Genomic DNA, 131111 nt, shown 5'->3' with positions numbered 1-131111 from the left:
TCATTCAATCGTATTTATTGAGCACTTACCGTGTGAAGAGCACTGTACTAAGCGCTTGAAGCGCTTACTATGTGCAAAGCACATTTCTAAGCACTGGGGTGGTTACAAGGTGATCAGGTTGTCCCACGGGGGGCTCACAGTCTTCATCCCCATTTTACAGATGAGGGAACTGAGGCACAGAGAAGTGAAGTGACTTGCCCAAAGTCACACAGCTGAGAGTTGGCGGAGCCGGGATTTGAACCCATGACTTCTGACTCCAAAGCCCGTGCTCTTTTCCACTGAGCCACGCTGCTTCTCTTGTCATGCTGCTTCTCTTGCAGATCTTCTACATAAGATCTGCTCATATGTGCTCAAGGTGTGTGTAAGAATTCAGTTAACCTGTGGTTCCTATTTTATGTTTATGTCACATTTCTCTGAGGCGATGTGAAAGTAGTTTCCCAGGTTGGTCCAGGACAGTGGCTCTGCCTATTTCCATAGCCCTGCTCCTAACAGAATCTTGAGACTCTGGGTCAGCAGCGTGCTTAGAGCTGGCCAGCCCTGGCCAAATGGAGGGATTGAAGGGCATCTGGTGGACAATGGAGTTTATGGCATTCAATCAGGGACTCACCAGGATGCACTGGGGAGAGGTGACCAAAATAATAACTGGAGTACTTGTTAAGCACTTACTCTGTGCCAAGCCCTGTACTAAGTGCTGGAGTAAATACAAGATCATCAGGTGAGACACTGTCCCCTGCCCCACCCAGGGCTCACAGTCTAAGGGGGAGGGATAAAAGTAAATAATAATAAAAATAATGCTAATGATAATTGTGGTATTTGTTAAGCGCTTACTTTGTTCCAGGCATTGTAGTAAGCACTGGGGTGAATACGATCAAATTAGGTTGACACGGTCCCTATAATAATAATAGCATTTGTTAAGTGGGGGAAGCAGCGTGGCTCAGTGGAAAGAGCATGGGCTTTGGAGTCAGAGGTCATGGGTTCAAATCCCAGCTCCACCAATTGCCAGCTGTGTGACTTTGCGAAAGTCACTTAACTTCTCTGGGCATCAGTTCCCTCATCTGTAAAATAGGAATTAAGACTGTGAGCCCCCCGTGGGACATGCTGATCACCCTGCAACCTCCCCAGTGCTTAGAACAGTGCTTTGCACATAGTAAGTGCTTAATAAATGCCATCATTATATTATTATTATTATAATTAATAAGTGCTTACTATGTGCAAAGCACTGTTCTAAGCACTGGGGTAAATACAAGGTAATCAGGGTGTCCCATGTAGGGCTCACAGGCTTCATCCCCAGTTTCCAGATAAGGTAACTGAGTCACCAAGTCACACAGCTGACAAATGGCGGATCTGGGATTAGAACCCACTACCTCTGACTCCCAAGCCCGGGCTCTTTCCACTAAGCCATGCTGCTTCTCCTATCCCACATAGGGCTCACAGTCTCAGTCCCCTTTGTACAGATGAGGTAACTGAGGCACAGAGAAATGCAGTGACTTGCCCAAGGTCAAACAACAGACAAGTGGCAGAGCTGGAATTAGAAGCCAGGTCCTTCTGACTGCCAGGCCTGTGCCCTATCCACTAGGCCAAACTTCTCAATCAATCAACCCAGACTGAGCCCCCTCCCCCAGACTGAGCCCCCTCCTTCCTCTCCCTCTCATCCCCTCTCCATTCCCCCCTCACCTCCTTCCCCTCCCCACAACACCTGTATATGTGTATATATGTTTGTATGTATTTATTACTCTATTTATTTATTTTATTTGTATATGTTTATTCTATTTATTTTATTTTGTTAATGTGTTTTGTTTTGTCCTCTGTCTCCCCCTTCTAGACTGTGAGCCCACTGTTGGGTAGGGACCGTCTCTATATGTTGCCAACTTGTAATAATAATAATAATAATGTTGGTATTTGTTAAGCGCTTACTATGTGCCAAGCACTGTTCTAAGCGCTGGGGTAGATACAAGATTTTACAGAGGAGGTAACTGAGGCACAGAGAAGTTAAGTGACACTTTCCCACTCATAGTAAGCACTTAAAAAATACCACAGTTAGCGGCAAGGGCCCGGGCTTGGGAGTCAGAGGTCATGGGTTCTAATCCTGACTCCGCTGCTTGTCAGCTGTATGACCTTGGTCAAGTCACTTAACTTCTCTGTGCCTCAGTTACCTCCTTTGTAAAATGGGGATGAAGACTGTGAGCCCCACATGGGACAACCTGATAATCTTGTATCTTGATACAGTCCATGTTCCACATGGGGGTCTCAGTCTTCATCCTCAACTTACAGATGAGGTAACTGATGCACAGAGAGGTTAGATGCATCGCCCAAGGTCACAAACAGTGAACAGACAAACAGTGGAGCCAGGACTAGAAATCAGGTCCTTCTGACTCCCGGGTCTGTTCTCTATTCATTCATTCATTCATTCAATCATATTTATTGAGCGCTTACTGTGTGCAGAGCACTGTACTAAGCACTTGGGAAGTACAAGTTGGCAACATATAGAGATGGTCCCTTCCCAACAGTGGGTTCACAGTCTAGAAGGGGGAGACAGAGAACAAAACAAAACATATTAACAGAATAAAATAAATAGAATAAATATGTACAAGTAAAATAAATAGAGTAATAAATACGTACAAACATATATGCATATATGCAGGTGCTGTGGGGAAGGGAAAGAGGTAAGGCGGGGGGGGTGGAGAGGGGAGAAGGGGGAGAGGAAGGAGGGGGCTCAGTCTGGGGAGGCCTCCTGGAGGAGGTGAGCTCTCAGTAGGGCCTTGAAGGGAGGAAGAGAGCTAGCTTGGCAGATGTGGGGAGGGAGGGCATTCCAGGCCAGGGGTCTACCCACTAGACCATTCTGCTTCTCACAATATGCTGCACTAAGTGCTTGACAAGTTTAGGGGCTGGTCTGAAACAGGAATCCTGTGTCAGTGGTTCCGAAGAGAGCCAATGCTGGCAGACTGAGGAGTTCAGTCAGTTAATCAATTGTATTTATTGAGCACTTACTGTGTGTAGAGCACTGTACTAAGCGCTCGAGTTCAGTTTGGATCAAAATGGAATTTGAAGTATTAACAGGATATCTAAATGGAGATGTCCTGGAGTCAGGAGCAAATAGGAGAATTTAGAGAGAGTGGGCAAGACTAGCAAGGTAGATTTGGGAGTCATTTGCATACAGGTGGTAATTAAAGCAATGGGGGTGAAGAGATTGATGAGTTCTCCAAGGGAGTGAGGAAAAACTGAGAACACTAGGACACCCAAAATAAAGACTTGAGGGACCCCCACAGCGAGGGGTGGGAGGGAGAGGAGGAAGAGCACCTGAGAACAGGACCTCATGGGACTGTCCTACCCGCCCCGACATCTGAGACAAAAGTTCTGCTCCCACCAAGAGCCCTTCCCCAACTTCAGAATACAATAATAATAATAATAATAATAATAATAATAATGGCATTTATTAAGCACTTACTATGTGCAAAGCACTGTTCTAAGCGCTGGGGAGGTTACAAGGTGATCAGGTTGTCCCATGTGGGGCTCACAGTCTCTAGCCCCATTTTACAGATGAGGTAACTGAGGCCCAGAGAAGTTAAGTGACTTTCCCAAAGTCACACAGCTGACAATTGGCGGAGCCGGGGTTTGAACCCATGACCTCTGACTCCAAAGCCTGTGCTCTTCTCCACTGAGCCACACTCAAGCCCTTCTGGAAAAGTGGAGGCCAGTCCCTAGGACTCCTGGGTTCCTGGCCATTATTATTATTATGGTATTTATATTATACCATTAATATAATATAATACCATTATATTACAAATATTATTACAATGATTATCATTATTATAATTATGGTATTTGTGAAGTGCTTACTATGTGCCAGGCACTGTTTTAAGCACTGGGGTAGATACAAGATAATTGGGTTGGACACGGCCCCTGTCCAACACAGGGCTCACAGTCTAAATCCCCATTTTACAGATGAGGGAACTGAGGCACAGAGAACTGAAGTGACTCGTCCAAGGTCACACAGTAGACAAGTGTCAGAGCCACGTGGCAGAGCCGATATTAGAACCCAGGTCCTTCTGACTCCCAAACCCATGCTGTATCCATTAAGCCCCATTGCTTCCCACATGGGGCTCACAGTCAATCTCCATTTGACAGACGAGGGAACTGAGGCACAAAGAAGTCAAGTGACTCGCCCAGGGGCACACAGCAGACAAGCGGGGGAGCGGGTAGTGGAGGTAATGGCCAGAGAGGCAACTGGAGTTTAGGGACATGCATTTATTTAATTTACCTCCATAGTGCAAACCCATCACCACTAAGGAAGGGCCTTGATTCTGTCTGACTTCCATATTCCCCTTCATCACCCCATCAGACACCCCCAGGCCTAGGGGCCAGAAAGACCAGGATCAGTGGCTAGACTCCTCTGATTCACAGAGGGGGGAGGAGGAAAAGCAGGAAGGTGAAGAAGACTCCGTGGCTGAAGAGGAAGACACTTTGGCTTCCCCATCATCGCTGGGGCAGTCTGAGGTAGGGGCCGGGGGAGGCCAAAGAGTGGGGCTGCGGGGGGGGGCTGCCATCCGTGGTGTCGGCTGCCGGCTCTTCGGGGGCTCTGTTCAGCAGGTCCTGCAGATACTTGATGTATCTGACCGCAGCACGCAATGTTTCCACCTTGCTGAGTCGCTTCTCAGACACTATCCCGGGCAGGTGACCCCGGAGGCGGGCATAGCCCTCATTAACACATTTCACCCTCTGCCTTTCCCTCTCATTCCTCTTCTGGATGAAGGCCGGCTTGAAGGGGTAGTCATAGACCCCAAAAGGGCCACGGAAAGGGACATAGGGAAACCAGTTCCCATAGGCGTCGTAGTAGGTGTGCTCCACATTGGTGGGGTAGAGCAGGAAAGGGACATTGGTCAAGGCTTCTGCCGGTGGGAGGTGGGGGTGACTGGGAGGTGGGGCTAGCCCCAGCTGCATACAGCTGGACGTGGCCACAGATCGCCTCTCCACCAAGGCCCGGCACAAGTTGTTGTTCATGGTCAATCAAGTGGGCCTAGTGTGGCTGGCCCTCCCTCCCTCCAGCTCCTCCCACCCCCTGGGTATGGCAGACCACATGGGTTGGGTCTGTTCCAGCCAGTGGCCCTCTCTCCAGCCCCCAAGGTTTGATGGACCACACAGTGCAGGGGATTGTCAGGGGCAGCCCAGATCTGCCCTCAAGAATCACAGCCCCTCCTGGCTCATCTCCAAAACCCTCACTGGCTTCCGTGGCCAATCACCAGCCATGGCTGACGTGCTGATGGGCTGCCTGGAGTTTTCTGGACCTCTCTCACTGCTGAGGAGGCTCCTTGGGAAGACCACTGTTTCCACACCGGGGAACTACATGCAGACCAAATGACTTGGTGCCTTGCCCTCCTCCTTCTCTGCCCTGGGGTGACCAGCTGGGGTCCAGCCTTGGAGCCTCACAGCTGGTGAACCCCCAGACAGGGGACCAGCCGGGGTCCAGACTTGGGGCCCCACAGCTGGTGAACCCCCAGACAGGGAGGAGAGGGTCCAGGATCCCTGCTGCTGGGGGCACGGCAGATGAGTGGAGATGGACCCAGCTGCGTGCAGGGAGATGCCCCAACGAGTTTGGGGGGATTCCCGATGCCGTTCCGTGGCCTCTTCTCAGACAAACGAGAGACGTTCTACTAGTCCAGGGGATCTGGGCCTGCAAAGACAATATGGTCAGTGGAGAGGTCATTTCTACCCAAAAAACCATCACGTTTTGGATCAAGGCCATCATCCACATCACTCTGAGTGACGATCTTGGGGCGTTGTGAGTCAAGGACAAGTCCAAAGCCCTGGCAAAGCCAAGAAGCAGGCCTCGTGCCTGCCCTAACCAGCTGTGCATCAGAGGCCCAAGAACAGACCCCAAAGCCTGGGCCTCGCTGCCTCTCAGGCCTCACCTTTCTGGGGCAAAGACGAGTACCCATCAGTTTTACCCTTCAAGCTCCGGAGAAATGGATGTGATCAGAGACCGTGCGAACCTACAGGTCAAAGCTAAGGCTGTCTGGTGTTGCAGTTTGTGGCTACCGCAGCGAACGCACCGGGTGAAAGCCAAAGAATGACCCTCCTGTCCGTCTGGCGGGAGATGAGGGGTGGTGGTGGCTGTCTTTGTTCATCTGTGTGGTTCTCCGGCTCCCCCTGCTGTCCACTTCTCACAGTTTTTACTTTTTAAAAGTAAAAAACCTTTATTTTTTTATGATTTTACTTTTTCATGATACTTGCTAATGTATGAACATTTATAATTTATGCTATATAATTTATGATACTTGCCAGTTCTTATGATACTTGCTAAGGGTTTATTATGTGTCTAGCACTGGTTTAAGCCCTGGGGTAGATACAAGTTAATCAGGTTGGACACAGTACCTGTCCCACATAGAGCTAGAAGTCTAAGTAGGAGGGAGAACACATATTGAATCCCTCTAGACTGTAAGCTTGCTGTGGGCAGGGAATGTGACTACCAACTCGGTTGTATTGTAATAATACTAATAATAATAATAATAATAATAATGGTATTTGTTAAGCTCTTACTGTGTGTCAGGCACTGTTCTAAGCACTGGGGTAGTTACAGGGTAATCAGGTTGTCCCACGTGGGGCTCACACTTTTAATCCCAATTTTATAGATGAGGTAACTGAGGCCCAGAGAAGTTAAATGACTTTCCCAAGGTCACACAGTAGACACGTGGCAGAGCTGGGATTAGAACCCACGTCCTCGGACTCCCAAGCCCGTGCTCTTTCTACTAAGCCATGCTGCTTCTCTTATTGTAGTCTCCCAAGCATTTGGTGCAGTGCTCTGCACCCAGTAAGCACTCATTAAATACCATAGATGATGCATCCTGTGTACCTACAGTTCCATGGTTTTCCCACTGAGCCACAGTGCCCCTAATTGAACAACAGAAAAAAACAAATTAAACCTTCAATTAGTCTGACACCTGGCCTGGGCCCCAGCCCAAAGCCTGAGATGCTCAAAATGAACTTAGTATAGTCCTCTGCCCACAGGAAGTGCTAAATAAATCTGATTGAAAATGATGTCAACAGCCACGCACTATTTCCTTCTGGTTCATTTTCCGGTGGGGTTGGGCAGGGAGTGGGATGGGGAGGGGAATGTTCTGAGATCCATTTCCTCAAACAGTCCCAGGGAAAACGTGGGATTGCAGGCCTTTTTTCTTCCCCTTCAGTGGATTCCCCTCGAACCCAGAAAGCCCTGGGAGCTCTGGATTTGGCCAGAGGCTGCTATCCGTCCTGTTTACAGAGGCAGATTCCTAAGCCATACGGTGAAAGGAAGAGGGGGAATTAAAGAAAACAGGTAACAGCTGCCTACTTCCAGCACCTGGGCTCCCGGCCACAGCCACCCCTGGGTCTTCCCACCACCCCGAGCCTAATTCTGCAGGACTTGCCACCTTCCAGCTGGGGTTGTGTGTCTAGAGCTGCCCTAGAGCTGGCCTGGCAGTTGTGGTGACCCCGACCCAGGAGCTTCCAAAGGGATCATGATTCAGGGACTGACTTCAATACTCCAGCAGGTCTCTATTTTTATCCATATTTACCTACACAGCCACTTCTCTGAGCCTTTATCTGTACCACTATACCCCAGACTGCTGCACGTGGTGCGGTCCAAAACCCCAAGACATTTCTGTAGGAAAATACAGTTTTTTCCCTTGAATGAAACCTGCAGGGATCGCAATAGCTGCTGCCCATCCCCCCAATCCTTCCCATCTCTCTCCCAGACAGCCAGTGGATCTTGGTCCCCACCGGAACTCGTCACCTTCCTGGCATTTAGTACAGTCTCTGGCACACAGTAAATGCTATCGATGGATTCACTAACTGATTGGTCACCTCCCCCGACATCTGTAAAGAGTGTTTAGGGAGAGGATGGTGATTGATTAGGCTCCATTTCCCCTTCTCCACTGAAGCAGAATTTGCAGAATGAGGGATCTAGATAAGACAGGCACAGGAACTTGAGGATAGTTAAACACTGGGTGCCGAAGGTGGTGGTGAACTTGCTGCTTCTGAATAGAATAGATGTTCTTAATACTGATGGCAATTATTAAATGCTTACCATGTGCCAAGCACTGTACTAAGTGCTGGGGTAGATATCAGAAAACCTAATCAGACACAGTCCCTATTCCACATGAGGCTCATTGTCTAAAAAGGAGAACAGGTCTTTAAGACCCAGTTTACAGATCTTCATCTGTAATTGTAGAAGCAGCATGGCTCAGTGGAAAGAGCATGGGCTTGGAAGTCAGAGGTCGTGGGTTCTAGTCCCTGCTCCCCCGCATGTCTGCTGTGTGACCTTGGGCAAGTCACTTAACTTCTCTGAGCTTCAGTTCTCTCATCTGTAAAATGGGGATGAAGACTGTGAGCCTCACGTGGGACAACGTGATCACCTTGTATCCCCCCCAGTGCTTAGAACAGTGCTTTGCACATAGTAGGCACTTAACAAATGCTATCATTATTATTATTATTAATAATAATTTGTAATTGAAGCCCAGAAAGTTTAATCGACTTGCCTAAGGTCACACAGCAGGCTAGTGGATGAAATGGAACTAGAATCCAGGTCTTCTGACTCTAAGTCTTGTGATCTTTCCCCTAGGCCATGGCATTCCTGCTGCCTGCTCCAGACTGCTCTCCACAGAGGCAGGGATTTAAAAACCCAAGACACTTCTCTATTGCATTGTAGTTTCCCAAGTGCTTAATTCAGTATTCTTAATACAGTCAGTGCTCAATTAATAGCATTGACTGATAAATACAGCATTTCCTTATGAATGAAACTGATGGGAATTTCAATAACTTCTTCATATTCCCTTGTCTTCCCTGAAAATCCCACTCCTCCATATTTCCCCAGGACCTCTCTTCTACTGGGTTATAACAGAGCCTACAAAAACAGCAAATCCAACATTCATCTGACAAGATTTCCTCTGCTGACTCCAGTGGGCTGCATCTGCACCAGGAGAGACAGGCCTGGAGCAAGCGAGGAGAGAAGGGGGTTGGGATGCTTGTCTACCTGGCTCAGCCACCCCTCCACTGCCCCACCTCACCCAAAACTTCCACTGACACCTTCCTATGCTTTTTTTTCTGCTCTGGGTAAAGTGCTCTTGGATGGGTGACTAAACCCCGAGTTAATGGCATGGTTGCCAGGGCTTTCCCTGTCGAGATTATCCAAGCCCCTGGGCATCCTGGGCTGATGTCTCCCATTGGTACCCTGAGTCCCCCGTACCTCTCTCCTGGTCCATCACACTGTGACCCGCACCCAGGGATGTGAGCACAGTGGGGCCTCGGGATCCTGGAGATGCCCCCCTTGGGAACCTGGAGACACTTTCCTTAGAATCCAATCCTTCAGACTCTCCCCTCCAGATCTGGAGACACTTCCCTCGGGATCCTGGAGATGCTTCCTTTGAGATCCTGGAGACGGTTTCCTCTGGATCCTGGAGACGCTCCTCTTGGGATCCTGGAGATGCTCCCCTTGGGATCCTGATCCTAGAGACTCTCCCCTCCAGATCCTGGAAACGCTCTCCTCAGGATCCTGGAGATGTTCCCTTTAGGATCCTGGAGGCAATCTCCTCAGGATCCTGATCCTTGAGACTTTCCCCTCAGGGTCCTGGAGATGCTCCCCCTGGGATCCTGGGAATACTCCCCTCAGAATCCTGAAGATGCTCTCCTCAGGATCTTAGAGGTACTCCCCTTGGGATCCCTGAAATGCTCCCCTTGGGGAGGATGTGGCCTAATTTGCACCTGGCATTCGGTCGCACTCTGGGTGCCTATCTGCCTACATCCTTCCCACTGCCCCGCGAGTGGGAGACAGTTAAGCTTTACCTGATTAACTTCAAACAGCACCACACCCCCAGGGGGAGGGGTGCAGGCTGCGGGTGGAGGGGGCTTCTGCTATCTGGGAAGCTGAGGAAGACTCCTGGCTTTCTGTGATTGGCTGCCAGGCACCTGAAAAGAGCCAGGGCCTAAATTCATAGCCTTTATCTAGGTAGGGCTCTGGCTGGGGTTTTGTCTGAGAAGGAATTGGGCTTGAAATAATCTGGTCAAAATAGAAATAGGTGAGGTAATACTCTTTACAGCAGGAGGGACTTAAAGTGAGATTTAGGAAGAATCTTTCTTGAGCTGTATTTTGTTTTCCCTTTCAGTCTCATGTATTAACTGGCCTGGTTTGTCAGAGGATGTAGTGGAAAGGGTGAGCTAGGTTAGCTAGGTTTGTTAGGAAGGAGGGGGGATTAATCGGGTGGCTTTGGGGAAGAGCTCTGAAGAGGGGCCATGCTTGGGGAAGCTTCTAGATAGGGAGATGGAATGGTATGTGTTAAGCACTTACTATGTGCCAAACACTGTTCTAAATGCTGGGGGTAGATACAGAGTAACCAGGTTGTCCCACGGAGGGAGAGGGGAACATTTTGGGCAGGTGGAAAACATGAGCCTTGACAAGATTCGAGAGACAAAAGTGGCCAACAGATTTACTTGGAAGGAGCAAAGAGCATGAGTTCGGGTGGAGTGAGGAAAAGAGCAGAAAAGGCAGATAATCTTTGTCTTTCTCTTTCTCTTTGCACTGGGGACATTCCATGTTTCTCCTCAGGCCATTAGATGACATGAAGCCAGCAGGGCCATAGCAACACATGTGTGTGTGCGTGTGTGTGTGTGTGTGTGCACACCTCTCTCTCTCCTGGCTAGTGTCTCCTTCCTTCATCCAGATAGGGGATGCAATAAGATGATACAGATGGTGGCGGAATCCCTGTCCTGCCCACAGTGGTGGAGAGAGCGGTCCCTCTGAAGCCACCTGTCATAGCAGCCCTGAGCTCTCCATCAGTGAGGCCCAGTCTTGGCAGCCCCCAGAGAGCAAGGCAGTGCCCATGGCCAGTAGAAAGAACTCGGGTCTGGGCATCAGGAGTCCTGGGCTCTAATTCCAGTTCTGCCCTTTGTCTGTTGAGTGACCTTGGGCAAGTCACTTCACTTTTCTGGATCTCCGTTTCCTCATCTGTAAAATGGGGATTCAATACCTGCTTGCCCTTCCCCTTGGACCTTGAGCCCCATGTGGGACAGGGACTCTTCTAGACTGTGAGCCCGTTGTTGGGTAGGGACCATCTCTATATGTTGCCGATTTGTACTTCCCAAGCACTTAGTACAGTGCTCTGCACACATTAAGTGCTCAATAAATACGATTGAATGAATGACTCTATCTTATCTGATTGCCTCGGATCTACACTTGCACTTAGTACTGTACCTGGCACTGGGGAAGGATTCTGTTGTTTGTAGAGCTCTTTGAAGGAAAGAGATTAGAAAGTCTTAATACATACTAAGCCCGGGAACACCTCGGGGGCCAGTTCCAGTCCATAGACCTGGTCCTGGCAAGGTTCCCATAGCCTGGGGCCCAGGCTCCCTCCCCACCCCCAACTATGACCTGCTGATTGATATTTCCCTTCCCCCACGATTGGGCGGTTTCTTCCACCAGCAACGGGGTAGGGGGTGGATATGACTCCCATCCTCACCTTTCTTGTCTGCGTGTTGAGGAATGAGAGGTAGAGCCTGGGGCCCCAGGCCTGCCTGCGACCTCTGGGGAATCATGCTATCCAGAGATCTCTACCCGTTTCCTTATAACCACTCCTGCCAGGCAGGCTCTCTTCCTTCCTGAAAGAAATCCAAGGTCAGAGTACACAAACCTCCTCAGTAACCCATTCTGGGGAATTGGTGCAGACGACACTACACTCATGTCTAACCTAAATCCCTGCTACAGAAGGGTCAGCCAATTTCCTCTCCTTCTGTTGTGCTCACCAGGTCCCGTGGAAGAGCCACTCATAGATCATATGTCCATTATCAGGGTCTCTTCCCTCACCTACCCCAACACAATCACCACCCTTCAGCCTTCCTTCCCCAGGATCCATGTCCCCAGTTCCCTCACCCTCCTTTCCCAGGATTCATTCTCCCACCCTGTCACCTCCCTACTTCACTCCCTATCAGATCATTCCCAAGTTCTCCCACCCCACGGCTGGGTTCCGAACAATGGGAAAATGAACTTCGAGAGCCTCCAGGTGGGTGGGTGAGAGGAACCATTTAATCCCCATTCCCTCGACTTACAGACAGGCCAGTGGGAGTGAACACGATGGGGGTGGAGGGAGGCCTAGGGGAGCTGGCAGGAACTGAGAGCTATTTTGGCAGTTTCTTCCAGGCAAGGGGGCGGCCCAGATCTGCCCTGGGGCCCACACTGGTCAAAAGGCTTGCTCTTCATTGGCAGGCAGGGGCTGGGGGCAGTGGAGGGGTGGAGGCCTCTCCTGGACAGGCTTGGGCCATTTGGCTCTGACGCTCAAATAAAATGCAGCAGAATAAATAAGGTCCTATGGAAGATGGTGCTGGTTCGGAGGAGGGGGAGACAGCGGGGAGAAGGAAGAAGGAAGAACACCTGGCAGGGAGGTGGTCTGCTGGGCTGTGGGAGGAATGGGGGCTTTCTCCTGGGTTCAGAATATAGTAGAGGCTGGGGGAGGGGGTTGTGGGAAGAGGCAGGCTGCTGCCCCTGCCTTGGACAGAGTTCTCTAGACTGCTGTTTCTTCCCGAGTCTTGAACTGACCCATGGGCCATGGGAGCATCTCTCCAGCTTGGGGACTTGGAGGTGCCTGGGCATCCCTAGCATGCAGCGGGGAGGGGACTGTCCCTTTCTGGCTCACCTAAACCACTTACTGTGCACCAAAGGAAGGGAGAGAAAGGGGAAGAGAGGAAACCCCATAGGCTCCAGAGCAGAGGGGAGAGGTCACCAGAGGAATGGGGAAGGCTGGGGCCGGCAGGAGCGACTCCTGAGACTGCCGTGGCCCAAGCCGACCCTGCGGCAGCCGTGGTCATAGATCTAGCTGAGCATCTTGTGGCGATCAAACACGGTTTTCCTCTGCTCCTGCACCTGTTGCTTCCACCGCTGCTGGGCTCCCTCCACCCGCTCCAGCACCGTGTTGGCCCGGGAGCCGGTCAGAGGGGCTGCGGCCGCTGCCAGGGAGCGGGCATCCTGCAACGAGAGCAGATCTGGGGTAATGAGGTGGGATCGTGGTGAGGGGGGTCACAAGAGAGCAAGCATTCTTTAATGAGAACAGTTCATGGTCGAGTGGAAAGAGCACAGGCTTGGGAGTCAGAGGACCTGGGTTCTAATCCCAACTCTGCCACTTGTCTGCTGTATGACCTTGGGCAAATCACTTAACTTCTCTATGCCTTAGTTTCCTCATCTATATAATGGGGATTAAAACTGTGAAGCCTATGTGGGACATGGACTTTGTCCAACCTAATTAGCTTGCATCTACCCCACAGCTTAGTAGAGTGTCTGGCATATAGTAACTATTTAACAAATACCATTAAAAAAAAGACCAAGGGGGCAGTGAGGCAGGGTGAGACTGGGGTTGGGGGGACAACCGGGGAGTGAGAATCCTGCAAAGAGAACAGACCCGGCGGGTGGTGAGGAGGGGTGTTGTGGGGGACCACCAGGGAGTGATCATCCTACATTAAGAACAGACCAGGACCTATGCATTTTAGCCCCCACTCCTGAGTGCTTAGGTACTCAATCCCACCCCATCGCTCACAGCATTTGTGGACATATCTTGGCTCTCAGTTGCTTCCCCTACCCGTAATTTCTTTTGGGAAACGGTGTGGCCAAACGGAAAGAGCACAGGCCTGGGAGTCAGAAGGACCTGGGTTCTTATCCTGGCTTTGCCACTTGTCTGCTCTATGACCTTGGGCAAGTTGCTTCACTTCTCAGTGCCTCAGGTACCTCATCTGTAAAGTGGGGATTGAGACTGTGAGCCCCATGTGGAACAGGGACTCTGTCCAACCCAATTATCTTGTAGAAAAGTTCCTGGCACATAGTAGATGCTTAACAAATACCATTTTAAAAAAAGGGTAGAGGACACTTCTGGTCTGGAGAAGTGGGGTGGGAGCACCTGGAATCCCATCCACCCCTTGTCTTCATCACCACTAGTCTTCACTGAGCTCAGACTGTGGGCAGAGAACCGAACTTACCACCTATTGCTTCTGAGCAGCATGTAAGCTGAGGACCTACTGTTGCAGAACCCTGAACTTCATACCTACCATGTTCAGAGCACCAAACTGACCATGAGCAGAGTACTGAAATGAGAGCACTTACTGTTGCAGAGAACCGATGGCAGGCAGAGCTTTGAACTGAGCAGCTGTATACAGAGCACTGAACTTAGCACCTACCATGTGCAGAGAGCTGAACTGGCCACCAAGTGGGCAGAGCCCTGTACTAGGCCCTTGGGATGATTCAAGAAAATGAAGAAATACCTTCTCTGCTCTCGAGGAGCTTACAAATCTAATGGGGAACAGGAACCAACACCAATTGCAAACAGGCAACAAAGTACAAGAGCAGGAATGCTGGCACAAAGGACAAAAATGATCAGGGGTAATTCAATAAATTCAAGAAGCAGATCTACACATAGTTGCTAAAGATGGTTGATGGGCTACGTCTTTGCCTTCTTTCTTGGTACCAAGGACCTCCACTTCCCAACTCCTCAAGGAGGAGAGAGAACAGGGACCAACCGACTGGTTATCTAAAATCATGATGGCATTTGTTAAGCACTTACTATGTGCCAAGCACTGTACTAAGCGCTGGGGTGGACACAAGCAAATTGAATTGGACATAGTCCCTGTCCAATGTGGAGCTCAGAGTTTCAGTCCTCATTTTAAGATGTGATAATTGAGGCACAGAGAAGTTAAGTGACTTGCCCAAGGTCACACAGCGGACAAGTGGCAGAGCTGGAATTAGAACCTATGACCATCTGATTCCCGGTCCCGTGTTCTATCCATTATGCCATGCTACTTAAGATTTTCTTCTTCTGCTGCTGGGGAGCAATCAGTCTGTGGGGTAGTGTTTAGAACAGTGCTAGATGCATAGTAAAACTTAACAAATACTACATTAAAAATATCACATTAAAACTTAAAAGCCAACCTGTTTTTTTTTCCCCTTGTGACTTCCCCCTTCTGGTCTAGACCAGGAGCTCTGGGAGGAACCGAGGCTGTGTCTGATTGGATTATCCCATAGCTCAGTTTGGCACAGTGGATACAGCATGAGCCCGGGAGCCAGAAGGTCATAGGTTCTAATCCGAGCTCTGCCACTTGTCTGCTTTGACGTTGGGCAAGTCACTTCACTTCTCTGTGCCTCAGTTGCCTCATCTGTAAAATGGGGATTGAGTCTCTGATCCTCACATGGGACAGGAGCTGTGTCCAACCTGATTTGCTTGTATCCATCCCAGCGCTTAGTACAGTGCCTGGCACACAGTAAGTGTTTAACAAATACCATAGTTATTATTATTAATAAAAACAGTGCTTGGCAAGCAGAAGCACTTAAGAAATATCATGACTATCTTCCTTTCCAAGCTGCTCTATCCTTCCCTCCCTGACCCTCATTTTCTGTCTCAAGCCCCCACCCTCCCCTCTCCACTCCAACCTGCTTTCTCCTTCTCTGTCTGCAGACCCTTCTCCTCTAATTACAACTTCCATGCCTGGGAAATTGCCGAGCCAGTGCATTTCCTGCAGGGCCCGAACCCTCCTTGAGGGGATTAAAGGCGACAGCTCAGCCCACTCTCCCGTGGGGATTTCCTCCCCTGCTCTCTGGGCCTCTCATCTCCTGCCACCCTGTTCTTAAGGGATTAGAGCGCTTCTCTTCGCTCTGCTGCACCGGCATCGCAGTCCTGGCTTGGCAAAGGTTCTGTCATCGGGGGCTGCCGGGGACCGGGAAAAAGGAAGGAGCTGGGGATTGTGAGAGAGAGGCAGGCAACAGCAAAGCAGGGTGGGAGAGTCTTGGAGGGCTGGCTGGCATGTGGGTGGGGGTTCCCCTCAGAAGCAGGCAGAGTTACCAGGACTCCTGGGTTTGACTTCTGATTCCACCCCTAACTTTCTGTGTAATCCAAGACAAGTAGTTTCTACTCTCTGGGCCTCAGTTTTCTTTCCAGAGAAGCAGTGTGGCTTAGAGGATAGAGCACTGGCTTGGGAGTCAGATGGACCTGGGTTCTAATCCTAGCTCCGCCAAATATCTGCTGTGTGAACTTGAACAAGTCACCTAACTTCTCTGGGACTCATTTGCTGCATCTGTAAAATGGGGATTATGAGTATAAGCCCCATGTGGGTCAGGGACTGTATTCAACCTGATTAACTTGTATCTACCCTGGCACTTAGAAGAGTGCTTAGCATATAGTAAGCACTTAACAAGTACCGTTATTATTATTATTATTCCTGCTGCAGTAGAGGATGCAAACCAAATAGCCCCAGCCCCTGGAGGCAGGCAGTTTCCTCTCCAGGGACTGCATTTTTCTGAAAAATCCATATCCCTGTCTTTTCCAAAAACCTCCAGTGGTTACCCATCCTCCTCTGCATCAGACAGAATATTATTTTCCATCATCTTTAAAGCACTCAATCATCTCTGTCCTTCTTAACCTCGCTAATTTCTTATTACATCCCAAACCAGAGTTGTGATGTGATCTTCCAGGGCAAGGAAGAGGGAGTGTGCTTTCTGCTGGTCAGGAGAGGCAGAGATACCCATGGAGGTAGTTGAGGGTGGGGAGGAACCCCCTCCCTTCATGTTCTTGGGGCTGAGGGTCATGAGCCTCAGGCTGATGGCCTGAAGAGGCCCATCACCTCAGCACAGTCCTCCGTTGCCATGAGGCCACTGGGGCTGCTGCACAGACAGACAGGCTCTGACTGAGGAGGAGATACCTTGTTTTTGTTTTTTTTTAATGGTATTTGTTACACTCTTACTATGTGTCAAGCACTGTTCTAAGAGCTAGGGTGGATACAAGTTAATCAGGTTAGATGCAGTCCCTATCCCACAAGAGACTCATGGTCTAAGTAAGCTCGGCTGGGCCCAGCAGGTACCACATTGAGTTTTCCATCTCACCAGTGACTGGCCTAGTGGAATCTGAGAGTCAGAAGGGATTGGAGGTGGTCATCTGGCCCAGTCCCCTGCCCCCATCCAGGGCAGGGTAGCAGTCCAGTTTAAGTTCAGTGGACACAGAAAAAATTGGTTTCAAATGTCCATTCTTCCCTCACACCTTGTTTCCATTTTCTCAGTCTGACCTTCTAATCAGACCATCCCTCCCCTGACTTCTCTAGCCTTTCCTCTCCTCAGTGGGGTGGGGAGGGGTGAACAAGACTCTCCCCCTTGCTTTTGGGAGAGGGAGAGATGATGCCCATCCAGGGGAGGGGGAGGGGGGAAGTTGTGATGCCTGAAGTCAGGGAAAGAAACAATCTGCACCTGGAAGAGTAAGGAAACAAGTGGCCTTCTAGAGGGGATACCAGCTGGCAAGGGAGGGCGGGCTTGGGCTTACAACCAAAGCAGAAGAGGTGAGAGAAGGGTGGACAGAGAGAGCTCTCCATATCCGGGGCCCTAGACATCATTATCATCATCATTGTCAATGGTATTTGAGTGCTTTGTATGTGCAGAGCACAGGACTAAGTGCTTTGGGAGAATACAATAGAGTTGGTAGAAACGTTCTGTGTCCACAGTGAGCTTATGGTCTAGAGGGGGAGACAGACATTAATATAAATATATTATACCAACTTGTACTTCCCAAGCTCTTAATACAGTGCTATGCACACAGTAAGCGCTCAACAAATACAATTGAATGAATGAATACAGGCTCTAGGATTGGAGGGATTGTTTTTAATGGTATCTACTAGGCTCTTATGTTTCAAGTGCTGGGGTAGATACAATCAATGGCATTTATTGAGTACTTACTGGGTGCAGAGTACTGTACGAAGCACTTGGGAGAGTACATTACAACAGAGTCATAGACACATTTCCTGCCCACAATGAGCTAGAAGGGGAGAAAGACCTTAATAAAAATAATTTATAGATAAAAATAATAGTAATAATAATGGCATTTATTAAGTGCTTACTATGTGCCAAGCACTGTTCTAAGCTCTGAGGAGGTTACAAGGTGATCAGGTTGTCCCATGTGGGGCTCACAGTCTTCATCCCCATTTTACAGATGAGGTAACTGATATATACATATGTACTGTGGGGCTGATAAGATATAAGATAATCAGGTTGGACACTCTCCCTGTTTACACATGGGGCTCATCATTTAAGAGGGAGGGAGTACAAGTATTTAATCTCCATTTTACGGAAGATGAAACTGAGACCCAAAGAAATCAAGTGATTTTCCAAAGATCATACAGTAGGCAAGTGGCAGAGCCAGCATTCTGAATTGGGTCTCATGACTACCAGGTCTGTTCTCTTTCCATTATTATTATTAGTAATAATAATAATATAATATATATAATATGTAATATATTATATATAAATATATTATATATATAATTATATATAATTTACATATAATATATACTATATATAATAAAATATATATTATATATTAATAATAATAATTATTAATAATAATAGTATTTATTAAGCACTTACTATGTGCAAAGCACTGTTCTAAGCGCTGGGGAGGTTACAAGGTGATCAGGTTGTCCCACAGGGGGCTCACAGTCTTCATCCCCATTTTACAGATGAGGTAACTGAGGCACAGAGAAGCAAAGTGACTTGCCCAAAGTCACACAGATGACAATTGGTGGAGCTGGGATTTGAACCCATGACCTCTGACTCCAAAGCCCGGGCTCTTTCCACTGAGCCACGCTGCTTCTCTTTAGGCCAGGCTGCCTCCCTGCCTCCATGGAGACTTCTGGATTCAGGAAGGCAGGCAGCAGGGCAGATGAGGGACACTTTGGGGCCTGCTGGTGGGGGTGGTGGAGAGGGTTGGGGGCAATAAAGTCTTTGGACTAGCTTCCCTGGGCATCAGTGCCCCAAGCAGGCAATGAAGAGGAGCACAGCCCCAGCCTGGAGCTAGAAAATGGGATTGGTAATGGTATTAGGGAAGCAGTGTGGCTCATTTGAAAGAGCCCGGGCTCTGGAGTCAGAGGTCTTGGGTTCAAATTCTGGCTCCACCAACTGTCAGCTGTGTGACTTTGGGCAAGTCACTTCACTTCTCTGTGCCTCAGTTACCTCATCTGGAAAATGGGGATTAAGACTGTGAGCTCCCCGTAGGACAACCTGATCACCTTGTAACCTCCCCAGCGCTTAGAACAGTGCTTTGCACATAGTAAGTGCTTAGTAAATGCCATTATTATTATTATTAAGGGAACATGTGGAAATTCACCACATTAACACAGCCGTCATTTGTTTTCCCTTCATGTAAAGTCTTAGCAAACAGCTCCTAAGTGGGGGAAAAGCCCCTGCTGAGTGCTCCCAGTTTCCCTACTAATAATCTGATTAGAAGGTATTGGAGGTACTGCATGAGCTCCAGAGATGTGTGGAGTGGGCAGGAGCCTCATCCCAGATTATCCACAGAGAGGATTTGGAGGACCCAGCCTTCCCAGGCATCTCCGAACCCAGACTCAGCAGGGGACTGGCTCAGCAGGGGCCATGGGCGTTAGAGAAGCAGTGTGGCTCAGTGGAAAGAGCACGGGCTTTGGAGTCAGAGGTCATGGGTTCAAATCCTGACCCCACCAATTGTCAGCTGTGTGACTTTGGGCAAGTCACTTCACTTCTCTGGGCCTCAGTTCCCTCATCTGTAAAATGGGGATGAAGACTGTGAGCCCTCCGTGGGACAATTTGATCACCTTGTAACCTCCCCAGCACTTAGAACAGTGCTTGGCACATAGTAAGCTCTTAATAAATGCTATCATTATTATTATTATTAAAGGCCAGAGGAGTTTGCCAGTGAGGGTGGCTTGATTCCCTCAGGAATCAGCAGGCTGGGCGGGTTGGCACCCAAGGCCGGGGGAAGCCACCCACCCCAACTCCAGGAAGAAGACAGGTGGCAGTGGGAACCCCCACCCCTTCCCTATCTCATCTCCATTCCTAGTAACAGCAGCCATGAGGTTGGATGGCTGAATTGGGTCACTCTGAGTGGTCAGTAGACCACTACTACCCCTGCTCCACCCTGAGTAAGCCTGGTGAAAGCCCTTCCTTCTGCTCAGGACCGGGGGCCCAGGACAGGGAGAATGAGAGGACTGAAGTCCTGTCAGCTGCCTATGGGATGTGTCCGGGGGATGTGGGAAGCAGTGTGGCTCAGTGGAAAAGATCCCGGGCTTTGGAGTCAGAGGTCATGGGTACAAATCCCAGCTCTGCCAATTGTCAGCTGTGTGACTTTGGGCAAGACACTTAACTTCTCTGGGCCTCAGTTACCTCATCTGTAAAATGGGGGTGAAGACTGTGAGCCCCCCTTCTAGACTGTGAGCCTGTTATATAGGGACCGACTCTATATTTTGCCAACTTGTACTTCCCAAGCGCTTAGTACAGTGCTCTGCACACAGTAAGTGCTCAATAAATACGATTGAAGGATTGAACAACCTGATCACCTTGTAACCTCCTCAGTGCTTAGAACAGTGCTTTGCACTTAGTAAGTGCTTAATAAATGCCATTATTATTATGTGGGGAGAAGATACTGCAGGCCACAGCATCCACTCCCACAAATGGGAGGTCCAGTGGGGAAGGGGCTCTCTTGGCTTTAGGATCTCAGCTCCTTTACTCCTGGGCAAGTCTGGACAGGAGGAAACCCACACAAACAAGCTAACAGCTGAGATGATTCCTGAGCCAGAGAACCTGGCCCAGTTCCAAACATCTGTTCTTATTCCTGCTGGAAATTCTCCTTTCCCTGGGAGCTCCCCGCCCCTCTCCCAGGGTCCAGAACTGTTCTGCACTCCTTTCTTCCTGAAGCAGGGGGCTGGGAGTCAGGGAACCTGGCTTCTAACTCTGGTCTGGCACTTGCGTGATGGGTTAACTTGAGCAAGTCACCTCATTTCTCTGTGCAACAGTTTCCTCATCTGTAAAATGGGATAAGACACCTGTTCTCCCTCCGTCTTAGACCAAGAGGCCCAGGTGGGAGAGGGACTGTGTTCAACCTGATTATCTTTTATCTATCCCAGTGTTTAGCATGTAGTAAGCACTTAAATACCACAATGCTATTATTATTGTTCCTTCCTGCCTATGGGGCTGGAGTTTCTGGATCACAGGGTCAGAATGATTCCAGTGTGGGGAGTGGGGTCAAATCCATTCTACCTTGAGCTCTGGTTCCAGCTATACTCAGCCAAAGTCACCACTGATAAGGGCAGAAGCAGTTGCAGCTCGTCCTCTGGGTCCTCCCAAACCTGGTGCTCTTCTAGACTGTGAGCCCACTGTTGGGTAGGGACCGTCTCTATATGTTGCCAACTTGTACCTCCCAAGCGCTTAGTACAGTGCTCTGCACACAGTAAGCACTCAATAAATATGATTGAATGAATGAATGGTGCCAGCTCACCCTGGCACTCCCCTGGAAGGGAGTCTCCATCCTTCCCTACTTTGCTCCACCCTGGCAGGAAGAGTAGAAGGAGCTGGGGGCTTAAAACCCTCACAAACAAGGCCTAATCAATAGCCCAGGCTTGTTAGTTAGAGGACCTGGGTTCTAATTCTGGCTCCACCACTTGTCATCTGTGTGACTTTGGGCAAGTCACAACTTCTCTGTGCCTCAGTTACCTCATCTGTAAAATGGGGATTAAGACTGTGAGCCCCATGTGGGACAACTTGATTACCTTGTATCTACCCCAGTGCTTAGAACAGTGCTTGGCACATAGGAAGTGCTTAATGAATGTCATCATTATTTATAATTAACTTCTCTGTGCCTCAGTATCCTCATCTGTAAAACAAGGATTAAATCTTACTACCTCCTATTTAGACTGTAAGCCCCATGTAGGACAGGGACTGTGTCCAACCTGATTATCTTGTATCTACCCCAGCACTTAGTACAGTGCTTGACACATAGTAAGTGCTTAATAAATATTACAATACTACTGCTAATAATAATAATAACAACCTGAGGAAGGCTGGACTGGGTTGCAGCTGGGACTGTTGGACTCTGAACACAAGAAGCCTGAAACTCTGCTCTTCTAGCCCCAGAAGCTTACAGTTTTTTTGTTTCTATTCTCTGGCTCTGCCTTTATCTTAATGTTATTTTATTGTTTCATCTCTCCTTATGTGCCTGTCTCCAGTCCCCTCTCCCTACCTTCATAGATCATGAGCTCCTTGAGGCCAGGCACCGTGTCTAATTCCCACTTGTGAATTCTTTCCCAGTGCTTAATATATACTAGTATTATAACTACTACTACTAAAGAGACCTTTGGTCAGATATCTTGGTCACCACAAGGGCCTCTGGGGAGAACAAGGCTACAACTAACAAATCCATTGCCTCCCTCAGCACTAAGGGACTGACTCTCCTCACAGTCAAAAAATTCCTTTGGGTGTCTAACCTAACTCCCTCATATTGCAACTTGTTTCTTCTGTTCTCATCAGGAGATGGGGCCTAGCTGACCACTGTCCTCTACTTAAGTGTCCTTTATAGACCCGAGGTAGGGTGGGGGGAGGTAATGAGCCCTGGAGAGGATCCCAGTTGCCTCCTTTCTCTGAGCAAGAACCATCCCTCCACATACACCCTGTGTCACAATGGCAGACCGCAAAGGAAATGAAAGAGGAAAGAAGGTAGGAGGTGGTGGGGAGGGAGGATCAGGGTTTGTTGTTGAGGTTGAGACCAAACTCCGCATCTGAATGAGATCTGTTTGTCATCTTCTGACCCAGTAAACACACTGGCTTCCTCCTTTCAAAGGGCGTCTGAGCCCCAGGATTAGGGCTAAAGCCATAGTAATCCTTGGGGAGGTGGCATGCTGCAATCAGGAGCCCAAGCAGGGTCTGCCCAGGGTTTCAAAGGGAACACCCTGCAGGGGTGGGCTTTCATCTCCCTCCCACGGGCATGGGCTTTCATCTCCCTTAGGGCTCAGGCAATGGTGGAGCCTGGGCTGGGAGTATACGGGGTGGAGGAGACACGGGGAACATACAGGTCTTCCTGGGACTCCTGGACCCGGGAGGGGAGACACTTACTGGACTGATCAATCTAACCATCCATTCTTCCATCCATCCATCCATCATATTCCAGAGTGCCAAAGTGAAAGGGGGAGGCTTCCGTTTGAGCCAGACCAACCCCTATTCTCCTCAACTCCTCAAGCAGAAAGGGACTCTGAGGTCATTTAGATAAACCATCCACCTGCCCTCGGGTTGGATTACCACTGAACCATCTCATGGCCAAACCCTTGAGCCATAATCTTTCTGGTTGTGTCCTTTTGCCTCAGAGCCCTACAGCCAGGAGTTCTAGCCTAAAACCCTCTTGCTGCAATTTCTGCCCAGCCCAAGTGTGTGGCTGGGCTAGGACCGAATTAGCACCTGGGGTTTGAGAAAGGAAAAGCAGTTCCCTGTACCTGCCCATCCTCTCTTGGGGCTGATTTGGGGATTTATGCAGGTCTGGGTTGTAGGATAAAGAGGTGGGGAGGACCACTGGAGGACACAGAGTTGTTCTGTGGCTTGGATCCCAGCCCCATTCCAGCCAGCCCACCCACTTGACCTAAGGAGTTAGGATTTGGGTAGAGGGGCAGGGTGCCCAGACAGGGAGCTGAGAGAAAGGACGGTGGGAGGGAGTGGTGTTCTTGGCTTCTCTGGGTACTTGGATGGGTAGGGAGGGGTACTCAGGATGTGGGAGGATTATCAAGGGAAGAACCCATCAACTAGGGCATCTAGTGGCATCTAGAGGCATGGTTGCATCACCAACCCCACCCAATTATCTGGTCCAATGGTTATTATTATTATTAATGATAATAATAATACTTAAGAGCTTACTGTGTGCCAAGCAATGTACTAAGCACTAGGGTAGTAAATACAAGATATCCAGGTCAGACATGATCCCTGTCCTACATGATGCTCACAGTTTAAGTAGCAGGGATAACAGGTATTGAGTTTGGTATTGAACAGATATTCCCTCTCTAAACTGTAAACTCACTGTGGGCAGGGAATGTGTCTACTAACTATTGTTTTGTACTCTCCCAAGCCCTCAGTACAGTGCCCTGCACACAGTAAACACTAATAAGTAGTATCGATTGCCATTGAATTTCCATTTTACAGATAAGGAAACCGAGGCCCAAAGAAGTTGGATGACTTGCCCAAGGTCACTGAGCAGGCACATGGCAGAGTTGGGATGAGAATCCAGGTCCTCTGGCTCCGAGGCTTTCCATTAGGCCAAGCTGCTTTTCAGAGTAGGATCTCCCAGTTGGAGCACGGTGGAAGTGGCAAAGGCCCAAGGCACAGAGCTCAGCCACCATCCCTGGGGCCTTTGGCTTCCCTGTGGTCCCTCAGGCCTTCCTTGAGGCTGCTGTCTGCCTGCATGGTCCAGCTGGATGGGCTGGCCGCCTGGGGGGGAGGGAAAACGAAGAGGATGGGTAGAGGACCAGGGAAGGGCCTGGCTCACAGACAGGGGCAGTTTTTCTCCCCGGGGCTCAATCTTGTGGCAGCAGGAGACATAACACTGCCATACCTGAGAGTTGTGCATTCCAGGGAAATGGCAGCATCAGGCTGTATAATCACCCTCCTGCATCTCTCAATTATAGCCCCAGCAAGGACTGCAATTACCACATTACCCATAATCACTGTGTGTTTATTAGCTCCTCCCCTCCCCATCAGGGCTGCTATTATGGCACATTAATAACCAGGTACTGCTCCCAGGTTTCCTCCCTCTCCGGCAAATCAGACCACCCAGTGCTGAGCTCCCAGTGATCGGGGCAGGGGCGCTAGATGGATCCTCTCTGCTGTGTCCTTGGAAGCCAGCACAGGCCACAGTTAGTGGCCCCCAGAACTGGATTCCAACTGGGAGTAGGAGGAGGGACTAAAAGGACCTGGGTTTTAATCCTGGCTCCACCATTTGTTTTCTGTGGGATCTTGAGCAAATCACTTCACTTTCCTGCAACTCAGTTCCTTTACCTATAAAATGGAGATACAATACCTGTTCTCCCTCCTACTCAGACTATGAACCCCATGTGGGATGTGATTATCTTGTATTTACCTCAGTGCTTACTACAGTGCTTGGCATATAGTAAGGACTTAATAAATACTATTATTACTATGATGATGATGATGATGTGACCAAGCACTCAAGGCCTTAGAGCAGGTGCCCCACCTTAGTTGGCCTCTTCACACACTCTATTTCCTTCCCTTTCAGCATTCCTGTGCTAGTGACTCAACTGCTCCCCGGACTTCACACCCTCCAGCTCTCTTGCCCTTTCTGCTTCCTTAATTCTGTACATTCTGGCCTCCTCTCCCCAAGTCCTGAGGGGCAGCTGAACGATGCATTTGAGAGAGTACAATATATTAGGTAGACATGTTCCCTGCCTGCAAAGAGCTTTGAATCTGTATATTAACAGACCCTTCATTTAACTTCTCAGTGCCCCAGTTTCCTCATCTGCAAAATGAGGATGAAATATCTTCTCCCTGAGCCATCTAGACTCTGAGCTCCATGTGGGATAGGGATTAGGTAATAATAATAATAATAATAATGACAATTGTGGTATTTAAGTGCTTACTATGTGCCAGACACTGTATTAAGCTGAACTTCACTTTCCCTAGGGTTTAGTACAGTACCATGCATATAGTAAGTGCTCAATAACTACCAGTGATTGAAGTGAGCAGAGGCTAAAGGAAGGCAGGATGGTGATAGCAGGAGAAGAGTTCAATTCTTTTCAGTGGCTGGAATGTTCTCCAGGTGCCTAGTAACACCATCATCTAGGGGAAGTGTGGACTGGTAAACTGGGAGTGGGAATAAATGAGAATGATTAGAACAGTGGGCAGACAGAACTAACCAGGTGTTTGGGTGTGTGTATGTGTGTACCCATACATATATTAGCCCCACCCTCTGCTCCAAGAGACCAGTCAGAGGAGGATATGACATAGGGGCAAATCAGGTGGCAGGGTGGCGATTCCACAAAGGGGGCAGATGGCAAGTCAGTGTTTATTTGAATCTAAATATCATGAGGTGGCCCCAAGCCTTTCATTTGCAATGTAATCAATGGGCTGAAAAGAACCAAGTGGTCCAGCCTCAGGTGTAAACAGGGGGAGGGGAGGAGAGGAGATCTGGGGTTGGGAGGTGAAGCTAGCCAGGTGGGAAGGTTGGGGGAAGCCTTTCTCTCCCGACTCTGCAGGACTGGAGGGAGGAAACAGGAGTGAGATGAACCTGGAGGAGGTGGGGTATACCAAAGCAAAGTGGCACACGAGGGTGAAATGCTCCAAGTTGGAAGTATGGCTGATAAAGCTTGATTCAGTGGAAAGAATTTCCTGGATCCAAGGGTGATTGAAACCAGAAGGCTGGACTTGGTCCCAAAGGGGCTTTGGGGACAGGGTTGCAGGAATGGGGGAGGATCTCTGTGGTGCCAGAGGGGAATGCAGGGCCAGTTCTTAGGCTCCCCCTTACCTCATTCTCCTCCTCATTGTGCAGCGGCTGGGTGTAGGCATCCGGCTTCCTGATCAGAGGGTCCACCAGCATCAGGAAGGCCATGTAGAGTAGCAGAGCTCCTACCACCGACAGGTAGATGACAATGATCACCTGGGAGAAAAAGCCTACATCACCTGGGGAACACACCTGCCACCTCTTCCCCTACCCTACCGATAACTGCTGTCTTGAAGGGGTGAGGAGGACAGATTTCTGCCCCATGCCAAATTGGGGCTCCAGTAAGGTCATGAGGAAGAGTGGAGTGTAAAGAATTTCCTGTTGATTAGGTTCCTGGCAGTGGATATCTGTCTCTCTCAGGAAGGGTGTTAGGCTAAATCGAACAGCCTGCGGTGGGATCCCCACTGAAAGAAATTTTTTCAGGGGAGAGGAAAGTTCTTGAGAGAGGGATGGGTTAAAGGAGCAAAGTCCCTATGCCTTGGGTGAGAAAGTGAGTGTGAATGTGTGTGTGTGTGAGAGAGAGAGAGTGTTGAGTGAGTGCATGTATGTGTGCATTCAAAGCCCTACTGAGAGCTCACCTCCTCCTGGAGGCCTTCCCAGACTGAGCCCCCCTCTGCTCCTCCTCCCCTCCCCATCATCCCCACTCCCTCCCTCTTCCCTACCTCCTCCCCCTTCCCACAGCACTTGTGTATATTTGTACATATTTATTACTCTATTTTATTAATGATGTGTATATATCTATAATTCTATTTATTTTGATGGTATTGACACCTGTCTACTTGTTTTGCTGTTTGTCTCCCCCTTCGAGACTGTGAGCCCATTGTTGGGTAGGGACTGTCTCTATATGTTGCCGAATTGTGCTTTCCAAGTGCTTAGTACAGTATTCTGCACATAGTAAGTGCTCAATAAATATGATTGAATGAATGAATGAATGAAAGTATGTGAGAGACAGTGTACATACATCCTGGGGCCTCTCTCCCTACCTGCCTTGCTCCTTCCCATCAGGAAGAACAGAAGAGGTAGCAACAGGCCACCTCCACATAATGAAGAATGTCAGAACGCCATAATTCTGGCAGGAACCATGGCTGTAGTTGGGAATGTTACCTGTGAGAAGCCCAAAAGTCTGCTCTTCTAGCCACAATACCCCATGAACTTTATTTTATTTTTGCATTAGTCCTGTCCTCTTGTATGGTAATTTTGATCTTACTGGGTCTTTTTCTTATAATAATAATTATGGTATTTGCTAAGTGCTTACTATGTGCCAAGCATTGTTCTAAGGGCTGGGGTAGATGCAAGGTAATCAGGTTGTCCCATGTGGGGCTCACAGTCTTAATCCCGATTTTACAGATGAGTTAACTGAGGCACAGAGAAGTTAAGTGGCTTGCCCAAGGACACACAGCAGACAGGTGGCAGAGCCGGGATTAGAACCCATGTCCTCTGACTCCTAAGCCCATACTCTTTCCACTAAGTCATGCTGCTTCTCAGAGGAGGAGGGAAGGCGTTCCAGGCCAGAGGTAGGACATGGGCCAGGGATTGGTGGCGAGACAGGAGAGATCGAGGTACAATGAGAAGGTTAGCACCAGAGGAGCGGAATGTGCCTCTTGCATCTACCCCAATGCTTAGTGCAGTGCTTGGGACATAGTAAGCACTTAAATACCACAATCATTTCCAGTAAGTCACATTCTGTCTCCCCCTTCTAGACCGTGAGCCCGTTGTTGGGTAGGGACCGTCTCTATACATTGCCAATTTGTCCTTCCCAAGCACTTAGTACAGTGCTCTGCACACAGTAAGTGCTCAATAAATACGATTGAATGAATGAATGGTATTTGTTAAGTGATTACTATCTGCCAAGCACTGGAGTAGATCCAAAATAATCAGATCAGACTAAATCTGTGTTCCTCATGGAGCTCACAATATGAGGGAAGGAGAATAGGTATTTAATCACCATTTCACAGGTGGTGAAACTGAGGCACACAGAAGTCAAGTGGCTTGTCTTAGGTCTTACAACAGGCAACCAGTGGAGTCAGATTTAGAACCCAGATCTCTTGCCTCCCAGTCCTGTGTCCTTTCTACTAGGCTACACTGGTTCACTAAGAATTGGTTCCCAGACTGAGCCATCTTTTTCCTCTCCTCCCCCACAAACCCCCAACCCTACCTCCTTCCCCTCCCCACAGCACTTGTATATATATTTGTACAGATTTATTACTCTATTTTACTTGTACATATTTACTATTCTATTTATTTTGTTAATGATGTGCATATAGTTTTAATTCTATTTGTTCTGACAACTTTGACACCTGTCTACATGTTTTGTTTAGTTGTCTGACTCCCCCTTCTAATAATCATAATAATGACGGCATTTATTAAGTGCTTACTGTGTGCAAGGTACTGTTCTAAGCGCTGGGGAGATTACAAGGTGATCAGGTTGTCCCACAGGGGGCTCACAGTCTTAATCCCCATTTTACAGATGAGGTAACTGAGGCACAGAGAAGTTAAGTGACTTGCCCAAAGTCACACAGCTGACAATTGGTGGAGCTGGGATTTGAACCCATGACCTCTGACTCCAAAGTCCGTGCTCTTTCCACTGAGCCACGCTGCTTCTAGACTGTGAGCCTGTTGTTGGGTAGGGACAGTCTCTATCTGTTGCCAACTTGTACTTCTCAAGCGCTTAGTACAGTGCTCTGCACACAGTAAAGTGCTCAATAAATACGACTGAATGAATGAATGAAAGAATACAGGGGGACAGGTGGCTGAAGGCGCACATCAGTTGCACTGACCATCTTTACCATTACCCTTGGGCAGTTTTTACCATTTCGATTTTTCCGACTGTCCAACGGCAACCCCACACCCACACCCCACCTTATTTGTAGATGAAAGCCCCGCATAGGCCCCAGATCAGATGTGAGTGCTCCCCTGTGCTCTCCCCAGTGCTCAGCACAGTGTTCTGCATGCAGCCAGTGCTCTGCACATACAACTGAATGGAGGGAAGGGCCAGGCGGAGGGTGATGAAGGAGATTGGCATGGGGCCGCTGAGGGTGGCCAGCTCCTCCGTCAGTCCAGGCCAGAGGGCGGGGTTGGAGAGGGTCCGGGGAGGAAGGGGCAGCGGCTTCCACTTACCTTGATGGTGGTGGTGCTGCGCTCCTCATACCTGCACTCACACAGCAGACAGTATGCCTCCACGTCATGGCCGGGCACGGGCATTGGCTCCACTACATGCAGACAGTTGCTATAACACGGACCGGACAGACACACAGACAGATAGAGGTCGGGGGAGGGAGTAGGAGAAGGGGAGATGGAGGGGGAAAGAGAGGGGAGAAGAGGGAGGAGAAGGGGAGATGGAGGGGGAAAGAGAGGGGAGAAGAGGGAGAAGAAGGAGAGGGAGGTGGATAGAGCGTTCAAATCCTTTTTGAAGGCACATCTCCTCCAAGAGGCCTTTCCTAACTAAGCCCTCCTTTCCTCTTCTAACACTCCCATCTGTGTTGCCCCAACTTGCTCCCTTTATTCATCCCCACTCCCAGCCCCGACCTTAAGTGTACAGCACTTATGTACACATCTGAAGCAGCATGGCGTAGTGGACAGAGCATGGGCCTGAGAGCCAGAAGGTCATACATTCTAATCCTGGCTTGCCACTTGTCTTTTCTGTGACCTTAGGCAAGTCACTTCACTTCTCTGTGCCTCAGTTACCTCCTCTGTAAAATGGGGAATAAGACTGTGAGCCCTATGTGGGACAGTGACTGTATCCAACCTGATTTGTTTGTATCCAACCCAGTGCTCAGTACAGTGCCTGGCATATAGTAAATGCTTAACAAATACCATAAATACCATTGTTATTATTAATTTACTTTAACATCTGTCTCTCCCTCTAGACTGTAAGCTCGATGTGAGCAAGGAATGTGTCTTTTTATTATTGAATTGTACTCTCCCAAGCTCTTAGTACAATACTCTGCACACAGTCTTGTCTTATGCCGTCGAGTAGTTTCCGACCCATAGCGACACCACGGACACATCTCTCCCAGAACGCCCCGCTATCCATCTGCAATCATTCTGGTAGTGTACCCATAGAGTTTTCTTGATAAAAATACGGAAGTGGTTTACCATTGCCTCTTTCCACGCAGTCAACTTGAGTTTCCGCCCTCGATTCCCTCCCCTGCCGCTGCTGCCCAGCAAGGGTGAGTTTTGACTTGTAGCATATTGCCTTCATTCATTCATTCAATCGTATTTATTGAGCACTTACTGTGTTGCCTTCCATTCACTAGCCGCTGCCCAAGCGAGGAATGGAATGATTACGCCTCTGCTTGACTCTCCCTTCCATAGCCAAGACTGGTAGAGTACTGGAAACTCTCCAGGTGTGACCCTGAGAGGGGCTGCACACAGTAAGTGCTCAATAATACGATTGACTGACTGACTGAAAAGGGAGCGTGCAACGTGGGTGGGGGAGAGTGGGGAAAGTAGAAGGAGCGTTCCAGAAATCTGAATCAATCAGTCCATCCATCAACAGCACTCACTGAGCACTTACTCCGGGCAGAGTCCTGTTCTAGGCTCTTGGGAGCGTGCAATAGAATTAGTACACATGATCACTGCTCTTAAAGAACTTATGACCCACTGTGGGAGAGCACTGTAATAAGCACTTGGTAGAGAGCAGTGGGGGTATTCCACCCAACCCCTGCCCTCATGGGGTAAGAAGCTGGGGAGGGGAGAGGAGCAACGAGGGGATGGAGCCTGTGACCCCTGCCCAGTGAAGTTGCCCAGTGAAACGCGCAGCTTTCAGCACCCAGAAATGCTAGAGGGAAGCGCGTCCCAATTTCACTTCCTGAGACAAGTTAATCATTCCATCTGCGCTAATTTGTCCTGCGATTCATTAATTCAATCGTATTTATTGAGCGCTTACTGTGTGCAGAGCACTGTACTAAGCGCTTGGGAAGTACAATGACAGCCATGTACGGCAACTGCCTGAGCAGCTCACTTCACCTCCCTGACATCATGTCCCAGCCACGCCAGAGGGAAGGGGTCTCTCACTGCTACTGACATGGAGAAACAGGAGGCTCAGAGGTCCAGAAGGCTTTTCATTCATTCATTCCATCGTTGATTCAGCAGCATTTATTGAGCACTTACTATGTACAGAGCACTGTACTAAGTGCTTGGGAAAGTACAATACAGCAATGAAGAGAGACAATCCCTGCCCACAGCGAGCTCATACAATGGACTGCCTGAAAAACAAACAAATGGATTTTGGAGCAAATTAAGCCAAAGTGGTGTTTGAAAGGCCAAATGACTCGACTTAGATTAGCATATTTTGGACACATAATAAGGGTTAATTCTCTGGAGAAGACACTAATCCTAGGAAGGTCCTGAAGAAACATGGAAGAGGCAGACCAGCATCTAGATGGATAGAAACCGTAACAACGATGATGGAGGAACTGTTAGAAAGGCTACAGATTATGGCAGAAGACAGGATGTTCTGGAGAAAATATATCCACAGAGCCACTATGAATCGGAAACAACTCGATGGCACTTGACAATAATAACAGAGGTCCAAATGGGATCAAAAGGGACAGGGATCGTGTTTAATTTCCACCTGTGTATGTTCTCCCAGGGGTTAATGCAATGCTTAGCAGTCAGTAAGTGCTTAATAAAAAATATTACTATTTGGTATTGGTGCTGCATACTCCCTCCTCCAGCCATTGAGGGTCTACAGTGGGGGACTGTGATCGGCAATCAATCGATTATTCAGTAGTATTTGTGAAGCACTTACTGTGTTCAGAGCACTGTACTAAGAACTTGGGAGAATACATTTTAATGGAGTTGGTGGACATGTTCTCCACCTACAAGAGCTTACGGTTTGGAGTGGGGGCTGTTGGGGGTGGGGAGAAGAAGACCAAATTACTCATTATGTACATAAGTGCTGCAGGACTGAGGAGGGGGTGAATATCAATCAATCGTATTTAATCAATCGTATTTATTGAGTGCTTACTCTGTGCAGAGCACTGTACTAAGCGCTTGGGAAGTACAAGTTGGCAAGTGATTTAAAGGATACAGATTCAAGTTCGTGGGCAAATGGCAGAGGAGGCCAGTGGGGCTGGCTACATCCTTACAGTGCTCTGCACACAGTAGTAATAATAATAATAATGATAGCATTTAATAAGCACTTACTATGTGCAAAGCACTGTTCTAAGCGCTGGGGAGGTTACAAGGTGATCAGGTTGTCCCACAGGGGGCTCACAGTCTTAATCCCCATTTTACAGATGAGGGAACTGAGGCCCAGAGAAGTGAAGTGACTTGCCCAAAGTCACATAGCTGACAAGTGGCAGAGCCGGGATTTGAACCCATGACCTCTGACTCCAAAGCTCGTACTCTTTCTACTGAGCCATGCTGCTCAGTAGACACTCAATAAATAGAATTCAGTGACTGACTAGATTGATTGACTTTAGGAAATGTTATGGAGTAGTGGGCCCAGAGAGCTGTTACTAAGCATCGTGGTCTAGTGGAAAAAGCATGGGCCTGGAGGCAGATGACCTAGATTCTAATCCTGGCTCCACCACTTGGGCAAGTCACTTAACTACTCTGGGCCTCAGTTTCCTCATCCATAAAATGAGGATGATATACCTGTTCTCCCTCCCACTCAGACTATGATTTCTATGTAGGAAAGGGACTGTGTCCAATCAGATTGCCTTGTATTTGCCCTAGTGCCTGGTACACATAGTAAGTATTCAACAAATACAGTTATTATTACTAAGGAACATCTGATTGATCCTGTCCTTGAGGAGCTTCCTTCCTTGGGTGATGGAAGATTAAGAACAGCCTGCCATCACCTAGTCAAGGGTCCTGAGGAGGGTGAGGAGTCAAAATTCCTTGGTTTTCCATTTGGTCTCTAAATCACAAGCAGAATGGTCCATTTTTGCTGTGCACATAGAAAGCACTCAAATACCATTGATGATAATGATAGTTTCTCTTTACCCTCAAGACTTTTTTATTTTACAATGGTATTTGTTAAGTGCTTGCTATGTGCCAGACACTACTTAAGAGCTGGGGTAGATACAAGATAATTAGCTGGACACAGTCCATGACCCACACGGGGCTCACAGTCATAACCCCCATTTTACAGATGAGGTAACTGAGGTGCAGAGAAGTGAAGTGACTGGCCCAAGATCGTACAACAGACAAGCTGCCAAGCCAGGATTAGAACACAGAAACAAGAAGCACCATGGCTTAGTGGTGAGAGTGTGGGCCTGGGACTCAGAGGACCTGGGTTCTAATCCTGACTCTGCCAATTGTCTGCTGTGTGACCTTGGGCAAATCACTTACCTTCTCTGTGCCTCAGTTTTCTCATCTGTAAAATAGGGATTAGGTCCTATTCCCTCCTAATTAGACTGTGATCCCCATGTGAGACAGGGACTTTGTCTAACCTGATGACCTTTCATCTACCCCGTGCTTAGAACGGTGGTTGGCATCTAGTAAGCCCCTAACAAATACCATAAAAAAAGATCCTCTGACTCCGAGGCTTTTGCTGTTTCTCTAGGCCATGCTGCTTCTCTTTTTCCAAGTAGATTCCTAATTCTGCTCTGTGGGAGTGGAAAGGTGAGAGAGAAGGGAACCTAAGCCACCTACTCACTGGGCCTTGATCTTATCTCTCTCAGAGCCAACTTCTTGCTCACACTCTCCCTCCTCCTTGCGACTACCACCTCCTTTACTTCTGGCAGACCACTATTCTTTCTAACTCCAAAGGCCCTCCTAAAATCATATTTCCCCCAGGAAGGTTCACTTCTAATCACCCCACCAAACATATTCCCCAACTCTGCACTGTTGGTTTCAACACTTTCACACCACTAAAGCATCCCCTAACAATTCTTGGCAAATCCCCAGAATAGCCCTAAGAAGAAAGTCCTTGTCTGTTTGGGATATTGCCTGGATGCGATGACACTCAGTGTTGTTTCACATTCATGCTAAACTGTCAGCTCCTTATGGGCAGGGCTGGGTTCATTCATTCATTCATTCATTCTTTCAATCGCATTTATTTAGCGTTTACTGTGTGCAGAGCACTGTGTTAAGCACTTGGAAAGTACAATTTGGCAACAAATAGAGACAATCCCTACCCCACAACGGGCTCACAGTCTAGAAAGGGGGAGCTTAACCTTATTGTACTATCCCAAATGCATAGTACAGTTCTCTGCACAGACTAGGCCCTCAATAAATACTGTTGCTTGATGCTACCACAGAAGGACAATCCTGGGCCTCCTCTGGAACAGGCAGAAGCACAGAGAAAAGGCACAAATACCCAATCCTTCCCAAGTCCTCAGTTCACTAGCAGCCAGGATCAGAAATAAATGCCACTCCTTTCCTGCACTCCCACACCTAGTGGGTACTAGGTCTTTGGGGTTCATGCAAAAATGAATGTGGCAATCACTGCCCTGAGGAGCTTCCACTCTGATGGGTATGAATGATAGGCAGTGGCAATGTCTTACCAGTCTTTCTGGGACACATTCTTGTTGTAAATTTGTCCACTGATGTTCCTGTAAGGTGGACAGGTGCACTTGCAGCGGATATCTTCAGAGCTCTAGAGGAGGAAGGGATAAAGTCCACTTTGTGCCAGTCCCAGTAAGTTCTCAAGGAGCAACTTCCCCCTCTGGGAGTAAACGGATGCTGAAACAAGCCACATGCTCCCCCAACCCTCCTCAGTCCCCTCCCCAGAATTAGTTGGTGTAGCAAAGATTTATCTCTTCAACTTGGGCAATGAAGTCTGGGTGGTGGGTGAACAGGTCTTTTAGAGCAATTCTCAGATCCTCCCACCTTGGAGAGTGGGGGCAAAGAGCCAGCTCCTGGAGGAGGAGGAAGAGGAGGAGAAGGAGGGGAACAACCAAAATACTCTTCTGGTTCCAGCTCCCATTCACCCATCCCCAGTATACTCTGCCTGAACCCAATCCTGCTAATTCACCTTTTCCTTCGAGCCCCATGGAAGTGCTGAGCCCCCTTTTTCCTCTCCCCCTCCCCCCCACCCTATCTCCTTCCCCTCCCCACAGCACCTGTATATATGTTTGTACAGATTTATTACTCTATTTTACTTGTACATATTTACTATTCTATTTATTTTGTCAATGATGTGCATCTAGCTTTACTTCTATTTATTCTGATGACTTGACACCTGATCACATGTTTTGTTGTCTGTCTCCCCCTTCTAGACTGTGAGCCCATTGTTGGGTAGGGACCGTCTCTATATGTTGCCAACTTGTACTTCCCAAGCACTTAGTACAGTGCTCTGCACACAGTAAGCACTCAATAAATACGATTGATTGAATGAAATGAATGAATCAATCAATCATTTCTATTGAGCACTTACTCTGCATAGAGCATAGTACTAAGCACTTGGGAGAATACAATATAATAGAGTTGGTAGGCACAGGCCCTGCCTACAAGGATCTTAACAGTCTAGAGGAAAAGTCTAGAAGTGTGGGGAACACCAAACTGACAACAAATTAGAAAAACTAAGCAACTCTGCACTGGGATAGACTACTGGCCCATCCAGCCCAATACTCTACATCCAACAGTGACCCCCGAGGATGCTGAGAAGAACAAATAGTGGCATGGTCGATCTTCCCTGACATCCAACTAGGTTAGGAAGGGGCTGACTAGAATCCCCAATTTTCCCTCTACTGGGCATGAATCTGCTCAATTCCTTCTCTGATCTGAATCAAACAGAAACCTATTACCATCAGCTTGAAAGCACTCAGCTTGCCCCCTCTTTCCTTAACTCGTGGATCTTCTACTACAACCCAATCTGCACACTTCAGTCTAACACCAACCTACTCGCTGTAGCTTGGTCTTGCTTATCTCACTGCCGACCCCTTGTTCATGTCCTCTCCCTAGCCTAGAACCCCCTCTCCCTTCATGTATATCAGACCAACACTCTCCCCATCTTCAAAGCCTTATTAAAATCATATCTTCTCCATGAGACTCAAGCCTTCTTTCCCATACACCCTCACGTCCCTCACTGCCAATGCACTTGAATCTGTATCCCTTAAGCATTTGATAGTCACCCCACTCTGTACATATGTACCGTGAGCCCGTTGTTGGGTATGGACCGTCTCTATATGTTGAGGATTTGTACTTCCCAAGTGCATAGTACAGTGCTCTGCACACAGTAAGTGCTCAATAAATACGATTGAATGAATGAATATATATGTATATATATATATATATATATATGTATATATGTTTGTACATATCTATTACTCTATTTTACTTGTACATATCTATTCTATTTATTTTATTTTGTTAGTATGTTTGGTTTTGTTCTCTGTCTCCCCCTTTTAGACTGTCAGCCCACTGTTGGGTAGGGACTGTCTCTATAGGTTGCCAACTTGTACTTCCCAAGCACTTAGTACAGTGCTCTGAACACAGTAAGCGCTTAATAAATATGATTGATTGATTGATTGAATGAATGAATGTACTTATGAACATATCCATAGTTTATTTAAGTGTCCTTTTCCCCCTCTTGACTGCACATTCCTTGGGGCAGAGAATGTCTCCCACCTCTGTTGTACTGTACTCTCCCAAGTGCTTAATACATTGCTCTACACACAGTAAGCACTAAATAAATACCATTGATTGATTGATTTACCCATCAATATTCTCTTTGGGAGCCCTTTCTGCCCATCCAAGTGTTTACCACCCACTGTGTAAAGAAGTGTTTCTTGAATCTGTGAAGGGTGCTCCAGACTTCTGGTGAGGTGGCATTTTGTGAATAATAATTCACCTTGTTCACTGCTTTCGTGACTTTATACACTGCACCTTCCTAGCGTGAAAAGTCTCAAATTGCCTTAGGTGATTTAGGTATCACTGTACAGAAGCTGCTTTCTCTCAATAACAGTAATAATAATAACAATAATAATAATGAATTATAGTCACAACAATATGTGTTCAACACTATGTACCAAGCAATGTACCAAGCACTGGGATAGGTGCAGATCAGACAGAGTACCTGACCCACACCAGGGTCACAGATTAAATATAAGGGAGAACAGATATTGAATCTCCATTTTACAGATGAGGAAACTGAGGCAAAGAGATGGCAAAGTGGATAGAGCATAGGCCTGGTAGAAGGTCAAGGGTTCTAATCCCAGCTCCACCACTTGTCTGTTGTGTGACTTTGGGCAAGTCATTTCACTTCTTTGTGCCTCAGTTACCTCATCTGTAAAATGGGGATTGAGATTGTGAGCCCCATGTGGGACAGGGGACTGTGTCCAACCTGATTTGCTTGTATCCACCCCAGCACTTAGTACAGTACCTGGCACATAGTAAGTACTTAACAAATGCCACAATTATTATTATTATTATTATTATTATTATTATTATTATTATTTAACTTACCCAAGGTCACATGGCAGGCAAGTGGTTGGGCTGAGATCAGTACCCAGGACCCTTGAATCTGAGCTCCATACTGTTTTCACTAGGTTATTTTGCTTCTAATTTTGTTTGTCCCTTCTCTGTACCCTTTCCCTGCCCTGTACACTTAGTTGAAGACCAAGCCAGCACCCTGGATCCCAGGGGTGGAAATTCCAGGGTTCTGCAAAAAGCCTTTTGGCTTTGTTTTCTATTCCAGTCCTGATGATGTCCAGAACTCTACCAGCCCTGTTGGCTGCTGCTCCACACGGGCCGGTGATTTGAGACAACAGTTGATCTGATCCCTTTGCCGGTGATGACACTTAACTTGGATTATTTCCCCTACACAGTTGATCTTACAATTATTCACCCTGAAGCTCATCGGCCCTTTTTTCTGTCCACTCCCTCTGCTTTATGAGAGCTCTCTGTAGGTGGTCCCCGTAGGCATAGTTCTTTAGCACCAGAAGAGCTCAATGTCATCTGCAAACTTGGAACTCTCACTGAACACTCTAGATCAATGATAGCACCATCAAGAATACTGGATCCCACCACATTTTACTCGATGGGGCACTATCTATACTTTTCCATTTGGAAAAGTGACCATTTCTAATCCAGTTTTCTGTCCATTACAGGGCACTTCCTCTAAATCCAGAACACAAGTATATTAAAAATCTCTGGTGAGGAGTCTTGTTAAGTAATTTTTGATTAACTAGATAGATCATGTCCACTGATTCCCTTCTATTCACACCCCAAGTGATACCTTCAAAATATCCAGGAGGCTCTCCCTTTAGAGAAATCACCAACAGGCTAGGTGTGCAGATAAATGCTCACTGATCCTAACCTCAACTGTAGTTTTTACAATGGTCCATAATTCTCAGGGTCATCTCTATGTCTGTTTGTAATAATAATAATGACATTTATTAAGCACAGTTATTAATATATTAATTTATTAATATAATAATGGCATTTATTAAGTAATGATAGGCTGCACACTCTTGTCAGGAGTTGTGCAACTTTCCCTCTAGACTTGAAAGCCCCTTGTGGGCAGGGAACATGTCTATCAACTCTCTGACAGTGTACTATCCCAAGCTCTTAGCACAGTGCTCTGCACACAGTAAGTGCTCAATAAATATGATTGATTGATTTGTTTCAACTTAATTCATCAATTTAAAGTCTCCTAAATACTTACCTCAATTGGAAACACTTCCTTGAGCTGCCATGAAAAGCAGTTTCCCTGGAAAAGATCCAACTAAAGAAAGAGTTGGCTGTGCCTCTCAGCTATCTCCTTTTCATCCCTGAGAAATTTTATACCACTATCATCAAGTGGCCTCACTTATTCCCTGGCTTGCTTTCTGCCTTTGATATATTTAAAGACTATTACTATCAGCTTTGGCACCTCTTGTCAGCAGTCTTCAAGCGGTGTACAATAAATAGTGCTCATGGTATTTACTGAGCACCCACTGGATTCAAAGCACTGTATGAAGTTCATGGGAATGCGCAACAAAAAGAAGCAACTCATCCCCTGCCCACAAAGAGCTTACACTCTTATGATTGTTCTAAGGATGATTCCCCAGCTCTGGGGATCTTTCCACCCTAACAGAGAAGGTGTTTCACCTTGGTGGGAACCATCATTTCAGACAATTTCATTTCTGGGCATTCTCTTCCTTTCTGGTTTCTGCTGAGCTTGGGGAAACCCAGTTAAGATCGGCCTCGGGGTCGATGAAGACCCTTCTAGCTCAGGCCCTGCTGGAATCATAGTTGGAATAAAATGTCTCACCTACGTACCAAAATGCAACAATGATCAGGTACTTTGCCTTGTAACACCCAGTGGGATTACAAGGCAAATATGGAAGCCAAGAGTCGAATCTCTGGGGTTCCAATCCTTGTTCTGCCTCTGAAAGCAACTGGAGGTTCTACCTGATAAGTATGGTATTTAAGCACTTACTATCGTGCTCTGTATTAAGCACTGAAGTAGCTAAAAAATAATCAGTGTGCACACACTCCCTGTCCCACATAGGGTTTACAGTTTAAAGTAAGAGGGAGTAAATTTTAATCCCAATTATACAATTAAGGAAACTGAGGCACAGAGAAGTTAGGGTGACTGGCCCAAGGTCACACAGCAGACAAGTGGCAGAGCAGGGATTAGAACCCATATCCACTGATTCCCAGGCTCAGGTTCTTTTCACTAGGCCACACTGTTTCCCAGGAGTAAAATCCCACCAGCTCCACCAGAGAGAAGGATTGACATGAAGCCCTAGAAAATCCCTCCGTGTGGAGTCAATCCCTCCTCCTTCAGGGAAGGGGAAGACCAAGCAGGATCTTTCCAGCCTCAAACAGTCACCTTGGTTGCCAGGTTGTCTGGGAACTCACTCTCCTAACTCAGCCTACTGCGGCTTACCTTGCTGGCCTGAGCAGGGAGTGCTGCCAAACACCAGACCGCGGCCACCAGAGGCCAGAGCTTCAAGCTTCTCAGAAGCCAAGGGGCTAGCATGATGACCCTGCTGAAAAAAAAAAGAAACCCAAAGGAGTGGGAATGGGGCCCTGACACATTCTCTTTATTCATTTATTCATTCATTTATTCCTTAGGGCCTAAGATACGCCAGGCCTGGACAAAGGGAGACTTGGTCAGGCTACTCATGAGGAAGTCTGCACTTCTCCTACTTACCAACTATAGTATTTGCTAAATGCTATGTGCCATGCATGGTACTGAGCGCCAGGTTGGATTAAAAGTCAGACACAGTCCCTGTCCCACGTAAGGCACACAATCCACTTAGGGCACATAGGTATTTCATCCCCACTTTACAGATGAGGAAACTGAGGCCCAGAGAAGTTAAGCGACTTGCCCAAGGTCATAAAGTAGATAAGTGGTGGAGCAGGGATTAGATCTTAGGTCCTCTAACTCCCAGACCCATGCTTTTTCTACTAGGCCATGCTTGAGTCTGAATTCTGAATCACAGGCAAAGGTGGTCTCGGGCTAGCTGTTGCCTCTTGATCTTAGTCACACATTCATTCATTCATTCAATCATATTTATTGAGCACTTACTGAGTGCAAAGCATTGTACTAAGTGCTTGGGAGAATACACTATAACAATAAAAAGACACATTCCCTGCACACAACAGTTTACACATAATCCAGGGTCCTTCCTGGAGGGCCTTGTCTTCTCCCTGACTAGGGGAGTCCTGTATTTGATTCTAACCATGCCCTCCCTAACTGCTTAGGCACAGTACAAAGCACCCAAGACTAGAGCTCAAGCCTCCTGGGCCTTCCGTTTGGCTTGGCTCAGTCCTGTAGCTTGATTTTCTCATCTGTAAAATGGACACAATGATTCACTTACTTTCTGTCTGAGCCAAGAGTGGGCTCACTCAGCTTCTGGGCCTCAGAGGCAAATTCTGGGGTGTTGATGCTCAAGGCCCCCAAACCAATGCCAGCCGCCTGGAGAAACGGGAAAGATGGTGGAATAGGAGGCAAGGACCCCGAGGCCTCGTGATGGGCTGGGTGCATAAAGGGCTTAAAGGAGGAAGGAGGGAGATGGAGAGACATGGGGAGGAGGGAGAGGGTAAGCTGCCTTTGACCCTTCCTTGTCCTTTCTCCCCACAAGTCCTCTATAACCCCTCTGCCCCCGGATCTCTCTTCTTCCCCATCCCTCTTCCATCCTTTCCCGCTGCGGCCCTGCACTCCCGGGATGGACGCGTTGCTGCTCAATACCCAAAGGACCCCCGGTCGGCCCCCGGCCCCGCGCTCAGATCCCCGGGAGGAGTGACCCTCTCCGGCCCGGTCCCAGCGCCCGGCCCCACCGCCCTTTTTACAAACCGCTGGTCCCCCGGAGCCCTCCGAGCATCAGCCCTCGGACAGCGCAGAGACCCCGCCCCCCCCAAGCCGCCATTGGCTGCCAGGGGCGCCCCTCACCCGACTCGCCCGTTGCCAGGGCAACAAAGGCCTGCCCGCCTCCTCCGGGCCCCGAGCCACGCGGGAAGGGACCGGCCAGAAATTCCCTACTGTGGCAGGGCCCGAAAAGGGAGCCGCGAGCAAAGCCTGTTTTGGGGTCCCTGTCCGGGGTGGCCCTGGGGGTGGGGGTCCCGGGGGTGGTGAAGCCCCCGAATCCTCGCCTCAGGGGGCGGGGCGGGCGGGATGGATTTGCTGCCTTTTGGGCAATCTTCTCGTCTGGACGGTTGAGATTCTTTTTGTTTTTCTTTCTCTCTTTTCTTTTCCTTTCTTTCTTTCTTTTTCTTTCTTTCTTTCTTTCTTTCTTTCTTTCTTTCTTTCTTTCTTTCTTTCTTCCTTTCTCTCTCTCTCTCTCTCTCTCTCTTTCTTTCTTTCTTTCTTTCTTTCTTCCTTCCTTCTCTCCTCTCTTTCTCTCCTTCCTTTCTCTCTCTTTCTTTCTTTTTCTTTCTTTCTCACTCTCTTTCTTTCTCTCTGTTTCTTTCTTTCCTTCCTTCTTTCTTTCTTTCTTCCTTCTTTCCCTCTTTCCTTCTTTCTCTCTCTCTTTCCTTTTCTCTCTCTCTCGTTCCTTCTCTCTCTCTTTCCTTCTCTTTCTTTCCTTCTTTCTCTCTCTTTCTTTCCTTCTTTCTCTCTCTCTTTCTCTTTCTTTCTTTCTTTCTTTTTTCTTCCTTCCTTCCTTCTCTCCTTCTCTCTCTCTTTCCTCTCTCTTTCTTTCTTTTTCTTTCTCTCACTCTCTTTCTTTCTTTCTCACTCTCTTTCTCTCTTTTTCTTTCTTTCTTTCTTTCTTTCTTCCTTCTTTCCCTCTTTCCTTCTTTCTCTCTCTCTTTCCTTTTCTCTCTCTCTCTTTCCTTCTCTCTCTTTCTTTCCTTCTTTCTCTCTCTCTTTCTCTTTCTTTCTTTCTTTCTTTCTTTCTTTCTTTCTTCCCTCTTTCCTTATCTCTCTCTTTCCTTCTCTCTCTCTCTCTTTCCTTCTTTCTCTCTCTCTCTCTTTCTTTCTTTCTTTCTTTCTTTTTCTTTCTTTCTTTCTTTCTTTCTTTCTTTCCTTCTTTCCTTCTTTCTTTCTTTCTTTCTTTCTTTCTTTCTTCCTTCCTTCCTTCCTTCCCTCTTTCCTTCTCTCTCTCTCTCTCTTCCTTCTCTCTCTTTCTTTCTCTCTCTTTCTTTCTTTCTTTCTTTTTCTTTCTTTCTTTCTTTCTATCTTTCTTTCTTTCTTCCTTCCTTCCTTCCTTCCTTCCATCCTTCCTTTCTTTCTTTCTTTCTTTCTTTCTTTCTTTCTTTCTTTCTTTCTTTCTTCCTTCATTCATTCAATCAATCGTACTTATTGAGCACTTACTGTGTACTGAGCACTGTACTAAGTGCTTGGAAAGTACAATTCAGCAACAGAGACAATCCCTACCCAAAAGCGGGCTCACAATCTAGAAAGGGGAGTCAGACAACAAAACAAAACAATAACATCAGTAACATCAAAATAAATAAATAGAATTATAGCTATAGACACATCATTAATAAAATAAATAGAATAATAAATATGTGCAAATATACACAAGTGCTGTGGGACAGAGAAGGGGGTACAGCAAAGGGAAGGAGTAGGGGCGATGGGGAGGAGGAGCAGAGAATTATTTGATTATTGATCAAATTTGAGATTATTGAGAACATTGAGATTATTTGATCAGTTGACTGAGAAAACCCGTGTTGCGGGAGCATCCTCTGGGCGGAGATCTTTGTGGGCAGGGAATGCATCTGCTTATTGTTGTGTTGTACTCTCCCAGGCGCTTAGTACAGTGCCCTGCACACAATAAAAGCTTAATAAATTCGATTGAATGAATCCTGGCAGCCGGGGTGGATGTCGACCCACTGCCTCTCTGCAGGGGCATGGGCTCTGAAGAGGGTGAGGAGGGGATAGACAGCTGACCCCTGAATCCCTCTGGGCACCCACTCCCTCTGCCCCAACTGAGGCATTCCCGACTATGCCCTCCACTTTTCTCTTCTCCCACTCCCTTCTGTGACAGCCTGACTTACTCCCTTTATTCTTTCCCTCTCCCAGCCCCACAGCACTTATGTACATATCTTTAATTAATTTATTTATATTAAGTCTGTCTCCCCTCTCTAGACTGTAAACTCATTGTAGGCAGGGAATGTGTTTATTAATAATAATAATACTTGTTAAGCGCTTATTATGTGCCAAGCACCTCTCTAAGCGCTGGGGTAAAGACAAATCAATCGGTTTTGACACAGTCCCTGTCCCACACTGGGCTCATGCTTTTAATCTTAAGGGAAGCAGTGTGGGTCAGTGGAAACAGCATGGGCTTGGGAGTCAGAGGTCATGGGTTCTAATCCTGGCTCCACCACTTGTCAGCTGTGTGACTTTGGGCAAGTCACTTAACTTCTCTGGGCCTCAGTTACCTCATCTGTAAAATGGGGATTAAGACTGTGAGCCCCACGTGGGACCAACCTGATCACCTTGTATCCTCCCTCCAGCACTTAGAACAGTGCTTTGCACATAGTAAGTGCTTAACAAATGCTATTATTATTATTATTGTTCTCTGGGCCTCAGTTACCTCATCTGTAAAACGGGGATTGAGACTGTGAGCCCGATGTGGGACAACCTGACTACCTTCTATCCCCCCAGTGCTTAGAACAGTGCTTGGCACATAGTAAGCTCTTAACAAAAAGCCATCATTAATCCCCATTTTACAGATAATAATAATAATAATAATAATGATGGTATTTGTTAAGCGCTTACTACGTGCAAAGCACTGTTCTAAGAGCTGGGGGGATACAAGGTGATCAGGTTGTCCCACGTGGGGTTCACAGTCTTAATCCCCATTTTACAGATGAGGCAACTGAGGCCAAGAGAAGTGAAGTGACTTGTCCAAGGGCCCACAACAGACGTTAGATTAGATTAGAACCCAGGTCCTTCTGACTCCCCAGATCCGGGTTCTAGGTACTAAAGCCACTAAGCCACACTGCTTCATGCTGTTTATTGTTGAATTGTGCTCTCCCAGGTGCTTGGCACAGTGCTACGCATACAGTAAGCACTCAGTCAATAGAATGGAATCGATAAATGCAGTGCGGAGGCCGGCAGGGACTGGGGTTAATGGTGAGGGGAAGTGAAGTCAGGGGGCGGGGAAGCAGGACTGGCTCCGGGAAGGCATGGCGGAGGTGGACTGTATCATCAAGCTGGGGGGCAGCGCTGTGACCCACAAGAGGCAGCTGGAGACCCCCAGGATGGACGCCCTGGCCAGAGCGGCTGCCCTGCTCAGGCAGCTGTGCCAGGCCCGGGGAGCCCGCTGCATTGTGGTGCACGGAGCTGGGTAGGTGTGCGGCAGGGCCAGGAAGAAGCAGGGAAATATTAATAATAACTGTGGTTTTAGTTAAGTGTTTACTATGTGCCAGGCACTGTACTAAGAGCTGGAGTGGATCCAAGCAAATCGGGTTGGACACATTCCCTGTCCCATGTGGGGCTCACTGTCTCGCTCCCCAGTTTACAGATGAGGTAACAGGCACAGAGAATAATAACAATAATAAGAACAGTGGTGGCATTTTTAAAGCGCTTGGCATGTCCCGGGCACTGTACTAAGCTCTGGGGTGGATTCAAGCAAATCAGGATGGACACAGGCTCTCCCATGTGGGGCTCACAGTCTCGCTCCCCATTTTACATATGAGAAGCAGCATGGCATAGTGGATGGAGCACGGGCCTAGGACTCAGAAGGTCATGGGTTCTAATCCCAGCTCTGCCACTTGTCTGCTGTGTAACCTTCGGCAAGTCACTTCACTTCTCTGGGCCTCAGTTACCTCATCTGGAAAATGGGGAGTAAGACTGTGAGCCCGATGTGGGACACCCTGATTACCTTGTGTCTACCCCAGCGCTTAGAACAGTGTTTGGTGCATAGTAAGTGCTTAACAAATACTATTATTATTATTATTGTTATTAGGTAACTGAGGTACAGAGAAGCAAAAAGACTTGCCCCAGGTCATACAGCAGAAAAGTGGTGGAGCCAGGATGAGAACCCATGGCCTTCTGGCTCCCAGTCCTGGCCTTTAGCCACTAGGCCATGGGGAAGGCAGTTGACCTGAGCCATCAGGGTGGGAACCAATTCTGCACCAGATGCAGAGAGGGAAAAGCACCACTGGTTCAGAGAGCAGGTCTTTGAACTTGGCCAAGCCTTAGGGGTTCATCTCAACCGTCTCCCCTCTTTTCAAGGCTGGGTTCATCCCTCTGCTGATTCTTGTGGAGGAAGACAAAAAGGGGCGGGTCTTTTAGCCTAGTGAGCGGACCTTGGACCCTGCTGTGGGCTTGGTAACTGCTGGGGGCTAGGGATATAATAGTAGAACTGACTAATTATTATGGTCTTTGTTAAGTGCTTGCTACAAACCAAATACTGTGCTAAGCACTGAGGTAGCTGCAGTCTAAGCTGATTGGAGAAGTCATGTGATTTGCCAGAGGTTCATTCATTCAATCGTATTTATTAATAATAATAATTAGGGTCCCACGTGGAGCTCACACTTTTAATCCCCATTTTAAAGATGAGGTAACTGAGGCACAGAGAAGTTACTTGTTCAAGGCCATATTCATTCATTCAATCGTATTTGTTGAGTGTTTACTGTGTGCAGAGCACTGTACTAAGCGCTTGGGAAGTACAATTTGACAACATATAGAGACGGTCCCTACCCAACAACGGGCAGCAGACAAGTGGTAGAGGTGGGATTAGAACCCACGTCCTCTGACTCCCAAGCCACGTCCTCTTTCCACTAAGCCACACTGCTTCTCTTTGGTATTTGTTAAGTGCTGACTATGTGCCAAGCACTGTTTTAAATGCTGGGGTAGATACAAGGTAGTCAAGTTTCCACGTGGGGCTCATGGGCTTAATCCCATTTGCAGATGAGGTAACTGAATCACAGAGAAGTTAAGTGACTTGCCCAAAGTCACACAGCAGACAAGGGGCAGAGGCAGGATTAGAAGCCATGACCTCTGACTCCCAAGCCTGGGCTCTTTCCACTAAGCCACACTGCTTCTCTACTGAGCACTTACTGTGTGCAAAGCACTGTACTACGTGCTTGGGAGGGTACAATATAACCACAGACAAATTCCTGTCCACGATGAGCTCACAGTCTAGAGGGGGAGATGGACATTAATATAAATAAATAAATTAGAACTATATACAGAGATAGTCTATATAGAGGTCACACTTTCACAGGTGGTAGATCCAGGCTAAAACCCAGGTCCCCTGACTCCTTGTCCTGCACTCTTTCCATGGGGCCACATAGGAGGGAGCTCCACATACAAACACAGATCCACCCACAGACCCATGGAGGAAGTAGATGCTCTGAGCTGCAGGCAATCAGTGAAAGTGAGTGAGCCCCTTCCTTCCTCTCCCCCTCATCCCCCTCTCCATCCCTCCCTTCTTACCTCCTTCCCTTCCCCACAGCATCTGTATATATGTATATATGTTTGTACATATTTATTATTCTATATTTGTTTGTTTATTTGACCTGTACACATCTATTTATTTTATTTTGTTAGTATGTTTGGTTTTGTTCTCTGTCTCCCCCTTCTAGACTGTGAGCCCATTGTTGGGTAGGGACTGTCTCTATATGTTGCCAGCTTATACTTCCCAAGCGCTTAGTACAGTGCTCTGCACACAGTAAGCGCTCAATAAATAGGATTGATTGATTGATTGAAAGTATTTGAAAAGGAATCCAGTAGCCTTGCTTTCTTGTCTCACCCTCTTACAGCCCCCAAGGGCCTTAATCCTTGGCTTTGTTCCTTTGAGCTGAGGTTCTGGTGTTTAATCAATCCATCAGTGGTATTTACTGAGTGCTTACTGTGTGCCGAACACTGTACTAAGTGCTTGAGGAGAGTGCTGGGAAGCAGTATGGTCTAGTGGAAAGAGCACAGGCCTGGGAGTCTGAGGACCTGGGATTTAATTCTGGCTCAGCCATTTGCCTGCTCTGTGACCTTGGGAAAATCACTTCTCTGTGCCTCAATCTCCTCATCTGTAAAATGGGCTTTCAATACATGTTCTCCGTACTAATTAGACCGTGAGCTCTGTGTGGGACTAAGATTGTGTTTGACTAGATTATCTTGCAGCTACCCCAGCCCTTAGTACAGTGCTTGGCATGCAATAAGCACTTCACAAATACCACAATTATTATTATTGTTATTATTATTACTGCAGCACAATAGTAGACAAAATCCTTGCCCCCCAGGAGCTTACAGTGAAGTGAGGGAGCAGACATTAAAATAAATTATAACTAGAGTGTAAGGGAACCCACATTAGTCAGTCAGTTGTATTTACTGAGCACTTATAATAATGATGGTATTTGTTAAGCGCTTACTATGTGCCAAGCACTATTAATAATAATAATAATGATGGTATTTGTTAAGCGCTTACTATGTGCAAAGCACTGTTCTAAGCGCTAGGGAGGTTACAAGGTGATCAGGTTGTCCCATGGGGGCAGTTTTAATCCCCATTTTACAGATGAGGGAATTGAGGCCCAGAGAAGTTGTGACGCAGAGCACTGTTCTAAGTGCTGCACACTTATTGTGTGCAGAATACTATACTAAGCGCTTGGGAGAATACAGTATAACAATAAACAGACACATACAAGCTGTGGAGACAGGGGAGTAACTAAGTGCTTAAGAGGTACAGATCTAAGTGAATAGGTGACCCAGAAGTGAGTGGGAATAGGGTGGTGAAAAGCCTTCAACTCTTTCCTGGAAAGCTTCATGGAGGGAGAGGTTAAGGCCCAGAGAGGGGAAGGAGTCTATGCTGTAGTCACCTGATACTCACAGCTTGGCCAGGCTAAGGAGGGACAAAATGGCCCATCTGAGCCAATCTTGTCACCTTCTTGATAGGCTGGAGGGTTCATGACCTGGTTTTGGACCAATGCACCTTGATAGCTAATGAGGTTCACCATCATTTGCTCTTGTACTGTTGTGGAGACAGGACAGTTACTATCTCTTAGCTCCGTCCTATGTGGGCTCCCTGTAGGCCTGGGGCATCTGATGGGCTGAAGTAGCCCAGGGTGCTGGTGGCATTGTTCCCCTGCTGTAGCCTGCTTGGGTCTGGAGGGCTGCTGGCCTAGCAGGGGGTGGGGACAGGGATGGAGAGGTGACAAAGTCTGAGTTGATCTGGGTCGTTCAGGTCAACATAATAACACTGGGGCTCTTGGTATTTATTCTGAGGGCTTACTGTGTGCAGAGCACTGCACTAAGCACTTAAGAGAGTACAACAGAGTAGTTGTTGTTATTGTTACATTTGAGTCCCTAACCCACTTGGGGCTCACAGTCAAACAAAATCCCTGCCTTCAAGGAGTTTACACTCTTGTGGGGGAGATAAACATGAAAATAAATTACAGGTAGAGAAAGCAACTAAGAAGAAAAGGAAGAGAAGGGAGCTAGGAAGTAGGATAAGCCAAATGTGACAGCTGAATATGCTAATCAAACAATGATATTTATTAAGGGCTTACTGTGTGCAGAGCACTGTATTAAGCATTTGGGAGAGTACGATACAAAAGAGTAGGTATAGGTGATCCCTGCCCACAAGGGGAAGCAGTATTCATTTATTCATTCAATCATATTTACTGAGCACTTACTGTGTGCAGAGCACTGTACTAAGTGCTTGCATAGCCTACTGGACAGGGCACGGGGCCTGGGAGTTAGAGAACCTGGGTTCTAGTTCCAGTTCTGTCACTTGTCTGCTGGGTGGTCTTGAAAAGGTCACTTAACTTCTCTGTGCCTTAGTTACCTCATTGGTAAAATGGGGATTAAATCCTGCCCCCTCCCAATTACACTGCGAGCTTCCAGCAGGGACAGGGACTGAGTCCAACCTGATTATCTTATATCTATTCCTGTGCTTAGTGCAGTGCTTGTAAACTAGAAAGCACTTAGCAAGCACCATTAAAATAAAAGCTTAGCTTAAATGGACAGATAGCAGAAGAGGACAGATAGCCTACAGGGAGTTGTGCAGGCATAATGCACAAGGGCACAGGTTGTGGCATAGGGGCTGCAACCACAAATAGTGGAGTTTCACAGTAACCTGTCCAGTTTGTATTTCTTGAAGGAGATTAGGAATTCAGCTTCAGATGCTACTCCCCTTCTTCCTTACCTCCATTTTTATGGTATTTGTTAAGTGTTTACTATGTGCCAGGCATTGTACTAAGCACTGGGGTAGGTACACACGAACCCAGTTGGACACAGTTCCTCTCCCAGATGGGGCTCATAGCCTTAATTCCCATTTTACAAATGAGGTACATGAGGCACAGAGAAGTTAAGTGACACACCCAAGGTCACACAGAAGACAGGTGGCAGGGTCCGGATTAGAACTCAAGTCCTTCTGACTCCCAGGCCTGTGTTCTAACCATTAGGCCATACTGCTTCCCCTTACCTACTGTGGGAGGAACAGGATATGCACGATCGGGTTTCCTTTTTGGTCTCTTTAGGTTAGTAACTTTGGAAAAAGGTAAAAAGATCTAATCTGTCTGCCTAGGACTGCCTGTTAGAGGCTAAGGTCCTTGTGGGCAGGGAACATGTCACTTCTTTATTCTGTATTTCCCAAGTGCCTAGTACAGAGCTCCACACCAAGTGAGGTGCAGAGAAGTGAATTGACTTGCCCAAAGTCACACAGCTGACAGTTGGTGGAGCCGGGATGTACACCCATGACCTCCGACTCCAAAGACTTTGCTCTTTCCACTGAGCCACGTTGCTTCTCTGTTAAGCTCTTCTCTATTTATTAAGCGGTTACTCTGTGCAAAGTACTGTTCTAGGTGCTGGGAAGGTTACAAGGTGATCAGGTTGTCCCACAAGGGGCTCACAGTCTTCATCCCCATTTTCCAGATGAGGTCACTGAGGCCCAGAGAATTGAAGTGACTTGCCCAAAGTCACACAGCTGACAAGTGGCACAGCTGGGATTTGAACCCATGACCTCCGACTCCAAAGCCCGGGCTGTTTTCCACTGAGCCACACTGCTTCCTGATGACCTTGTATCTACCCCAGCGCTTGGAACAGAGCTTGGCACATAGTAAGCGCTTAACAAATACCATCATCATTATTATTAGCACCTGTATATATGTTTGTACAGATTTATTACTCCATTTATTTTACTTGTGCATATTTACTATTCTATTTATTTTGTTAATGATGTGCATCTAGCTTTACTTCTATTTATTCTGATGACTTGACACCTGTCCACATGTTTTGTTTTGTTATCTGTCTCCCCCTTCTAGACTGTGAGCCTGTTGGTGGGTAGGAACCGTCTCTATATGTTGCCGACTTGTACTTCCCAAGCACTTAGTACAGTGCTCTGCACACAGTAAGCGCTCAATAAATATGATTGAATGAATGACATGGGTGCTCAATTAATGCTTTTTTCTTCAAGAATTCATTGACAAAATGCAGTTTCTGGGCATAGTGTGGCTTCTAACTTGGAGCTATTTTGATAATATCAGAAAATAATAATAATCAGAATATCAGAACAATATCGGATAATAATATCATGTAGAGAAGCAACATGATCCAGTGGAAAGAGCACGAGCCTGGCAGTCAGAGAAAATGGATTCTAATCCCGCCTCCTTCAAGTACCTGCTGTAACTGACTTTCTCTGTACCTCAATTTCCTCATCTGTAAAATGTGGATTCAATACCGGTTCTTCATCCCACTTACAATGTGAGCCCCATGTGGGATCTGATTATCTTGTATCTACCCCAGGGCTTAGTACAATGCTTGGCACTATACTAAGTGCTTAACAGATACTAATTAATAATTAATTTTGGAATTTGGTAAGTGCTTCTGCAGTGTCAAGTACTGTACTGTCAGGGTAGATTTAAGATAATCAGTCAGACATAGTCCCATTGCATATTACTGAATCCCCATTTTACAGCTGGGAAAACTGAGGCCCAAAGAAGTGAAGTGATTTGCCCAGGGTTACACAGGGACACAAACTGGAACAGCTACTCTGAAACTCCACTATTTGTTATCGCAGCCCCTACTCCGCAATATCTGCCCTTGCCATTATGCCTGCAGAACTCCCTGTAGCCTATAATAATAATAATAATAATAATAATAATAATAATAATGGTATTTGTTAAGTGCTTACTATGTGCCAAGCACTGTTCTAAGCACTGGGGTCGATACAAGGTTATCAGGTTGTCCCGCATGGGGCTCACAGTCTTAATCCCCATTTTACAGATGAGATAACTGAGGCACAGAGAAGTTAAGTGACTTGCCCAAAGTCACACAGCTGACAAGTGGCAGAGCGATGATTAGAACCCGTGACCTCTGACTCCCAAGCCCGGGCTCTTGTCACTAAGCCATGCTGCTTCTCCAATGAAATCTCCATGAGATCTGCTCTCTTCTGCTGCATCTCCATTTAAGTTCCCTTTTCTTTTAATGGTAGTTTTCAAGTACCTACTGTATGACAAACACTATACAAAGCACAAGATCCAAGATAATTAATAGATACAAGATAATCAGGTTGAACTCAGTCCATGTCTCCTTGTGGAGCTCACAATCTAAGTCAGAGGAGCTAGGATTTAATCCCCATGTGACTTTGGGCAGGCCTCTTCTTTGGGTGTCAGTTACACTGCCTGGGAGTCTCCTGACTCTGCTGATGCCAGGGGTCCCGAAGCAGATGTGTCCTTGGGTGGAAATTCATGAGGGTACACTTACTTCGGGAAGAGGCGACAATGCCTGCTCTCCTCTCCAGGGGCAGTGCCTGGGATCATACATCATTCTGAACCCCAGGCACTGAAGCCAACTCGCTTTGGCTAGTCCCTCACTGACAGACTTGTCTGACAGAGGCTGCTTAGGCATTGGATTCCTGCAGGCGACTCAGGGCTGGAGTCAGAGTGGTCTTTACCCCGCAAGCCCTGAGACAGCCGGTTTCATTCTGTCACTGCTCACGGAGACAGCATAGTTCTGAAGAAACTAATCCTCGGTTTTTACATCTAATCTCTTCACACAGGAGATATTAAGTACCTAAATGTTTCTCATATCTCAAGGGATCTGTTGGTTTTGAGGATTTCAGCATGTGTCCTCTTGGGCAACCAGATACTCTCCAGGCTGTGGTTTAGAATGTTTTCATCTTGCAGCTCCTCCTCACACCTTGCAAGGACTCCCCTGACCTCTCAATGTCTCCCTTTCTCCTCCAGCTCCAAAGTAGAAGAGGTAACTGCTTGTCTCCCTGCAAGGGAAGGCATCAGGGGAAGGAGAATAATAATAATAATATTTTAAAAATCGTGGTATTAATTAAGCACTTACTATGTGCCAGGCACTGTAATAAGTGCTGGGGTGTATACAAGCAGATCAGGTTGGAGAGAGTCCCTGTCCTGCGTGGGGCTCACAATCTCTACCCCCATTTTTTAAGGATGAGGGAACTGAAGCACAGAGAAATGAAGTGACTTGCCCAAGGTCACCTGCAGGCAAGTGGCGGAGCCAGGATTAGAACCTAAGTCCTTCTGACTTCCAGGCATGTACTCCAACCACTAGGGCCATTCTGCTTCTTATAATAACTGTGGTATTGATTAAGCAATGATTTCCCAATCATTGCATTTACTGCTGGGCTAGATATAAGATGATTAGGTTGAATACAATTTTGGTCCTACATGAGGCTCAGAGTCTAAGCAGGAGAAGCAATGTGGCCTAAGATAAAGTGAAAAGGACCTGGGTTCTAATCCCAATCCCGCCTCCTGTCTGCTGTGTGACCTTGGGCAGGTCATTTAACTTCTCTGTGCCCCTTTTACCTCATTTGTAAAATGAGGATTAAGATTGTGAGCCCCATGTGGGACGTGAACTGTGTCCAACGTGATTAGCTTGAACCTACCACAGTGCTTAGTACAGTGCCTGGCACATAGTGCTTAACAGATGCCATTAGGAAAAATATGGAGGGAGAACATGTGATTCTCATTTACAGATGAGGAAACTGAGGCACCGAGAATTGAGTGACCTGCCCAAGGTCACACAGCAGACAAGTGGCAGAGCTATGATTAGAGCCCAGGTCCCCTGATTTCTAGGCACAGCAGCCTGATCAACTGGAACGAGGATGGGTTTGTGAGTCAGAGGCCCTGGGTTCTAATCCCATTTCTGCCACCTGCCTGTTTTGTAAATTTGGACAGGCAACTTCTCTGGGCCTCAGTTACATTGCCTGACATCCAGCTTTTAACAGCCCTCCTGGGATGGTGGTTCCCAGACTCATTGCTCTTTCCACTAGGCCGCACTGCACTATCTGATCTGACTGTCTTGTAACTTCTCCAGTGCTTAGCATGGCATTTCACATATAAGTAAGCATTTAATAACCACCTTATAATTATTAACAACAATAATAATAGTATAGTAAAATAGTGCTAATTCTAGTGATGAAGCGGGAAGGGCGGGAGTAGACTGGGAGCCCAAGTCCATCAGCATTGCCTGTCCTTGGGCAGGAATGGGACACCGATTGACACATCAGTTTGGCATTTTGCAGAAGTCGCTGCCATGCCACAAACTGCTGGTTAGTAGGGAGAAGGGTGTGTGTGTATGTGTTTGAGTGAGTCCCAAGGGGGCTGTTTCTGGGCAGAATCTGAGACATGATTCCTCCTCTCTCCCCACCCCGCACTGAAGTGGCTGCGATTGCTGGGTCTAGACTCCTCCAGGAGCTGCCGAGCTCACAGTCCGGATTCTGGCTAACCAGAAGCTCTGGACTGGTTAACCAAAAGGACTTAATGAATGGAAATTCACTCTATGGTTTTGTGAGTTTACAGGACAAATTGAGGTTGTTTAGCCCAGAGAAGAGAGTGATTGATCATTTCTAAGTCTTTGAGGAGATTATCACACTGATTTGTGATTCTTCAAAAATTAATCAGTTAATCAGTGGCATTTATTCAGTGCTTACTGTGTGCAGAGCACTGTAGTAAGTGCTTGGGAGAATACAAGAGAGTTGGTAGACACATTCCCTGGTCACAGCAAACTTACATGAGAAATTGGCCTTTGACTAGAGACTTGGTGAGTGATTTATCCCAATTTTGATATAGGAAAGCTGTAACCCAGAGAACAAAAAGAAACCATTCTCACTGTTTTGGACTGACCCAGCAGATTTTTAGGCATTCGCCTAGTTTTCTGGGAGCCTGTTGGCGTCTGCTTAATGGCCTTGGGGGCTGGTAATCACAGACCTTACCGCCTTTCTCGCCATACCTCTCAATGCTGTATCTGTCCCCAGTCCACCCAGCATGACTGTGGCTGGGGCCTGGGCTGTATCAGCCCTGCTGCTGCAACCCTGCGACATAGAGTTAGGGCCCAACCCCCGTGATTGTGATCTGGGCCCCGGGGGTTGCCCTATCCTGGGACTCCTTGCTTTTCTGTTATCTGTTCACAGGGCTCTTTGTCTTTCCTGTGGTCTGGGCTCCAGGGTTCCTTCCTTCCTTTCCTTGGTCGGAGCCCCAGGGCTCCTTTCCTTCCTTTGGTCCAGGCCCCAAGGCTTCTCTCTTTCTTTGGTCTGGGCCCCAGGGCTCCTTTAATTCCTTTGATCTTGAGCCCAAGGCTCCTTTAATTCCTTTGCTCCAGGCCCCAGGGCTCCTTTCTTTCCTTTGTTCCAGGCCTCAGGGCTCCTCTTTTTCCTGTTGTTTGGCCACAAGGCTACTCCTTTTTGTGTTATATGGCCACAGAGCTCCTCTCTTTCCTGTGGTCTTGGCTCCAGTCATCTTCTCTTTCCTAGGTCCTGGCTTTAGGCATCCTCTCTTTCCATTGTCTAGACCCCAGGGTTCCTTTCTTTCCTCTGGTCAGAGCCCCAGGGCTCCTCCTCTTCCTTGGTTCTGTCCCTAAGGCTCCCCTCTGCTGGCTCCCCAGGACCTTGTGCTTTGGGTGACCATTTATCTGGTTCTGAACAGGTTGTTTGGTCTTAGTAATTATGGTACTTATTAAGCACTTACTATGTGCCAAGTACTGTTCTAAGTGCCAGGGAAGGTAAAAGTTAATCAGGGTGGACACAGTCCCTGTCCTACATGGGGCTCACACTCTTAATCCCCAATTTACAGATGAGGTAACTGAGTCCCAAGAGAAGTTAAGTGACCATCTGGCCTGTCCTCTGTTTGGTCCTGTATGTTGTTGGGGAGGGTGGCAGGGGATACTTGATACCTCCTTATCAAGCAAAAACTCCTCACTATGGGCTTAAAAGTTCTCCATCACCTTGCCCCTTCTTACCTTACCTCCCTTCTCTCCTTCTACAGCCCAGCCTGCACACTCCGCTCATCTGGTACTAAACTTCTCACTGTGCCTCATTCTCACCTGTCCCACCGTCGACCCCTGGCCCACATCCTACCTCTGGCCCGGAATGCCCTCGCTCCTCAAAACCACCAAACTAGCACACTTCCCCTCTTCAAAGCCCTACCGAAAGCTCACCTCCTCCAGGAGGCCTTCCCGGATAAAGCCCCCCTTTTCCTCTACTCCCACTCCTCTCCCCATTGCCCTGACCCACTCCCTTTGCTCCACCCCCCTGCCCCACACGACTTGTGTATATATGTACATATTTATAGTTACAATTATATATATTGTTATTAATGATGTGCATATATCTATAATTCTATTTATTTATCTTGATGCCACTGATGCCTGTTTACTTGTTTTGATGTCTATCTCCCCACTTCTAGACTGTGAGCCCATTGTAGGCAGGGATTGTCTCTATTTGTTGCTGAATTGTACTTCCCAAGCAGTTAGTACAGTGTTCTGCACACAGCAAGCACTCAATAAATGCGATTGAATAAATGAATAAATGAATGTTGGTAAAGAGTATTAGGTTCCTTTGAGTTCCCTCAATGGGCATCCTATCTGTGCCCCTCCATCTCACATAGCTCTAGAGCTCAAACACCAACCCTCTTCTGTCCTGCAGCTCATGTCACGAGTACTGTGGCCCCAGAGGCCTTAGCCCCCAGCTGAAATTTGCCCTCAGAAGGGAATGCTGAAATGGAAGAGAGAGTGGTTTAGGAAGGAAGGGGAAGAGAGGATGGGAAAAGAGCACAGGGCAGGGAGTCAAAGGACCTGGGTTTTGATCTCAGCTCTACCAGTTGCCTGTAGGAAGTGTAAAATCCAAGCTGGCACTGACAGCTGACCCACAGAATGTGATTTTACATGTCCTTTAAGACTTGCCTGTTGTGTAACCACAGAGACTAGCTTCTCTGTGCCTCCATTTTCTCATCTGTAAAATGGGAATCAAAGACCTGTTATCTCCAAATTAGATTTGGTGCCCCATGTGGGACATGGACCTACATGATTATGTTCATTCATTCACTGTCGTATTTATTGAGGACTTACTGTTTGCAGAGCACTGTACTAAGCTTTTGGGAGAGTACAATATAACAATAAGCAGACCCATTCCCCGCCCACAATAAGCTTACAGTCTAGAGGTGAAGACAGACGTTAATATAAATAAATAAATTTCGGATATGTACGTAAGTGCTGTGGGCCTGGGAGGGGAGATGAATAAAGGGAGCGAGTCAGGGTGATGCAGAAAAGAGTGGAAGAAGAGGAAAAGAGCTTAGTCAGCGAAGCCCTCTTGGAGGAGATGTGCCTTCAATAAGGCTTTGAAGGAAGGGAGAGTAATTGTCTGTTGGTTCTGAGGAGGGAAGGCATTCCAGGCCAGAGGCCTGGTGGAGGTGGAGGTGGGTGAAGGGTCAGCAGCGAGGTAGACAAGATTGAGGAACAGAGAGAAGGTTGGCTTTAGAGAGTGAAGTGTGCGGGTTGAGTTGTAGTAGGAGAGGAGTGAGGTGAGGTAGGAGGGGGCAAGGTGATTGAGTGATCTTGTATCTACCCGAGTGCTTGGCCCATGGTAAGCCCATAACAAATACCACAATTATTATAATTAGTATTAGTGGGAGGTAGGAGGCCTGGCCATTCTAAGACCTGTCCCTGGAGGCCTCCCCCTCTCAAAATTTACACCTCCCTTGGAGCTCTGTCTCGTGGTTGGGCTGACTAGCCGGCGCCAAGCAGTGACCGCTCAGGCTTTGGCCACACCTGCCTCCTGATCCACACGGTGGTCAGTCGGGTGACCCTGGCAGGGGCCGCGATGGTTTTGTGGGTTAGCTGTCAGTGCCAGATTGGATTTTACACGTCCTGCCCAGCATCCATGATGCCTTCTTCCCCTCCTCCCCAGCTGCCTTATTCTCCCTTTCTCACACTCCTGGAAGGCTGGCCCTACATGGCCGGGGTCACCCACCAAGGACGGAGCCGGCTGGGCTGGCCGGGGAATCCCTGCTGAGCTACATGTCAGGGTTTTGTGCCTTTGCTGGGATAACCTTTGGAGTCCTTTCTGGGGGATTCCAGGGACGGAAAGGTCTGACAGCCAGCTGGGTGGGGAAGAGGTCATGGTACGTGTGTGTTCCATTAAAAATAGACATTTTAAGACGTGTCCTCCCTCCTGTGCCACCACTCCTTTGCCTCGCCCCTTCCACCCCTGATGAGGAGCAGCAAGACTTAGTGGAATGAGCATCGGCTTAGGGGTCAGAAGGATCTGGGTTCCATTCCTGCTGTGCAACCTTGGGCAAGTCACTTAATTTCTCTATGCCTCAGTTTCCTCATCTGTAAAATGGGGATTCACTACCTGGTTTCCCTCCCACTTAAGTCGTGGGCCGTGATATGATCAGGGGATGTATCTGACCTGATTATCTTATTGGTACCCCCAGTGCTTAGTATAGTGCTGGTACATTAGCACTCCAGATCCCCCAAGCTGGGAAGACCCCATGGAGGGGAGTGGGAGAAGTAGGAATTTATCCAGAGAATTGCCTTATTTCCTGAGATTTCCCAGTCAGTTCTGCCCTGTTCTTTCCTCCAAGCTCTCCCAGCTCCCTACTCTCTTGCTTCCCAGCCCAGACACCCCTGCCAGTCCTTAGGCTGGACTTCTGATGGCAGAGGAGTTTTCTCAGGGTTTCACTGCTCTGGAGGATAAATGTTAACTCCGCACCTCCAACTGAGCAAGAGGGACCACTTCCCAGAAAGGAGGGCATACCCCTGGCAGGAAGATTTGGGCCCACCCTCCCGCCCTCTCTCAGCACCGAGGCAGGAGGATGGCAGTGGAGAGCTGGTGTGGGGGTCAGAGCTGGGTGCGGACCACAGACCCCCCCTGACTCCAGTGACTGAGGCTCATAGTTGGCTTAGTCTGGTCAGAGAACACTAACTGTCCGTCAAGGGGGTCATTGACAAGCCAAAGGCTGCCCAGTGGCAGCCCAGCTCCCTACTGCCCAGAGCAGTGCCCAGATTCCTTGGCTTCCTGGAAGGGTGGTCTGTTTTCTGGGCTTCTCCCAAGGGGAATAGTAATGGCATTTATTAAGCGCTTACTATGTGCAAAGCACTGTTCTAAGCACTGGGGAGGTTACAAGGTGATCAGGTTGTCCCATGGGGGGCTCACAGTCTTCATCCCCATTTGACAGATGAGGGAACTGAAGCACAGAGAAGTTAAGTGACTTGCCCAAAGTCACACAGCTGACAATTGGCAGAGCCGGGATTTGAACCCATGACCTCTGACTCCAAAGCCTGGGCTCTTTCCACTGAGCCACGCTGCTTCTCTAACTCTAGGAATGGTGACGTTGGTTTGTTTGGGTGGGCTTGGGCTGAGGTCATCCATGGATTGGAGGCAGCAGTCTGTTCTGGGCTCCCAGGTCAGGCCACTGTTTCATGGGCCCAGGTGAATCAAACCAATCCCTCAGACCCTTGTGATGGTGGGCACAGGTGCTCTTGGAAAAACCACCACAAAGGTTGGCATCTGGGGTGGGGTGGGGCTGGGAAGATAGGAGAAGTACTCCAGGGCCAATTCACTAATGAACCAATGTTTTGATGCCGTGGTCATCCTGTCTGCCCCCATCCCAAGTTACCCTCTCCCCCATGGTTGCCCCCTATCCCAATGTGCCCCTCATGACTGCTTCCTTGAAAAGCAGTATGGCCTGAAGGATACAGCACAGAACTAGGAGTCAGAGGTTCTAATCCTGGCTCTGCCACTTGATTGCTGTGTTACTTTGGGCAAGTCACTTTTAACTTCTCTGTGCCTCAGTCACCTCATCTGTAAAATGAGGATAAATACCTTTTCCTCAAGGCTCCTTTGCACTCTCCCATAATGGCCCCATATAGTAGTAGAACTATAAAATGGGGATTCAATACCTGCCCTCCCTCCTACTTAGACTGTGAGTCCCATGTGGGACAGGGACTGTGTCCAACCTGATTAACTTGTATCTACTCCAGTGCTTAGAACAGTGCTTGACACATAGTAAGCACTAAGTAAATACAATGATTATTATTAGTAGTAGTATGTGTCAATCAATCAAAGATATTTATTTAGAACACTGCACTGAGCACTTGGGAGAGTAAAATAAAGTTGGTGGACAAAATCCCTGCCCACAAGGAACTTAATCTTGGTTAGGAACTTAGACTAGTACTAGTTAGGGTAGTAGTATTAGTAGTAGCAGCAGTACTTAGTGATATTCTATTTGGTATACTGTACTGGGCACTTGAGATATTCGGATGGTCCAAGTGGAATTTTTTCTTTGACTTTCATCACTGGCTGGGAATTGAAAAGATGATTTCTGGAGGGCTCTAACATCTGGAATCATAATTGTGGTTTTTGTTAAGCACTAATTAGAGGCAAGCCCTGAACTAAGCTCTGGGGTAGATACAGGGTAATCAGGCCCTATGTCAGGTTCACAGTTTAAGTAGAAGGGAGAACAGGTATTGAATTCCTATTTTGCAGGTGAGGGAACTGAGGCACAGAGAAGTTAAGTCACTTGCCCAAGGTCACACAGCAGACAGACAGAGCTGGGATTAGAACCCATGTCCTCTGACTCCCAGGTCTGTGCTCTTTCCACTGGGCCACACTGCTTCTCATTGATGAGTTCCTGCTGAGACTTTCTAGGATGTTGTTTGTAGGCAAGTCTCTTGACTTCCCTGGGCCACAGTTTCATCATCAGTAAAATGGGGATAAAATACCTGTTCTCCATGTGGGGCAGGTCTCATCTGATTGTGTCGTATCTTCCCCAGCTCTTAGCACACTTAAATACTGTTATTATTGGTAAACCTACTTGAGATCATTCTCTGGTTGTTTCTCCTGGCTGGTGGGAGCCTAGAATAATAATAATAATAATGATGGTATTTGTTAAGTGCTTACTAGAAGCCAGTCAACAGACCAGTGGCTTTGATCTGAACCAAGGAAATAACCCTGGGGTCATCTGAGCTTCTGAAATGATGCGGTCAAGCCCAAATTGGGTCCCATTGAATGGAGTCATTCAATCAGTCATTGGCATTTATTGAACACTTACTGTGTGCAGTGCACTGTACTAAGCATTTGGGAAAGTGAAATAGAGTTGGTAGATGCGACCCTTGCCCACAAGGAGCTTGCAGTCTATAGGGAGTCAGGTGGGTGCCTGACCTGGATGCTACCGAATATGTGGGGAAGACAAGAGACAGATTGGTGCTGCAATGGAAATAAGAGTGAGTTGAATGGGAGGGGTAAGTCAAGGTTCAAATTGCAGAGGTGTTGGAATTCATCAAGGAAAACTTCCTGGAAGAGGTGGCAGGACTGTAAAGGGGGAGGAGATAGGGAATGAGGGAGGGGTGGAGTTTAGCAGGCAGGGGCATGAGGCGGAGAATGTGGAAAGAGTAAGAAGGTGGGCAAGGGGACCCCCCTGGGTTGGTACTAGGAGACGGATGGTCCTCCCCCACTAATTGATCCATTCTGGTTTCGGATTCCAGCTCCTTCGGACATTTCCAAGCCAAAGCTCATGGTGTGGATGCTGGATTCGTGGGGGACACAGCCGGGACTGAGAGCCTGAGGAAGGGGCTCTGTCTGACCCGCCTCTCTGTGACCAAGGTACCAGGACTTCATGCCTTTGAGACCGAATGTCCTTCCAGGTGACTCCAGATATTGTCTTGGAAACTCCAGATGGGAGTGCCTGAAATCACCCTCCACCTCAACAGCTTGGGGGTGAGCCCCACTCCTCTCCCACCTAACTCTGCCCCACCTCTTGGCCTTGGTCATTCCAGGTTCTCCAGCCTCTGGCTTCAGTGCTTTGACCAGGACAGAGGCGGGGTCCAGGGTGGCAGGGCAGGGAGACAGAAAGTCACTACTCATTGGGGGCTTATGTCTTGCAGCTCAATCATCTGGTGACAGAGGAGCTGGTGAAGGGAGGGGTCCCAGCTGTGGGAATGTCGGTAAGCCAGAAACTTTTGGTTCCTTGGCTCTCCCCTCATCTCCCTCTCCTCTCCTCGCCTGCCCTTCCCAGAATGTGCCGAGCTCTGGGTTTGCAGAGAGGGAAGAGAGGAAGGAGAAAACACAGTTTGGGTCCTGGAGGAGCTGACAGTGATATGAGGAAGCAGTTGCAGTTATGGTATTTGTTAAGCACTTAACTTACATTCCAGGCACTGTTCTAAGTACTGGGGAAGATACAAGATAATCGGGTTGGACACAGTCCCTGTCCCACATAGGGCTCACAGTCTTAATCCCCATTTTACAGATGAGGTAACAGAGGCACGGAGAAGTTAAGTGACTTAAGGTCACGCAGCAGATGAGTAGTGGAGCGGGGATTAGAATCCAAGTCCATGTGCTTCTCAGGTCTTTGCTCTATTCATTCATTCATTCAATCATATTTATTGAGCACTTACTGTGTGCAGAGTACTGTACTAAGCACTTGGGAAGTACAAGTTGGCAACGTATAGAGACAATCCATACCAAACAACGGGCTCACAGTCTAGAAGGGGGAGACAGACAACAAAACAAAACATGTGGACAGGTGTCAAGTCATCAGAATAAATAGAATTAAAGCTAAATGCACATCATTAACAAAATAAATAGAATAGTAAATATGTGCAAGTAAAATAGAATAATAAATCTGTACAAACTTGTACAGGTGCTGTGGGGAGGGGAAGGAGGTGGTGGGGGGATGGGGAGGAGGAGAGGAAAAAGGGGGATCAGTCTGGGAAGGCCTCTTGGAGGAGGTAAGCTCTCAGTAGGAGAGCCACAAGGCCATGCTGAAGCAGGACATACAAACCACACACCTCAACGTACATGCACACATACACTCCACCTCCCCACCCAACTTATAAACCCCAAACTAAAGTGTCCGAAGTTTAATAACGTCTGAAAAACATATAAGAACAAAAGCGAACACCCAACATAGCTTAGTGGAAAGAGCACGGGCTTGGGATTCAGGGGACTTGGGTTCTAATCCTAGCTCTGCTACTTGTCTGCTGTGTGACTTAGGGCAAGTCACTTAACTTTTCTGTGCCCCAGTTACCTCATCTGTAAAATGACTGTAAGACTGTGAGCCCCATGTGCAACAACCTGATTACCTTGTATATTCCCAGTGCTTAGAACAGTGCGTGGCACATAGAGCTTAACAAATACCATTATTATTATTATTATTATTCCAAAGGACAAAGGGGTTCCTGAAGGGTTTCATCTCTGACACTGTCTTCTACTGCTTTTCCTCCTATCTCTCTGGTTGCTTCTTCTCAGTCTCTTTGGTGGGCTCCTCCTCTGCCTTCCACCCTCTAACTAGGGGAGTTCCTCAAGGCTCAGTTCTGGTTCCCCTTCTGTTCTCCATCTACACCCATTCCTTTGGGGAACTCATTCACTCCAATGGCTTCAGCTACCATCTCTATATGGGTAATTCCCAAATACATATACCCAGATCTTACTTCTCTTCTCCGCAATCTCACATTTCCTCCTCCCTTCAGGACATCTCTACTTGAATGTTCTGCTGACACCTCAAGTTTAACATGTCCAAAACTGGACTCTTCATCTTCAACTGGACTGCTCAGAAACCTCCAGTAGTTGCCCATCCATCTCCACATCAAAGAAATTCCTTACCTTTGGATGAAAGGCACTAAATCAACTCTCGCCTTCCTACCTAACCTCATTAATCTTCCATTACAACCCAGCCCACAGACTTGGCTTCTCCAACACCAACCTGCTTACTGTACGTGTCTTACCCCTTGCCCACATCCTCCTTCTAGCCTGGCATTCCCTTTCCAGTCTGTCTCCACCTTCAAAGCCCTACTAAAATCACATCTCCAAGAGGCTATCATTCATTCATTCAATCGTATTTATTGAGCACTTACTGTGTGCAGAGCACTGTACTAAGTGCTTGGGAAGTACAAGTTGGTAACATATAGAGACGATCCCTACCCAACAATGGGCTCACAGTCTAGAAGGGGGAGACAGACAACAAAACAAAACATGTGGACAGGTGTCAAGTCATCAGAACAAATAGAATTAAAGCTAAATGCACATCATTAACAAAAAAGAATAGAACAGTAAATGTGTACAAGTAAAATAAATAGAGTAATAAATCTGTACAAATACATATACAAGTGCTGTGGGGAGGGGAAGGAGGTAGGGCTGGGAGGATGGGGAGGAGGAGAGGAAAAAGGGGGCTCAGTCTGGGAAGGCCTCTTGGAGGAGGTGAACTCTCAGTAGGGCTTTAAAGGGAGGAAGAGAGCTAGCTTGGCGGATGTGCAGAGGGAGGGAGGGCATTCCAGGCCAGGGGGAGGATGTGGGCCGGGGGTCGACGGCGGGACAGGTGAGAACGAGGCACGGTGAGGAGGTTAGCGGCAGAGGAGCAGAGGGTGTGGCTGGGCTGTAGAAGGAGAGAAGGGAGGTGAGGTAGGAGGGGGTGAGGTGATGGACAGCCTTGAAGCCAAGAATGAGGAGTTTTTGCTTGATGCATAGGTTGACAGACAGCCACTGGAGATTTTTGAAAAGGGGGGTAACATGCCCAGAGCATTTCTGCACAAAGATGATCCAGGCAACATCGTGAAGTATAGACTGAAGTGGGGAGAGACAGGAGGATGGGAGATAAGAGAGGAGGCTGATGCAGTAATCCAGTGGGGGTAGGATGAGAGATTGAACCAGCAAGGTAGCGGTTTGGATGGAGAGGAAAGGTCGGATCTTGGCGATGTTGTGGAGGTGAGACCAGCAGGTTTGGGTGACGGATTGGATGTGCGGGGTGAAGGAGAGAGCGGACTCAAGGATGACACCAAGGTTGCAGGCTTGTGAGATGGGAAGGATGGTAGTGCCGTCTTCAGTGACGGGAAAGTCAGGGAGAGGGCAGGGTTTGGGAGGGAAGATAAGGATTTCAGTCTTGGACATACTGAGTTTTAGGTGGCGGGCAGACTTCCAGATGGAGATGTCCTGAAGGTAGGAGGAGACCCGAGCCTGAAGAGAGGGAGAGAGAGCAGAGGCAGAGATGTTGATTTGGGTGTCATTAATGTAGAGATGATAGTTGAAGCCGTGGGAGCGAATGAGTTCACCGAGGGAGTGAGTGTAGATAGAGAACAGAAGGGGACCAAGAACTGACCCTTGAGGAACCCCTACAGTAAGGGGATGGGAGAGGGAGGAGGAGCCCACAAAGGAGACTGAGAATGAACAGCCTTCACTGACTAACCTTACCCTGCCCTATCTACCCTCCTTTCTGCATCACCTATGCAGTTGGACCTATACCCCTTAAGCACTTTGATTCTGTCTCCACCCCAGCCCGACAGTACCCTCAAGCACTTTGACACTCACACCACCCCATCTTCACTTATGTACACTTATGTAGAGAAGAAGCATGACCTAGTGTAAAGAGCATGGGCCCAGTAATCAGTGGATCTGGGTTCTAATTTTGGCTTCACCACTTAATAATAGTAATGGCATTTTTAAAGCACTTACTATGTGCAAAGCACTGTTCTAAGTGCTGGGGTGGATACAAGGTGATCAGGTTGTCCCATGTGGGGCTCACAGTCTTAATCCCCATTTTACAGATGAGGTAACTGAGGCACAGAGAAGTTAAGTGACTTGCCCAAAGTCACACAGCTTACAAGCGGTGGAGCTGGGATTAGAACCCATGACCTCTGACTCTCAAGCCCGTGCTCTTTCCACTGAGCCACGTTGCTTCTCATCACACTTCTCATCACACATCATCACACTTATCTGCTGTGTGACCATGGGCAAGTCACTTAACTTCTCTTTGCCTCATTATCATCATTGTCAATGATATTTATTGAGAGCTTAATGTATGCCAAGCACTGAACTAAGCACTTGGGAGAATACAGTACAACAGAGTTGCTAGACATGTTCCTTTCCCTCCTACTTAGGCTGGGAACCCCAAGTGGGACAAGGACCAAATCCAACCTGATTATCTTGTGTCTACCCAGCACTTAATACAGTGCTTGACAAATTATAAAGCACTTAACAAGTACTGTAATTATAATAATTATTATTGTAGCCTCATATTCTGCCATTTCCTCTACTTGTAATTTATTTTAATGTCTGTCCCATAATAATAATAATAATAATAATAATAATAATAATAATAACAATAATGATGGCATTTGTTAAGCGCTTACTATGTGCAAAGCACTGTTCTGAGTGCTGGGGAGGTTACAAGGTGATCAGGTTGTCCCACGGGGGGCTCACAGTCTTTTTACAGATGAGGTAACTGAGGCACAGAGAAGTTAAGTGACTTACCCAAAGTCACACAGCTGACAATTGGAGGAGCCGGGACTTGAACCCATGACCTCTGACTCCAAAGCCCGTGCTCTTTTCCACTGAGCCATGCTTCTTCCCTATAGACTGTAAGCTCCTTAAGAGCAGGAATTGTGCCTACTAACTCTGCTCTATTGTACTCTCCCAAGCGCTCAGCACATAGTGCACAACATATGCCATCGACTGATTGATTGGTGGGTGTGGGTTTAAATGGGTCTCCAAGTCTCCATCACCCTAAGGAGCAGCTGTTGTTCTGGGGAGAGGAGAGACACTGTGGCCATTTTTGTTCTTTAGGGACACAGCTTTCTGTGGGGCTGGGAGGTATTCAGGCCTGCCCTGTGGCCATATAGGCAGTTGCCCAATTATCTGTCCATAAGTCCTATGCTGGGCACTGTCCAGAAGAAACTGAGAATAGGCATCTGGGGGGAATATTTGACAGCTGCCCAGGGGCAAAGGAGGGAGGAGATAAAGAAACTTGTGGATTGGCAGACTGGCTCTCTCTTCCACTCATCTTCCAATCCAGGATGGCTCTCTGCCCCATTACCTCTGGACAGAAGTAGAGAGGTGATGAGGACCCCTCCTGGAGTGACCCCTGTCCATCTCTGGGGAACAGTAGGCTCACTTCACCCCCTCCTATAACAGCCCTCATGGGCCTATTAGCATATTTCTTGAGTACCTGCTGCATTCCGGTCACTAGAATAGGCTTGGAAATATCCCAGAGAAGCAAAAAGACATAACTCCTGCCCTTGTGGAGCTTACAGTCTAGAGGAAGGGCACATAGACACATGGTGAGGAGCCGCATGGACTAGTGGCAAGAGCACGGGCTTGGGAGTCAGAGGTTGTGGGTTCTAATTCCGGCTCCACCACTTGTCTGTTGTGTGACCTTGGACAAATCACTTAACTTCTCTGTGCCTCAGTTACCTCATCTGTAAAATGGGGATTGAGACTGTGAGCCCCACTTGGGACAACCTGATTACCTTGTATTTACCACAGTGCTTGGCACATAGTAAGCGCTTAACAAACACCATCATTATTATTATTATTATGGCAAATGCAGGACAAGAGGAAGAATGGAAATACCAGTGAAGAAAAGTACAGGTAGCCCAAAAAGAGAAACCCCATTATACAGGAACTGTGTCTGTGTACAGTAATTGGCTTGTCTTTCACTGTCGAGTCATCTCCGACCCACAGCGACTGCATGGACATATTTCTCCCAGAACGCCCCACTTCCATCTGCAGTCGTTCTGGTAGTGTATCCGTAGAGTTTTCTTGGTAAAAATACAGAAGGTGTTTACCATTGCCTTCTTCCATGCAGTAAACTCGAGTCTCTGTCCTCAACTCTCTCCCATCCTGCTGCTGCCCAGCACAGGTGAGTTTTAACTTGTAGCAGATTGCCTTCCACTCACTAGCTACTGCCCAAGCTAGGAATGGAATGGCTAGGCCTCTGCTTGACTCTCCCTCCCGTAGCCAAGCCTGGTAGAATACTGGAAACTTTCCAGGTGCGATCCTGAGAGGTGGATTAACTTGTACCTACCTTAATGCTTAAAACAGTGCTTGACACATAGAAAGTACTTCATAAATACCATAGTAATAAAGAAAATAATGATAATATGGAATGAATAGATTTATGCACACAAGTTCTGGGGGTGGCTGATGGGGTGACCAGCCAGAGAGGAGTGATTTCTGGAGCTATCTGGACAGGTCAACCCCAGGACCCTTGGTCGAACCACTGCCAAGGAGTAGGGTAGGTGATGGCGGAATGGACAGATAAATGGCTGTGGTGAAAGAGAAGTAGCCTCAGTCTCCCATGATTTCAGACCACTAGGAGGGGCTTCCATGGTGGGACTCTGGGAATTGGTGGGGAGATCCGTGATGTTGCTAAAGGACAGGGATTGGGGTGAGATGCTTGGCTTCCGACCCCTCGATGCCCCTCCCTCCCCCTACCCCACCAGTGTGAGCCTGAGGGATCAGAGTAATCCAGCTCCCCCATCTCTCCTCCGCTCCCAAGCCCTTTGGAAGCTGGATGACAGCAGGGAGGACAGTGAGCCGGGCGAACATCACTGCACTCCGGGACTGCCTGAGGGCTGGCTACATCCCCGTCCTGCATGGCGACTGTGTCCTGGACTCAGAGCAGCACTGCACCATCCTGTCTGGGGACACGGTCATTGAGGTGAGGGGGTGGATGGCGAGGCTGGCAGGGGCATGTCCTCCCTGGAATTCAGTGAGAGGAACCTCCAGGAGTCCCAGGGACCAATGCATCATGGCACCCACTCTTGGCTTGATTTCCCATCTGTGAAATGGACACTTGGAAGGTTGGGGAGAGAACCTCATGCTCTGGAAATGGGGTTTTTTTTTTTCAGTTTCTTGGGGGTTCTCCTGGGACAGGTTCTGTGCCAGGAATTCACCCCACAGAGGGTGGTTTTCCTTACTGACGTGGATGGGATCTATGACCGCCCGCCGGACATCCCAGGTAAAATCAGTGTCAGGTCTGGTACCCCAACGGTCCCTCGCAGAATCCCTGGCTGGGTATGGGGGACGAATCAGAGGCTGGCCCCTGGGGGAGAGGGGATCCCCAGCTCTCCCTGCTCACTGTCTCGCCACTTGCCATCCCCTTGCTGACTTCTCACTTGCATATACCTCCTGTTGTAGCCACATCCCAATATACCTTCTCCATCCTCTTCACCACACCGTAACCTGGTCATCATAACTTTATTAAAAACCCGTCTCCTCCCTGGATTAACATCACCTGCCCCAAAGCCCTGACCATGGGGGTGTGGCGGGGGGGGGGGTCTGTCTGTCTGTCTGTCTGTCTGTCTCTGTCTACTGAGGAAATTGCCTGCTGGGTTATGGCTCTACAGTAGAAAATTTATGGCTCTACATTAGCACTCTCTACACAGCTCCTCCCCATTCCCCTGGGTGCCCCACCCCTTGCGTTCTGACAGTAGCCAGCACAGCATCTATGTATAGTGGTACCCAGGGGTGGAGCAGTTGCCTGACCTCTTGTCTCCTGCAGGAGCCAAGCTGCTGGACTCCATTGACATCCAGCCCGACGGGAGCCTAGCATGTGCCATCCAGTCGAACTCCCTGCCCCATGACACCACAGGTGGCATCGCGAGGAAACTGGGGGCAGCAGCTGCCATCATCACCCAGAGCCGGGGGGCCACGACCGTGTTCATCTGCCGGCTGGAAGGGCCGGGGGCTGAGGGGGCCTGCCTGCGGGGGCTCATAGGGCTGGCTGAGGGTACCCAGCTCTCCCTGGCTGCTCCCTGAATGAAAACAGCCTGGCAGGATGGGATGGGCTGAGTTTGGGGGCAGCTGGCAACACGCAGGGGGACCCCGGAGGACCCAGGCCAGGCCCCGAGAAGACACTGTTGGATGGCTTGGCCTCATTTGGGGTCATCCACTTCAGTTGTTTTACCCCCTCAGCTTCATATGGAAGCATTGATTCCCTGGGGAATACCAGTTCCTGATGGCTAAGAACCGGGGAGCTGGTACTGGGAGCTTGGCGGGGATTCTCGGGGCTAGGGGTCCATCCAGAGTCACGTGCTCAGTGTCAGCTCTGTCCATACATGAGGACTCTACAGGTACTGGACATTTGGAGAATGGGGTGAAGGGAAGTTGGAGCAAGCAGAAGTCAGGGGGCCCAGAACAAAGGGGCATAGACATTGCCATGCTTTTGGGAGGCAGGTCAGTGGTCACATGAGACTTCTCTGTAGGCATCACCTCAGTGGGCCAGCTCACTGGCCTAGGCCAATAACTCACTTTGGGTCCTCCACCTTGTCCTGTTTGACCCTATATAGATAGCAAGGAGGAGAGTTGCTCTGCTCCTACCTTTCTGGGGGAGGTACCCCCTAATCTGTCTGTCTAACTGCAACCCAGCTCCTCTCATCTCCTCCCACCTGCAAGACATCTCTCTCCGAATCTCCTGCCAGCACCCCAAGCTCAGTACATCCAAAATGGAACACCTCCTCATTCTTCCTAAATCCTCTCCTCTGCCTAACTTGCTCATCACAGTTGACAATGCACCAGCCTGCCTGTCTCTGAAGCCTGAGACCTAGACAGTATTCTTGTTTCCAGCTCTTTTTCAATGATCACATCCGGTCTGTTGCTAAATCCTGGTGGTTTTTCCTCACTAAATTTCCTGTATCTGCCCTTTCCCCTGCTTCCCAGTGACTACCACTATGATCCAAGTGTTGTTCATATCCTTATTTGACTACTGAATCAGCCTCCTCACTGGTCTCCCTGCCTCTCCCCTCTCCCCTCTCCTGTCTGCTGCTCAGATCATCTTTCTAAAACCTTTTCCATATCCATCTCTCCACTCTTTATAAATTCCTAGTGTTTACCCATTCATCTTCATATTAAATAGAAGTTCCTTGCTTTTGACTTCGAAGCACTCCCTCAGCTCCCTCCCTTTTACCTATCTACTCTCTTCTCGCACTACACTCCAGCTCACACTCTCTGTTCCATCCAAGCTCACCTTTTCACTGTTCCTTGTTCTCTATTCTCCCTCCTCTAGCACCTGATTGCCTCCCTCCCTCCTGCCAGGAACTCTTTCCCTTCAGATTGGGCAGATGCATAGCCCTCCCCATTCAAAGCTCATCTGAAATCCTTTTCCAGGAGATTTTCCCCAGTTAATATTTCTTTTCAACACTTTCAGATGACCTCAGCCCTCACTTCTTCCCATTGCAGTTTTGGATGTTGCCATTTTACATACTCTGTTATTTGAGTACTTCTTCCTCGTATTTGTCAATTTCTTTATGTCTGTCTTCCCTCCTAGACTGTAAGCCCTATAAGGGTAGGGAATGGGCCTCCTATTTTCCTCTCCCAAGCACTTAATACAATACACAATAAGCACTCAGAAAATATCATTGATTAGCAATGCCTCAAGACCACCATTTAGGGTAAAACCAATGTTTCTCAAACTGGGAGGGGAGGGAGAGTCAGGAGTGCTTAATAAATGACAAATGATGGGAAGGAGCCAAACCTAAATGATGGGGTAAGGGCTGGGTTGAATGTCAAAGTGCTTGGTGGGTACAGACCCAAAACCCAAGTGAAAAAGGATTCTATTTTAATAGTACACCCTTCCCCTCAACAGCAAACTGCCTTTTATGTACCTGAACTAGTTGTGGGGGCCTGGGAATAGGTTTGCATAAAAAGTGCATTAAAATATGCTTTTAATTTGCATAAATAATTATGAACTGTGCAAGTGATCCTTTGGTGCTTTTATTATTGACTTCTGTTGTTCTCATCAGAAGAACTGGGGCCTTGCCCCCCAGAGGAAGTCCCCAGCTCTCTCTGCCCCCACCCAGGAGAACACACAGTTGCCTCACATACACAGAGACGCATCACAAAAAGCACACAAACAACACATACAGATGCAGAGTCATAGCTGCTCCACTTCAGTGAGGGGACCCACCTTCTAGACAATGTGGCCTAGTGGAAAGAGTACAGGTTTGGGGATCAGGAAACCTGGGTTCTAGTCCCTGCTTTGCCACTGGACTTCCGGGTGATCTTGGGCAAGTCACTTATCCTTTCCAGGACTCAGTTTCTTCACCTGTAAAATGAGGCTAAAATAGATGGTAAGCCCTATGTTGGACAGAGACTGTATTCAACCTGCCAATCTTGTACCTATCCCAGCACTTAGCACATTGTAAGTGCTTAATAAATGTCATTGTTGTTCAGGTCAATGCCCATGCTGGCAGGCACTGGAAAAGGTGACTTGGGTTTGCTCTTTGTGGTGCTTGCTATAAAACAGCCCCTTTCAGAGGTTTTAAGGGAGACTGCAAAGGGAAGACTTCTTGCAAGGGTGTTCTGCAAGGTGAAATGTGAGGGAATTCTGCATTCCAGCAGAGAAGTTTAGCCCCAGTTTCTTCCCCAAGCTTTAGCTTTCCAAGAGTTGATCTTCCCAGTCTCAGAGAGACCACAGGGCTGGTTGGTGGCACGTTATGTGTCTACCAAGGCTGTTATATTGTGCACTCACAAGTGCTTAGTACAATGCTCTGCACACAGTAAGCACTAAATAAATGATTCATTGATTGACTGAATAGTGAAGAAGACACTCTGGCCCTTTCCTTGGAGAGATGACCCAAGTCCGATCATCCTGGGGCCTAATTTACTGAGCACGGGGACCTTGCAGAATGCTGTGACTGTCTGTAGAACTAAGCTAGTCGATATCTCTGCTCAACCCATTGAAGCAACTGGCTGATCTGGGTGGGATGGGAGGGAGGGCGGGGGTAAACAAGATAGGAGGAGAGAGTGGGGTGGGTCTTGGTGGCCAGCCCGCCCCCCTCACTCCCTCTGCCAGCCGGCCAGCCATCCTGGCAGAGCTTCTTGTGGACTAGTGCAGAGCGCAGAGCTGTTGGCTGGTATAGAGAGTGCAAGCGGAGCAGAGAGGTGGTGAGAGGCTTCCAGCGATCAGGTAACCCCAGCTCTCTGGGGCCGTGGGGCTTGGGCTGGAGCTGGGGCCGGGATGAGGCTCGGGCCAGTGGGATGGGTGGGAGCTAGAGGCTGTCCCAGTTTGGCACTTTCCTTTCCTCCAACTTCCTTTAGAGTCAGGCCTCTCATTCCCTACTGAGAGAAGGGAAGGCCCTACTGAGAGCTCACCTCCTCCAGGAGGCCTTCCCATACTGAGCCCTTCCTTTCTCTCCCCCTTGTTCCCCTCTCCATCCCCCTCATCTTACCTCCTTCCCTTCCCCACAGCACCTGTATATATGTATATATGTTTGTACATATTTATTACTCTATTTATTTTACTTGTAAATATCTATTCTATTTATTTTATTTTGTTAGTATGTTTGGTTTTGTTCTCTGTCTCCCCCTTTTAGACTGTGAGCCCACTGTTGGGTAGGGACTGTCTCTATATGTTGCCAACATGTACTTCCCAAGCGCTTAGTACAGTGCTCTGCACACAGTAAGTGCTCAATAAATACGATTGATTGATTGATTCCTGACCATTGGGAACATCTTCTGGAATGGCTTCAGGTGCTGCAAGTGTTGGTGACCCCCCTCCCCCCTACAATCCTCCTGCCTCTGCTTCTGCCCCCATCAGCAGTGGGTGGGAGAGACTGTGCCACCCACAGCCAGCTCAGCACTCTGCTGGAGAGGTTTTAGAGGAGCCAGCCTCGTGGGGCTAGGGGGCCAGGGAGGAGAGAGCAACGGGACTTCCACCAGGATCTGATTACATTAGCGCTGGGAAACAGCCCCGGGAACTGCCCAAATCAGTGCTGCCCAGTCAATCAGTCATATATATTGAACACTTTCTGTGTGCAGAGCACTATACTAAGAGTTTGAGGGCGTACAATATAATAATAAAGAGACATTACTGCCCACAATGAGCCAGGCCCCCATGGAAAAGCCCAGACCCCAGGTGGGAACAGGGCAGGGGAGGTGGCTGTGTACAGAGAGAAAAGATGACCATAGTTTGCCCTGAGGGACCACAGGAAGGAGGGAAGGTCCAGTGTGGGGAAATGTTGAAAATGGGATCTCTCTGGTCCTCGACTAGTACCATCCCCAGATGCCCCTGGCCAGAGGGTTGGCTCTGCCCCGGACCCAGCTGCTGCAGCCTTTTTTTTTAGGTGGCCCAGCTACAAAGAGAACCCTTATAGTGTGGCTCTGCCAGGGCAGCCTTGCAGGGGAGGGCAGGAGGGGAATAATTCTGCTGGACACGGGTAGGGTTTGGACTGTTGGTGGTCGTCTGTGAGGTCCCTGTGGGATCCTAGGCAGGGGGTGGGCTGTCAGTGAAGTCACCTGGGGGTCATGGGTAGAGGATGGACTGTCAGTAAGGTCACCAGGGGGTCATGAGTAGGGTCTGGATTGTCAGTGAGAGGAATGAGAAGTATCATGGCGTAGTGGATAGAGCATGGGCCTGGGAATCAGAAGGTCATGGTTTCTAATACTGACTCCGCCATTTGTCTGCTGTGTCACCTTGGGCAAGTCATTTCACTTCTCTGTGCCTCAGTTACTTCATCTGTAAAATGAGGATTAAGACTGTGAGCCCTATGAGGGACAGGGACTGTGCCCAACCTGATTTGCTTGTTTTCACCCCAGTGCTTAGTACGGTGCCTGGTGTGTACAGTAAGCGCTTAACAAATATCACAAGTATTATTATTATTATTACTGGGGAGTGGGCCTTGTGCAGGGGATGGATTGTCAGTGATATCACTCGTGGGTTACGGGCAGGGAATGGACTATCAGTGAGGTCACTGGGGGTCATGGGCAGGAGTTGGACTGTCAGTGAGATTACTGGGGGTTCCTGGCAGGGACTGAGTTAGTGAGGTCAGTGAATGGGGGAAATGACCTCAGTGAGTCAGTGAGGTCACTGGGAGCCAAGGGTAGGGGATGGAGTGTCAGTGAGGTCACTGGGGTCTTGGGCAGGAAAAGGAGTGTCAGTGAGGTCACTGGGGGTCTAAATTAGGGGAAGAACTGTCGGTGAGGTCATCAGGGGCCTCAGGCAGGGAATAAACTGTCAGTGATATTACTGGGTACAGGGGGGTTGTCTCTAGCAGGGACTGGAATGTCAGTGATGTCACTGGGGGGGTCAAAGGCAGAGGATGGACTGTCAGTGAGGTCACTGAGGTGTCAGGCAGGGGATGGGCTATCAGCGAAGTCACTGGGGGTCTTGGCCAGGGGATGTACTGTCAGCGAGGTCATCGGGGGTCTCAGAAAGGGAATGGATTATCAGTGAGATTATTGGGTGGGAGGGGTTTGGACAGGAGATGGACTGTCAGTGTGATCACGGATAGGACCATCAGTGTTGCCAATGTCCTCAGATGGTAATGGGGGTATCCCAGGGTATTCACTGAAACCCCACCCGGGTGGGATTAAAAATCCCATTTGTTTTTGCGGCACAAGCAAGCCCTGGGATTGGGTGGAGGCCTGGGACAGGGGAAAGCCATTGAGGACATGCTAAGGGCATTGACACTTGATAAGCTCCAGAGTCAGACAGGTCAGATGGCACACCTGTTGGTTTGGAAACTGGGTACCATTTTCCTGATACTCGGGCTGAGGCTGGGTGGAAGGGGCAGGGAGCCTGATTCTGGGGTTGGAGCTGGCGTAGGCAGGGGTTGATCCCAGGCAGGTATTTGGGGCTGGAGGGGTTTTCTGGGGTCTTCTGGGAGCTGCAGTGTGGGAGGTGTGTTGGCTCCTACTTCTGGTACAAGCCCAGCGACCAGGACGCTGGGTCAGCAGTGTGCTCTCTCGGTGACCAAGACCCCAGGTCAGCACTATGCCCTCTCGATGACTGGGACCTGGGTCGGAGCTGTGCCCTCACGGTGACCAGGACTCTAAGCTAATGTTGTGCCCTTCTGGTGACTGGGACCCAAGTCAGCACTGTGTCCTCTCGATGACTGGGACCTGGGTTGGCACTGTGCCCTCCTGGTAGCTTCCTGACTGGAAGGCCCCTCTGAATCCAACATTTACTGGAAGCTCCTGTCAATACTGCAGAATTAGCCAGGGAAAACCCAACTCAGAGGGGCAGAGGCACAGGATCAAGAGGGGCAGGAGGCCCAGGAGTCTCAAACACTGGTGACCTTGGAAGAAAATGTTTAAAAAGTTATTTCAGCATTGCATGCTCCCCCACCCCCAGCCCCTAACCAGAATGCCCCCACCCCTCCTGTTCACCTAAAAGCCACAACCCTTCTTGCCTTCAAGTCCCACCTCCTCCAGGAAGTCTTTCCAGATTACTCCCTTGGATAGGTCAATTGGATCACTACAATAGCATCTAGAGTTTGTTTCAAGCTGGAGGAAATCCAGCCTCGTCCTCTGGCTCCCTGGACAATTAGCACCAAATCTGTCCCCCATCTCCACCCCTCAGTTTCCCACTCCTTCCGAGCCCCAAAGCCCTCTCCTGCCATTAACCCCTACAAACCCATTCCATAGGAGATCTGGGACTGGGGGAAATGGGGGAGAGTCATTCCTCTTATATGAGGAAGGCAACTCACCCTCAGACATCCCCATATCTCCAGGGGCTCCCAGGTCTTCCAGGATAAGTGCACCTTCTCTGGAGAGGAGGTATCACTGGTTGGGGACCCTGGTCAGGTGACAGTGGGTTTTGGCTGTCACCTGACAGGCCTCTTCTAGGGCTGGATATGGTAGCATGATGGGGTCTCTTGGTAATGGCAGGTGTTCCCTCTTCTCCTCTTCCTCCCCATGCCCTCAGCCTAGACCCCACCCAGTTCCTCCCATCTCCTCCACCTCTCTGCTCCCCCATTGTGCCCCACAACAGAGTCGAAGGCCAGGTCGGTCAGTCAGTGAATGACATTTATTGAGCACTTACTAGGTGAGAGCACAGTACTAAGTGCTTGAGAGAGTCCAATATAACAGACACCATTCCCTGCCCATAACAAGGTTACGATCTAGAGAGGTCAGATCGTGTTTGGCACACTGTGGCATTCTGGGACAGCAGGGGAGAGGGTACCACCACCTAATAATCAATGGCTTCTCTATACCCAAGTCAGCTCCTTCCATCCTCTCCATATCTCCACTTCCCTCTTTTACCCCATGACAGAGTCCAGGACCAGGCTGGACCACACTTGGCGCACTTGGCATTCTGGGGCAGCAGTGGGGCACCACCACCCAAACGTGTACTGTGGCTTTTCTATGGACAAGGAGGTGACAGGCAGAGGTGGGGTGCTCTGAAAGGAGAGAAGGTTGGTCTGGTGGAAAATTGTATGCAACCTAGTTGGTTTGTTGCCAAGTTCCAGTTCCCTGGGCAGATGCTGGCTCTGCAAGCTAGTGGCCGGTTTCCCCCCTCCCGAGTGGCGGGCATGCCGAGGTCATCCGTCTCAGGGCTGGAGGTCATTGTCACCACCACCAGTGCCACTACCGACAACAGTCGTTTAGAGCCTGCTGTCGGGAGACCTGATACTAGGCCTGTGGGAAAATGGGCCCTGCCTGCCAGGAGCTTGCAATTTAAATATGAAGCAGTGTGGCTCAGTGGAAAGAGCATGGGATTGGGAGCCAGAGGTCATGGGTTCTAATCCCAGCTCCGCCACATGTCTGCTGTGTGACCTTGGGCAAGATACTTAACTTCTCTGAGTCTCAGTTACCTCATCTGTAAAATGGGGGTTAAGACTGTGAGCCCCACGTGGGACAACGTGATCACCTTTTATGGCCCCCAGTGCTTAGAACAGTGCTCTGCACATAGTAAGTGCTTAACAAATGCCATCATTATTATTGTTATTATTAAAGGGGACACTGAAGAAAGTCACCAGGGTCTTTCTCAGACAACCCTCCACGCTTACCCCAAAACCAAACTCTCAGTGTCGTTCTCAGGGAAACCCACAAAATCTGGATTTTAGAAAGGCCCCAGTGAACGCTGTTCCAACCCTTCTCCAGTGAGTACCCCAGCCTTGCCTCATCTCTACCCAGCTTTTCCCCAGCCCACCCCCAAGTCTTGTTCCAGTGAGTCACCCAGCCCTGCCCCATTCCTGCCCGAGCCTGGCCCCAGTCCAGGCCCAGCCACCCCTGGCACTGCTTGAGACAGATGGATCTTTCTGCTAGAGAGGGTGGTCTTCAGACAGACTGGCAGAGTCCCCTCTCCACACCTGACCCTTGATGTGGGAGACAGGGACAGGGAGGGAGTTGGGAGTGTCCTGAGTTGAGAGAAGCTACTTGGAGTAGCTGCCAGAGCAATGCGACAGGTGTAAACTGGATCTGCTGGGGAAAATCTAACTCTGGAATTCTGCTCTTTCCTGCCATAGCAACTACTGAGCTTTGTTTTTCTCTTTCATGTCTTGGTGTTTTGTTTCATCACTCCTTATGTGTCTGTTGCCAGTCCCCTCTCCCGCCTTTGACGTTTAGATTGTGAGCCCCAAGAAATAGGGACTGTGTCTAATTCTCACCTGTGAATTCTCTTCCAGTGCTTAGCATAGTGCTGTGCACACAGTAAGTGCTTAATACATGCTATTACTACTAACACTGCTACTAGTTCTACTACTACTACCCTCAGCATCCAGTAGACACTGTGGTGGAGAGGACTGGCTGGGAGGAGGTGAGGGGGAGACGAAGGAGCCCAGGAGCATGTGCCCTGCCCCAGAGCTCGAGTAGCATCCTCTGGCCCCAGCATGATGGCACACCTGATCCCAGCACAGCAGCCTGCCTAACCCCAGTATGGAGGTCCACCTGCTTCTAGCATGGCAGCCTGTCTAAATCCAGCATGGAGGCCTGCCTGATCCCCATGTGGCAACCCATCTGACCCTGGCATGGTGGCTTGCCTGACCCCAGCATGGCAGCCTGCCTGACCCCAGAATGGCAGCCTGCCTCACTGCAGCATGATGGCCCACCTGACTACCCTGGGAGCCTGCCCAGCCGCAGAGCGGCAGCTTGCCTTACCCCAGAATGGGGGCCCATCTGATCAGCATGGCAGCTTGCCAGACCTCAAAATTATGGTCCATCTGATCCTAGCATGGCAGCCCACCTAACCCCAACATGGAAGCCTGTTTGATCCCAACATCCAATCTCAACATCATGCCCCACCTGGTCCCGGCATGGCAGCCCACCATCCCAACATCATGGCCCACCTGATCCCGGCATGGTGAGCCACCTGATCCCAGCATGGCAGCTTGCCTGACCTCAGCATGGTGCCCCACCTCATCCCAGCATGACAGCCCCCCAACCAGCATGGTGTCCAGCCTGTCCCCAACATAGCAGCTCATCTGATCCCAACAATGCAGCCTGCCTCACCCTGATATGGTAGCCTGCCTGACCAGTATGGTGGCCCACCTGACCCCGGCTTGGCAACCTACCTGCCAGACAAACAGTGTTCCAGGCTACTCACCCTCCAGCATACTTCCAAAATTAGCCCTGAGTCCCACGGGCACAGGACTTGGGCAGGGTGGCAGTGGTATGGAGGACCCACAGCAGAGCCAGGACCTGCAGGAAGAACTTTGAAAGGGGTGTGGGGTCCTTTCCCAAGGGTCCCTCTGTTCAAGGAGTCCCAAGAAATGTGTTCAGGAGATCCAGGCTATTCCTAAGGTTTTCTAATTGAGCTGTGTATATTGGGAAGTAGTGGGCAAGGAGTCTCTGGGCTGGAGACAGAGATAGTTACCCTCAGCCTAGAGACAGGACAAAACTAGGCATCTTTCAGCCAGCCCACTGGGCAAATTCTGGAGATTATAATAATAATAATAATAATAACGGTATTTGTTAAATGCTTAAATGTTCCAAGCACTGCTCTAAGTGCTGGGGGAGATAAAAGGTAATCAAGTTGTCCCACTTGGGGCTCATAGTCTTAATCCCCATTTTACAGATGAGGTAACTGAGGCACAGAGAAGTAAAGTGACTTGCCCAAAGTCATACAGTTGACAAGGGGCAGAGCCAGGATTAGAACCCATGACCTCTGACTCTCAAGCCTTGGCTCTTTCCACTGAGCCATGCTGTTTCTCACATGACGAGGGGCCTCTGGGCCCAGCTCCTCGGGGAACAGTGTAATTCTGGATTCTGCATCTAGAGGACGTGGTTGGTGCCAACCAGCTGCTCAAAGCCAGTCACTTCCCCTCTGCATAGCGCAAGCGGCCACAGGCTGCACCTTGGAGGAAGTCCAACCCTGTGCAGGTAGCTGGGAATCCGGAGGAAGAGCAAGACCTAGAACTAAACTCAAGAGGAGACTAGCTGTAGATAAGGCATGTAATAACTGGACTCCAGCTTGTCCAGTTTGGAGAGTTCAGGCAGCTCTGCCCTCTTGCCCCAGGACACAGTGAGTTGGAGAACAATTCTCCCCTCCAATCAGCAAGAGCTGGGAGCCCTGGGCCAGCTGGACCTGGGGTCCCAATGCCCCAGCTCATCTGCTGGGCTCCTGGTGAGGGAGGGAACCCAACTCGGGGGAGCAGTCCAGAAGCCCCGGGCCCTGAGCCGAGACCCTGAGGCAGGTGGGCTAGATGCAGGTGAGTCTCCACACTCCTTGGGCCCAAATCCCAGTGCCTGCACCCCACACACTGAGCAGTGATGGGAATCCCCAGAGCTGGGGGAATCCTGGCAATTAAAGACTGGGCAAAGTTGTCTGTCACCAGGGAATCTGGCTCTAAGATGCCTAAAGATGTCTTCAGGCAAGAGGACACCCCCAAGCTTTACTAATGGCTTGGGGAGACTGCTCATTGCTCTAACCAGCAGTGCTATCATTAATCCCAGATCCGCCACTTGTCAGCTGTGTGACTTCGGGCAACTCACTTCTTGGTGCCTCAGTTACCTTATCTGTAAAATGGGAATTAAGACTGTAAGCCCCGTGTGGGACAATCTGATAATCTTGTACCTTGTGCTTAGCACAGTGCTTGGCACATAGTAAGAGTTTAACAAATACCACCATTATTATTATTATCATCACCACTACCACCACCACTATTACCACCAACATCATCTCCATCTCACCATCATCATCCTCACCTCCACCACCTCCATCATCATCATCATCACTATCATTACCATCATCATCACCATTCCCCCTCCCACCACTCCCACTACATCCCCATTCCCATCACCACAATCACCAACACTGTTACCATTGTTACCATCATTTCTACCATCTCCACTATTTCATCATTTCCCTACCACCACCATTACCACCATCATCACCATCACCACTATCATCATCATCACTATCCCCACCATCATAGAGAAGCAGCGTGGCTCAGTGGAAAGAGCATGGGCTTGGGAGTCAGAGGTCATGGGTTCTAATCCTGGCTCCACCACTTGTCAGCTGTGTGACCTTGGGCAAGTCACTTCACTTCTCTGTGCTGTGTGACCTTGGGCAAGTCATTTCATTTCTCTGTTCCTCAGTTACCTCATCTGTAAATTGGATTGAAGACTGTAAGCCCCATGTGGGACAACCTGCTTACCTTGTATCCTCTCCAGCGCTTAGAACAGTGCTTTGCACATAGTAAGCACTTAACATATGCCATTATTGTTACTATAATAATTATTATTATCACTATCAGCACTATCACCATCATCATCATCATTAACCCCATCTACTGAGTGTCAACCACATGTTCTAGGTACTTGGGAACAGATGCTAGTCTAAAAGGCTCAGCTCCTGCTCTCTAGGAACTTAGAACCAGCTGTGACCTCCTACCTTCTCCATTACAGGTTATGTCTCCTCTCTGCTGAGCCCCAGTGAACAGAAGCAGGATCATGGCGGGTGAGAAACAGATTCCCCACCCTACTCTAATATTCCCTTGACTGTTCTCCATAGAGAGGATCCTGGGAACTCTGCATGGACCCCGTAGAGTGGGCACATCAGTCCCAACTTCACTATGCTTCCCCACAGAATCTAGAGAGGCAGGGGGAGGCTGGAATCTGTCACCAAATCCTGTCAGTTATATCTTCACAACATTGCTATATGTTGTGCCCTTTTCTCTCCATCCAGACTGCTACTATCCTGATCAAAGCATTTACCTTATCCTACCTCGACTACTGCATTAGCCTTCTCTCTGACCACCCTGCTTCCTGTCTCATTCATTCAATCGTGTTTATTGAGTGCTTACTGTGCGCAGAACACTGTACTAAGCACTTGGGAAGTACAAGTCGGCAACATATAGAGACGGACCCTACCAAGAACGGGCTCACGGTCTAGAAGTCTCTCCCCACTCCATTCCATATTTCACTTTGCTGCCAGATCATTAAAACAAAAACATTCAGTCCACATCTCCCCACTCCTCAAGAACCTCGAGTGGTTGCCCATCCACCTCCATGTCAAACAGAAACTCCTTACCATTGCCTTTAAAGCACTCAATTAACTCGTCCCCTCCTACCTTACCTCACTGATTTCTTACTCCAACCCAACCCGCGCTCTTCACCCCTCTAACACCAATCTATTCATTCTGCCTCAGTCTTGTCAATCTCGCTACTGAGCCCTTGCCGACGTCCTCCCTCTGGCCTGGAACTCCCTCCCCCTTCATATGTGACTGACCATCACTCTCCCACCTTCAAAGCCTTATTAAAATCACATTCCTTCTAAGACACCTTCCTTGTCTAAGCCCTCATTTCCCCTACTCCTTCTCCCTTCTGCATTGCCCTTGCACTTGGATCTCTACACTTTAAGCACTTGATAGTCACCCTGCCCTCAGCCCCACAACACTTAGGTAATTTATTTTAATGTCTATCTCCCCCTCTAGATTGTAAGCTTCTTGTAAGCAGGGAACTTGTCTACCAATTGTCGAGTTGTACTTTCTCAAGTGTTTATTGCAGTGCTTGGCACGCAGTAAGTGCTCAATAAATCCCAATGATTGACTGATTGATCCCCCTCATCTTAAAGACTTGCCAAGTTGCAAATGATTTCACATAATATGAATATCTATCAATCAGTCATATTAATTGAGAGCTTACTATGTGCAGAGCGCTATACTAAGCGCTTAGGAGAGTACAGAGTAACAGAGTTGGTAGACACACTGGCAGATACATAGTAATGGTAGATATGTATTTAATGAGACATAATAGACACATACAATGATCCCCTATGCCCTGAGCTCTTCCTCTAGCTGCACCACCCCTGCAACTCTATTCTCTAAGTCCCACTCACTAAACCTTGAGGGCAAAGTGAGTGTCTGAAACTCATCTTATTTGGGTTGCTTCCCCTATGAAGACATGGAACAGAGAGCTGAGAGCTTGGAGAACAGGAGGGCAGAGATATGGACAGGGACCATGGCAAGGTGGGATGAATGGGGGTGGACACAAAGCTATTTCCTCCTTGCTGCTCCAGGGAGACCTCTTAAGAAGTCTTCTATCCTGGGAGTCACCATCAAACAGCTGGTGGACGAGATTCCAGAGGGATGCAGTACTCCGGATTTTGAGCAGAAGCCCATCACCCTGGCTCTGCAGGAAGGTGAGCCTTTCCCTGGGAAAATGGATAGAGGGATGTGAGTTGCTGCTAATTTTGGGACAGTAGGACAAAATATGAAAATAATAATACATAATAATAATAAATGTGTTATTATAAAAGCATTTGTTAAGTGCTTAAAAAGTGACAAAGCTCGGTCCTAAACACTGGAGGAGATACAATGTAATCATAGAGAAAAATTCCAAAAATGCTTTTCTTACCCTAACTTCCAGTGCCCTTCACCTCCTTCCTGGTGCTGGGACCCTGAGCCACTCAGGAAAAGAGTGGTTTTCTTTAAAGAAACAACCAGACAGAACAGCAGCATGACCTAGTAGAAAGAGCCTGGGCCTGGGAATCAGAGGACTTGGGTTCTTATTCTGGCTCTGCCACTTGCCTGCCACATGACCATGGGCAAGTCATGTAACTGCTCTGTGCTTCAGTTTTCTCATCAGTAAAATGGGAATTCAATATCTCCTCTCCCTCCTCCTTAGACTTTGAGCCCTATGTGGTACAGGGACAGAGTCCAACCTGATTATCTTGTTTCTGCTCCAGTGCTTAGAGCAAATGCTTGGCCCATAGTAAGTGCTTCACAAATCCCCCAGTGATCATTATCAGGGCTGGATGACCCCAAGGATGAACCCAGACTGAATCAATCAATCAATCAATCAATCGTATTTATTGAGCGCTTACTATGTGCAGAGCACTGTACTAAGCGCTTGGGAAGTACAGATTGGCAACACATAGAGACAGTCCCTACCCAACAGTGGGCTCACAGTCTAAAAGGGGGAGACAGAGAACAGAATCAAACATACCAACAAAATAAAATAAATAGGATAGAAATGTACAAGTAAAATAAATAAATAAATAAATAAATAGAGTAATAAATATGTACAACCATATATACAGGTGCTGTGGGGAAGGGAAGGAGGTAAGATGGGGGGATGGAGAGGGGGACGAGGGGGAGAGGAAGGAAGGGGCTCAGTCTGGGAAGGCCTCCTGGAGGAGGTGAGCTCTCAGCAGGGCCTTGAACCTCTGCCCAGTTTCTCTTCAGGCCCCACAGGAGGGGACTGGTCCCATTCCCTCTCCCACCTCCTAGTGCCTCTCTGGCTTCTCTCTCACAGGGCGGAACGCCATCTTCCGGGCCGTGGTCTGCGGGGAGCCTGAACCTGAGGTCAGATGGTACCGCACCAAGGGGGATCTAAGCAATCCCAGCAAGTACCAGTTCTCCTCCAGCCCTGGCAGCAAGGAACACATCCTGCAGGTGGGAAGCTGAGGGACTGTCCACCTGAGCCACCTCCTACAGATCCCACTCCTCTTTCCAGGGCCCAATAGGGCTGCTGGCCCCAGCTCCTCACTTCAGTACCTGAGGAAGCTGCACAGAATTGTTCCCCCCAACTTCTCCTCCCACTCCCTCCTCTAACCCCTTTCATTTCCTGTGGCTCTTGGAGCAGAAAGGAAGGCCCAGATGTGCTTTCTCAGAAGCCCATTGGCTTAGACTTGAGCCTGGAGGGGTGTGGGATGTGTAAGCCTGATTGGGTGAGGTCATGGCTGGAGGAGGGGGAGGGATGAGGTCACCTCTGACCCTGGCCTCCTCTCCTCCGTCCCCCTCCTTGGCAGGTCAACAAGCTGACTGGAGAGGACACGGACATGTATCGTTGCTTAGTGGTCAACAAGTACGGGGAAGCCGTGTGCACCGCCGGACTCAAGGTCATCGAAGGTAGGAGCCTCCCACAGCCCAACCAATCAAATTGTACTATCCCTTCAGCCACTGGGAAAGGGGTGGATCTGATAACTTGTAGAGCCTGGGGGCAGTTAGTTTGGGGCTAGGCACTTTCATCAAGGCCCCCCATCCAGGCATTTCGTGGGGCAGCAGATGGCAGAGAGGAAGCCATTGTTTCTCAGGCCCACAGCTGCCCTACAAGGGTTGAGTGCCGTTTTTGGCCCTGGTGACCTCTTTGCTGACTGGCCGCTTGCTTGACAGCCCAGAGAGAATGCCAAGGCCGACCTGAGAAACAGGGGGTCCCTCAGCTCCAGTCAAGGATACAGGAAGTAGGTCATTCACAAGAGGGTTGATAACAGGTACAGAAGTTGGGGGTGGTGGGGACGTGGCTTAGTGGAAAGAGTACCGGCTTGGGAGTCAGAGGTCATGAGTTCTAATGCCGGCTCTGCCACTTGCCAACTGTGTGACTTTGGGCAAGTCACTTCACTTCTCTGTGCCTCAGTTACCTCATATGTAAAATAGGAATTAAGACTGTAAGCCTCACATGGGACAACCTGATAACCTTGTATCTATCCCAGTACTTAGAACAGTGCTTGGCACATAGTAAGTGCTTAACAAATGCCATCATCATTACTATTATTATTATTAAGCAGCAGTTTCCGTTCCAGTTGTGCCTGAGCTATTGACTCCCAAATGAGGGTCTAGTGTTTATAATGCAGGTACATCACTTTGCAAGCTATTACAAGATCAATATTGAAGTGTCTTGGGATCTGCTCCATCACTGTTTCCATTCTCCTGGTGCCCCTGGTGCCCACTAAACCTGGTTGGGCTTCACTCAGGGTGCTCAGGCCAGAACATAACCCTGGAAATGGGCTCCTTTAACGTTTGCTGGGCAGCAATGAGGTGACAAGAAGCATGTTGGACATTGGCACATGACACCCCAAAGACCACTTGGCTGCTGCTAACCCTAACACCTCTCCCCACTCCCTCTGCCCAACTTCAACCTGCTCGAGCAGTTGGCTTCAGGAAGAATCGGAAGAAGCCTGATAAGCTGCCCCAGGAGGGTGAGTGAACGGGTAGTGGGTGGTGGGCAGTGGGAGCGGGTAGGAACACTCCTTCAAGTTCCCAGTCCTTGGGGCAGCCTCACCCTGGGCTCATCAACTCCTGGCCTCTTGCTCCTCCCCAGACTACAGGAAGGAGCTGCTGGACTTCCGGAAGCTGTTGAAAAAGCGGTGAGTCTCCTTGGTCAGACTGGCGGCAAGTGTGTCGTCTTCAATGACTGAGGGCTGGAGCCATGCCCACAGTCCCAGGGTGGGAGTGGTCCAGACTCTCGCCAGACTTTTGACCCCACAGAGTCTGGCTGGGAAAGCAAGAGAATGATGGGGGCTGGGGACCACTGACAGAGGCCCGGGGACCTCCACATTTTACTTTTAATGACTAGTTTGCTAACGCAACGTAGATGATTTACCAATGCATGCACATTCCTCTGCTGTTTTACTTTCTAGTGCTGGATATTTCTGCAGGTTAGTGATGACCCTTGGCTGCAGGGTGTCCCCTCCAGGAGAAGCCAGAGAGTGCCACATGCAACTGAATTTGAAGGGCCTGATAGTTGCTGGGCGCAGGTCACAGGGACAAGCTTTGCTGGGGTGACTTTCCTGGGTGATTCCTCTCTGCTAGTCTCTTTACCATTCCTTAGTGAAGTTCTCTAGCTGGAGAGCAGCTTTGGATGACAGTGGGATCCAGCGTCAGATGAACTTTGTTCTCCTTCCTACTTAAACTGTGAATCACATGAGGGACAGGGCCTGAGTCCAACCAAATTCACTTGTATCTACCCCTTAACAAATACCTTTAAAAGAAAAACAACAGCATCAACAAAAGACCTCACAGAGCTCATTCAGGCCATTTTCCCGGTGATTTGTGGGATGGCCCCAACTTTTCCACAGAGCTGGGGTGGGAAGGAGCCACCCACTTCCACCCCAAGTCTTGTTCCCTCAGGATCTCTAGGCCAGATAAGGCTCTCCCCACAAGCTTCTCCCAGAAAGTGGCATCATGGGAATTTGCCCAGCCTTTTGAGGAGGTAGTCTGGCCCTAGAGGTTCTTGATGAACAAGAAGCTGAGATAGGAGATAGTAGCCTGATTTCTTGAGTCCTCACTCATGAACTCCATGCCTCATTTTCCCCTTCTGGATTGTGAGTGTCCCCTCTCTGCCTTCATGGGATGAAGTGAGTGAGGGGGCGAGGACATTTGTGAACCTGGGCCCTGCTTCCTGGCCACCCTCAGGATCTGAGCACTCTAAGTCTCTGTTTCTTCTCTGCTGTCCACTGCCCAGAGCCCCAGTCCCCAAGGAGAAGATGGACTCAGAAAAGGTCTGGCAGCTGCTGATGACTGCTGACCGCAAAGACTATGAGAAGATATGCATGAAGTATGGGATTGTGGACTTCCGGGGGATGCTGAGGAAACTGCAGCAGCTGAAGAAAGAGCAGGAGGACAAGATGGCCCAGGTATCATTCCTCCCCCTCTTCCCCAATCCCAATCCCACCCAATCCTTGCTTTCAACAAAGGTAGTGGGCCAAGCTCACAACATGGGGCTAGCCCTGAGCACAGAGCTAACACTGCTTTCCAAGGAGACCAGCCCAGATCCCTCCCCTTTGTCTCCTCTCAGAGTGATGTGGCAAAGTGTCTTGATAGGCAGCGCTACCCAGTGGAGAGATCTCTGGACTGCTGCGTTATCTCGGGCCAGTCACTTAACTGCTCTGTGCCTCAGTTTCCCATCTATAAATGGGGATGAAATGCCTATTGTCCCTCCAACTTAGGCTGGGAGCCCTTGGTGGGACATGGGGCCTTGACTGATCTGATCGTGGTGTATTTTCCCCAGCATACATCACAGAATGAGCCCTTCACAAATAACTCAGTGATTATTGTCTGTAGCCAGAGGAGCAGTGTGGTCTAGTGGAAAGAGTCTGGGCCCAAGAGTCAGAGGACCTGGGTTCTAATCCTGGTTCTGCCAGTTCCCTGCTGTGTGACCTTAGGCAAGTCACATAACTTCTCTGAGACTCAGTTCCCTCATCTCTAAAATGGAAATTCAAATAGCATATGCTCCCTCTTATTTAGACTGTGAGTCCAATGGGAGAGAGGGGCTCTGTCAGACCTGATTAACTCATACCTAACCTCTAGAATACAAGCCCATTGTGGGCAGGGAATGTGTCTATCATCTCTGTTGTGTTGTACTCTCCTAGGCACTTAGAACTGTGTTCTGCCCACAGTAAGTGCTTAATCACCACTGATGATGATGGTAATGACCTACCCTAGCCCTTAGAACAGTTCTTGACACACAATAAGTGCTTAACAAATATAATAACAATGATAATAATAACATTGAGTTGGCTGGCCCCAGAGAACCCTTGAGCATTTGACTGGTGGTCTAGGGGGTCTGCCCTATTTAATAATAATAATAATGATGATGGCATTTGTTAAGCGCTTATTATGTGCATTGCACCGTTCTAAGCGCTAGGGGAGGATACAAGGTGATCAAGTTGTCCCACGTGGGGCTCACAGTCTTAATCCCCATTTTACAGATGAGGTAACTGAGGCTCAGAGAAGTTAAGTGACTTGCCCAAGGTCACATAGCAGACATGTGGTGGAGTCGGGATTCAAACCCATGACCTCTGACTCCAAAGCCCGTGCTCTTTCCACTAAACCACGCTGCTTCTCTATTTGCTCTTTCTGGGACAGTGTTACCTAGTGGATAGAGTACAGGCTTGGGAGTCAGAAGGACTTGGGTTCTAATCCCCGCTCCGCCACTTGTCTGCTGTATGACACTGGGCAAGTCACTTAACTTATCAGTGCCTTGGTTACCTCATTGGTAAAATGGGGATTAAGACAGTGAGCTCCATATGGGATAGGGACTGTGTCCAATCTGATCAATTTATATCTACCCCAGCACTTAGTATAGTGCCTGGCACATTCATTTATTCATTCAATTGTATTTATTGAGCGCTTACTGTGTGCAGAGCACTGTACTAAGCGCATGGGAAGTACAAGTTGGCAACATATAGAGATGATCCCTACCCAACAATGGGCTCACAGTCTAGAAGGGGGAAGCACTTAGTAAATACCATTAAAAAAAAAGAATGTGAATGTAAAACAGCAGCACCCTTTCAAGCTGCTCCTCAGCCCTGCTCACCGAAGCTCTGGGAATCAGGAGACTTTGTCCCAGAAGCCCGGTTCTTTCCCCTTCCCTGACCTGCCCCCTGGGGTTTGAGAGTTAGAAGGGGCTGGTTGGAGATGCCCTGGGGCCTTTTCTGCACAGTACGTCACTACCATCTCCCACCTGAGACACATCAAGGTCAACAAGCAAGGAACCGCCATGTTTTCCCTGGAGTTGGAACTCAAGGACCCGGAGAGCAAAATTTACCTGTACAAGGTGAGACAAGTATCACCAGTAGGACTGCAATTGTAGTTGAAAAAAAGGAGCTAGCTACCTTACATATTTTTGCATGTACCTTATTGAATATGTCACCTTCCACAGAATTACACTGAGTCCCCCTGATTTCCATCCCAAAGCCCCAGCCCTTCATTCTCCCTAAGCACTTAGGTGACATACAAGTACACAGGTGGCAGTAGGAGGAAGGTAGAATGGGGAGATGAACGATGATAATAATAATAATGTTGGCATTTGTTAAGTGCTTATTATGTGCAAAGCACTGTTCTAAGCACTGGGGTAGATACAAGGTAATCAGATTGTCCCACGTGGGGCTCACAGTCTTCACCCCCATTTTACAGATGAGGGAACTGAGGCCCAGGGATGAATCAGGGATGGTCTCTTGGAGATGTGATTTCAGAAGGGCTCTGAAGATGGGGAGTGCCATGACCTCCCTAATGTGAAGGGGGAGGGAGTTTCAGGTAAAGTGGAAGATGTGAACAAGAGGTGGATGGTGAGAGAGTTGAGTGAGGCATGGTGAGTAGGGTGGCTTGAGAAGACAAAAACTGGACTATAGTGGGAGAGGAGTGAGGACAAGTAGCTTGTACTTCCCAAGTGCTTAGTACAGTGCTGTGCACACAGTAAGCACTCAATAAATACGATTGATTGATTGATTGATTGGGAGGGAACTGATAAAATGCCTTGAAGTAGATGGTAAGGAGATGGAAAGGCAAGCTTTGGAAGTTTTTAAGGTGAGGGGAGTTTTGTGCAGAGTAATGTTTAAAAAAGTGATTCAGGCAATGGAGCAGAGTATGGACTGAAGAGGGGAGAGGCTGAAGGTAGGGAAGTCAGCGGGGAGGCTTATGTAATAGGTGAGGCAGGGTATGACAAGTGCCTGGGCCAATGAGTGGCAGTTTAGATGGAAAGGAAGCGGCAGATCCTGGAAATGTTGTGAGAAAAAACTAACAGGAATTGGCCACAGACTGAATATGGGGGTTAAAAGAGAGGGAAGAGTCAAGCCAAGGTTATAGGCTTGAGAGACCTAAAGTGGAGTGGTGGTGTGTTAATTGTGATTGGAAAGTGGTAGGGGAGGAGAGGACTTGGGAGGCAAGATGAGGAATTCACTTTTGGACTTGCCTCAGTCTGCTCAGACTCATTTCTGTCCTTAATACATCTTCTGATTCCTTCCTTTAGCTTAGTGGAAAGTGCCTGGGGCTGGGAGTCTGAGGACCTGGTTTCTAATTCTCGCTCTGCCAGTTGCTTTGTGGCCTCGGGCAAGTCACTTAACTTCTGTGCCTCAGTTTCCTCAACTGAAACGGGGATTAAATACTTGTTCTCTTTCCTACATAGACTGAGAGCCCCATGTGGGATAGAGACTTTGTCAATCTGATTAACTTGTATCTACCCCAGTGCTTAGAACAGGGTCCGACACATAGTAAGCACTTAACAAATACCATAAAAAGACCACTTCCTCCTGAAAGTTTTCCCCATTTCTCCAACCTGTTGGGTCAGTCCTCAAGCCCCACAGAGTCCCTGTGGAATCTGTATGCATGGATGTCAAAAGTCTGTCTATTGTTGTAGCAGCCGCAGCCGTAGCGGTAGTAGTAGTAGTAATAGTATTTATTACTATTTATTAAACTGTGTGCAGAGCACTGTACTAAGCATTGGGAGAGAATACAGAGGAGGGAATTGTCTACCTGTCTGTCTGTGTCACTGGTCACACTATATCACTGACCAGGGTTTCCTGTGGGCAGGGGCCAGTTTAGGTCTCTAACATGTGGGCACCCAGGACAGACCGACAGGGAGACAGTTGGGCAGGTGGACTGGCTTCTGCACCCTCCTCGAAGGGAGCTGTAGGGGCCATTTCTCCAGTGGCCTCATGCCACCCCTCCTCTGGGCACCAGGACGGTGAGATGATCCCCTACGGCTTAGGCCCCGAGACCCGGCACTGCCTCCGAAGGCTGGGAAAACATTACCACTTCCACATCGAGGACCTGCGTCCCGAGGATGCTGGCATCTACCAGGTCAGGGTGGAAGACGTGGAAGTTTTCTCCACAGAGCTGGACGCTGATGGTGAGTCTGCTCTATCACGGGGGAGGCACGGGGATGCCCTTGGACCCCTGATGCTGTTTGGCCAGGGTCCAGGAACGCCCCCACCCACCCCCCCCGATTCCCTGTGCTACCTGAGCCTGGGCCGGGGGGACCAAGTCCACCTTGGGACCGCTCCTGGGGTTCTGCACCCATTGGCAGTGGAGCCTGGTGGGTCCAGAAGACCTCCAGAAGGCCACGATCCTGAAGACCCCAGGGAGAGAGGTTGGCTTGGTGTTCCCCACTCATCCTTGGGTACTTCTGGAAGTTGGAGTGAAGGTCAGGTGGACATGACCTGAACCCCCGAGCCAGGGGCTCAGCCACTCCAGTCCCCCAGGACCCTGAGAGAAAGGGGGTGGCCTGGGGTCCTCAGAGTCAGGGCCTTCTTTGGCCCAGCCCAGCCTAGCCCAGCCCAGGTCTATCTGAGAACATGGTGGCCCAATCCTTCCCAGTCTATCCATCCATACTGGGTGAGAGAGGGACTGGCATGGGAGGAGCTGGGGAGGGGGAAGGATATGGGAATTTTTTGTAGGGCAGGGGAAGGGAGAGGAACTTCGACCTGGCCCAAGTGGACTCATGAGGAAGGCCCAGGCCTCCTGACCTGCTTCATCCTTTCCCCACAGCTCTCCCCGCCAGCTTCATGGTACCCCTAGCCCAGTGTCACTGCCAGAAGCAGGGCACAGCAGTGTTCCAGTGCACCCTCTCCCGCCCCTGCCTCCAGGCCACCTGGCAGTTCCAGCATCGCCCGCTCCGGGATGGCCCCAAGTACGATGCATCTGTGTCCCCAGACGGGTGCACTCACCGGCTCGTGGTGCACAATGCCCAGCTCCAGGACCAGGGCCTCTATGCGCTCAGCACCGGGCTCCACTCCTCAAGCGCCTGGCTCCAGGTGGAAGGTTAGAGCCAGCACCAAACTCTGCACCCCTTTCTTTGGAGCCTCACCCCAGGCTGTACTGCAGGCTGCTGATTGATGGAAGGATGCATGGGACCACAGGCCCAGGGGTGGAGCAAGAGAATCAGAGGGGGTCACAGGTTGGGGGAGTGATGGAAAGGTGGAAAGGGTCATGGGACCAGGGGAAGAGATGGGAGGGGCCATAGGATTGGGGATGGGTTGGAGGGGTCATGGGATCATGGAAAGAGCTTAGTGGAAAGAGCCCAGGCTTGGGAGTCAGAGGATGTGGGTTCTAATCCTGGCTCTGCCACTTGTCTGCTGTATGACCTTGGGCAAATCACTTAACTTCTCCATCCCTCAGTCCCCTTATCTGGAAAATGGGGATGAAGAATGTGAGGCCCAAGTGGGACAGGGATTGGGTCTCATCTGCTTAGCTTGTATCTATCCCAGCACTTTGTATTTTGTGACTTAGTGACTTTGGGCAACTCAATTTATGGTGCCTTAGTTACCTCATCTGTAAAATGGGGATTAAGACTGTGAGCCCCACGTAGGACAACCTGATTACCTTGAATCTACCCCAGCGCTTAGAACAGTGCTTGGCAAATACCATAATAATAATAATAATAATGGAAGGGGTGGGACAGGAAGATAGGAGGGGCCACGAAAAGAGTGGGCTTGGTCACAAGGTCATCAAAAGGGTGGGAGGGGCCAAGAGGGCCAGGGGGAAGGGCTTCCAAAAATCTTTTCCAAATGACAGTGCCCCTGGGCTGTGATTCAATCCTAGGCAAGTCATTTCCACTGACCCCACCAAGGCTGAGGAATGTCTGGTGACCACCTGGCCAGTCTCCTGGAGATACAAAGTGACTGAGTTTTTCTGCTAGTTAAATAACATGTTTATTACTGTAAGTGCTTGCAATTTGCCAAGCATTCTACAGTCACAATAATAACTGTGGTATTTGTTAAGCATTTACCGGGTGCCAAGCACTGAGCAGTTGCCATCAGATCAGACATAATCCCTAGACTACGCAGGGCTCAAAGTCTAAGGGAAAAGAGAACGGATGTTGAATACTCATTTTACAGATGACGCAACTGAGCTCTAGAAAACTTAAGTGATTAGCCAAGGTCATGCATCAGGCATGTGGCAGAGCTGGGATTAGAAGTCAGGTGTTCTGACTTACAGGCATTCTGACTCTTTCCATTAGAAGACACTGGTAGATAAGACAATCAGATGATATAAATTCCATGTGAGGTTCATAATCTAAGAGGAGGGAAGAGTGGGTATCTTGTCCCCATTTACAGATGAGAAAATTGAGACACACAGAGAGTGACTTGCCCACGGTCACACCACAGGTCCTTGGAACAACTGAGTCTAGAACCCAGGAATTCTGGCTTCCAGGCCTTTGCTCTTTCCACTAAGCTGTGCTACTTCCCCTCTCCTAACCCTGATTCCCAGTCTCTAGCTGGATAGGCCATTGGCATTGCTTTGGTCTTGGGTCTGCAGGCATGGTAATAGAGTGAAGCCGCTACCCAGGAGGGTTTAGAAACCAGCCCCAGCTGGATCTCAAAGAGGATCAGCACAAACAATCAGAAGTCACCAAGGGCCAGATTGGGGGACCACTTTTGTTTTTAGGTTACTGGCATTTGGGCCCTCCTTACCTGGGGCTTTGTCTTTTCTCTCTTCCTCAATGGCCACTCGCTCCCACCTGCTAGCCCAATGCCCCGAAGCCAAGAAGGATGGAGACCTCCTTTCCCCAGAACGAAAAAGGAAACCAAGGGTAGGAGGGGATGAACCTGGACTGGACGCTGCAGGAGCTGGATCTCTGAACTGGGAGGACTCTGAGAAACATCGACAGGGAAAAGGAGTCTCTGTCCAGCGAGGAGAGTGGGCTGAGGGGAGCCCCCAGGACCGGGGCCAGGAGCTTGGTGGCTTCTCCATGGGCCAGGAAGGAACTGTCCCCACTGCTGAGCTTGGGGCATTTCTCAAAGCTGTGGGAGCTGGGGTGGAGGGAATGGGGAGGCTTTCTGGAGCAGAGGGAAGCAGAGGTCCTTCAGCCCAGGGAGAACAGGGGGCCCCATCTGGCTGGCCAGCTGCCTTGGGGGTGGGCAGCTCTGCAGCTGGGAATGGACCTCAGCAAGGTCGGGGTGGAGAGAGCAGGAGGGGTGGACATGAGGATTTCCCAGGCTCCTGGAAGCAGGGCACTGCGATGCTCTGGGAGCTAGGGCAGGGGAGCAGCCAGAACTCATGTTGGGGTTGGGAGGGTGGTCTAGGACCCAAAGATGGGATGAGCTGCAGGTCTGGGCAGGAAGGTTGGAGGGGCCAGGGGCAGCCTGGGGTGTCTGGACTTGGAACCAGCCAACCAAGCACTCAGCTGGACCCGACAGGTTCTTGGGAGTCAGGAGTCAGGGCTGGGGTGGGTGATCATTCTCTGACTGAGGTGGGTGATTACACTTCCTGGACAGGGACTGTACCGGTCCCAGAGGAAGTCCAAGCAGGGGCAGGATTCAGTCTTGGGGTTGGGGGACAGCAAGTGGGGGAATCACTGGGTTGGAAAAATTCTAGCCATCAAGGAGTCAGTTATGGGGCTGAAACTGGGGGCCCTGAGCCACCATCAGAGTGTCCATGGGACTCAGGGGCTAAGTCTCAGGGGGTGGCACTTGGGGGTGGGGTAGGGAGAAGGCTGAATTGGGGGTCTCTGGGTGGGGGAGGTTCTAACATGGGAAGAGAAGGGAGTCAGGATGATGTGGGGGACCTTAAGGGCCAGATACCATCTGATGGCTGGAAATCTCTTCTCAGAGGAGGGGAGCTTAGCAAGAGAGGAGGGCAGCCAGGTCTGGCTGATTATGGGGATGGCTCTGGAGAGGGAGAACCAGTCTGCAGGAATTTCCCAGGAACCCTAGGGACTTCTGGGAGAGAAGGAACTGGGAATGGAGCAGAGGGTCCAGGTCTGCTCAAAAGCAGAGGAGATTTTGGAGTTGACCCAGGGATAGGAAGGGCTAAATGCGAGGCAGAGTCTTGGAGTGTTCCAAGGGAACTGGGGTCTTTTAGGGAATGTAAATCACACCCTGGGGTAGCAGAGGATGAGGCAGGGAGAGTGGGAACAGAGCGTTTAGACTCCTGGTGCATTAGAAGTTTCAATCTCAGAAGAACCGGGCATCCCAGTGGCTCAGAGGGTCCCGGGACAGGGGATGGAGCAGAGGGTGGGGTTGGGTCCCCAATCCTCAAGGGAATGGAGTCTGAGACTGAGAATGATTGTGGAGCTGCCTCAAGGGGTCTCCGGGGCCTGGGGTCTGAGGGTTGGGCTGCTTATGGGGCTGGCTCAGGAGGTCCCAGGATAATGGGGTCAGAGGGCATGGAGGGCTTTGAGGAAAGAGGTAAAGGTCTTGGGATGATGGGGTCCCAGGGTGGAACTGGGTTTGGTGGTAGGTCTGGGAGCCTTGAGGCTATGGACTCTGGGAGCGGAACTGGTCACATAGCTAAATCAGGGGATCTTTGGGGTACAGAGCCTGAGGGGAAGGGAAGCTGTGGGAAACCTGAGGAAATGGGGCTTGGAATTAGGGCAAGTTATGGAGCTGACTATGGGTGCCATGAGCTAAAGGAGGCTGAGGGAGGGTCTGGTTATGTGGCAGGGACGGGGAGTGGAATTGAGGATGGAACTGGGCCCAGAAGTCAAGAGACATTGGGATTTCAGGATGGAGTTAGAGATGGGTCAGGGGGCTCTGGAATGCTGGGGCTCAGGGGTAGGCCACTGGGGTCTAGGGGTGGAGTTTGGGGCAATTTAGGGGGTCCTAGAATACTGGAGCCCAGGATTAGGGCAGGGCATGGGACTGGTTCAGTAGGCCCTGGGTTATTGGGGTCTAGGGATGGAATTGGGGACAGTTTGGGGGGTCTTGGAACTCTGGAGCCTGGGGGCAGGGCAGAGAGTGGGGATGGTTCAGTAGGCCCTGGGTTAGTGGGGTCTAAGGACGGAGTTAAGGACAATCTGGGGGATCCTGAAATACTGGAGTCCAGGATTAAGGCAGGGCATAGGCATGGCTCAGAAGGCCCCAGGTCCCTGGGGTCTAGGGATGGAGTTGGGGATGGTTTGGGGGGCCCAGGGAACCTGGAGCCTGGGGGCAGGGCAGAAAGTGGGGATGGCTCAGTAGGACCCGGGTCAGCAGGGTGTAAGGATGGAGTTGGGGACAGTTTGGGAGGTCCTGGAATGCTGGGTCCTGGGGGTTGGGCAGGGCCCGGGACTGGCTCTGGAGGCCCTGAGCCAGTGGGATCTAAGGATGGAGTTGGAGACAGTATGGGGGATCCTGGAATTCTGGGACCAAGGAGCAGGGCAGGGCCTGGGGCTGGCTCAGGAGACCTCAGTTCAGTGGGGTATAGGGATAGAGTTGGGGACAGTTCAGTGGGTCCTGGAAAGTTGGGACCTGGGGGCAGGTCAGGGCATGGCTCAAGTAGCCCCGGGTCAATGGGGTCTGAAGATGGAGAGGACAGCTTGGGGCCCTCAGGGACAATGAGATCTCTGCAGGGACCTGATGTCAAAAATGGCTGCAGGACTCCAGAAGCACTGCAGTGGTTGGGTGGGTATGTTCAAGGGCTTGGATCAAGGCGATTGGAGACTCCAGGGTGGTCTGGGGAAGCCTCAGGGAGCCTAGAGACAATGAAGTCCAGTCCAGGTCACAGGGATGAGTCAGGCAGTAGAGTAGATAATTGGAGTGGAGCAGAAAAATGTGGTATATTGGGACCTGGGAGTAGAGGTGGGGATTGGGGTGGGTTAGGAAGTCCTGGGAGAATGGGGCCTGGCATTACAACAAGATTTGGAACTGTCTCAGGGGATCCTGGGGAAATGGGGTCTGAAGGTGGGATAGGTTATGAGACTGAGTCAGCGGGCTTTTGGGGATCAGGGTCTAGTGATGGGACTCCCAGAATGATGGGATCTGAAGAAGGGATAGGGGATGAGACAGGGGGGCCTAGGATTATTGGATCTGGAGAAGGGATGGGAGATTGGTCCAAATCAGAGGATCTTGGTGTAATGGGGTATGAATCTGGTGCAAGTTGTGGGACTGGTCCAGGAGGTCTTGGGGGTTTGGGATCCAGGGCAAGGGCAGGGTTAGGGGGTCCCAGGAAAATAGGGCCTGAGAGTGGGGCTAGCTATGAGGTTAACTCAAGGGTCCTAGGGTCACTGAAATCTGTGGGCAAGTTTGGTTACAAGGCTCTATCAGGAGACTCTGAGGAAGAGGGGCTAGGGGATGGAGCAAGACATAGAACTAGGTCCAGGGGCCCCAGTGGAATGGGAACTGGAGATGGGGAAGGGTATGGATCTGGGGCAGGAGATTCTAGAGAAATCAGGCTTGGGGTTGAGGCAGGGCTTGGGGCTGGGAAGGAAGGTTCTGCAAGAATTGGGTCTAGGAGTGAGACATGGTTTGGAGCTGGGTCACAGGGTTTTGGAGGAATCAGATCTGGGGATGAGGCAGGGTTTGAGGCTGGGACAGAGAGTTCTGGGAGAATGAGGCCTGGGGTTGAGGTAGGAATTGGGCCAATAGGGCCTGGGGCTGAGAGAGGGTTTGGAGTTGGTTCAGAAAGTTCTGGAAGTATTGGGCCTGAGAGTGAGGCAGGGTTTAAGGCTGGATCACAGGATTCTGGAGATAATGGACCTGGGGGTGAGGTAGCATTTGGGGCTGAGGCAGGGAGTTCTGGGATAATTGGGCCTGGGGGTGAGGCAGGGCAAAGGACTGGGGCAGGGAGTTATGGAAGAATCAGGCCTGGAGGTGAGGCAAAGTTTGGGGCTGGGGAAGAGGGTTCTGGGAGAATAGGGCCTTGGGGTGAGGAAGGGTTTGAGACTGCGGCAGAGAATTCTGGGAGAATCAGGCCAGGGCGTAAGGCAAGAATTGGAGGAATCAGGCCTGGGTCTGAGACTAGGTTTGGAGTTGGATTAGAAGGTTCTGGAGGAATTGGGCCTGGGAGTGAGGCAAAGTTTATGGCTGGATCAGGGAACTCTGGGGATATTGGACCTGGGGGTAAGGCAAGGTTTGGGACTGGATCAGGGTGTTCTGGGGGAATAGGGCTTGAGGCTGAATCAGAGTTCATAGCTGTGGCAGCGGGTTCTGGAAGAATCAGGTCTGGGAGTGAGGCAGAGTTTGAAGCTGGGGCAGAGGGCTCTGGGAAAATTGGATCTGGAGGTGAATCAGGGCATGATGCTGGATCATGGATTTCTGGGGAACTTAGACCTGGGTGTGAGGCAGGATTTGGGGTTAGGGCAGAAAGTTCTGGGGGAATTGGGCCTGGGGTTGAGGTAGGGCAAGGGACTGGATCAGGAGATTCTGGCAAAATCTGGCCTGGAGATGAGGCAGGACAACAGACTGGATCAGGGACTTCTGGGAGAATTGGGCCTGGGGTTGAGGCAGAACAAGGGATGGAAGCAAGGGGTTCTCAGAGAATTAGGCCTGGTGGGGAGGCAAAGCAAAGGGCTGGATCAGGGGGCTCTGGGAGAATTGGGCCTGGAGTTGAGACAGAGCAAGGGATGGGAGCAAGGGGTTCTGGGGGAATCAGACCTGGTTGGGAGGAAGGGCAAGGGGCTGGATCAAGAAGTTCTGGGGGAATAGGGCCTAACAATGAGGCAGGGGTTTGGGATGGATCAGGGGGTTCTGGTAGAATCGGGCCTGGGGGTGAAGAAGGGTTTGGGGCTGAGGCAAAGAGTTCTGTGAGAACTGAGCCTGGGGGTGAGGCAGGGCAAGGGACTGGGACAGGGAATTCTGGGAGAATTGGTTCTGGGAGTGAGACATGGCAAGGGGCTGGGAAAGCAGGCTCCGAAGGCCCAGGTCACTCAGTCCTTCTCAGTGGCCTCTGTCCTCCTGAAGAGTCTCCTCTGACTGCCCCTCTGGATGCTGGGAAATCTACCTGGGATGGGATAGGTGTGAGGGACTGGGGGTCTGCTGAGGGGCAGGACCCTGCCCTAGGTGGGGTGGAAGATGCTGGGGTAGGGGTTGCTGGGGCAAGAGGTTCTGGGTTAGGGAACAGCAGGGCAGAGGATGCTGGGGCAGGGAGCACTCTGGCAGGGGGAGCTAGGGCAGGGGGAGCTGAGGCAGATTGCAGGGCTGGATCTGGGGGCCAGAAGGGCTCAAGGAGCCCAGGGAACAGGAGAATGTCCCTGGGCAACAGCTGGGTGGGTGGTTGGGTCCAAGGAGCAGGTCCCTGGGGAAGCTCTGGAGACAAAGAAGAATCGGAGTCAGCTAATGGCTCTGAGGCAGGGACCTCACAGCCTGGGAGCTCAGAGGCACTGAGAGTGGTGAGTGGTGGGGACCATTCTCAGACCTCTGGAGTCTTGGGTTCCCAAGAAGAAAAAGAAGCCTCTCTGGGAGGGAGAAGTGGGCCAGAGGGCACTGGAGACTTTAGGACCCTGAATGGCCAAAGATGTGGAGCCAATTGGGCAAGGGACAGCAGGTCAGGACTTTCCGAAGAGCTGGAACCCCTGGGAAGAGGAGGCTCAATTCTTGGACGCCGAAGCCCAGGTGATCTAGATGCCCTGGGAGGATGGGATCTCTCTCCAGGGAAAGACAGGTGTCCGGGAGAAGCCAGGTTCTCAGAGGAAGGGGACGCTGTCTGGGGCAGAGATCCTGTCCAGAGTCTGGAGAAGTCTGCAGATGGATCCCTTCGGGGCAGGGATTTGAGCTCCCTTGATGGAGGAGTTTCTGGGCTAGAGAGCAAAGCTCACCAAAGACGAATGGGGGCGAGAAGGAAACTGGGATCTGTGGACAGTGAAGATGGAAGCAGAAGCAGAGTTCCCCGGGCCCAAGAGGATTTTGGGATGAGAGCAAATGATGGGAAGTCTGAGTATGGGCAAGGCAGAAAGTGTATGAGTGGAGGCCAGACGGAGCCATCCCAGGCCCCAGGAGAAGCACTTAGAGAGGATTTGCCTCAGAGTGGGAGCCAAAGGAGAACAGAAGAGGTTCCAGGGAGAGAGATGGCAGGATTCCTGGCTGACTCTGATGATGATGAATGGAGCTGGGACCCCAGACGTGGACCCGGTACCTGCTGGGCCAGGACGGGGAGGTTTGCTCTCAGCAATGAAAACTTGCCCAAGAGCCCATCATCCAGAAAGAAGCCAGGGATGAACTGTCTCCTAAGCCTCGCTCAAGGTATGAACTGGACCCTGGCTGGAGTGGGCAGCGTGGCCTGGGAGATGGGATTGCTGGTCCAGGGGTTGCTTATGGCCCAGCAAGGCTGCAGTTTTCTTCTACAAATCATGGGTGCAGATTTGCATATTATTCACATGCCCAGGAATTCACAGAAACCCTCCAGACTCTGCCCCTGCCCTCCCCCGTGAGATGTGGAAAAACAGCTGAAATGGCTCACTATAGTGTCCTCAGCCTTGACTGCAGAGAGATTTCCAAACCTATCCTGACAAGGCTCCCGGGGTCTCTGAGGGATGCTCCCAGGGTCTCTGAGGGATGCTCCAGGCCCCTGTCCCCTGGGTACTGGGCAATGGGAGGTGAAAGGAGAAAACAGGTTGCAGTCCCTGGGTCTCTGCTCTCTGTTCTGCCCGCTGTCCAGCCTCTGCCTCTCTAGTGATCTAGGCTCCCTTACATTTACCCAGGACCAGCCTGTCGCTTCCTCCAAGGATTGATCGACGTGGATGTACTAAAGGGGGAGGCTGCCATGCTTTCTTGCACCCTGACCAGTGACCAAGTGGCTGGAGCTTGGTTTAAGGATGGGCTCAAGGTATTTCCATCCACCACTTTCCTCCAGGCTGTCCAGAGCCTCCAGGAAACTGCAACCCCTCCTGTCTGTTACATCTGACTCAGGATTCTGCCATTTTCTTTTCGACCATTGGACAGTGCCCCACTGACCATTGGACAGTGCCCCTCCTCCAGGAGGCCTTCCCAGACTGAGCCCCTTCCTTCCGCTCCCCCTCGTCCCCCTCTCCACCCCCCCATCTTACCTCCTTCCCTTCCCCACAGCACCTGTATATATGTATATATGTTTGTACATATTTATTACTCTATTTATTTATTTATTTATTTTACTTGTACATATCTATTCTATTTATTTTATTTTGTTAGTATGTTTGGTTTTGTTCTCTGTCTCCCCCTTTTAGACTGTGAGCCCACTGTTGGGTAGGGACTGTCTCTATATGTTGCCAATTTGTACTTCCCAAGCGCTTAGTACAGTGCTCTGCACACAGTAAGTGCTCAATAAATACGATTGATGATGATTTCTCCCCCTATTCTCCATCTTTAAGTGACACCTGTGGTGTTCGAGTACTGACCCGAAGCAACTCTATTCATTCCTTTATTCACTCAGTTATTTATTGAGCACTTACTGTATGCAAAGCACTGTACTAAGCACTTGGGAGAGTACAGTATAACAATGAATAGATATAATTTCCTGCCCATAACAAGCTGACAGTGTAGAGGGGAATTAATAAGTAAAAAATTTCAAATATGTACTTATGTGCTTATGGGACTGAGAGGTGAGGATCAATAAAGGGACCAAATCAGGGTGAAGTAGAAGGGAGTGGGAGAAGAGGACTTAATCAGGGAAGACCTCTTGGAAATGTGCCTTTAATAAGACTTTGAAGGTGGGGAGAGTAATTGTCTGTCAGATATGAGGAGGGAGGGCATTCCAGGCCAAAGGCAGAAGTGACTTGCCAGGGTCACACAGCAGACCAATGGTGGAGCTGAGATTAGAACCCAGGTCCTTCTGACTCCCTGTCGCATGTTTTATTCCCTAGGCCATGCTGCTTCTCCTTCTCATCTGCTGTGGTTCTCACTTCCAGCTTACCACCCGGGATGGAGTCACCTTTGAGCAGGAGGGACCCACTCACCGGCTTCTCATTGGTGAAGTGCAGACTTCCCATGCTGGGAATTACAGATTCGAAGCTGGGATCCATGAGAGTGAGGCGGTGCTGACAGTCAGAGGTGAGTTAGTTTTACCAAGACTGTTGTATCGTACTCTCCCAAGTGTTTGGTAAAGTGCTGTGCACATAGTAAGTGCTCAATAATTATCATTGATTGATTGATCAACTTATGCCTAATTGCTCTCATCCCACATGGCTTTGGTGTTCCAGCCTGAGGCAGGAACTGTAACCGGGGACTGAATATTTCTCTTTCACTAGGCCCAACAGCCTTTTGGGAAATTCTGTAGGGACAAGAGAAGACAGCTGCCTTCTCACCTAATCCATCCCACACAGGTGGACAGCTCTAGTTTTTTCATGAGTTTCAGGGAAGATAATCCTAGCGTCTCCTTGGGTAACCGATTCCAACGTTTAAACCTCCATTAGACAGTTCCTACTTAGGTTTAATCTAAATTCCTCCTAGTGTAACTCAAGGATGTTTCTTTTCAGCTGTTCTTGTGGCAATAGGGCTCTTCATCATTTTCTGTTTTTGAGTCTCAAAGACCATTATTTTGTGGTTCTCAGCCTCTCCTCCACTAGCTCACTATCCCCTTTCCTTTCATTCTTCTCCGGGACAGAACCACCAACGCTGGCCCAGGATGTGCTGGAGAAGCTGAAGGAGCCAGTGGTGGTCAAAGCTGGGAAGAGTGTGCTGGTGAAAGTTCCCTTTGGTGGCCGCCCCCCAGTCCACTCAACCTGGAATAAGGATGGGGTGGAGTTCCTGGGCCAGGGAGAGGTCCAGGTGGACAACGGAGATGGCTTCACCCGCCTGTACCTCCCCATCGCCCACAGGAAGGACAGTGGGTGCTACAGCGTGAAGCTGAGGAATGGGAGTGGCTCTGCTGAAGCTCATTTCCAACTAGTGATCATAGGTGCAGGTCACCGCAGTCTGCTCTGCTATTGGGGTTGGTGGGCAGGGGGGCTGGAGAGGCTTGAGGGCTTGGTGTCACAGTCTGTATTCATATTGTGCATGGACTGGAGTCTCAGGAAAACTGGCTGCTCATTTGCATATCATTTGCATGCTCATGGAATCGTGGCATTGAATGAGTTAATCTGGTCCAGCACCTTGCCTTCAGGCAGGCTATGTCTTAACTATACAGGGCAGAATGGGGGTCTTTCCATCAGCATTCAACCAGTCAAAAGTGATTGAGTGCCTACTGGGTGCAAAGCACTGCACTGAGCACTTGGGGAATACAGTACAGTTGTTAGACACGATCCCTGCTCTTGAGGAACCTATAGTCTAGAGGGGAAGACAGACCCCAATATAAATTACAGTTAGGGGGAAAGCAACAGAGTTTAAATAATAATAACAATAATGATGATGGCATTTATTAAGCCCTTACTATGTGCAAAGCACTGTTCTAAGTGCTGGGGAGGTTGTAGATATGTATATAAGTGCTTCAAGTTGAGGGAGGGGGTAGAAGGAGTTTTGAGTGGTAGGGGATATGAGAGATTAGTCAGGGAAGGCCTCCTGGAGAGGTGATTTCAGAAGGGCTTTGAAAATGGAGAGAGCAAGAGTCTTCTGGATGTGAAGGGGGTGGGGATTTTAGGCAGTAGAAAAAGTGTGAGCAAGAGTTCATTGATGAGAGAGACAAGAACAGGACACAGTCAGTACATCAGCTTGAGAGGAGCAAAGTGTGCAGACCTAGGTGTCATGGCTTTGTTTGGGAGCTTTAAATAAATACCTTCTGCTGCTGTGGCTGCTGCTGCTTCCTTGGCTGAGTTTGACGCTTCTACTTCTCCTCTCCACTGTCCTCCCTTCTCCCCTGGGTCCAGACAAGCCCCAGGCCCCCCGGGGGCCACTGCAGGTGCTGGACTGCTCCTCAGGGGAGGGTGTGACCCTGGGATGGAGGGCACCCGGGGACGACGGGGGCAGCGAACTGCAGCACTACGTGGTGGAGCGGCAGCAGGTTGGCCGGCAGACCTGGCTGCGGGTGGGCGAGACCCCCAGGTCCGTCACTACCTTCTCCAGCAGACCCATGGAGCGGGGCAGGAAGTATCGTTTCCGGGTGCGGGCAGTGACATCGGTGGGAGCCGGTGAGGCGCTTGAGTCTGAGGAGGAGGTGATGTTGGCACCCAGAGGTGAGGGGACCGGAGGGAGAGGAAGGGAGGGATCCATCGGGGCCTTGAGGGTCTGGCCGGGAGGGGGAGAGAGATCTGGGGGCTCCGGCCTGCTTTAGTGATGGAGTGTCTGTCCCCTGGAGGAGCCATCAGCCTAGGTCAGGGCTGTTCTGATTATTCAGAGGATGCAGGCATGGAGCCCCATTGCCCAAGCGCACACTGTGCCCTCTCAGTGACCAGGTCCCTAGGTTAGTGCTGTGCCTTCTCAGTGACTGAGACCCTCAAGTCAACAATGTGCCCTCTCAGCGACCAGGACGCTGGGTCAGCAGTGTGCTCTCTCGGTGACCAAGACCCCAGGTCAGCACTATGCCCTCTCGATGACTGGGACCTGGGTCGGAGCTGTGCCCTCACGGTGACCAGGACTCTAAGCTAATGTTGTGCCCTACTGGTGACTGGGACCCAAGTCAGCACTGTGTCCTCTCGATGACTGGGACCTGGGTTGGCACTGTGCCCTCCTGGTAGCTTCCTGACTGGAAGGCCCCTCTGAATCCAACATTTACTGGAAGCTCCTGTCAATACTGCAGAATTAGCCAGGGAAAACCCAACTCAGAGGGGCAGAGGCACAGGATCAAGAGGGGCAGGAGACCCAGGAGTCTCAAACACTGGTGACCTTGGAAGAAAATGTTTAAAAAGTTATTTCAGCATTGCATGCTCCCCCACCCCCAGCCCCTAACCAGAATGCCCCCACCCCTCCTGTTCACCTAAAAGCCACAACCCTTCTTGCCTTCAAGTCCCACCTCCTCCAGGAAGTCTTTCCAGATTACTCCCTTGGATAGGTCAATTGGATCACTACAATAGCATCTAGAGTTTGTTTCAAGGCTCTATACATTAATGCTTCTGTAGCTGATGCCCATAGGTACCAGCTGGGTTCTCGGTCACTCCTGGGTATTGGTAGAATCTGTGCCTGAACTGGCTCCTCCACTGGGGCATCAATTTTTCATGGATAATAACAGTGTCTTCTCCTCCTCCTCCTCTTCCTCCTCCTTCCTCCATTCTTCCTCCCAGTGCCAGTTTTGTGTGTATGTGTTTATGTTGCCAATTTGTACTTCCCAAGCGCTTAGTACAGTGCTCTGCACACAGTAAGTGCTCAATAAATGCGATTGATGATGATGATGATGTTTCCTTCAAGAGACTAAGCTCCTCAAGGGCTTACCGCTAAAATGCGGAAACAAACTGTAAACTCCTTGTGGGCAGGGAATGTGTCTACCAACTCTACTGTATTTTCCCAAGTGTTTAGTGTAATGCTCTGCATACAGTAGGTGCTCAGTAAATACCATTGATTGATTAATTCCCATCCTGCAAGACCGGCTGTGGGCCTGGCCGGCCCCCTGTCCCACTGTGTGCCTCTGGCTTTGCCCCCACAGCCCTTCCCAGTGCCCCACCAGCCCCCACCATCATCCGTGCCACCAGCCAGGGCATCACTTTCTCGTGGTCAGCACCGCGTGGCCCTGGGAGCGCTGGACTCCTGGGTTACCTGATTGAGAAGCGGAAGAAAGGCAGCAACAGCTGGACAGCTGTGAGACCCCATCCCATCCCAGGTGAGCAGGGCAGAATGGAGAGAGGGTAGAGTAACTTGTGGGGAGTACTGAGTGGTGGGGGGGGGGTATGGACAGGAAAGCTGCAGACCAGGGGTCATGGGTCCCATTCGGGGTCATTTCAGGTGAAAATGGACCTCACCCAACAGCCCTGGAGGTTGTTGATCAGATCCTACGTTTGGTGCAGAGGGCCAGAGTTATCCAATCTCGTGCAGAATGAATGGCTGGCGGGGTGAATCAGTTTCTCTTGGGCTCTCCTGGGATCAGACCTCACACCCCACCTCCTCAGGGGCTGAGTGGGGATCTCCAGCCCTTGGGGAAAGGGAGAGAGAGTTTCCTCCAATAATCCATCCTCTCTCTCCAGGTAGTGTAATAATAATAACAATATAAATACTGTGGCAGTAAATATTTACTTTGTGCCAAAGAGTTATGGAATCCCCATTTCATAGCTGGAGAAACTGAGGCACAGAGAAGTTAAGTGACTTTCCTAAGGTCACATAGCAAGCTTGATTAGAACCCAGGTCCTCTGACTCCCAGGCTCAGGCTCTTTCCTCTAGGTCATGCTGCTTCTCTATCAATTACAGACCACTGACCTACTGCCTGAATAAACCTTTGATGGCCCAACCCTACTTATAGTAGTGGTAGTAGTTGTAGTAGTAGTTGTTGTAGTATCTGTAATTTTTTTTTAAATCTGTAATTTTATTTATTTGTACTGATGTCAGTCTCTTCCACTCTAGACTGTAAGCTCATTGTGGGCAGGGAATGTAACTGTTTATTGTTGTATTGTATTCTCCCAAGTCCTAAGTACAGAGCTCTGTACACAGTAAGCACTTCCCCCTTTTAGACTGTGAGCCCACTGTTGGGTAGGGACTGTCTCTATGTGTTGCCAATTTGTACTTCCCAAGCGCTTAGTACAGTGCTCTGCACATAGTAAGCGCTCAATAAATACGATTGATTGATTGATTGATTAATAAATACGATTGAATGAACAATTTTATGAATGACTGAATAGTAGTAGTAGTACGAATATCAGTAGTAGTAGGAATAGTAGCAGAAGGAGCAGCAGCAGTAGTAGTAGTAGTAGTAGCAATAGTTATTGTAGTAAAGATAGCATTTACTGAGCACCCACTTGGTGTAGTGCACTGTATTAGACACTGGGAAAGCACAGAACAATAAAGTGACATGTTCCATCTGAAATTTATTTTAATGTCAGTCTCCCCTGTAGGCTACGAGCTCCTTGTTGCCAGGGATCATGTCTTCCAATTCTACTGTATTGTATTTTCCAAAGTGCTTAGTCCAGGGTTCTGCACACAGTAATCACTCAATAAATACCATTGATTGATCGATTGATCGGTTGAAGATAACAATAATAATAATAATAACAACCATGGTGGAATTTGTTAAGTGCTTGCTATATACCAAGTACTGTACTAAGCTCTAGGGTAGGTACAAGATAATCAGATCAGACACAGTTCCTGTCCCACATAGAGCTCTCAGTCTAGAGGAGGGAGAGTAGGTATTGAATCTCTATTTTACAGATGAGGAACCTGAGGCACAGAGAAGGTAAGTGACTTGCCCAAGGTCACCCAGAAGACTAGCTGATCAATGCAGCAATGTGGAGGATAGATGGGAACTGGGGAAAGCCTGAAGGCCAGAAAACCGGCGAAGGGGCAGTAGTGTAGCTGTGGCAAGACCAGAGCTTATGCCAGGTTGGCAGTAGTTTGGGTGGAGAGGAAGGGGCAGAATCAGGAGGTGCTATGTGGCAGCGAACCAGCCAGTGTCCCTCCCTGAGTGCTGGACTTATCTCCCCTAGAGCCACCCTCTTGGGCTGGTGGGGAAGGGAAAGTTAATGGTGAGTGGGATGGCAAGATCTGAGGGCAGCAGGGACAAGCCTCCTTGATGTCCGTCAGTTCCTGCCCCGCCAGGCCTGGGGAAGTGACCATGGTTTCCTGGACAGGTGAACCTTTTGCAGAGAGGACGTGGACAGCGACAGATGTTCTGCCAGGATGCCAGTATGAATTCCATGTAACAGCTGTGAACGCCGCTGGTCGAGGGGAGCCTGGAACCCCATCAGAGCCTGTCTTCGCTTGCAACCCCATGAGTAAGACATCAAGGCCAGGTCTAGTGAGATTGGGAGTGGGGCTGGGAGCGGGAAGCACTTGGAAGAAGTTAGGAGAAGCAGCCTAGGAAATTGCCACCAAGCATCCAGGTGTCGGAACACAGAATATTCCTCACCCATCAAACAATAGTAGTAATCATAATAAGAATAACAATAATACCTGTGGTATCTATTATGCACTTTTTATGTTATTTATTAAGCACTTACTAGGTGTCAAGCATTGTTCTAAGAGTTGGGGTAGATACAAGTTAATCGGTGGCAAGCACTGTACTAAACACTGGAGTAGGCACAAGATAATCAGGTCCCATATGGAGCTCAAAGTCTAAGAAGGAGAGAGACTAGGTATTAATAATTATGATATTTGATTGGTATAGTATGGTATTTAATCCCCATTTAGCAGATGAGGGAATTGAGGCACAGAGAAGTTAAGTGGCATGCTAATAATTGTGATATTTGCCAAGACTGGAAGCCCATTGTGGGCAGAGAAGAGGAGGAGGAAGAGGAGGAAAAGAAGGAGATGGAGGAAGAAGAGGCGGAGGAGGTTGAAGAGGAGGAGAAAGAGGAAGAGAAGGATGAGGAGGTAGAGGAAGTAAATGAGCAGGAGAAGGTAGAGGAGGTAGAGGTGAAGGAGAGGGTGGAGGAGGTGGAGGGGGAGGAGAAGGAGGAGGAAGAGGAGGAGAAAGAAAAGAGGAGGAGCAGGAGGAGGAGGAAGAGGAAGAAGAGAAGAGGAAGAGGAGGAGAAAAAAGGAGGAGCAGGAGAAGGAGGAAGAGGAGGAGGAAAAGAGGAGAAAATGGAGGAGGAAGAGGAGGTGGAGAAAGAAGAGGAAGGGAGAAAGAGAAGGAGGTGGAGGATAAAGAGGGAGAGGAGGAGGAGGTCAAGGAGGAGGAGAAAGAAAGGAAGAGAAAGAGAAGGAGATGGAGGAGGAGGAAGAGAAGGAGGAAAAGGAGGAGGAGGAAGTAGAGGAGGAGGAGGTAGAGAAAGTAGACGAGCAGGAGGAGGAAGAGGAGGTGGAGGAAAAGAGGAGGAGGAGGAGGAGGTAGAGGGGATAGAGGTGGAGAAGGAGGAAGAAGAGGAGAAGAAAGAATAAAGGAGGAGGAGGTGGAGGAAGAGAAATAGGAGGTGGTGGAGGAGAAATAAGAGATGGAGGAGGAAGAGGAGGAGGAGGAGGAGATGGTGAAGAAGGAGGAGGAACAATCCAGAGTTCCTTGGTCATTTGTCCAGGAAGTCAGGATAGCCATCCCTGGGTCCAGCCTTCATCCCCTTTGCTCCAGTTGAATCCCATTTCTGTTGGTTGTGTCCAGCAGAGAGGAAGAATAATTGGGTGGGGGGGATGGTCAGTCCAGCTTTGGAGCAGTAACATTTAAGGACAGAATTCCCATAATCCCTAGGAGAGAGACATCTGAGTCATTTCCCAAATCTTGCAGGGAGGATAATCTCGGTGAAGTGGGGAGAGTAGAGTCCCTGTTGTATGGAAGTCACCATTTCCGGCATTTCCTCCTCAGGGCCTCCTGGCCCAGTGCAGGAACTCAGAGTGACTGACACATCCTACACCAGCATCACTCTGTCCTGGGCCAGGCCAGATGTCCAAGATGGAAACCATTGCCAGGGCTACTTGGTGGAGATCCGGGCAGCAGAAAGTCTCCAATGGAGCCCATGCCACACTGGTCTTGTGACTTCCACCACCTTCACCGCCAGAAGCCTGCTGCCCAAGGAGACCTACTTCTTGAGGGTGATGGCTCTCAATGATGGGGGGCAGAGTCAGCCTGCCACCCTGGATTCCTGGGTCCAGGCCATTTCCACAATCAGTAAGTCCACACTCCACCCCTTCACTCTATCCAGGGCCAACCCCTCTCTCAGGGTCTTGTGGTGCTCCACAGAGGGCGTGGCTGCAGTCACTGATCCGAGATTCAGGAAGGACAATCTACTGCCGTTCAAGGCTGCAGGCCCTTTACAAAATGTGTTTGAGCTGCAGACAAAAATGCAGATGGGGGTCTGGAGGGAACTGGCAGCTGGTGAGTTGGGGAAAGCTGACAGAGGGGTCCGGAGGAGCTGACACCAGGCAGATTTGGGGGAGCTGACAGGGGAATTAGGCAGAGCAGAGTCCAGGCAGGTTGGGAGAAACTAACGACAGGCTGGAAGAAGCTGACACCAGAAGGTTGGGGGAAGCTGACAAAGGGTGGGGCCGGAGGAACTGACACCAGGAGTGTTGGGGAGAGCTGGTGGTGGGGTCCGGAGGAGTTGACACCAAGCAGGTTGGGAGGAACAAATAGTGGGCTGGGGGGAGCTGACTAGGCAGGTTGTGGGGAATTGATGGGGGGAGGGGGTTCTGGAGGAGCTGATACCAAGAGGATAGTGGGAAGCTGACAGGGGGGTTCTGGAGGAGCTGACAACAGGAGGACTGTGAGGAGCTAACAGACGGGCTGGGTTTCAGTCTGTCCCAGGTTCCACATGGACACTAGCCCAAAAGGCTTCATGACGGTCAGCTGCGGGAGCACAGTCCGGGTGCCCATCTCCTTCGAGGTGAGTCTGGCCACCCTCGGGGCAGGATCAGGCCAAAGTCCAATGTATTCCTTTTAGGGGTCCCAAAGCCATTCCAGCCCCATGGGAGAGGCCAGAGGCAATGCCATCCTACATCCTGATTCCTCAACTCTCTGGGCTGTCTTAGCCAAGTTCACATGCCTGGTGGTTAAGGCCAAGCAACCAATCGATCAGGCAGTCAACTAATGGCACCTATGGAATGCAAAGTAATGTACTAGGCACTTGGGAAAGTACCATAGAAACACAACATAAGATAGATCCCTGCCCACAAGGAGCTCACAATCTAACGAGGGAGACAAAGATGATTTGCAAACAGTAGAAGCAGGAGGAAGAACAAGGATAAAAGAGGTAGCAGGAGACATATCAGAATTAAATCATCATAGCAGCATGGCATAGTGGATAGAGCAAGGGCCTGGGAATCAGAAGGTCATGGGTTCTAAGTCCAACATGGCCACTTGTTTGCTGTGTGACCTTGGGTAAGTCACTTAACTTATCTTTATCTCAGTTACCTCATCTGTAAAAGGGAGATTGAGACTGAGAGCCCCACATGGGACAGGGACTGTGTCCAACTCAATTTGCTTGTATCCACTCCAATGCTCAATACAGTGCCTAGCACATAGTAAGAGCTTAACAAATACCATTATTATTATCATCCAAAATTCATATATACATAAATGCTGAGGATTGTATAAATACACAAGTGCTGAAGTGGATAGTTGTTATTATTACTAATAGAACAATATGTAGCCCAATGCTCTAAATATAATATAAACACCAACAATATTGATCATATGATATATATAAATATTTGTATATATATATATGTGATAGGAATGAACTTAAGCAATCAATTCTACCATCAAAAATGGCCTTGTGTGCTATTAACAGTAAAATGAATTAATCAACCAATGGTACTTATTATTTTTATGGTACTTGTTAGCACTTACTTGTGCCAGACACTATATTAAGTGCTAGGGCTAAAACAAAATAACCAGATTAGATACAGTCCCTGTTCCACATAGGGCTCACAGTCTTTTACTGTGTGCAGAGCACTGTACTAAGCAGTTAGGAGAGGACAATACAATTGAAAAGACAAACACAGTCCCCATCCACAAGGAGTGTACAGTCCAGAGGGGAAGACAGACATTAAAATAAATTGTAGATATGTACCGAAGTGCTGTGGAGCTGAAGATGGGGTAATACCTGGTGCAAAAAGGGTAAAGATCCAAGTGCATAGGTGACACGAAAGGGAGATGGAGTAGGAGAAATGAAGGCTTAATCGGGGAAGGCCTCTTGGAGATGTCATTTTAATAAGGGTTTGAAGGTGGGGAGAGTGGTGGTCTGTCATAAAAGAAGAGGGAGGAAGTTCTAGGCCACTTGAGGGATGTGGACAAGGGATCTGTAGTAAAATAGATTAGATTGAGCTATGGTGAGTAGGCTAGCATTAGAGGAGCAATGTGTGTGGGCTGGGTTGTAGTAGGAGATCAAAGAGGTAAGGTACCCGGGAGAGAGCTGATGGAGTGCCTTAAAGCTGATGGTAAGGAGTTTCTGTTTGATGTGGAGATGACTGTTTAAGAATGATCAGAATAATTGATTACTTTTGGGTGGAAGTGGGCAAGACGAAAGTGCAGCAGGAGAGTCAGGTTAGGTAGAACTCAGGGAAAGCCTCTTACTGGTCAGGGGTTTGGGGGATGTTGGCCTGTAATTGTGAGTTGAGGGTGAGCTGGAGGAGAAATGAGACCTAGACCACATCATGGTTGGGGAGGGGAACACTCACAGACCCAAATGGAGGGGTGGATGGGATGGTCCATTGGGCTTGGCAGCAGGGACATTTAGGGGCAGAATTCCCATGATTTTCCAGGAAAGGGTATTCTAGGTTATTTCTCAAATCTTGAGGGGAGGGTGCCCATACCCACACCTGGCATTTCCTCCCAAGGCACCCACCCCATACATTCCAATTAATCCTAATGGCCATCACAACCCTGCCTCCTTCCCCTTGCCAGGCAGCGCCCACCCCAGAAGTGATCTGGCGTAAGGACGGACTGCCGCTGCCTCAGAGAGCTGTGACCACCACCAGGGAGGGGCTGAGCCTGCTCCTGATCCCGGCGGCTGGGGCCTCAGATGAAGGCCTGTACACCATCACCCTGAGGAACCCTCAGGGAAAGGAGGCCTCGTGGAGTATCCTGGTCCGGGTGGCAGGTAGCCAGGGCCTGGAGGCCTGGGCGCGGTGGGGGCCCAGGGTCTGGGTCAGATGGAGCAGGCTGATTGAGGGCCTGGGATTCCAGGCCATGGACTCCAGGATCCTTCAGCCCCACAGGTGGTTGGAAACTCAATATTGCATCACCCTGCAAGCTGGAGCAGACGGTCCTTTGGCTAAGAACATTTCCTTTCCCTGTGCCTCCTGCGTCACTCCACCACCCAGAGCTTCCTCCCGGCATGGAACAAAAGTTCTCTAACCCCACTCACCCCCTCCACTGTTGCCCCTATCCTGCAGACCCACCGGCAGCCCCCGGCCCCATCCGTCTGGAGCAGATTGTCCCCGGCATGGTGACAGTGGTGTGGGAGCCATCCCCAGATGAACATCAGGAAGGGCAATTCCACTACACGGTTCTGAGGCGCTCGTCGGCCTGGGCTTGCTGGCAGACAGTGAAAGACTGGGTCCAGACCAACAGGCTCACTCTGACCGACGTGGTCCCTGGCTGGGATTACTACTTCCGGGTGGTAGCCAAGAACATGGTGGGGGCCAGCAAACCCTCGGACACCAGCCAGCCCTGGACAGTCCCACGACAGCGAGGTAAGATATGGAGCCTGGATGTTGGGGTTTAGCCAACAGGAAGCAAACTGCAGGGATAATAATCCCTGCACGAGAAGCAGAGTGGCTCAGTGGAAAGAGCCCGGGCTTTGCAGTCAGAGTTCATGGGTTCAAATTCCAGCTCCGCCAATTGTCAGCTGTGTGACTTTAGGCAAGTCACTTCACTTCTCTGGGCCTCAGTTCCCTCATCTGGAAAATGGGGATGAAGACTGTGACCCCCCCGTGGTACAACCTGATCACCTTGTAACCTCCCCAGCTCTTAGAACAGTGCTTTACACATAGTAAGTGCTTAATAAATGTCATCATTATAAACTGCAGGGATGCCATTTCAGGATTCACAAAGTAACCACAAGACAGGTGGTTATTTTCCTTATCTTCCAGTGGTTAGTGCTTGGGACCGGAAGTCAGAAGACCTGGGTTCTAATCCCTGCTCATCAGCTGGCTGTTGCAAGTCACTTCTCCCCTCTGGGCCTCCTGTACTCCTTCTTTAGAATGGGTATGAGATATCTGTTCTCCCTCCCTCTTGGACTGTGAGCCTGTGTAGGCAGAGACACTCTCTGATCGAATTATCTTGTATCTACCCCAGGGCTTGGCACAGTCAATCAATCAGTAGTATTTATTGAGCACTTATTGTGCATAGAGTACTTTACTAAACTCTTGGGAAGTTACAATTCAGGCAGTAAGCATGATCCCTGCTCTCAAAGACCTCACAACCTGGAGGAGACAGACAGTAAATCACAGTGTTTAGCAATTAATAATTGTGCTACTTGTTAAGCACTACTGTATGCCAAACACTGTACTAAGTGCTGGGGTAGATGCAGGATAATCACAGGTCTCATATGGGGCTCACAGAATAAGCAGGAGGGAGAACAAGTACTGAATCCCCATTTTGCATATGAAGGAATTGAGGCAAAGAGAAGTTTAGTGACTTGCCCAAGATCACACAGCAGATAAGTGGCAGAGCTGGGATTGGAACTCAGGGTTTCTGATTCCCAGGCTTGTGCTCTTTCCACTAGGTCATGCTGCTTCTCATCATCATCATCATCAATCGTATTTATTGAGCGCTTACTGTGTGCAGAGCACTGTACTAAGCGCTTGGGAAGTACAAGTTGGCAACATATAGAGACAGTCCCTACCCAACAGTGGGCTCACAGTCTAAAAGGGGGAGACAGAGAACAAAACCAAACATACTAACAAAATAAAATAAATAGAATAGATATGTACAAGTAAAATAAATGAATAAATAAATAGAGTAATAAATATGTACAAACATATATACATATATACAGGTGATGTGGGGAAGGGAAGGAGGTACGATGGGGGATGGAGAGGGGGACAAGGGGGAGAGGAAGGAAGGGGCTCAGTCTGGGAAAGCCTCCTGGAGTAGGTGAGCTCTCAGTCTGGCCTTGAAGGGAGGAAGAGAGCTAGCTTGGCGGATGGGCAGAGGGAGGGCATTACAGGCCCGGGGGATGACGTGGGCTGGGCGTCGATGGCGGGACAGGCGAGAATGAGGTACGGTGAGGAGATTAGCGGCAGAGGAGCGGAAGGTGCGGGGTGGGCTGTAGAAGGAGAGAAGGGAGGTGAGGTAGGAGGGGGCGAGGTGATGGATGGCCTTGAAGCCCAGGGTGAGGAGTTTCTGCCTGATGGGCAGATTGATTGGTAGCCACTGGAGATTTTTGAGGAAGGGAGTAATATGCCTAGAGCGTTTCTGGACAAAGATAATCCGGGCAGCAGCATGAAGTATGGATTGAAGTGGGGAGAGACACGAGGATGGGAGATCAGAGAGAAGGCTGATGCAGTAGTCCAGACGGGATAGGATGAGAGCTTTAATGAGCAGGGTAGCGGTATGGATGGAGAGGAAAGGGCGGATCTTGGCAATGTTGCGGAGCTGAGACTGGCAGGTTTTGGTGACGGCTTGGATGTGTTGGGTGAATGAGAGAGTGGAGTCGAGGATGACACCAAAGTTGCGGGCTTGTAGTAGGGACTTAGTAAATACAATAAACAAATCAAGAAATCATAAATACATACAACAGATAAGCATTACCAGGGAAGGAGTGCTTAGTAAAGTGCTCTGCAAACAGTAAATGTTCAGTAAATACTACTGATGATGATGAAGGGGCTGAGATGGAGACGGGTCATGGGCCTAAATGGTGGGTGTCCAAGTGGGCAAGGGATCCAGCCTACCTACCCTGTATGAACATAAACTTGGTTACTGAAGACAGAGGGAGGGAAACCTTGTGTCTCAGAAAGCCAGATTGAGTCAAACCCCTCGGCCCTGAGAAAAGAGGACTAAACCCCCCAGAAGTGAGGGATTTGTTTCTGTAAGACCCTGGGATTAGAGTGAGAGGATCTGCTGGGGCTCATCCCAGACCCTCAGGGAATCCCTCTTCAGTAAAGCTGGGCTTGATATAACCTGGACCCAAGGTCAACATGGCCTAGTGGCTTGGGAGTCAGAGGATGTAAATTCTAATCCAGTCTCCTCCACTTGTCTAATGTGTGACCTTGGGCAAGCCACTTGACATCTCTGTGCCTCAGTTACCTCATTTGTAAAATGGGGTTTAATACTGTAAGCCCCATCTGGGATAGGGACTGTGTCATTCATTCATTCATTCATTCATTCATTCAATCAATCATATTTATTGAGTGCTTACTGTGTGCAGAGCACTGTACTAAGCGCTTGGGAAGTACAAGTTGGCAACATATAGAGATGGTCCCTACCCAACAACGGGCTCACAGTCTAGAAGGGGGAGACAGACAACAAAACAAAACATATTAACAAAATAAAATAAATGGAATAGTAAATATGTACAAGTAAAATAAACAGAGTAATAAGTCTGTACAAACATATATACAGGTGCTGTGGGGAGTGGAAGGAGGTAGGGCTGGGGGGATGGGGAGGGGGAGAGGAAGAAGGGGGCTCAGTCTGGGAAGGCCTGCTGGAGGATGTGAGCTCTCAGTAGGGCTTTGAAGGGAGGAAGAGAACTAGCTTGGTGGATGTGTGGAGGGAGGGCATTCCAGGCCAGGGGGAGGATGTGGGTCGGGGTCGATGGTGGGACAGGCGAGAACGAGATACAGTGAGGAGGTTAGCGGCAGAGGAGCGGAGGTTGTGGGCTGGGATGTAGAAGGAAAGAAGGGAGGTGAGGTAGGAGGGGGCGAGGTGATGGAGAGCCTTGAAGCTGAGAGTGAGGAGTTTTTGCCTGATGCATAGTTTGACTGGTAGCCACTGGAGATTTTTGAGGAGGGGAGTAACATGCCCAGAGCGTTTCTGCACAAAGATGATCCGGGAAGTGGCGTGAAGTATAAACTGAAGTGGGGAGAGACAGGAGGATGGGAGATCAGAGAGGAGGCTGATGCAGTAATCCAGTCGGGATAGGATGAGAGATTGAACCAGCAGGGTAGCGGTTTGGATGGAGACGAAAAGGCAGATCTTGGCGATGTTGTGGAGGTGAGACCAGCAGGCTTTGGTGACGGATTGGATGTGAGGTGTGAACGAGAGAGCGGAGTCAAGGATGACACCAAGGTTGTGGGCTTGTGAGACGGGAAGGATGGTAGTACCATCAACAGTGATGGGAAAGCCAGGGAGAGGGCAGAGTTTGGGAGGGAAGATAAGGAGTTCAGTCTTGGACATATTGAGTTTTGTTGGTAGACAGACATCCAGATGGAGATGTCTTGAAGGCAGGAGGAGACACGAGCCTGAAGGGAGGGAGAGAGAGCGGGGCAGAGATGTAGATTTGGGTGTCATCAGTGTAGAGATGATAGTTGAAGCCATGGGAGTGAATGAGGTCACCAAGGGAGTGAGTGTAGATAAAGAACAGAAGGTGACCAAGAACTGATCCTTGAGGAACCCCTACAGTAAGGGGATGGGAGGGGGAGGAGGAGCCTGCAAAATAGACTGAGAATGAACAGCCAGAGGGATAAGAGGAGAACCAGGAGAGGACAGAGTCTGTGAAGCCAAGGTTGGATAGCCTGTTACCTTGTATCTACCCCAGTGCTTAGAACAGTGCTTGTCACATAGTAAGCCCTTAAGAAATACCATTATTATTAGGTCTCTAGGAGCTATTTGGGTCTTAGGGCCACAGGAAGCCAGGTGGCTAGCTGGTGGCCACTGTGCTCTCAGCACCAACCCCCAGGAGCCCTGTCTTGAGCCCCATGAGAGGCGAGAGCCACCAGGGGTGGAATTGTGGGGAGAGGTTGGGGCTGCTCCTCTGCCGAGGGACACCTGGCCATGCTGAGAAAGACTCCGCCCTTGCCACCTCCTCTCCCTGGCCCAAGCCCTCAGCCCCGGTCCATCAGCCCTGGTCCCCTTTTCCTCCTTTCCCTCCTGTTGCCTGCAGACAAGTTCAAAGTGAAGCTGCCGGTCTACAGAGAGCTGAATCACAGCCAGAAGCCTCGGTTCCTGGTGCCCCTGAGGGCTCACCTGCTGCCCCAGGGTTGTGAGTGCCGCATGAGCTGTGCCGTGTGCGGGGAGCCCCGACCCCGGGTCAGCTGGTTCAAGGATGACAAGAGCCTGGACAGCCACCCGGCGGCCTACTGGACTGACGTGCTGGGCGTCTGCTCCCTGGTTATCCCCAGCGTCACCCCCGGAGATGGCGGTGAATACAGAGCCGTGGCTGAGAACCGGTTGGGCCAGGCAGTCAGCAGGGCCGTCCTCATTGTGACAGGTGAGCGAGCCCCGCCCAGATGACCCTCTGTTTCTCTGGCTCTCTAACTCTCTGGCTTGCCCTCTGTCCTTCTCTTTGACTGTTTCTCTGGTGCTCAGTCTCTCTCTGACTTGCTTTCTGTCTCTCTGACTGTTTCTGTGATGCTCAGTCTCTCTCTGACTTGCTCTCTGTCTCTCTGACTCTCTGTCTCTCTGATGATCTGTCTCTATGGCTCACTTTCTGTCTCTTTGACTTGCTCTCTGTCTCTCTTTAATAATAATAATGATGGTATTTAAGTGCTTACTATGTGCCAAGCACTGTTCTAAGCGCTGGGGGAGATACAAAGTAATCAGGTTGTCCCGCGTGGGGCTGACAGTCTTAATCCCCATTTTACAGATGAGGTAACTGAGGCACAGAGAAGCTAAGTGACTTGTCCAAAGTCACACAGCTCACAGGTGGCAGAGCCAGGATTAGAACCCACAACCTCTGAATCCCAAGCCTGGGCTCTTTCCACTAAGCCACACTTCTTCTCTTTCTGACTCGCTCTCTGTATCTCTGACTCTCCATCTCTGTGACCAACTCTGTCTCTGACTTGCTCTCTGCCCCTCTTTGACCCTCTGCTTCTCTGGCTCGCTCTCTGTGTCTCTGATTTGCTCTCCATCTCTTTGACTTGTTCTCTGATGCTCCATCTCTCTCTGACTCTCTCTTTCTCTCTCTCTCTCTCTCTCTCTCTCTCTCTCTCTCTCTCTCTCTCTCTCTCTTATTTGTTCCCTCATTCTTTCTGACTCTCTTTCAGACTCAAGCTTCTAGAGCCTCAGGGTCCAGGACAGCCTTGCCAGCTCCCCAGACCTGCATGAACCAGCTTTTTCTCAGTGCCACCAGGCTCTCAGGAAGCCCCTTTCCAGCCCCTATGGAGAGGATCCCTCTGCACACACTAGGGAGGGCACCTGGGGGCTGAAAGGCCAGAGGGGAGATGATTGGCTGAGGTACTCTCCCTGGCAGTAGCCAGAAAGCTGGGCAGGGTCAGACCAAGATACAGGAAATCTGCAGAGCCCAGAAGGGCAAAGGGGAAAAGGATCCCCCAAAACCTGTTCCCCATGGCCACAGCCCAATGCTTTTGGAAGTGAGGACATTGGATTTCTTTCTATCCTCCTCACTGCACCTCTCCCCACCAAGCCTCCTCATCCTGGCCCCCCGGACTTTGGTTTTACTCTTAGCCATTTCAGTAGAATAGATGCAAGCTGGACCACATGTTCCCCAAGATACTAAACCCTAGGTTCCTTCTTCAGAGACAGAGGTCTCTCCTGCCAGAGAGTGCCCTCAGACAGGAGTGGCAGAGGAAGGAGGGGAGGACTGTCTGCTTGTTTTGTAGGGCTGGGGAAGTCTGGGAAGGAGACTATGATCAGCATCATAGGTTGCATCGAATACCTTGGAAGACTTCAGGGGAGGTCGGGATGTGGTCAATAAAATAAACAGCCATATTTCCATAAGCCCCCTGGGCCCTTTTGACCACATTCATTCATTCATTCATTCATTCATTCATTCAGTTGTATTTATTGAGTGCTTATTGTGTGCACAGCACTGTACTTAGTGCTTGGGAAGTACAAATCGGCAACATATAGAGACGGTCCCTACCCAACAACGGGCTTACAGTCTAGAAGGGGGAGACAGACATCAAAACAAAACAAGTAGATAGGTGTCAATACCACATCCCACCTTGTCCAAGGTTAGGGACTTAGAGAGGCACATTCACTCACTCAGACCACTGAAGGGCCAGGAAATCCCATTTCTGGAAGGGCCTTCATGAGGTCATCTGGTCCAATCCCCTGCTTCTGGACAGGGGAATCAACTAAACCATTCAGGCCATCCAGGCCGATGGACACCTGTCCTGTTTATAAAGCTCTCCAGGGATGGAAAATCCTACTCTTATTTGCTCACTGGTCCCAGGGTCAAATTCCTCCTGAGGATCAGGAAGTTAATCCTTAAGTTTGACCACACTGTCTCTTGCTGCCATGTAAGGCCCTGTTCTCCTGGAGGACAATTCATCAGCTTCCTCCTTGTAAAGCCCCCTCAGAAGCCTGAATACAGTGATTCAATCAATCAAGCAATCAATCAATATATTTACTGAGAGATTACTGTGTGTTGAGCACTGTACTAGAAGCTTGGGTAAATATAATTGAGGCCTCGCAGCTGACCCTTCTCCATTATAACCAACTTCACTTCCTCTACTCTTACAGCACAGGCCGTAAACGATGCCCTTCATGGCCTGAAAGAATACTGCATCCCCTACTGGGTCCGGTTTAGGATAGGTGGGCTCTTAAGGCAGACTTAAAAATGGGGTAATGTGGGCATGGTGCAGAGGGCTCAGAGTGTGACAGCAGGGACCGTGAGTGATTCTGGCCCTGAGAAGCCGAGCACGGCCTCTGAGGCAGGGGCTGGGGGTGAGGGGAATGCAGGGGTCCGAGAAGATGAGGTCCAGCTGGTGTGCTGTCCTTGGCAGGGGTGGGTTTGCTCCCCTGGTCTGTATGGTGTCCTCACTTTAGCCCCGACCTCTCCCTTCCTCCCGTGGGACCCCTGGGACCATGGAGGGAAGCTAGCTCTGCCCCATGCCTCCCGGTGGGTAGGGGTGGGCTTAGGCCTGCAGCCTGCAGCCTCTACCTTTAACCTGAACTGGGTCATCGAGGCCTGGAATGAATAAAGCAGACCCTGGGGGTGGAAGGGGAGCAGAGGCAGGGGCTGAGGGGGAAAGGAATTGGGCTGGGGCTGGGGCTTGGTGGAGAGGTTGCGGGGAGGGGCAGTGGGCCAGTGTTGGGGGTTCGTGTCGGGAGAAGGAGTAGGGGCTGAGGGGATCTCTGTGTATTTTGACATTAAACGAGCAATGTGCAAGTTGTATGCAAATTACCAAGTGATCCAACTGCTTTTTTTTAATGGCATTTGTTAAGCACTTACTATGTGCGAGGCACTATTCTAAACCCTGGGGTGATACAAGCAAATTGGGTTGGACACAGTCCCTGTCCCAGATGGGGCTCACAGTCTCAATCCCCACTCTACAGTTGAAGTAACTGAGGCACAGAGAAGTGAAGTGACTTGTCCAAGGTCACACAGCAGACACCAGAGCACTTTAGAAACTCACACTCACCTGGGCCCCTTAGGACTTAGGTTCAGTTACATATGACCCCCTCAGCCCAGTTTCTTCACCTATGAAATGGCAATTAAGTCTTATTCCCTCTTAGACTGCAAGCCCCATGGGTAACAGGGACTGTGCCTCACCAGATTATCTTGTGTCTACTCCAGTGCTTAGTACAGGGCTTGGCACATAATAAACAATTAATAAATACCAGAATTCCTACTATTACGAACTCCAACTCGATCAATTGGAGAGGTCTCTAAAGCTTTTGGTGACCTGAGGGCTACTCCCTCCAGGACCTGCATGTCATCGGAGAGCTGGCATACGTGTTTAAATTTGGATTGTGGCACAGGGAGAGAGTAGCCACTGACCCAGGGAATTGGGTTTTCTTTGGGTATCATAGTGGGAGTCCATTCCCATCTGTGCCACGAAACCACCATTGTTGATTTTGCTGCCCTCTGGTCCCTCGGTTTACCCATTTGTACAACGGGTAAATGTTCAGAGATGATCCTTGTTCTCCTAGGTGGGCAGACTAATAATAGTAATAATGATAATAATAATAGAGCTATTTGTTTAGTGTTCACTGTGTGCCAAGCACAATGCTAAGTGCAAGGGTAGATACAAAATAATCAGATCAGACTCAGTCCCTGTCCCCCATGGGGTTCACATTCTAAGGGGAAAGGAAAATAGGAATTTAATCTCCATTTTACAGATGAGGACCTTGAGGCTCAGAGAAGTGATGTGCCTAAGGTTTCACTGCAGGCGAGTGGCAGAGACTGGTTGATGAGAGAGCTCTCTCATTAGATGGTCTTAAAGGCCAGTGACACCTAGGAGACACTGGATTTTCCCCAACTTCATTAAAATGTTCATTCCTTGAGGGCAAGGTTACCTGTTTTCTTTCTGGTGTCCTCTCCCTAATGCTTAGTACAGTGCTCTGGGCTCAAATACTATTGTTTGATCAAGAGAAGGGTACCTTAGAAATAACTTTGTAGACAGGAAAAAAATCAAACACCCCACATTCATCTAAGCACATCTAAGCAGTAGCTGCCCCCTGCCTGGGGATCCACCTGGGTTGGAACAGTGAAGTCAGCTTTCTGCTCCACCTTCCTTGGCCCCCAAGCTTTAGCAGCTGCCTGGGAAGCAGTGGGTGTTTTCTTCTTTCACCCTCTGGAGGTCTGGGCTCAGAGGGTGGGCGGGAGGTTTCCCCCCACTAATGCTGACACAGCAGCTCACCTGGATTCAGGAGGGAAAATGCCCGTAGAGGAGAATGTGCTGAGGTGCAGGGCTAGGACAGGACAGACCTGTTCCCAAAGCAGCCCCACCCAGGGGCCCTGATGGCTTGGTGAAAAAACCCTCTGGAGCCCGTCTTCTCCCCTTGCTGCCCGTCTCCTTTGCCTGGAGCCCCAGGGGCAGGCTGCCTTCTTCTCAGATGGAAAGAGGAACAGAATGCGGTCTTCCCAGTGATGGCAGAATGAAAGAGTGTGATGCAGGAGGGCTCCAATTCATCCATCCCCCTGTGGCTGGGGAAGACAGGGTCAGCCAGGTGAGCTCAGTCTAGTTCTTAAAACTCCCCAGAAACAAGAGCCCTTAGCTTCCCTGGATCACCTGTTCAGCGCCTCTCCTTGTAGCTCCAGTAGGTCCTCCCTCGTGTCTAATCTCTATTGGTCCTGCTGCAGGGGAACCCCATTTCCTTGTGTTCTGTCTTAAGTATGACAGGAATGAAGACCCCTTCAGCTTCCTGACCCCTCAGCTCAGTGGTCCTCAAAATGGGGAGATCCCGCTTCATCTATTTGGGAGTCATACCCTGACACTGGGTCTTCTGGGCCCTTGATCTAGTGAGAGTAAGATAAATCAATCAATCAATCATATTTGTTGAGCACTTAATAATAATAATATTTATCATATTTGTTAAACACTTACTATGTGCCAGGCACTTTTACTAAGCTCTGAAGTTCATACAAGCAAATCGGGTTGGACACAGTCCCTGTCCCACATGGGACTCACAGTCTCAATCCCCCTTTTACAGATGAAGTAGCTGAGAGAAAGAGAAGTTAAGTGACTTATCCAAGGTCACACAGCAGACAAGCAGGAGAGCCGGGATTAGAACTCACGACCTTTTGATTCCCAGGCCCGTGCTCTATCCACTATGCCATGCTGCTTCTCTATTTTGTGCAGGGCACTGTACTAAGTACTTGAGAGAGTACACTATAAGAGTTGGTAGACACATTCCCTGACCACAGTGATCTTACTTACATCCTAGAGGTGATATTGCAGTATTTGTTAAGCGCTTACTATGTGCTAAGCACTGTACTAAGCGCTGGTGTAGGTACTAAATAATCAGTTCCCACATGGGGCTCACAGCCTAAGTAGGAGGGAGAACAGGCTTTGAATCCCCATTTTGCAGATGAAGGCACAGTCACAGAGAAGTTAAGTGACATCCCCAAGGTCACACAACAGACAAGTGGTGGAGCTGGAAGTGGAAAGCAAATCCTCTGATGTCTAGGCCTGTGCTCTTTCCACTAGGCCACAGTGCTTCAGATTGTATCATATGACTAGAAGATGTCAATTATAGGGGACGCAGCACCATACTGGGTCATAATTCAAGTCCTTCTACTGGGGATTGGTAGATTTGATAGGTCACCCAGATACCAAATGCCTCTTATGCAAATGTGTCCCATCACATATCTCTCTGAATCACAAAGAGCCTGAAATTCTGCTCCTCTAGCTACAGCTCCCTATTGACTTTTGTTTTCATTTTATGTATGGTATATTTGTCCTTGACCCTTAAAGGTGTTTCACTGTTTTATTGTTTCATTGTTTCTGATGTGTCTGTCTCTAAGTCTCCTCTCCCCTACAAATATTCATAGATTGTGAGCCCCTCTGGGGACAGGTTCTGGGTCTAATTCCTACCTGTGTACTCTTTCCCAATGCTTAGTTCAGTGCTCTGCACACAGTAAGTGCTTAATAAATGCAATAGAGAATACAATAGCAGTAGCATCTCTAATGGATAGAGCATGGGCATGGGATTCAGAAGGACCTGAGTTCTAACTTAACTTCTCTGTGCCTCAGTTATCTCATCTGTAAAATGGGGATAAGACTGTGAGCCCCACGTGGGACAACCCAATTATCTTTTATCTATACCAGTGCCTAGAACAGTGCTTGGCACAAAGTAAGTGCTTAACTAATACCATAATAATAATTATTATTCTAATCCCAGCTCCACCACTAGTCTGCTGTGTGACCGTGGGCAAGTCATTTAACTTCTCTGTGCCTTAGTTAACTCATCTGCAAAACGGGGATTAAGACTGTGAGCCCCATGTGGGACATGGATTGGGTCCAACCTGATTAGCTTGTTTCTACTCCAGCTCTTAGTAAAGTGTCTAGCACATAGTAAGCACTTAACAAATAATATGTATATTATATATTATATGTATATATATACATATATATATATATATACACATATATATTTATTACTACCTCTTGCCCTATCTGTCTCTGTGATTATTCTTCCCCCATCACTGACTCATCAGATCCTCCTGCCCCCTGCCCCATGAGAAAACCACTTCCTCTACTGTCTCCTCAGGACATCCTTCTCTGCCCTGCAGCTGCTCTTGCTCACATCCTCCACCTGCCTCCAACAGAGTAATAGTAATAATAATAATAATAATGATAATAATAATACTTGTGGTATTTGTTACGGGATTACTATGTGCCAGACACTGTACTAAGCACTGGGGTGGATATAGGTAAATCGGATTTCACACAGTCCCTATCTCAAATAGAGCTCACAGTCTTAATCCCCATTTTACAGCTGAGATAATTGAGGCACAAAAAAGTGTAGTGACTTGCCCAAATTTACACAGCAGACAAGTGGCAGGAGGCAGTAATTGCTTTTGACCGATTGCCTTTTTTAAAATGATATCTGTTAAGCACTCACTATGTGTCAAGCACTGTTCTAAGTGCTGAGGTAGATACAAGTTAATCAGGCCACATATAGTCTATGAACCACAATGGGGTCACAGTCTCTATAGGAGGGAGGACAGGTATTGAATCACCATTTTGCAATTGAGAAAACTGAGGCACAATGAATTTAAGTGACTTACCCAAGGTCATACAGCAGGCAAGTAGAGGAGGTAGAATTAGAATCCACGTACTCTGGCTCCTAGGCATGTGCTTTATCCACTCCACTTCCCAATGATTTCAGCATGATCAGTCAACGGTATTTACTGAATGCTTACTCTGTGCAGAGCACAGTACTAACTGCTTGGGAGAATATAATAGAATAGGTAGACAAGATCCCTGCCCTCAAGTACCTTAAAATCTAATGGGGAGGCACTAAAATGATTTGCCCTAGAGGGAAGCAATAGAGTATAAAGACATGATACCCAAGTGCACAGTACTAAGCAACACAGTGATTCCTCTCTCCCACGAGGCTAGTGTCTTTGGAGTTGAATCTCTGCAGTCTCCTAATGAGTGTCTCTCTGACCTTCTCTTTTCCCATAGGTCTCCAGTTCTCCTTTTTTTAAAATGGCATTTGTTAAGCACTAACTATGTGCCAAGCACTGTACTAAGAGCTGGGGAAGATACAAAATCATCATGTTGCACAAAGTCCCTGTCCCACATGGAGCTCACATTCTTAATCCCCATTTTACCGATGAGGTAACTGAGGCACAGAGAAATGAAGTGACTTTTCATTCATTCATTCATTCATTCAATAGTATTTTTTGAGGACTTACTGTGTGCAGAGCACCGTACTATGCGTTTGGTAAGTACAATTTGACTTGACCAAGGTCACATCGCATACAAGTGGTGGAACAGGGATTAAAACCCATGACTTCTGACTTCCAGGATGATGCATTTTCCTTTAAACCATGCTGCTTCTCCTCTTTACTGGGTGAGTTCCTCAGGTCACTGAAGCCCAGATTGAGCCAAGTGGCAGCATTGAGAGCGGGGTCCATCGATTTAAGAACCTGGGAAAGCGGCTGGAACTTGGAGTCTTGTTCCAATGATGCTATGAGCGTTGTTCATAGCATCTTCCCTGGGGCTCCTTCTTCAACCTAGATTAAAGTGGCCCCAGGTTTTTAGATTCGGAATCCCACAAGAAACAGGGACTATTTAATTCCCATCGGGTAGTCTCTCCCAGGGCCAGTAGCCTGCGCACAATAAGCACTTAATAAATACTATTAATAATAATAATGACGATAGCATTTATTAAGCACTTACTATGTGCAAAGCACTGTTCTAAGCTCTGGGGAGGTGATCAGGTTGTCCCACGGGAGGCTCACAGTCTTAATCCCCATTTTACAGATGAGATATCTGAGGCACAGAGAAGTGAAGTGACTTGCCCAAAGTCACAGGTGATAATTGGCAGAGCAGGGATTTGAACCCATGACCTCTGACTCCAAAGCCCATGCTCTTTACACTGAGTCACGCTGCTTCTCTGACCATGCCAGCTGACCTGGAAGTTAATTAATTAATCAATTCAATCGTATTTATTAAGCGCTTACTGTGTGCAGAGCACTGTATTAAGCGCTTGGGAAAATGCAGCACAACAACAAAGAGTGACAATCCCTGACCACAAGGAGCTCACAGTCTAGAGCTCCTTGAGTTAGAGAAGCAGCATGGTTCAGTGGAAAGAGCCCTGGCTTGGGAGTCAGAGGTCATGGGTTCGAATCCTAGCTCTACCACTTGTCAGCCGTTTGACTTTGGACAACTCAACTTCTCTGTGCTTCAGTTCCCTCATCTGTAAAATGGGGATGAAGACTGTGAGTCCCATGTGGGACAGCCTTGATTACCTTGTATCTCCCCCAGAGCTTAGAACAGTTCTTGGAACATAGTAAGTGCTTAACAAATTCCAACATTATTATTATTAGAGCTGGGGGAGGCAGACATCAATACAAATAAACAGACATCAATACTAATAAATAAAATTACAGTGAGCCCCTTTTTGGGTAGGGACCGTCTCTATATGTTGCCAACTTGTACTTCCCAAGCGCTTAGTCCAGTGCTCTGCACACAGTAGGCGCTCAATAAATATGATTGAATGAATGAATGAATAAGTTCTGTGGGGTTGGGAGAAGAGGGAAGAACAAAGGGAGCAAGTCTGGGCGACGCAGAAGGGAGTGGGGGATGAGGAAAATTGGGGCTTAGTCTGGGAAGGCCTCAGTTGTAAAGGGGAGGAATGGCTGTTATTCCGGAAGGCGCCACAAGAGGGTGATGGAGGTTTTTCACCAGGGCCGAGGGCTCCATTCATTCATTCATTCATTCAATCGTATTTATTGAGCGCTTACTGTGTGTAGAGCACTGTACTAAGCGCTTGGGAAATACAAGTTGGCAACATACAGAGACGGTCCCTACCCAAGAGCGGGCAGGTGGAGGGGCCGAGCAGGAGGCCAGGGCTGGCAACCAGGCATGGCACCCAGGCCACTTAGTCTGGGGGGAATGGGTCCTCGTTGATTTGAAACGGGCAGTGGGATGCCCAGTAATGGGAGGGGCACGGACTGGAGAAAGAGGCGGTGAATCACTCAGTCGTGCTCTGTGCCTCAGTTACCTCATCTGTGAAATGGGGATTGAGACCGTGAGCCCCATGTGGGACAGGGACTGTGTCCAACCCGATTTGGTTGTGTCCACCCCAGCGCTTTGTACAGTGCCTGGCACATAGTAAGCACTTAACAAATATCACAATTATTATTATTATTTATTGAGAATTTACCGTGTGCCGAGCCCTGGCCCTTACTGGGTCCCCCTTTCCTTCTCCAGCAGTGTGGCTCAATGGAAAGAGCATGGGCTGGGGAGCCAGAGGTCATGGGTTCTAATCCCAGCTCCATCAGTTGTCAGCTGTGTGACCTTGGGCAAGTCACTTAACTCTTCTGGGCCTCAGTTCCCTCATCTGTAAAATGGGGATGAAGACTGTGAGCTCCACATGGGATAACCTGATAACCTTGTATCTATCCCAGCGCTTAGAACAGTGCTTGGCACAAATACCAACATTATTATTATTATTCTCCAGGTCTCTCTGGGAAGGTCGAGACAAGGCATCCAGCAGTGGAGCCCTGCACCTGGTCCAGTCTGCACCAGGGGCCCTTCTCCCACTGCCTGCAGGGGCACTGCCCCCCTCCCCCCCACCTCCTGCCCGCATCACTGTGCTGTGTCCGGTCCTTTTCCCAGCCGGGAAATCCCTTTGAGGGTGGACAGGAATCTAACTGGATCCCCAGAGTCCATGACCCTAGCTGCACTGTCTGCCAGGAGTGTCCTTTTCCCTCATGAGCCAGGAACAGGCCGTGGAGCTGTGCCCACAGAGTTTAGCCTGGAGCCCTTTGACCTGCAGAGAGCACAGGCACCAATCCACCCCATGGTCTCTGAACTTTAGGTTCGAGATGTTGGAACCTAGATTCTGTGTCCTAGAGGAGGGGAGAGTTCATTCATTCATTCATTCAATCGTATTTATTGTGCGCTTACTGTGTGCAGAGCACTGTACTAAGTGCTTGGGTAGTACAAGTTGGCAACATATAGAGACGGTTCCTACCCAACAGCAGGCTCACAGTCTAGAAGGGAGAGACAGACAACAGAACGAAACATATTAACAAAATAAAATAAATAGAATAAATATGTACAAGTAAAATAAATAGAGTAATAAATATGTACAAACATATATACATATATACAGGTGCTGTGGGGAGGGGAAGGAGGTAAGGTGGGTGGGATGGGGAGGGGAGGGGGAGAGGGAGGGAGAGTAGGAGAGTTGAAATCCCTTCAGTTGGTTTAGGAAGTCCCCACCTCACAGGAAGGCACCTAATTACAAGGAAGGGAGAGCCTAGGTCAGGGCATGTGAGTGGTACCCCATGGAAGGAGAAGGGGATATAAACTTGACCTTTCCAGAAAGGGTGATGAGTTCCTTTCAGTGCAATCTGTTGACACCTTTTTAGCTGCTCTTGGTTAACTTTGTGTCTAGGGGAGGGCGTTTATTTAGCACCTATGTGTGAAGAGAACACTGTTTTAAGTGCTTCAGAGAGTACAGTAGAGTTAGTAGTTATAATCCCTTCCCTCAAGGAGATGGTAATCTAGCTGGCAAGGCAAATGTTTAAATAACAGCAGGACCTGGGTTCTAGTCTTGGCTCCACCATTTGTCTGCTGTGTGACCTGAGGTAAGTCACTTAACTTCTATGTGCCTCAGTTACCTCATCTGTAAAATGAAGATTAAGACTGTCAACCCCATATGGGACATGGACTGTGTCTAATCAGATTATCTTGCATCTACCCTAGTGCTTAGTACAGTGTCTAGCACATAGTAAGTGCTTAACAAATACCATAATAAAGTAAGGTACAGAGAGGAGGAAGTTCTAGTGTGAGAACAGGTACATGGGTGCTGGGGGTGGTGTGTGCGAGGATTTAAGGGAAGGGCTGAAGTGGCAGCTGGGGGATAATAATGATAATAATGGCATTTATTAAGCACTTATTATGTGCAAAGCACTGTTCTAAGCGCTGGGGAGGTTACAAGGTGATCAGGTTGTCCCACTGGGGGCTCACAGTCTTAATCCCCATGTTACAGATGAGGTAACTGTGGCCCAGAGAAGTGAAGTGACTTGCCCAAAGTCACACAGCTGACAATTGGCGGAGCGGGGATTTGAACCCATGACTTCTGACTCGAAAGCCCGGGCTCTTTCCACTGAGCCATGCTGCTTCTCAAACAGGGATGACAGGGTGGGGAGATTGGAGATTAGTGGGGTGGCCTCCTGGAGAAGATGTAAGTACAGCAATTGCCTCGGGGGAGGGCAGGTCAGTGTAGCATGGAGAGGACTCGACTCTAGCTCCTTGGCTCCCCCAGGCCCAGTGTCATGCTAGTTGTGTCCCTCTTAAATTGTGTAGAAAATGAGAATTGTGTCCCCGGGCAGCTCAGGACTCAGGGTCAGGGGGGACAGACTACAACCACTGGACAGTCCCTCCCGGCTCCTCTTCTTGCAAGGGCCCAGGCACTCTACGCAAGAACACTTTCTATTCAGGCACACTGGGTGGCAGAACTCACAGGAGGCCTCAAAGTCTTACTTCCCTGTGCCCTGGCAGGACTAACCACCAGAAGGTGGTGGATACCACTGGCTCTGGTCCTTAGAGAGGAATGTTGGGGACCTCGTGTCTGCAAAGAAGTCCATTTGATTGTTTTGTGCCCATAGCACAGTGCTTGGCGCAGAGAAAGCACCCAATAAATGCCAACTTTGTCATCATCATTATCATGCATCAAGGTATGAGGGGTGCAGTTGGAATCATCTGCTCCGGCAGGGTGCCTCAGAACCCCGACCAGGCTGGGTTGGGGGTTGGGCTACTGAGAGTGTCTGGGATCTGGGGCTCTGAGGCTCTCTGGCCTCCTGGGACTCGGAGGTGACTCCGAAGCCTATTAGCTGATCATCATCAATCGTATTTATTGAGTGCTTACTATGTGCAGAGCACTGTACTAAGCGCTTGGGAAGTACAAATTGGCAACATATAGAGACAGTCCCTACCCAACAGTGGGCTCACAGTCTAAAAGGGGGAGACAGAGAACAAAACCAAACATACTAACAAAATAAAATCAATAGAATAGATATGTACAAATAGAATAAATAAATAAATAGAGTAATAAATATGTACAAACATATATACATATATACAGGTGCTGTGGGGAAAGGAAGGAGGTAAGATGGGGGGGATGGAGAGGGGGACGAGAGGAACAGGAAGGAAGGGGCTCAGTCTGGGAAGGCCTCCTGGAGGAGGTGAGCTCTCAGCAGGGCCTTGAAGGGAGGAAGAGAGCTAGCTTGGCGGATGGGCAGAGGGAGGGCATTCCAGGCCCGGGGGATGACGTGGGCTGGGGGTCGATGGCGGGACAGGCGAGAGCGAGGTACGGTGAGGAGATTAGCGGCGGAGGAGCGGAGGGTGCGGGCTGGGCTGTAGAAGGAGAGAAGGGAGGTGAGGTAGGAGGGGGCGAGGTGATGGAGAGCCTTGAAGCCCAGGGTGAGGAGTTTCTGCCTGATGCGCAGATTGATTGGTAGCCACTGGAGATTTTTGAGGAGGGGAGTAATATGCCCAGAGCGTTTCTGGACAAAGATAATCCAGGCAGCAACATGAAGTATGGATTGAAGTGGAGAGAGACATGAGGATGGGCGATCAGAGAGAAGGCTGATGCAGTAGTCCAGACGGGATAGGATGAGAGCTTGAATGAGCAGGGTAGCGGTTTGCTATTAGCTATCAGCTATTAGCTGATGGCCTGACTACTCCCCTGCTCCCCAGAGGTGAGGGCTGACCTAATCTTGGGCATCACAGGTGAGGCGGGGTGCCCAAGCCTACTGAGCTCAGGGCTTGCCAAGCGCCAGGCCCCAGCCCAAGCC

General features: G+C 49.2%; 4 protein-coding genes and 1 non-coding gene across 7 annotated transcripts; 2 read left to right on the top strand and 3 right to left on the bottom strand.

Moving 5' to 3' along the window:
• Nucleotides 1-4373: 4373 nt before the first annotated feature.
• Nucleotides 4374-4998, bottom strand: ASCL5 (achaete-scute family bHLH transcription factor 5). The gene is given in 2 exon segments (XM_038748744.1): nucleotides 4374-4535; nucleotides 4537-4998. Coding segments are annotated over 2 exon segments (624 nt in total).
• A 7026-nt stretch (nucleotides 4999-12024) lies between these two features.
• TMEM9 (transmembrane protein 9) lies at nucleotides 12025-41501 on the bottom strand. 3 transcript variants are annotated; one of them, XM_038749255.1, is made up of 7 exons: nucleotides 41458-41501; nucleotides 40982-41079; nucleotides 40045-40147; nucleotides 34733-34824; nucleotides 29391-29499; nucleotides 26298-26429; nucleotides 12025-12982 (listed from the first exon to the last, which is right to left on the bottom strand). In XM_038749255.1, exons 3-7 carry the CDS (start codon nucleotides 40135-40137, stop codon nucleotides 12830-12832), a joined length of 579 nt encoding a protein of 192 aa, XP_038605183.1. In that variant the 5' UTR covers nucleotides 40138-40147; nucleotides 40982-41079; nucleotides 41458-41501; the 3' UTR covers nucleotides 12025-12829. The 3 variants fall into 3 exon arrangements, with proteins under 3 accessions (XP_038605183.1, XP_038605182.1, XP_038605181.1); XM_038749254.1 differs by lacking the exon at nucleotides 41458-41501 and having other exon boundaries at nucleotides 40045-40144; nucleotides 40982-41379; XM_038749253.1 differs by lacking the exon at nucleotides 41458-41501 and having other exon boundaries at nucleotides 40982-41377.
• A 3269-nt stretch (nucleotides 41502-44770) lies between these two features.
• Nucleotides 44771-71246, top strand: LOC119930966 (isopentenyl phosphate kinase-like). The gene is made up of 6 exons (XM_038749789.1): nucleotides 44771-44896; nucleotides 61282-61399; nucleotides 61681-61740; nucleotides 68064-68225; nucleotides 68441-68525; nucleotides 69069-71246. Exons 1-6 carry the CDS (start codon nucleotides 44811-44813, stop codon nucleotides 69323-69325), a joined length of 768 nt encoding a protein of 255 aa, XP_038605717.1. The 5' UTR covers nucleotides 44771-44810; the 3' UTR covers nucleotides 69326-71246.
• LOC119931273 lies at nucleotides 67435-67572 on the bottom strand. The gene has a single exon (XR_005452122.1). It is a non-coding gene; the product is annotated as a small nucleolar RNA SNORA7 (small nucleolar RNA).
• A 9871-nt stretch (nucleotides 71247-81117) lies between the features above and the next one.
• Nucleotides 81118-119133, top strand: IGFN1 (immunoglobulin like and fibronectin type III domain containing 1). Its single transcript, XM_038748743.1, has 25 exons — nucleotides 81118-81185; nucleotides 82746-82868; nucleotides 83984-84123; nucleotides 84480-84579; nucleotides 85599-85646; nucleotides 85769-85814; nucleotides 86912-87083; nucleotides 88892-89005; nucleotides 90907-91075; nucleotides 91714-91986; nucleotides 93693-94226; nucleotides 98086-98201; nucleotides 99080-100103; nucleotides 100562-100686; nucleotides 101744-101885; nucleotides 102439-102732; nucleotides 103637-103942; nucleotides 105346-105519; nucleotides 107489-107617; nucleotides 109139-109441; nucleotides 110068-110156; nucleotides 112178-112373; nucleotides 112669-112968; nucleotides 117321-117647; nucleotides 118423-119133. The coding sequence occupies exons 1-25, from the start codon at nucleotides 81179-81181 to the stop codon at nucleotides 118434-118436; spliced, it is 5265 nt and encodes a 1754-aa protein (XP_038604671.1). The 5' UTR covers nucleotides 81118-81178; the 3' UTR covers nucleotides 118437-119133.
• Nucleotides 119134-131111: the final 11978 nt, after the last annotated feature.

This window comes from Tachyglossus aculeatus, chromosome 7 (genome assembly GCF_015852505.1).
Source record: "Tachyglossus aculeatus isolate mTacAcu1 chromosome 7, mTacAcu1.pri, whole genome shotgun sequence".
Taxonomy (NCBI): Eukaryota; Metazoa; Chordata; class Mammalia; order Monotremata; family Tachyglossidae; genus Tachyglossus; species Tachyglossus aculeatus.
This window is presented reverse-complemented; position numbering and strand designations above follow the sequence as displayed.

Excerpts from the sequence above, each read along its gene's own strand:
- TMEM9 (XM_038749253.1), bottom strand. The coding sequence starts at position 41,187 with ATGTCTCTCCATCTCCCTCCTTCCTCCTTTAAGCCCTTTATGCACCCA. Across the intron at positions 26,430-29,390 it reads GCAGCACCACCACCATCAAG|GTGATCATTGTCATCTACCT; the intron begins GTAAGTGGAAGC and ends TTTTTCTCCCAG. Across the intron at positions 12,983-26,297 it reads ACAATGAGGAGGAGAATGAG|GATGCCCGCTCCCTGGCAGC; the intron begins GTAAGGGGGAGC and ends CTCTCGTTGCAG.
- LOC119930966 (XM_038749789.1), top strand. The coding sequence starts at position 44,811 with ATGGACGCCCTGGCCAGAGCGGCTGCCCTGCTCAGGCAGCTGTGCCAG. Across the intron at positions 61,400-61,680 it reads CCCGCCTCTCTGTGACCAAG|CTCAATCATCTGGTGACAGA; the intron begins GTACCAGGACTT and ends TATGTCTTGCAG. Across the intron at positions 68,226-68,440 it reads CTGGGGACACGGTCATTGAG|GTTCTGTGCCAGGAATTCAC; the intron begins GTGAGGGGGTGG and ends CTCCTGGGACAG.
- IGFN1 (XM_038748743.1), top strand. Across the intron at positions 91,076-91,713 it reads CACAGAGCTGGACGCTGATG|CTCTCCCCGCCAGCTTCATG; the intron begins GTGAGTCTGCTC and ends CTTTCCCCACAG. Across the intron at positions 98,202-99,079 it reads TGGGGAACTTAGACCTGGGT|AAGGGCTCAAGGAGCCCAGG; the intron begins GTGAGGCAGGAT and ends TCTGGGGGCCAG.